The 144179-nt window shown below is 44.5% G+C and overlaps 1 protein-coding gene across 1 annotated transcript; it reads left to right on the top strand.

Annotated features, from left to right (window-relative positions):
- Positions 1-84901: 84901 nt before the first annotated feature.
- On the top strand, positions 84902-133010 carry TBX5 (T-box transcription factor 5). The gene is made up of 9 exons (XM_077835020.1): positions 84902-85133; positions 88936-89111; positions 91068-91162; positions 93953-94072; positions 94756-94903; positions 98996-99148; positions 107140-107231; positions 122131-122357; positions 132430-133010. The coding sequence occupies exons 1-9, from the start codon at positions 84902-84904 to the stop codon at positions 133008-133010; spliced, it is 1824 nt and encodes a 607-aa protein (XP_077691146.1).
- Positions 133011-144179: the final 11169 nt, after the last annotated feature.

The raw sequence follows: 144179 nt of genomic DNA, 5'->3' as shown, positions 1-144179 counted from the left end.
CTTCTGTTTCCCATCTGTAAAATGGGGATAACATTCATCTAACAAGCCTGGGATTTGTGAGGCTTCATTTATTCATGCTTATAAAGCAGCAGCGTCCAATAGAAATTCGATGCTCGCCACACTGCTAGTCACACTTATGGTTTTGAATTTTTCTTATTAGCCACATTATAAAAAAGCCACATGCATTAGCCACAATTCAATAGCCTATTAGCCACAGGTGGCTAGTGGCAAACGTATTGGACACTGAGAATGCCGAGAACCTCGTTGGAAGGCACTAGACAAGTGCAATGTATTATTAAATGCTAATGTGTATGTATTTGTTTAAAAGCTGATTTGTATTTAAACTGGCTAAACTGGGGGGGAGGGGGGTTTTCAGTCACCCAAAGCATCTCTTCACAAAGGGTCTAAATGACGTGCACATTTGTGCAGTGCAAATAGGAAAACACGCCTCCCCCCCGCTTTGTATTATGACTACACCTGGAGGCCCCAGCTGGCTCAGGGTCTCATTAGCCCAGATCCTCAAAGGTATTTAGGCCCCAAGCTCCCATTGACATCAAGGGGAGTTAGGCACCTCAATACTTTTGAGCAACTGTACCAAAGCCTAGTAAGAGACAGTGATCAGGAAGTGCAACTATTAACACCAGGGGTTAAAAATTAGGAACTTTGGTTCTTAGGCTATGTCCCCACTGCCCTGCCAGTTCAGACTAAGGGGGTGTGAATAGCTGCACATGCCGTAACTCCTCTGTGTGGACGCATGGGCAGCCGGTGACCCAGCCATTGGGGGAGGCTAGCCCCCAACCCCTTCCCTTGTGCCTGAGGCCCTGCCCCTCCCCTCCTGTACCCCCTCCCCCGCAGGAGCCCAGAGCACCCCCACCATGGGCCCCAGCAGCGGGCGGCAGCACCCGCAGCTCCGATGCGCCAGACAGCCAGTCTCAGAGCACCGCGGGCCCCAGCACCAGCCGCTCCAAGTCCCCGTGGCAGGCAGGCCGGCCAGCCCCAGCCAGCTTGGGCCAGGCAGAGCGCCGGGAGCTGCAGGAGGCAGTCTGGGGGGTGGAGCATGGGTGGGGCCACACCAGGCTGTTTGGGGAGGCACAGCCTCCCCCAGCCTATGATACCCGCCACCCATGTGTGGATGCTTGCAGGCCTGAACTAAAAGGCTCCTGGTTCACATTAATGTAGCCCTGTTTGAAGAGGACTCTGTTAACGCAAACTAGGAACCTTTTAATTTGTGTCCGCAATGTCCCCACGAAGCAGTGCAGCACTTTGGGGTGCAAGTCTATTCACACACCCCATAGTCCGAACTGCGGGGCAGCGTAGACAAGCCCTTTGACTCACCTGAGCAATGACAAAAAGATACTTTTTTTGGCAAATGAGAAGGTGGTTTCTTGTTTGAAAGGCCATGTGATCCAGTGGGTAGGACTCTGGATTAGGATTCAGGAGTTTTAGGGTCTGTTCCCAGCTCTGCCGGAGACCTTGGGCAAGTAACTTCTTTCCTTACCCTCCCACCCTTTGTCTGCCTTGTCTAGTTAGATTGGGAGAAGCCCTGCCTCTCACTCTCCGTTTGTACTGCACAGTGGAGCCCTAATCTCATCTGGAACCTCTAGGTGCTACTATACTACTAACAATAAATAATAGTAAATAATAAAAATTGGCATTGGGAGGAGCAAGGCAATCTTAACCACAGGATTTGTATAGAACATGTGACACCTGATCCTGGAGTTCTTCCTCATTGGACAATCCCATTGACATCACTGGGGTTGCTTACATCAGTAAGCCCTGGACTCTTATGCAGCAGTTTTCATTCACAATGTGTCAGAAGTTATAATTAATACAAACAATATTTCTCTGGCTGCATACATTTGCTTCAGCCACTAGAGGGCAGTCAAATTATACAGATTTTTACCAGTCAGTAGGCTTTTGGTACTTGAACATAGTCTTCCCAAATACACTATGAAGGTATGAATATAGAAAGGAATTGAAGTTCTTCTGAGGCCAAGAATCACCACACTGTAGCTGTCTAAGGGATCTGGATGCTAAACTACTACCCTAAATGTCTAAGTAGGTTTACAGCTACTTACACCTAGGTGAAAGATCTGCATGTGTTTCATGGGCCTGTTGATCTTGCTTTCCTTTCCCTCAGTAACTCATCCGAAGGTGAGCAGTAATATTGCATGGCAGGATCAAGGTCTCTTTAATGAAGTTGCAGTGAAGGTGTGTAGCCTGAATACTGTGTTACTGGACAATAGCTTTAATAAAGGCAAAACCGTTTGTGCATTCAAAAGAGAAGCTAAAACCCAACTCAAATCTCTAAAGGGAAGAGCAAGAAATGGAAAAGAGGGGCCTCTTCTAAATTCATGTCTGAGCCCATTTGTTTCTGTACAATTGGATGAGTTATTACATGGGTCTGATGTCCCTAATTTCCATTCAGATTCACCAGAGCTACACTATGGGATGTCTACAGCTTGGTAGAACGGGATATATTTTTTTCATTGATGGAAGAGTTTTCCGCCAGCAAATGCTGTTTTGTTGAAATTGAAATATTTCATAGGAACAAGCCACTTTCAACAGGTTTTGATGGAGAAACTTTTGAAATGATTTGAAAACAAAATGGAGTATTTCCTTTTGACATTCTTGTTTTGTTTCTGTTATATATTGTATTGTGTTGTTATATCATAATGTTTCAACATAGAAATGAACCAAAATGAGCAAGCTGAAGTGAAAGTTTTGATGAGGACATGATGATGTTTCTGAATTGAAATATCTCAGAATTTCTACTCCACAAAATATTTTGAGATTTCAACCTTTGGCCTTTAGTCGGGATGAAAACAAATTTTGAAATTTCAGAATTTCCCATGGGATGGAATTCCATTTTCTGAGTATCTGTACATCTTGGCTTAGTTACTTGTTGCATTTCTGTAATGCATTCGTTCTCCACTTTTTCTGTATTGGGCCCTTCCCTCTGGGACCTTCTCCCATCTAATTAGGACCTAGCTAGGACCTCTTACTATTTAGCAGTATGGGAAGGCTATCACTGACACCTTTCTGTAGCCCCACTGGGAGCCGTGACCATCCATGGTGGGAGCCCTGTCAGTAGTGCACATTTAACATGAGATTTCCAAGCCCTTTACAAATATTTCTTGACTAAGTCTCACAAGGCCCTGGAGAAGCAGGTTAATATTACAGTCCCCATTTTACAGACGGGGTAAGTGAGGCAAGGTCACCTGCACCAGCTGGCAATGAGTTGGTGGAAGAGCCAGGAACGTAACCCAAAAAGTCTAACCACTAGGTAATGTTCCTTTTCACCGTAACTTTGCAGAAAGAATCTCAGTACAGAGCACCATTAACACAATTCTCCAAGCTAATGTGCCACGAAATTCAGAAGCCAGAATGCAAAACTTGTCAAAAGATTAATGACAGAATTGCCCCATCTCCTGGGTCTTAAAGCCCTGGGCTTGACCATCTAGTAGTTCAACACAAGCCCCTGTTGGTGGCAGTATTCTGATTTCAAACCCTGCTGTTTACCAGACTTGAAAGATGAACTTATCGTTTCAGTCCAAACGATGAAAGAAGCCCATTTTTCATTTGTCTAAGTAGCCCTCCTCTTCTTTCTTAAGCAAGATACCATGCACCAACTGATTACAGCAACTACCAGGAACCGTGCATCAAGAGAACAGTTGATAAATGAGCTGGATAGAGATGGGACTCAGGATATGGTAAATATAAAATTAAAGATCCAGGCAGGAACCACCCATGCAATTCTTTTAAAATCAGAGGTGTAACTGAGGGTACAATTTAGCCCTGAGCCTTATATAATGCAGCTGGCACCCATTAATTTTTGGTGACATAAACCTGCCTTCAGAAAATCTATTTTCTGTCTCATTCCCACTAGAGACACAGAAGGCCTGATTCTCAGCTGTTGTAAATCGGCATTGTACTATTGAGCTCACTTACATCAGCTGAGGGTCTTCCCTGTAAGAAGATCTTAATGGTCTCCTGCTTGACCCCCCCACAGGTTTCAGCACCGCAGACCATGGCATCGCCTCAGGATCAGCAAGCCACAGGAGACCGATCGGTTCTGCAGGGAGAAAAAACCCTGACAGCACACGTGACGTTCCCATCTTCATAATGTGACATGCTGGAAAATGTTCTGGGAAAGATAAATGATTGGCTTTTGAGGCTGTTCCTCTTAAAATAACTAAAACCAGTTTATGGAGAGTAAAAAAGTGGCACTAATTTACAGGAAAATTCCTCAAAGATGATTATTCTGCATAAAAGATAAGGGGCAGTTTCTCTCTCCTTTCAGAGCTTGAATCTTTGATTGCCCTGTATTCAGAGCTCTAATCAGCAGTAGACATTTCTCCCCCTCCCCCCTGCCTTTTTATTGCCCCTTATTTATATTGCAACCCTATAATACATTAATTGTGATGCCCCCATGAAAGCAATCCCGCTTCCAAAACAAACCGCCCCACAGGGGCCTGAAAGCAGCATATGTGGGCTACGCATTGCGGATTTATTGCTACAAAATGGTTTTACCAGCAGAACTCGATGCAAGAAAAGAATCCCCCACACGCACGTCAAAGAAAAGCGTTAAGGACTTAAAACTCAAAGCTCCCTTAGCTTAACAGAGGAAAGGTTAAGGAATGACTTGATTACATCAGTTTGTTACAAGGAGGTTAATTAACTACTGGAACAATTTACCAAGGGTCATGGTGGATTCTCCATCATTGGCAATTTTAAAATTAAGATCTGAGGGGTTTTTTAAAGGTGTGATATAGGGGATGTTCTCTGGCCTGTGTTATACAGGAGCTTAGGCCTTGTCTACACTGGCAAGTTTGTGCGCAGTAAAGCAGCATGCTGCGGTGTAACTCCCGAGGTGTGCACACTGCCAAGCCACTTAGAGCACAGAACCTGTGCAGATGCAGTGCTGTAAAAACACCACCCTGATGAGAGCTTTCTGGGTCGTGGGTACAGCGCCATGGTGCCAGTGTAGACACCCTGGTCAATGACAGTGCTGCAATTGGCCTTCGGGAGGTGTCCCACAATGCCTGTCTGGTCATTGCTTTGAACTCCACTGCCCTTACCTCAGGTGACCAACCCTGAGCCCCACTCCTTCAATTCTTTGGGACTTTTGAAAGTCCCCTTCCTGTTTGCTTGGTGAAGCGAGCAGTGGTCTCAGCCATAGGCACTGACTCCGTGGGTGCTCTGGGGCTGCAGCACCCACAGGGAAAAATTGGTGGGTGCTCTGCACCCACCGGCAGCCAAGCTCCCCTCCCCAGTTCACCTCCAGCTCCGTCTCCTCCCCTGAGCGCACCGTGTCTCTGCTTCTCCTCCCAGCTCTTGCCACCGCAAAACAGCTGTTTTGTGGCGTAACAAGCTGTGGGAGGGAAGGGGGAGGAGCAGGAACGTGGCACACTCAGTGGAGGAGGCAGGAAGAGGCAGGGCGGGGGCGGGGATTTGGGGAAGGAGTCCAATAAGGGCAGGGAGGGGTCAGAATTGGGGCAGGGACTTTGGGGAAGGGGTTGGAATGGGGGCGGGGCAGGGTTGGGAGCAGGTGGGGCAAGACAGGAGTCAGGGTGGGGCCAGGGGTGGGAGAGGCTCGAGCGCCAGGAGAAGTTGGCGCCTATGATCTCAGCGCATCTTTCCAGGTGACCATGCCTGCTCCACGCACCAGGTGATCCCCCGTTTCGAGTAATGCTGAGCTGCTGGACCTCATCAGTATTTGGGGAGAGGAAGCTGTCCAGTCCCAGCTGTGATCCAGCTGTATAAATTATAATACCTACGGACAGATTTCACGATGCAGGACAGAATGGGGCCATGACTGGGACACACAGCAGTGCAGGGTCAAAGTGAAGGAGCTGCGGAATGCCTAGCAAAGGCACGGGAGGCAAACCACCACTCCGGTACTGCGACCACGAGCTGCTGGTTCTACAAAGAGCTGGACGCGATACTCAGTGGTGACCCCTCCTCCACTGCGAAGGCCCCTGTGGATACTTTGGTGGCTCACGTGCCAGTCGAGAGTGGACCAAGCCAGGAGGAGGAAATCTTGGAGGGGGTGGGGGACCCAGAGGTAGAGAACAACTTAAAGGTCAGAGATGCATGCAGTCAGGAGCTCTTCTCTACTCAAGAGGAGGCTAGCCAGTCACAGTTGTCAGAGCTTGGAGAAGCGCAAACAGGAGAGGAGGGCCCTGGTAAGTGGCTTTGATTTTGGAAATTGCTGAAGCGAGTTGTTGGGGGCAGGAGGGTTGCAGAAAGCAGGCTTGTGTCTGTATGATGCACGTACCACCACATGCCTAGTCTGAGTGGTGGAACAGGGTGTTGATTGACTCCCTCACTTCACTCCAGGAAACTCTCATGGAGATACTGGGCAATCCCCTGCTGCAGGTTCTTTGGCAGAGCTTCTTTGTTTCTTGCCCCATTAAGGGTAACTTTCCCACGCCACTCTGCCGTCTTGGGGGGCGAGGGGGATCATTGCTGCACACAGGCGAGCTGCAAAAGGGCCAGGGTGGAAGCTGAAGTCTTGGAGAAGACCCTCCCTTGAGGCTCATGTGTGCTTGCCTGTGTTAAGCCAGTTAGTGACAGGAATGTGAATAGTGGCTGTGTTTTAAATCAGTGGTCTGTGTGCTGCAAACAATACTGCTTCTGTAAAATGTTGCATTTTGGCTTCACAGATGAGACCTTGGGAGCCCAGCCTCCCTCTTTGTTATTGCTGCACAGATTTAGAAAGCAGCCACGAAGACCTAACGAGGACTTCCTATGTGATGTCATGATACATTCCATGGCCGAAAAACAAGAATTGAAGGAGTGGCAGGACAGCGAGAAGAGGGACTGAAAGGAGAATGCAGCACATGAGAACGACACCCATCCCTCTGCAGTTTTGCCCTGCTGATGTACAGTATCTGCTGCACTGTACTCCAAAGGACAAGGCTGCATATCTTTAACCGTCCCAGACCCCACCTCCTCCTGGGACCCTCCCTTCCCCCATCCCCCTCAGTGCTGTTGTTTTTTAATAAAATAATTATTTTGGTTTGAAAGCAATCTTTATTCCATTAACTGAATGCAAATAGAGCCCGGCAAAGCAACATGCAACTTTCTTAAAGCCTTCATAGTGAATCGTCTGCACCAATCACAATCACCTCCTAGCGTTTCAAGCACTGCACTCCCAAGCATAGCAACAAATATTAGTGGCTTTCAGCTTCAAATTGCTGTCTTAAGGCATCCCTGATCCTTATGGCCCCGCGCTGCGCCCTTCTAATAGCCCTGGTCTCTGACTGTTCAAATTCAGCCTCCAGGCACTGAGCCTCAGCAGTCCAGCCCTGACTGAAGTTTTCACCCTTCCCTTCACAAATATTATGGAGCGTACAGAATGCGGCTATAAGCATAGAAATATTGTCAATGGCCAGGTCCAGATTCCCATATAGACAGCGCCACCAAGCCTTTAAACGGTCAAAGCACACTCAAAAGTCATTCTACACTTGCTCAGCCTGTTGTTGAACTGCTCCTTGCTGCTGTCAAGGTGTCCCGTGTATGGCTTCCTAAGCCACGGCATTAAGGAGTAGGCAGGGTCTCCCAGGATCACAATGGGCCTTTCAGCCTCCCCTATGGTGATCTTCTGGTCTGGGAAGAAAGCTTCGGCTTGCAGCTTCCTGAACAGGCCAGTGTTCCGAAAGATGTGTGCGTCCTGCACCTTTCCAGACCAGCCTGCATTAATGTCCGTGAAATGCCCACAGTGATCCACAAGCACCTGGAGAACCATAGAGAAATACCCCTTCCAATTAATGTACTGAGTGGTTAGGTGGTCTGGTGCTAGAATTGGAATATGTGTGCCATCTATCCCCCCTCCACAGTTAGGGAAGCCCATTTGCACAAATCGATCCACAATGTCATGCAGGTTGCCCAGAGTCACAGTCTTTCAGAGCAGGTTGCGATTAATGGCCCTGCACACTTCTATCAAAACGAGTCCAACGGTTGACTTTCCCACTCCGAACTGGTTTCCTTCCACAGTGTAATCACCATGCGCTTCTCCAACGATAGGGCAACTCTCATTCTCGTGTCCTTGCACCGCAGGGCTGGGGCGAGCTCATCACACAGTCCCATGAATGTGGCTTTCCTCATCCGAAAGTTCTGAAGCCACAGCTCGTCATCCCAGACATGCATGATGTGATCCCACCACTCCGTGCTTGTTTCCCAAGCCCAAAAGCAGCTTTCCATTGTAGTCAGCACCTCTGTGAATCCCACAAGCAATCTCATGTTCTACTACTACGCGTGGCAAGATCAATGTCAAACTCCTCTTGCCTTTGTGGTTTAAGGAATAACTCCACTGCCACTCATGACATGTTAGTGAGAGCGGGCAGCATATTGGTCAACAGTGCAGGATCCATGCCTGCAGACCGAAGAGGCAGAGTGCGCAGTACACCAACCGTTGAAAGATGATGCCAAATGCAGACGGAAGCCCAGGGATTGCCAGGATGCGAAGCAATGCACCACAGGGCACTGGGACAGGACCCAGGATGTCCCGCGACCCCCTCCGCCTTCCCACAGCTCTTAGCGGCAGAAGAGGAAGAGCTGCTCTGTGGCATAGCTGCCCAGAGTCCACCACTCCAAATACCACTGCAAGTGCCACAAGTGTGAACACGCTATTGCCCAGGCAGCTGACGGTGTGACCACACAACAGCGGTGTCCCTTCAGCGCTCTCTGAGTGGCGCTGTAACTGCCGGCGCCATCACTCTGCCAGTGTAGACATAGATGATCACAACAGTCCCTTGGACTCTATGAATCTAAAACAACCCCATAAAAATCTCAGATATCTTGGCTCTCTGTCTCCCGCCCTCTTGGACTCTATCTGCGTCAGCTTTAAGAGTTGCCAGCTACAGTGTGGAATGTCTTGATCGTTAAAGGAGGGTAGTCACTCCATTACACACATCCAGCCCCACTGGGACATAAGAACGGCCATACTGTGTCAGACCAAAGGGCCACCTAGCCCAATATCCTGTCTTCCGACAATGGCCAATGCCAGGTGCTTCAGAGGGAATGAAGGTCCGTGGGATTCCATGAATATGTACAGGGGCAGAATGTTGCCCATTGATTCCAGTGGCAGGGGCATTGTCGTGATGGTTTAATCCTGTTCTCAATGGAGTTGATGGCAAAAGTTCCATTGACTTCAATGAAAGCCTGATGTGCCCTGTGGCAGAATTGGGCTCAATGAATTTATGGTACTTGGATTAGGCTGGTCTTAATAGCTCTCTGAGAAACCAGTGCTGATTGGAGGAGGGATGGATTCCAGGCTTTTCAAAACAATTTCAGGGGCCAGATCCTGGTCCCATTGAACTCAGTGGCAAAAGGCCCATGGACTGCCATAGGAGTAGTCCTCCAGATCTGAGGGTGAAATTGCACAATGAGAGCACACGTCTCAGAAATGGACATTCCCACAAGCTCCTTTTAGTGGCAAGCGATGGAGGAATCAGGACTCAGCTTTGTTCAATGGGGCTGGGAGTCAGGAGTTCTATTCCTGTCTCAGCCATAGGATCTTGGTCCATTTGAGTGCACCACTTAACCTCGGCCTTAGTTTCCCTAACCATAAAACGGAGATGATACTTAGCCACTTTTGCACAGTGCCTTGAGTTCCTGCAGTGGCAGGCGCATGCTGGAGCAGTGCACAGTATCATTATTCACATTAGTTATTGATTAGCTGGGCTTTGCGAAGATGCACACACTGTATTTGCCATTCACCCGAGGCTTTCGAAGCGTTTTACATGCATTAATGAGGCCTCAGAATAGCCTGGTGCAGTAGCCTAGTACCCATTATTACACGCCATCTACGGAGGAGGAAACTGAGGCAGAGAGCAGTTTTCATGCCTTACAGCTTGTCAGTGGCTGAGCCAGGAGTAGTGCTCAGGAGGAGTTTGTAGTCCCCTGCTCTGACCACTCTACCAGCCCAGTTCTCAAGGTCATGGCCAAAGCTGACAGGTCAAGAATACAAAGAATCTAATCTGGTGAGCCTGATTCTGTTATTCCAGTGGTTCTCAGCCAGGAGTATGTGTACCCCTGGGGTACTCAAAGGTCTTCCATGCGGTACTCAACTCGTCTAGATCAGTGGTTCTCAGCCTGGGGCTTGAAGCTACTGGGAGGGGTCACAGGATGAGTTTGGGGTGGGGGATTTACAAGTGCAGGGCTAGTGTTAGGGGGTGGCAAGCAGGGTGTCAGCCCTGGGCAGCGGGACTTGGGCTTCAGAAAACGCTAACAAGTAAAAAACAGGCTCAAGTGTCACACTGAAATATTTATATTCAAATCGATTTATTTTGTAATTATGTGGTAAAAATGAGAAAGGGAGCAATTGTTCAGGAATAGCGTGCTGGGACATGTTTGTGTTTTTAGGTCTGATTTTGTGAGCACAGAGTTTTTAAGTGAGGGGAAACTTGGGGGTACACAAGACAAATCAGATTCCTGAAAGGAGTACAGTAGTCTGGAAAGGTTGAGAGCCACTGTGTTATATACTAAGGCACCTTTATGTGGGGTCTGGCAACATAAAGGTGCCTTAAAGTGGGCAGAAACAGCCTCCTGAGAATACGCTCTGTACAGAGAGCCTCTCGAGCCAGAGCTAAACTGGTATAAAGGCTCTAAGCTCCTGATATAGGGTTCAGATCCGGGGAATACTGGGGCCTGGCTGGAAAGCACTGCACTCCAGCTATTCTCTACTCCCCATGGGGACCATGGGAGGCAGAATGTAAGATAGAGCAGCCTGAGGTTGCTTTAATTTACACCGGGTCCAGGCAGAGTCCCAGAATAAGGGGAGTCAAGAGGTCAATAAAGCCATCTTTGGCTCATCTCCTCCACCATCCTGCCCCAAGTGCAGGAACAGAGGAGCTGAGACCTGGGCCTGTTGTGTTTTCATTTGCAAGTTGCACAGCCTCGCTGAATGGAAGGATTCCGGTGCCTTGGACTTCACTGCAGATCTACAGATGGACCCAGAGGTGGGCGCACTCTCCCCTGCGATGATGGGGAAAAGCGTGGCCTGTGTTATTATTGTAGGGTCAGAGTCACTTCACTGTTTGTTTATCCAAGGAATCATCCCTACAGCCTTCACTGAAAGAACCATAGAGTATCAGGGTTGGAAGGGACCTCAGGAGTCATCTAGTCCAACCCCCTGCTCAAAGCAGGACCAAGCCCCAATTTTTGCCCCAGATCCCTAAATGGCCCCCTCAAGGATTGAACTCACAACCCTGGGTTTAGCAGGCCAATGCTCAAACCACTGAGCTATCCCTCCCCACCTAGATACATTTTTTAGACAAAACTAAAATTAAAAACCAGCCAAACTGTCACCTAACTGCAGGTCAGACAAATGTAACTGATATACTTCAGTTGGTGCAATCCACTCCCTCTCCAGTGGATGCAGCAATACCGGTCGAAAGATGCTTATACCAGTGTAGCTTATGCCCATATGAAAAGGGGAATAATTTGCCCTGGCATAAGTACCTTTATACTGGGAACTGTGCTGCTTCAACTGTTTTGGTAAAAAAAAAAAAATCAAAAAAACCACACCCCCAACCAAAATAGGTAAAGCAGTACACAAACTATATAGATCAATCCTTAAGGTGGATTCATTATTTCATGGCCTCCCAACCTTGGCAGTGTTCCTTTAAAATTCTTTGGTTTAGAGACGGGGGATAAGAGAATGGTGTTGATTGACTGATGTCTTAGGAGCCAGCGGGCAGATAGCTCACGAATACATTTCAGGACAGATGCACAGTTCCCTTTCAGACTGCAGGCGGCTCATAACTAAACCACACACACACCCTCCCTTCCTTCCCAGTTCCATGTCTCTCTCTAGTAGCCCTAAGTGGCTTTCCAAATGTGTTTATCAGAAATTCTTTACATTTTTACCCCACGTACCATGCATGGAAACCAACTGGGCTCTCAGATGTGTTGCCCTGAAATCAGTGTCTAATGTACATCTGGTTGCTAGTGTGTCCCCAGTTATCTAGAGGAGACGATCCTGTTGAAGGAAGAAGAGTACAAGAATCAGCCGTGTGCCCGTAGCAACCAAGCTAGTGATAAACGTCTGCCACGATTACATTCCTTTTTTATGTCTCCAAGCTTCGCGAGCTAATCCCTTATGAGAGTGGAGTTAAAGCAACGCTGCACTGTATTACATTCAGTCTTTTGACATGATTGGCTGAGAACATGATTGGCAGAGAACATGATTGCTGCAAAGCGGGGCAGATTTTTGAAACCTAAAAAATCCCTAAAAAAGTTCATGTGGATAAAAAAGAAAAAAAGACTCCGTCATTTTTAATCGACTTTATTCCCTTTGATTTTGCCAGCTGTGGGATCTGAGTCTCAATCACAAAAGTATTCTCCATCTTCAAGCCCCGAAGTGGCTTTGGCTGTTGGATAAACTCGTGTCTGTTACCAGCTGGTGCCTGCTTTGCTGAGAGGGCCAGGCATGTAGGTGCCATGTTTGCCTGAATTTGTTTGTGGTGGCGAAAGCAACAGTCTGAAAGGCCCAGCTTGATCTCCAGTCACACCAAGGGAGCTCAATATCTTTCCAGTCTCCTTTGCATCCCCACACGGCTAGACCTTTAACTGAACAAGACTGAGGGTAAAATGTGAGCGAATAATGTTAGCATAGAATTTCCTGCTGCTGTTAGGGCTGATTTCAAAGGGAGAAAGATCAGGCGTTACAAGGCATGTGGAATTAGGATTTTTTTTAATGTTTGGTATCTATCTATTTGTTTATCAATCTAGTAACATTCCAAAATCTCAAATCAATAGCTCAACATGCCTTTTAGTACACCCATAGATCCTGCGTTATAGATACACACACACACAAACTCTCTTACACACGCGCGCGCATAGAAATGCAACATTATGTATATGTTTTTTCCTTTTCCAGCATTCCAGCCTTCTAGGGTTGCCCTTGTCTCTCTCTGTGATTTAGGTTTTGGAGAAGGGATGGGTAAGGATTTGCTTTGACATTTAAAGGCAATCCAGGTAATTAATAGCACTGGCAGCATCCATCTCGCCCTCCATATATCTGCACAACAGTATCTATTTTTGACGTAGCTGACACGCCATTTCCTTTGGCAGCCCAAGGGCGGCTCATCTTTAAATTAAACTCGTCTCCGACTCTCCAATCTGCGAGTTGTACAGAGGCAGACACTGGTGGGGTATATCATCTGGAGACTATGCAGGCGTATTTGAGCAGGGTGATGTATTATCAAAAGGGCCCTGCATTACTGCTAGCTGGAACCAAAACAAGCTCTAAAGTATTAACTAATGACATGGGAAGTCCCTTAGGTATCTAATCACCTTTAATGTGCAGATTTAGAAGACAACTTTAAAGGAAGAAAAAGAGATTAGCAGGTCAGGTCACAACACACACACACAAAAATACAATTGTCTTTTTTTTTAAATTCAAAACCAGATTCATATTTATATTCCACCTTGACAGTAAATAGACCACTCAAAATTACACATGCGACCCAGCTATAGGGTTCTGATCTTGGAGTAAAACTTTCTTGAACTTTAGAGTGTTTCAAGACCAGGACTTTGATTCTGTTGTGGGCCAGCTGCAAAGTCTGGATCTGCAGGCAAGCTTCCTCCAAGTTTTGCAGGAGTTTGGCTTGAGGGTTGGTTCTGTCCAATTATAGCTGTATTGGTCAAATGGCAACCTTAGACTCAACTCTAGCTATATTGGTTCCTTACTGTAGTATCTGAGAGCCCCATAATCTTTGATGTATTTGGCCTCACAACATCCCTGTGAGGTAGGGAGATAATATATCCGTTGTACAGAGTGGGAATAGAGGCACAGACAGATTATGTGACTTGCCCAAGGTCATACAGGAAGTCTGTGGTGGAGCAGGGACTTGAATTCCAGTTTCCTAAATCCTAGGCTAATGCCCTGACCGCTGAGCCATTCTTCCTCTCAAGCCACTCTTTGGCTGGTCTACACCTAAAATTTAGGTTGATCTAGCTACATTGCTCAAGATTGTGAAAAAATCACATCCTTGAGCAACATAGTTAAGCCAGCCAAAGCCCCACTGTAAACACCACAAGGTCAAGGGAAGAAGCCCACCGCTGTAGTGAATGACTACACTGAAGCACTACCGTGGTCCAACTGTAGCGGTTTAAGCCTAGACATTGCCTAACTGCGGCGGTGCGATGCCAATGTAACTTCCATCAACCAACGTTTGTATGTCGATGTGGCTGTAGACAAAGGTTTCCTCACAGTCTTGGGTAGCTTTAGCCTACCTCTGTTAAATGTGGCTATGAGCTGGCTGAAACCTTGTTATGGATTGGATAAAACCCTCCTTCCAAGTGGTGGGTGAGTGAGTCCTCCTTTAAGCTAGGTGGAAGAGACAGTTAAGGAGCCACACCTACAACAATGCCTAATAGAGCCTGCCCAGAAACTAGCACCATGTGGGTGGAAGGTTCAACTGGATACTGTGACCAGGTGGACGTGTGAAAGAACACACAGAAACTGGAGGATATATCTACTGTATAAGCCTGCACTGCTGCAGCTATGGCACGGTAGCGTCATGGAGCAGACACTTGCTACAGTGATGGAAGGGATTTTTCTCTCCGCGAGGTGCTACCTAGGTTAACAGAAGAATTCTTCCATCCACCTAGCTGTGTCTACATGTGGGGGTTAGGCTGACCTAACTACATCACACAAGGCAAGATATTTTCCACAGTCCTGAGCGATGTAGCTAGGTAGACCTAAGTTTTAGGTGTAGACTAGGCCTGGGAACAGACAGCCAGGGGGAGGCAAGAAGACCAACCAGGAATCTTTGCAGTGTAACTCTAGAAAAAGCTAGAGAAAAAGCTTTTGGGCCTGATGTTGGCTTATGAGGCTGGTGGTTGCAAGCAAAGAAACTGCTCCTTTTGTAATTGTTTCCTTCTGTGTTCAGAGCCACAGGACATTGTACTTTCCTTGTAAACAAACAAGGCTGCATCAAAGAAAATACCAGACTCCATCAATTTCTACTTTCAACTGGAATGGGCCCAGGGCCCCGAACCTTGACTAGCCACACAGGACAAAAAGGGGTAAGAATATTAGTATATATAATATATAACGTCCAAAGTGATGTGGCCGCAGGTAAACTGCTAACAAATGCCCCAGATATGGGTTTTTCACACCCCGTGAGAGACATAGCTATGGTGATGTCAGTTTTCAGTCTAGACCAGCCCTGAGTGATGACTGAGGGCTGATCCACACCACAGTTAGCTCAGCTAAACTGCATTGCTCAGGGCTCTGAAAAATTTCACATCCTATGTAATGTAATTGAATCAGCCTAAGCCCCAGTGTGGACACCACTAGATGGATAGAAGAAGTCTTCCATTGACTTAGCTACTGCCACTGGGAGAGGTGGATTTACTGCAGGCACAAAAGAACCCCTTCCATTGCTCTAGGGTCTATGCTACAGTGGTGCCGCTGCTGTGGTTGTAGTGTTTCTGGTGTAGACATACTCTGAGTGAACCTAAGACCTTCATGATTTGCCCCCTGGAACAGGGAGAAGAGATACAAGAGTAATAGGAAAGCTGGGCCAGGGGGGAGACAACATGATGAAGGAGAGAGCAAAATGTCTTGCTCATGGCAAAAAAATGCATGCCTACACCTGCTCAGTGATATAAATACATCTTGGGGCAACGATTACATCATAAGCCACTTGAGCGCCATTCTGATCCCGTTTGTTATGATGTCACCTAACAGATGTATTTATAACTTTGCAATTCACAGGTTCCCCATGAGAGTGAAGAGTGAGTGGTTTATGATTTCACCAGCGTATTGAGCTTGAACGTGAGCCTTGTTGGCAGCATTCCTCAGGATATATATTGCCTGCAACGTGACTGCCCACATGAAGTCATGCCAGTAGGAATAGGCCTTAGAACTCGAGACAAGGAGGAAGAGGCAATGACCATGTTTGTATCTCACTTCACCCTCTACCTTCTTATGAGCTGTAGCACTTTGTTGTAGACACTACCTATGCTGACGGGAAGGGTCCTCCCATAGGCATAGGTAATCCACCTCCTTTGGCAACCTAGTGCTGTTTACACCATAGACTTAGTTTGGAATAACCACACCACTCATGGGTGTGGATTTTTTTTAACTCCACCCCCCTGAGCAACATAGCTGGGTTGACCTAGCTTTTTAGTGGTGACCAGGTCCTTGTCTTTAAATGATCATTGGTATTACCGGGGCACATGAGTCCAATGGAGCTTGGGGCTTCATTGGGCTAGCCACCTTAGATACAGATAATGAGATAGAGTCCCTGCCCCCATGCAGTTAAAGTCTAACTAGACAAGATAAACAAAGGGTAGGCACAAGGGAAGATTATTGTCCCCATTGTAAAGCTGGAGAACTAAGGTCCAGAGCCCTCAAAAGCATTTAAGTACCTAACTCCCATTAAAATCCATGGGAGTTGGGCACCTTAGTACCTTTGAAGGTCTGGATCGAAATGACTTGCCAATGTGACAGTGGGAGTGTATGACAGATCTGGTTATATAACTTAGGTATCCAGGCCAAGGCCCTATCAACAAGGCCATCCTTCCTCTCTAACTTGGCTTCCATTCCCTGTCTCTCCCTTTTAACAACTTGAGTAGTTGAAAACCAGCCTTTGAAAGCTAGCTGGCCTGGTTGCTGCCTTGGCTAACACTCAGCTGGAGGCTGAGCTACTTACATCTTTCACTTTTGATTATAGAGTCCCAAACTGGAACAGGAGATGATTGCATCAGCGAGAGCGGAAAGGTGCGCACCTACATGAAAGGCTATTTAAAGCTACCCCACTGTAGTAGTCTGGGGGAGGGGGCGGAGCTTGCAGTGAACTATTACCAGGGAGTTCATCAGGGGTGCTCCAATGTGACCACCTGGACCAGACAGTAAGTGGCACTGCATGGACGCTGTGGCATAGGGAGGCAGTGACAGGATGCGGACGCCTAGCTCGGCTGCCAAACCAATGGAGGCCCATTGGAGGCCACTGGCCTTTTGAAACCGTTTTCTCTACTGGGTCCACACATGCCTCTGCACCAGACACCAGGAATGAGTTAGCAGCGCACTGGCTGGTTTTCTGGGTCAGCCAATAGCCTGGCTGGCACACTTCTTGTTGCCAGGCCTAAATGATGGAAGCCTGGAATGTATCGTCTAATATGGCAAGAACAAATGTTCTTCTTGCCTATGGTGATAATACTCCAAGAGTCAGCCTGGGAATTGGGGGGCGGGGGGGATCCCTGGAAAGCGCTGTGTCTTGTGACGTGATCCATACAATGGACAAGCTGGTAAACAGTCAGCTACCACTTTGAATGAGGCCAGTGCTGGGCAGTATGCCTCACCTTCCCAGTTAATTACTGTACAACTATACATCCCATCCCATGAGCCTGGCACAAGGCGTTTGTGAGTCACTAGGTGTTTGGAAGATTGCCAGCATCAAGCCAAAGTAATGCGTAAAGAGCAATTGGCATGGCACGAGTACGCTCCTGGCATTTGCCCTTTTCTGCCAAATAGCCAGGAAGATATTTTTACTGCAAAACTACAATTCTAGCACAAGGGGCTCCTGATTCCTTCACTGAGGCCTCTGAGCATTGCTTTACCTCAGTGTTACAGTGGCCTAGTGGCTAGAGCATGGCATTGGGATGCAGGAAATCTAGATTCAATTCTTGGCTTGGCTGCTAGCCCACTAGGTGACCTTGAACAACTCACATCCCTGCGCCATGCCTCAGTTTCCCCATCTGTATAATGGGGCTGACTGCCTTTGTAGAGCACTTTGAGAGCTATAGACGAAAAGTGTTGTATGAGCAGTAGGTATTATTTGCTCTATGCCGTTTGTCACCCTATCTATCTGTCTTTCTATCATCTAGAGTGAAAGCTCTTTCGGGCAAGGACTGTCCTGTTCTTCTACGTGTAGGTGGGTCTTGATCCCAAATCAGAGCCTACAGACACAAAACAATGACAACAAAGAAGCAGCAGCAGAAGAAGAACTATCTACTAAACTGGGGTCAGATACCAGAAACCTGTGAATTATGAGACCTGGAGGGAATAGTGAAGATATTTGGCTAAATCAGGGCTTCTCAACCTAGGGGTCATGACCACAAGGGGGGTTACAAACAGCGGTCAGGAGATCATAACCACCCTGCCCTTCTCATATTGCTAAATGGAAAGGGGGTCCTGGCTAGACTGGGGGGAGGGCTTCAAGGGAAAAAGGGGTGCTTGCTAGTGAAAATTTGAGAACCACTGGGCTAAGTAACTGTGCAGCATGCAAACTCTCTCTGTCTCTCTTCCTCTCTCTGTCAGCATCGTCCCTCATAATCATTCATTCTCTCTATAAACAGATTTCCTAGTAATGGTTTGCATTTTCTTTGAAGTGCCCCATTCATTCTCCTGCTCTCCCCATTCATGTGTTCAAGATCCATTGACAGGGAGACAGAGACAAACATCTAATGTGCTTGAAATATGCTTGGGAGGGAAGGGGGGTGGGGAGGAAAGGGAAGGGAATGACCTACCTTAAAATTCTTTATTAAATGATGCTTTGATTCCCCTTTTTCAGCTGTGCCTGAGCAGCGGTGAATAATTATTAACTTTTTTTTGTCTAAACGTCGGCCCCAATTCAGCAAAGTGTTTCAACACACAGTTATGTCCATTCCCATTCAGCAACTTACTTGACCACGTGCTTAACTTTAAGCAAATGCTGAGTCAAATTGAAGTCAATGGGTCTTAAATATGTGCATAAAGTTCAGCCGTGGTTTCCTGAACAGAGCTGCTGAGCCAAATTCTAGTCACCTTACCCACACAAGGACTCAGTCACCGAATCATAGCAACGTCGAGCCCTCGAGAGGTCATCTCGTCCAGCGCCCTGTGCTGAGCCAGCACCAGGTATACCTAGACCATCCCTGGCAGGTATTTGTGTAACCTAGTCTTAAAAACCTCCAGTGAGGGGGCTTCCACAATCACTCTTGGTAATCCAGTCCAGTACTTAACAATCCTTAGAGTTCGAAAGTTTCCCCCTAATATCTAACTTAAATGTCCCTTGTTGCAGATCAAACCAACATTTCTTGTCCTACCTTCACGGGACATGGAGGGCAGCAGATCACCGTCCTTTTTGTAATGCCTTTGACATAGTTGAAGGCTCTTATCAAGTCTCCCCTTCATCTTCATTTCTCAAGACTGAACATACCCAGTTTTTATAACCTTTTCTCATAGGTCAGATTTTTCTAAACCTCTGATCATTTTTGTTGCTGCTCTCTGGACTGTCTCCAATTTGCCCACATTTTGCTTGAAGGGTGTCACCCCAAACTGGACACAATACACCAGTGCAGAATGTTTACCTCCCACATCTTAGGCCATGTCTACACTACGGCACAAGAGCAACAGTGTTGTAGCTATGCCACCATAACTCTGTGGTGTAAAGGCAGCCTACAGTGATGGAAGGGGGTTTTTCCATTGCTGTAGGAACACCACCTCCCTGAGCGACAGTATCTAGGTGGACAGTAGCATTCTTCCATTGACCTAGCTGCGTCTGCACTGGGGATAGCTACGGTGTGCAGGGGTGTGGATTTTTCACACCTCTGAGTGCCACAGAGATGTCAACCTAAATTTTAAATGTACACCAGGTTTTACATACAACACTTCTGTGAATACACCTCCGAACAATATCAGCTTCTTTTTTTTCCCAATTGCATCACATTGTTGGCTCCTATTCAGTTTGTAGCCCACTATGACCCTCAAATCCTTGTCTGCAGTCCTACCAGTTATTCCCCATTTTGTTGCTGTGCATTCAATTTGCTTTTACTGAATTTTCAGCCTGTTGATTACAGAACAATTCCCCAATTTATCAAGTCCATCTTGAATTCTAATCTTGTCCGCCAAAGTGCCTGCAACCGTCCAGGTCTGCTGTGACTAATCAAGTGAGTAAGAAGTAGAATTCACCCCTGTAATCAGGACTATATCAAATCTTTGGAGAAGAAAAGCCCAGGAAAACAAAACATTATCTTACATGTTTATAACTCTCCTTCCATTTGCCTAGTTGCATTTTGAACTGGAATTTTATTAGCTTTTTCAAAGGAATCAAGTCCTGATTCACCTTTCGAGGAAAAAGGCCATGAATAATGGCAACCAGACAATGATGCTTCTCTCCTGCACCTTCCTAGAACCTGGTCTACACACAGATTTTTTACTGGTAAAACTATTTCAGTTAGAGGGTGTGATTTTTTGCTGAAATAGTTATATCAATACAACCACTACTGTGGACAGTTACACCAGAAAAAAGCTTCCTCATATTGATATAACTATTCACCTTCTCCTGCAGGAATAAGCTAAACTGGTAAAAAGCACCTTTCTGCCAGTATAACTGTGTCCCCACTACAGGCATGGTAGCACTTTAACTTTACCAGTATAGTTAAAGCAGTACCACTTTTATGTGTAGACAAGGCCATAGGCTGTGTCTACATGAGAGAAACTACACCCCGACCAAGATAGCTGTGCCAACAAAACCCCCAGTGTAGACGCAGCTAGCTGACAGATGACCGTTTCTGTTGACACAGCTAACTATATTCAGGGAGGTGGTATACCTACAACAGCAGAAAAACTCCTTTTGTCAGTGTAGGCTGCCTCTACCTAGGGGTCTATGCCAGCATAGCTATGACAGTACTGGCTCCATAGTGTAGATAGAGGGCATGCCTTCACTTACCGGGGATCGATGCTGCTGCAATTGATGCACCAGGGGTCTATTTAATGGGTCTAGTGAAGATCTGCTCACTTGTCTGCAGATTGCTCTCCCGTTGACTCCAGCACTCCACCGGAATGAGAAGAGTAAGGGAAGTCAATGGGACAGTGTCTCCCGTCAACGTAGGACAGTGTAAACACAACAGTAAATCAACCTAAGCTATGTCAACTCCAGCTACGTTATTCATGTAGCTAGAGTTGCGTAACTTAGGTCGACTTACCCTCGTAGTGTAGACAAGGCCATAGCCATATTGCCCATTACAGACCTTTAGAGTCTGACGGTATGTCTACACTTGAAATGCTACAATGGCAAGCCACATCTGCTCCACTGTAACACTGCAGGGTAGACACTTACTACAGTGACGAAAATGGTTTTTCCTTCATGGTAGGAAATCCAGCTCTCCGAAAAGTGGTAGTTAGGTTGATGGATGAATTCTTCCATCGACCTAGTGGTGTCTACAGTGGGGCTTAGGTCAGCTTAACTACATCGTACAGGGTGTGACATTTCTGACAGCCCTGAAAGTTGTGATTAAGCCAACCTAACTTTGTAGTGTAGACCAGCCCTGAGGTTATGTCTACACTACAGATCTTACCATTGGCATAGATATATCAGGTGACATAAATATAGCCGTATAGCCCATTACAGAGCTTTAGAGTCTGAGGCTATGGTATTTACCCTCCTATTGGCATAGATATTGTCTACACTAAAGCACTGCAGGGGCGCAGCTGCCTGGGCCGCTGTAGCGTTTCAAGTGTAGACAAACCCTTGGGGGGTTGTCAGCACAGCTAAGGGGTGTGGCTTTTTCACACCCCTGACTGGTATAACTATGCTGCTTTAGGCTCCATAGAGTAGATATAGCCTAAGTGACTTGCCAAAGTCATAGACAGCATCAGTAGAAGAGTAGAAAACTGAACCCAGGACTCCACAGTGCCAGGGTAGCATCCAAACCACTGGACCATCCATGCTCTCTTATGCTGTGTTTTAGTTTGGTTTAGCTTAATCCAATTCTGATGTCAACTCAATTAAGATAAACCTGGTTTAAACTGAACTAAGAGTTTAATAATAATAAACACAGGAGTTTGCACTAAATTGATTTAAAAGCAATAAGGAATTTGCCCTAAATTCATTTAAAAGCAATAAAAGTGTCCACACAGGCGTTTGCACTAAATTGGTTTAAGAGCATATCTTTTAAACTGGTGCAATTTTCCTAGCTAGATGAGGCGTGGGTATAAATGAGCATTCAGGCCTCAACTCTTCTTCTTCAGTAGTTTGCAACTTTTTATTGGTGTCACCTTCATATTTTTCCAATCTAGATTGCTTCTGTGCAGTACAACATGTGAGCCATGCTCAGATTCACTGTTAGGGTTCTTCTCTTGCAGTAGGTTCCTTGAATTTCAGCTGGGAATTTGATTGTGTTTCAGTTGCTTCAGGGTTGTTTTTATTTTGGGAGGGTAGAGGGTAATTTATTGTACCATTGTGAGTTGATGTGTGTATGGGAGAGTTGTTAAAGTTTGCTGTTTCTTTACCAGATTTTGCATTTTCTTCTTTGTTACAGAGGCATTTGTGGCTTTGATTTAAGATTTATATTATACCAGGCTACAACAGTCCTTTGAATATGGGTCACTACAGAAATGAAAGTGGTTGTTACTCTGCTATTTATACTGTTAAAGAGAACTGGAGCTTCATATCAAGATTAACTGAAAGGCTACTTTGGACAGGCTAAAGCTGCATGTGTGTGTGTGAACGTGTGTGGAAAGGCAGGCGATTTGATTTGGGGCTGGAGGGAATGTGGCCTCAGAATGAGGAAGGGGGTGGGGTGTGTGTCTGGGCCAGACTTGGGAGAGGGCCAGAAGCAGGAAAGGAGGGAGGGGCAAGCCAGCCCTATAGCATAACACCAATGTGTTTTACATTGTAATATCAAACACTGCCTACTCTGTATTTGCCCTTAAAGCAGGCAATAAAAGAGCTATTTAAAGGGAACTCCTCTCATTCATATCTCTGTATGTATGAAAACAAAGCAAACCATATGGCGTGCAGATAACACTGATCTGTCTCTCTCACACACACACAAACACACACTGTCCCATTCATCTCAGTGAGCGAATAAGAAAAAGAACAGCACTGATGTTAACACAGAGGGGTTTATTAATGGGATCTGAAATGGAGTCTCAATTGTAGATGTTTCTGGTGGCGGGGGATGGATGGTCCCTGACTTGGGGAAAAAAATCTTAGCAAATTCCCCGCCACGCTGTCATAGGTTCATAGATACTAAGGTCAGAAGGGACCATCATGATCATCTTGTCCGACCTCCTGCACAACGCAGGCCACAGAATCTCACCCACCCACTCCTGCGAAAAGCCTCTCACACACACACCAACTTGCTTTCACTAGAGTAGACTCCCCCGAGCACTGACGATCTTGCTGGTGAGCCCTGTGGCTGTGAGATGATGAAGCTGCATTCGTGACCAAGTAGCCAAACCCTGGTCCCCTATCAGGAAGCGGTTGAGGATGCACAGATGTTGGCATGGGGGTGGAGCTGCCTTTCAGAACTGGAGTGTATAACCGATGGCAGGGAGCAGCTGTCACAAACAGAGGCTCTGTCTGCCCTGGAGAGCCAGACAGTGTCCTAACCCCCAAAGTGCTAACCTGCCAGGCCTTTGTGAGGGGGGAGAGAGAGGCAGGTGGGGCGCTTATTTGTAAAAGGGCAAGATGGGGTAGGGGGTGGCACGAACAGGCTGCATGGAGCCAGTGGTGATGCTGCTAGGCATAAACTGACTAAGCAATTGCTTAGGGCCCCCTGCAGCTCAAGGGGACCCCACCTTAGTATTACCCCCCAAATACCATTCATCTTAATGAATGGGGGTGGAGGGGAGGTTGAAACAAGTGCATTGGCAAATGTTGTGTGTGGTCTATTTGTTTGGTTTGTGAAGATAAAGTAATTAGTAAACTTATGGGGGTGGGCAAGGGGCGGAGGGGGGTGGGGAACTATTCCTGCTCACAGCCTCCCCATGGGCTACCAAAGCCTCTGCACCCCGTTTCCCAGCTGGCATCTGCTCATTGTGGTGAGCCACCTGAATGCAATTCAAAATGTGTGTTGCACAAAGGCCCCTCCTCTTTGACTGCATGCAAACGGCACCTTTCAGTCAGCGGGTCGGTTACAAACATCTCCAGTTAGGATGGTCAGGCATTAACAGGGCAACCTCCGCTAGCCCCCGCGCTACCATGAAGCCCTAGGAAGCATCAGTGTCGGTAAAGGAGTGGCTGGGGCAAAAGATGTTTTTTTCTTCTCGTCTTACACAAACCCTTACAGACAGGAATACTCCGCTCAGCTCCTAAAGCAGTGGCTAGGCTATTGAGGGAGGGCCCCGATCCCGAAGCCCTTACTTGAGGCTACTGGTAAAGTCCTCAGCCACCTACTGTAGCTTTTGCCTGAGTAAAGCTCCCTGGATTTTGGCTTCAATAAAACATTTCCAAACCAGGTAGAGCAGGCACTAAAAGACAATCTCAGACCCGCTAGCCTAGGGGTCTGAGACTGCCGCCAGGAAAAACAAATGGGACAATTTTACCACCGGCTGCAGGATAGGGTCCTACTAATGGACATGCGCGGCTTTTCTTCTTTTTCTTTTTGAAAATAGAACTTTGTTTTCAAAATCCGCGCAACCCCCGATGTCTCGGAATCACTGGGCGGTGGGGTTTTGTTCCTGCTCGTTTGTTTCTTGGCGTGTGTGCTTTAAACTGGCAAGTGAATTCGGTGCAAAATTTAGCGCCGGACCAAGGTAAAAGGGTAGCGGACTGGCCTAACAGGCCCGGCAAGATGGGTTATTTGCGCTGATTCTGGGCTTTTGTGTGAGTGGGCAACTCTGGCGCCTGTGTTTCAGTTGTGTGGCCCGAGCTCAGTTCCACGGAACTGGAATGAAAAAGGAATTGGATTGAAAGTGGTCCACTGGGACAGGAACTGGGGGTCACTTCGATTGGCATTTTGGGGAGCCGATGAATAAGATTGGGCAGGCTTTGAAAGCATCTATGGGGAAAGCCTCTTTGCCTCCTGATCCAGAAGGCAGCGGATAGCTGGGCATTGATCCAAGAAGCCAGTTTCTGTCCGGCTTGCGTGTCCTGTCGTTAGTCTCCCAATACCTATGAATCACCGATGAGGAAGCCATGGGCACATAGACCCCCGTCTCTCTGAGCCAAAACATAAAATAAACCGGCGGAGAGCAAATATCCTTTGGGGTGTTGTGGAAGGAGAAACTCCCCTGCTTCGGAAGCTGAAATCGATCATTTGACAGATCCTCAGGCGTCTGAAACTTACATGAGTTTAACACCAAAGTGGGGGGGGGGGACCGAAAAGCAGGCCCCTGGCATGATCCAGATTATCTCTTATTAACACGTTGTGCCCTGATAAGGCAGGGCTCTCTGCAGACATGTCTCCCTGGGCAGTGTGTGGCTGAAATGCCCTATCTTTTGTCCTGGTTTCTTCTCCTCCAGCCACCCCGAAGCGCGTGCGGTTCTTGGATTTTCCGGCGCGACTCAGGAAACAAAGAAACGCTTTAAAGTTGGCTATAAACAAACCAACACGCCAAAGAAAACTAAAGACCGTCTTAATGATCGCTCTCCTTGCGATGATGCACAAATGTCCAGGATTGTCCCACGCGGGGGACTGAATTGAAAAGTACATTTGTTTTTAAGCTCATTTAGTGCATATTTGGGAGTTTAATTGCACATCAATTATTGCCCTTTCCCCCCACCTGTCAATTAAAAATCATCCCTGGAATTAAAAATAAATCTGACCCTAAAAGCAGCTGCTTACCACCCAATGTTCACAATTCTGTGTCTTGCATGGGATAAAGTTTAATTTTGCAACCCGCTTTCCTTGCAACGACGGTGCAGATAATTTGGAAAATAGGTTCCCCTCCCCCCAGTTCCTGCAAAGTCACATTAAATTTGCTGGGTAGAATTTAGTTCATTTGAACCGGATTCTTACGTTGTTTGTCCATTACTAGGGGGAATCTCCCAAACAAACCGGGGGTCTCTTCCGCCTCCTGCCCCTCGGCATCACATACACTTTTCGGAGCCATTCGGACTTTTCATTGCATAAGAGAGAGAAGAGAAGAAACTTCGGGGAAAGCGCCTCAAAAACGGGGGAAGAATCACGGTTCGGACAGATTGATTAGTTGGCTGTTTTTACGTTATTCCCGTGCTGTGTTCAGCGCCCCTGAACGGGAAATCAGAGAGTGTAGCTGTACAATGGAGATTGACTCTTTCATACAAGGATCGAGGTCTGCTCGGATTACGGCTTGTTTACTGAGATCAAAACAGCACCAAGAATGATAACGCCGTTTTCTTCTCTGTATAATTCAGACCGCAGTAAAATTTAACTAAACGGTGGGAGCTGTATGCCAAGAACCAAGACTTGTGTATATGGGGGAGGGGGGCTGTAATGTCTGAGGAGGGTCTGCCACTGTACTGTATATAAATGTTGGACTGACACACACAAAACCGGGGAGTTTCAGTTTTATTTGGGGCTGCGCGGCAATAGACTGAATCTAGGTTGGGGGTAAAAAGAAAATACTTGCTAACATGGCAAACATAAGCATGTCTTCAGCACTGTGATCAGCTTCCGACTACAAATGCTAACGGGGTTTATCTTTGCCAAGAAACTAAAGTTTAGTCAGACTGATCCACAAGGCGTTTGCACCGCCCAAAGCTGATCACAAAACCTTTTCATATTTTAGACCAGTGCCAACTGCGTTACACTGAGATAATTTCATTCATAAATGCAACTGCATGTCAGTTTCAGCATCTTCTCAGGCCGCCCGAAACTATTTTTCTTTGGCGGGGAATAGTCCTCGGACCAAATTGTTCCCAGCTCTTTCCTCCTGTGCCTGCTCCGAAAAGCCAAGAACTCCCTAGCACTCATTCCTCTCAGAAGAAAACAGTGGGGAAGAAAAGCTAGATGGCTTCAAAACGGAGCCCAAGTTGATTTCACTTTCTACAAACTAAATCCTCATCTCATACTCCGTAACAATATTTTTCCATGGGTGAAAGGATCCAGATGTTTGTTTTTATTTTGTTTTGATCTCGGATTCCCCCACCCCCACCCCGTCCCCCTTCTTCTGTCCAGTGCACACCCTTCCCCACACCGAAAAGATCTTGTAAATTACAGGATGCAAACAATCCCAAACAAACAACAGCAACAAGGCGATTTGGACGCAGTAATGCTGAACGCGCCCGTTTTCTCAGCGCCCATCGTGTTTATTATTTATTGTTTCCCATCCCACAGACACCGTTGTCCCTGTTCCACACACAGTAACAACAAAACCACTTTAAATAGCCCTTCGCTTTGCCTGGCCTTCCGGAAGGAAAACCGACGGAGCGCTCCACATTTTACTGAGCTGAGGGTTCTTTCAAACGTGGATGCTGGGGCAGCTGGGTGTTGATTTTTCCGACTCGAGGAGGCTCAAAATTTTAGGATAGATAATAAAGGGCGTCCTTTTTAAAACAAGCTTTCTTCTAGAAAAAGAGTAGGATTAGAAAACACTAAAAAATTAAGAAATCAGCCAGATAGAGGGAACGAGCCTGGAAGATCTCAGGAGGTTACCTACGGGCGAGAGGTGCTCCCTGCGTATTGCTTGCAGCAGGACACCGTGAAGTTGTTACTGGGGTACCCAGATAAAGAACAAATGCATTGATCGCCCTGAAATCCCCACACAGGCAGCCTGCGGCTGCAGAGACTGAATATATTTGGCGCACCCTTCGGGGGAGCAAAACAAACGGCTGGGGCGTGAACTCCTTGAGCTATAAAGAAAAAAGTGGAGACAGAAAGGACTAGAAGTGTATAAAAGAAAAGGTCTGGTTTTCTTTTCTTTCAGGGATCGTCACCTAAAAGTTAAACAAAGAAATGTTCTAGCTCGGGGGGCGGCGGGGGGGGGGGGGAACCTATACACCATAGATTTTTAGAAAGAAAGAAACCGTTTAGCTCTAAACACTTCTACACACAATTACACAGTCATACTAGAAAGAGCGAGAAAGAAACTAAATTATTTTTCAACATATCTATATACAACACACAATAGATAGCTCTGTGTAAATGTATTTATATATGGTTATCAGGAGAAATAGAGACATAAATGTGTGTATATAGTTGTATAATTGTGTGGTGACATATGTTATATAACTATTATATACTCGTATATAACATGAGATAGATAGATAGATAGATAGATAGATAGATAGATAGATAGATAGATAGATAGATAGATAGAGGGGGTTTATGGGGATAGATAAATAGATAGATATTTAATAGCAAACTGACCCAGAGCTTTCCATTCTAGTATCTTTAGTTCCATTTGTAGCCACAGTTAGCAGCTGGCCAAAGGAAAAGGAGTTTGTTTCTTTTCAGTCCTTCGAGACAGGGAATAGAAATTGTATGTTTAAATCCTTAGTATTAGAATGGAAGCGGGGGGAGCGGAGCAGAGACCATTCATTGTTCTTGGGCAAGGTACTGATTTAATGAAACTTTAAAGCGTTTAACTTAAGGAAACGCGCCAGGCTCGTAGCCTAGCAGCGCCCAGCCCTTCCCGAGTGAGCATTAAAGGTGACTTGCCATGTCTGTTAGCCCTCAATTATAACTCCATTAATATCGGGTGCTCTGAGTGCTTATGGTTAGCAGCGTGTGTTAGGGACAGGCGAGAGCTTGCAGCGGCGGCGGCTCGTCCCTTGGCAAGAGGGCTTCATGGCCAGCCTGGCTCATTTATTAGCAGACATTATTGTATCCGTTGGTGAATTTCTCCTGGCCCCGGCTCCCCAGCCCCGCACTCGAGGCTGGGCCAGCAGATCAGCCAGGAGGCCTGTAAATGTAATAGCCAAAAGCTTCAATTTCTTTCCACCCCCGCCGGTAAAGGGGGAAGGGGTGAAAGCCAGGGCCGGGCGAGACGAGATTAGGGCTCAAACCCGAAGCTAGGTTGAAAGCACAGGCTGCGATGGACCTCGGGGTCCTCGGGCGGCCGTAGGCAGGTTCCGGGGCTGAAAGCACCCCAGCGCAATCGCCGGCTCCCGGAGAAATGACTTCATGGGCACCGTGGCTGAATATCAGCCGCAGGGAATGTTCTCTAGAACCGTAAACCTGGCCTATAGAGCGCGGCCGGGGGCGTTATCGGGCAGTGCAAGAGAGAAAGATAGAGGGAACGTGGAGGACAGAGGGAAAGACAGAGGGAAGGCAGAATGTGCCTGTGTGTGAGAGAGGCAGAGAGAGGAAGGAAGAAAGAGAGAGGAAGGAAGGATGAGACAGAATTCAAACGAGTATAAGAAAGAGGAAAGAGAACGCGAGTGTGTGTGTGTGAAAGAGAGAGAGAGAAGCAGAGTTCGTACATTTATGATTTATCGCCTTATTTCTGGCAGCCCTGCGGCCCGGCTGAGCAAGGCACACTTTCGGTAGTATTGTAGGAAGCGGCTCGTGTTCCTTTATGACCGTACTTTCTCGGGAGGAGTATATTACCGCACGCGTAAAGAATTTTGAAACGCAGTGGAGTGGTCAATATGTTCTCTTCTGGCAAGTTATTTATTGGCCTACAAGAAAGACGCACGTCTGCATCCATATAATGTAAAGCTACAGGTGGGGACCAGCTCACATAAGAAATAATGTGGCCTTTTTGGTTTGAAGAACTGCTAATGTCATTAAAGTTCTTACCAACACGCCAGCCTGCGTTCAAAAGCCTGCCTTTTATCCTGGGCATTCACTTGGTTGTTTATAAAGTGCAGACTTCCTCTTTCTTTTCTACAAGTGCATCAAGGGCAGAGGATTTCTTGGTGCTGAAGCGGGAAGGAATCTGTTTTCAACTATATTCTGCTTTTGAATCCGCCTAGCCAAAAGGACCCTTCGCACTCCCTCTCCCCCCCACCGCTATTTCTGTATGTTTCAGAGTCCCTCCTCCCCCCCCCCCCCAAACACTCAAAGAGACAAAGAATTCTCCTCCTGTGCTTTATATAAAGAACCGCGCAGTCCACTAATTGTCCATTAGTGCTAAGAAATGGCTAAAATAATATTAGGAGATAACCCAAGCAACCTGTCTTCTTTGTTTTAATTTGACTTACTGAAATCAGGGGCACTTTGATGAAGACCTAACTAGACATGTCCATGTAATCTGTGTACTAAACTTTTGGACTGTTGATTTTGAGGGTCAGTTATCTAAGCTAAGTTCAAAGTGTCACCTGCTTTAATCCTATTTCTGTCATACTCTGGGAGACTTCCTGCAGCACACAGTCCAGTTTCCAGATCGCCTGGAATAAAACCAAGTCTCCAGTTCCCCCACCTCCCCAAATATACTAAAAATGACATTTCTGGATTCTCCAACTCTTAGGAAAACTCATTGAGTTCAATTATTAATGTTTTCCGGGCACGCTCTTTTAGTGCGTCGTTTGTCATATGTGAGGAGGAATTCTGTCTAAAAAACTTGACTAGGAACAAGATGGCCAAATAGAGAACGCCTGGATTTGAAATCTATTTTCCAAGCTTGGAAGCTGACGATGCTAAAAATTCCACTTTGCTGCTTCTGCAATTGATGGTGGTATGCGGGGGGGAGGGGGGGCGAGGGAATCCCTCTGCAATTGATGGTGGTATTGGGGGGGAATCCCTAAATAGGACCTTAAATTATTCATCGGGAGATTATTTTTAATTACATTTTCTCTTTCATTAGGGATGGTCTTTGCTTTCCCCTTGGAACTGTTGAGTGGAGATTGAACCCTCTCTGGTGCTCACTGGTCACTTTCCCCTTAACTAAGTTGCTTCAGCTGATTTCCCTTGTCTTGCTTGTGCCCGCTGTCCCAACCAAGGACGATGAGGGAGTGCAGATGTGATGGCACACAGCAGAAATTAATAGCTAGGGCTTCTCTGGTAGTAATATTTGACCATTTTTGATCATCAAGTGGCACATTTTTGAAACCAACTTTTTGCTGTTCAACTAGCTCCCCAGAAGGCTGGATAATATTAATCAAATACATGATCAATTATGCACTTTCCCCCCATTAGTTGACTGTCTATCCCTACTAATGATACATGTAGCAGCATTAGTCATAGATCCATGGATTATGAGGCCAGAAGGAACCATTCAGTCTGACCTCCTGAACAACACAGACTACAGGACTTCCCTCATCTTTTAGAAACCCCACAAAGCTTTTTCCTTTTCTTTTAAAATTGTCTGTGATGGAGAAGCCCCCACAATACGTGGTACTTTGTTCCAATGGTTAATTACCCTCACTACTAACATTTTGCTCCTTATTTCCAGTTTGCATTTATCTAGTTTCAGCTTCTAGCCATTGGATCTTTGTATAGCTTTGTCTGGCAAATTATTATCTATTATCAAATTATGTTTCCCAATGTAGATACTTATAGACTGTGATCATCTCATGCCTTAACTTTTCTCTTTCACTAGGAGGCATGTTTTCCAGCCCTTTAATCATTCTTGCGGCTCTGCTCTCCAATTTTTCACCATCCTGGAAAGGTGGACACCAGAACAGGACACAATTTTCCAGTAGTGGTCACACCCTTGCCAATACAGAGGTAACAGGACCTCTCTCCTCCTACTTGATATTCTCCTCTTTACACATCCAAGGACCACATCAGCCCTTTTGGCCACAGCATTTCACTGGGAGCTTATATTCAACTTATTATGCACTATGACCCCCCAGGTCTTTTTCAGAGGCACTGCCCCCCAGCTGGTAAATATGTCTGCATTCTTTGTTCCTAGATGTATGATTTTATTTGGTGGTATTGATGCACATGTAGCTTGTTTGAGTCCAGTTTGCCAAGATTGCTCTGTATCAGTGACTTGTCCTCTTTATTATTATTTACCATTCATCCAATCTTTGTGTCATCTACAAACTTTATTAGTAATAATTTTATGTTTTCTTCTATATCATTGAGAACGTTAAGTAGCCCATCCCTGTGGAACCACATTAGAAACACATCTACTCAATGATGATACCCAATTTACAATTACATTTTGAGATCTACTTGTTAGCCACTTTTTAACCCACTTAATGTGTGCTATGTTGAATGTGTCTCATTTTAGTTTCTTAATCAAAATGTTGTGTGGTACAAAGTCAACTGCCTTACAGAATTTATGGATATTACTTCATCACTATTACCTTTATCTACAAAACTTGTAATCTCATAAAAAAGATATCAAACAAATTTGACAAGATTTATTTTCCATAAACCCATGTTAATTGGCATTAATTACATTACTCCCCTTTAATTCTTTGTAAATTGAGTCCCTTTGGCCTGGGTTCTATGTCAGGCTGACAGGCCTATAATTTATCCTTTTTAAATATTGATACAATATTAATTTTCAGTCCTCTGGAACCTCCCCAGTTTCCAAGACACTGAAAATCAACATTAATAGTTTAGAGAGCTCCTCATCCAGCTCTTTTAAACTCTCAGAAGCAAGTTATCTGAACCTGTGGATTTAGAAATGTCTAACTTTAATAACTGCTGTTTAACAACCTCCTGAGTTATTGTTGGAATGGAAAGTATTTCACCATCATATGATATAAATACTATCTGGCTTCCTTCCAATGCAGAACAGAAATAGTTATTGAACACTTCTGGCTTTTCTGCATTATTATTGATAGTTCTACTATTTCCATCTAGTTAATGAACCTTCAGAGGGACATGGGTGGAGATGGGACACTGGATGAGTGGGCTGATGCTCCGAGGTGGTACAGGTAAGTTTCTTTCTTAGGTACTTAGCTGGTAAGTCTTGCTCACATACACAGGGTCACATTGATCACCAGGTTTGGGGTCAGGAAGGAATTTTTTCCCAGGTCAGGTTGGCAGGGACCCTGGCGTTTTTTTGTTTTGCCCTCCTCTACAGCAAAGGGAGTTGGTCATCTGCCATGATCACCTAGGCATATCTCACTAAATCAATTCTCTGCCATTGCACGGTTCACAGGCATTGGAGTGCCTCAGTGGCTTCTGTTCTCCGTCTGTGGCACACAGTGGTTTAGTCTCCTGAGGGCCGTAATACTTTGGTCTATTTCTGATTGTTTGGTTTCGTATGGAGGTGGCTGGATGGTGTTTAGTAGCCTGTGATAGACAGGAGGTCAGACTAGATAGAGTTTAAAGCCTGAAGGGACCACCAGACTATGACCAATACCATTGTTATGATTCCTTGTGTTCCTAATAAACTTTTTTATTTATTGTCCTTAACTCTGCAGGCCATTGATGTCAGCTGTCTACAATTTCTAGCATCTAATTTGTATTCACTGCTATCAGCTCCCCCTTTTTCCCATTGGTTTATATGTACATATATGTCTATTTATATATGTGTACAAATGGGAAAAGGGAGAAGCTGATAGCAATGAATATAATTTACAAGCTAGAAATTGTAAACAGCTGATAAGGAGAAATCAAAGGGGAAATAAAAACATAGATGGAGCTGCTTTTACTTCCCCTCCAAGGCAGGTTGGTTTTAAATCCACATAACAGTCTCTCAATTGTGGAGTTTGGGGGGAAAATGTTCTTAAGTAATTCCTAATTATCACTCTAATTTTTCTGTTCAAATGCTTTCTTTGGCTCATAATTTTTTTCAGCTTTGTGAAATTGGCCCTTTTAATGCATCAAGTATGTACATTATTAGTTTGGATTTTATTTTCTTTGCACTTAAATGTAATCAAGTCATGATCCCTTGTATCAGAGCAACCACTAATTTTTAGTTCTGTGAGCAGGTCCTCTTTATCTGTCATACTGAGGCCTGAAATAGAATTCCTCCAAATTGGATGCAACACTTCTTGAGCTGAGACATTAGCCTCTCTAATTTTTAGAGGATGTTCTAATAGTGGTAGCATGAGATCTCCAGCATGTCTTTCAGATTTAAGTACCCCATGTGTGATGTTATCTGATTAAAATATGACCATGTAGATCATTGTTACAACCACTGTTCTATATTTGCAACAAATCTTGTACAAAGATGGTCAAGTAAGGTGTTTATGGAAAGGTTATGAGTCGCTGAATATAATTCTGCTATTTGTATGCATGTATCATTTTTGTATTTGAAGTTATAACTATTGGCTCTATAAGTGGATTTCAAATGTTTGCTCCTGGGGTAACGCCCACAAGGTAGTTAACCAACACATCTTAGAGGGACTATTCAAACTGAGTGATCCATCAAAAGAACATTTAACTCAAAATGGAAGACGCCCACCTACCCTAAAGGGACTTTCCTGTGAACATGCTGTTTGAGGTATAGGTAATGATTTCCTGATGTGACTAGGCGAAATCATGCATGGACATGTGACTTGTCCATGTGACTCCAAACATCATCTTTTTACTGTAATTTTCCATAGTAAGAACAATGGGATTCCCTCCACATGGCGGAAGATATAAAAGGCCCTGGAAACACCTCCTTTTTGCTTCTTTCCTGCTCGAACCTCTGGACTAGGGACTTACACTAATGGGAGCATTCTAACCAAGGCACAGAGGTCCTTCCAATGATTTGGAAGCAACCAGAGACTTATCAAGTCACTAGTTTATTCCATCACAGCTACAAGCCTGAACCAAGAACTTTGCATTTATGGTTTGTATTTGACTCCTTTAACCAATTTTAACTCTCACCTTTCTTTCTTTTTATAAACAAACCTTTAGATTTTAGACACTAAAGGACTGCCAACAGCATGATTTTGGGGTAGGATAGGAGTTGTATATTGACCTGGGTGTGTGGCTGGTCCTTGGGGATCAGAAGAACCTTTTATTTGAGGAGACTGGTTTTAGAGATGAGTGGTTCTTTAAGTCTACTGTTTTTGGTGGTGATATAAGGACTGGAAGGTCTAAGGAAACTGCTTTTATGACTTCTTGTTAGCCAGTGTGGTAAAACAGAATTTTACTTTTGTTGCTGGTTTGGTATATCTCATGGGAGAATAACCTCAAGTTTTGGGGGGGTGTCCGCCCTATTTCTCAGCAGTTTGTCCTGAATTTGGAATTCTCAGTTGTGACTGACAGAGGCATGGTTACACCATGATAACACAGCTTTTCCTCCTACATATAGATAGGTATATCAGAAGCAGGAAGCCTGCCAAACAATCAGTGGGGCCACTGGATGATCGAGGTGCTAAGGGAGCATTCACAGAAGACAAGGCCATTGCAGAGAAGCTAAATGAATTGTTCACATTGGTCTTCACTGCAGAGGCTGTGAGGGAGATTCCCACACCTGAACCATTCTTTTTAGGTGACAAATCTGAGGAACTGTCCCAGATTGAGGTGTCATAGTGGCAGTTTTGGAACACATTGATAAATTGAACAGCAATAAATCATCAGAACCAAACAGTATACATTCAAGAGTTCTGAAGGAACTCAGATATGAAATTGCAGAACTTACTGTGGTATGTAACCTAGCACTAAATCAGCCTCTGTACCAGCTGACTGGAGGATAGAGAACATAACACTGATTTTTTTTTAAAAGGCTCCAGAGACAATCCTGACAATTACAGACTGGTAAGCCTAACTTCAATATTAAGCAAGCTGGTTGAAACTACAGTAAAGAACAGAATGATCAGATGCATAGATGAACACAAAATATTTGGGGAGAGTCAACACTGCTTTGGTAAAGGGAAATCATGCCTCACCAATCTATTAGAATTCTTTGAGAGGGTCAACAAACATGTGGCAAGGGTAATCCAATGAATATAGCGTACTTAGACTTTCAGAAAGCCTTTGACAAGGTCCTTTACCAAAGGCTTCTAAGCAGTCATGGGTTAAGAGGGAAAGTCCTCTCATAGATCAGTAACTGAATAAAAGACAGAAAACAAAGGTTAGGAATAAGTGGTCAGTTTCCACAGTGCAGAGAGGTAAATAGCAGGGTACCCCAATCATCTGTACTAGGACAAGTGCTGTTCAACAGTCTTTAAAAAGGGGTAAACAGTGAGATGGCAAAGCTTGCAGGTGATACAAAATTACTCAAGAGAGTTAAGTTCAAAGCTGACTGCAAAGAGTTACAAAGGGATCTCACAAAACTGGGTGACCGAGCAACAAAATGGCAGATGAAATTCAATGTTGCTAAATGCAAAGTAATGCACATTGGAAAACATTATCCCAACTATACATACAAAAATGATGGGGTCTAAACTAGCTGTTTCCACTCAAGAAGAATCTTGGAGTCTTTGTGGAGAGTTCTCTGAAAGCATCTACTCAATGTGCAGCAGCAATCGAAAAAGCGAACAGAATATTTAGGAAAGGGATAGATAATGATAGAAAATATCATAATGCCACTCTATAAATCCATGGTACACCCATGCCTTGAATACTATGTGCAGCTCTGGTCACCCCTTCTCAAAAAAGACAGAGTAGAACTGGAAAAAATACAACAAAGGGCAACAAAAATGATTAGGAGTATGGAAGAGCTTCCATCTGAGGAGAGATTAAAAAGACTGGGACTGTTCAACTGAGAAAAGAGATGACTGTGACACAGGCAGATGAGGAGCCAGCTCAGGCCGAGCCCCCTAGGCCCCAGCTGAACAATGATGAATGTATCGCTGGAAACCAGTTTGGCTCTGGTTTACCTGTCTTATCCAGTATGGCCATTCTTAGGTGCGTAAGGAGCCAGTCATCCTGTTCCCTAGTGTAATCTGGTGGTCTGCAGCAGACAGCATCTAGTATCCCACTTTGTGCTTTATTGGTTAGGACATTGATCCATTAGACATTCAAGATCCTTTGCTTCTGAACTGTCAGTGACTAGAAAACAGGAAATGCCATTTTGGACAGAGTGCTACTCCCTCTCCCCTATTGCCCACCTGATCCTTCCTAAACAGGTTATCTAAATAGCATATACTCAGTAATTTTAGCATTCCAAGCAGGCAAATCTTCCCACCAGGTTTCTGTTATACCAACTAGGCTGAATTTATGCTCATAAATGAGCAATTCCAATTCCTCTTGTTTGTTTCCCAGTCTCCAACCACTGGTGCATAGGCAATTCAATAATTTCTTCTCTTCACATCTGTTGGTGAGGACTTTTGTTCTCAACATCACAATTTAGTTTTAAATGAGTGCACATTCGTTCCCTCTTTTCACCGTCCATTTTGATTGTTAATCTGATGTCCTGCTGACTAGTCTGGCTAGTCTGTCCCTGAAGAGATTGGTTCCTCTTCCTTGAGATGGACATAATCCAAATCATACAGGCCCCTCTCCTCATAGAAGGTGGCTCATTATTCCACAATACCAAAACCGTCCACCCTACACCATCTACACAGCCAGTGGTTTACTTCCAAAAACTTCAACCTTCTGTGTTCCTTCATTTATGGGACAGGAAGGATCTTTGAAAAGTTCACTTGGACATTCTTCTCCTTCACACCCCTCACAGTTCGCTGAAGTCATCTATAATCTGTGAGCTACACAGTGAAGCAGCGTTATTAGTGCCAATATGCCCCATCACCACTGGATCATTGCCTGACAACTTCAGAAGCCTGTCTGATCTTAGCGCAAAGTGTCATTTGTGGCTTTGGAAGACAGCTCACCATCCTACCATCTGCCTGTCCCCTGCAGAACAGCTTGCCCTGTTCTTCTTAATATAGAATATCCAATAAGGATCATCTGACTTCCTTGGACAGTTGGGGATCTCTTTGTGACAAACACTGGAGCTAATCAAAGACCCACAGTCACACTGCCGTTACTGAGACACAAGCAAACTGACTTGTCTCACTTGGCCTGTTCAGGGGCCAGCACAGAGAACAAAAACAACAGAGGGATCAAACACACCACTCATCAAGTCCATCAACTGCTAAGGTCAAAATCCACAGATACTCTCTCCAAAACACCCCTGTTGGATGCTCCTGTTGTTTGACCAGCTCTATTAAGGATATATGTAGCAGCATTGATTTCCACAGTGTCCATGCATTGGATGGGGGCTTGACTCATCTAAGGTAAAAGACTGGCTCAGCCACAGATTGCCTATGTGAGACTGGTCAAGTCACGTCATCCCTCTGTACCTCTGCTCCCCAAACGCAAGACGGGGATCCTATACTACAGGGCTGTTGTGAAAATAAATCCATCAGTGATTTATAGAGTGTAGTCTTCCTTGTTAAAATGTTAAGCATCAGGACAGAAGAAATTAGGGCCAGAGTCTCAGCAAGTATAAAATGAGGATAGCTCATTAGTTTCAGATGAGGTGCTGACCCTAAATCTGGCAGCAGAATACATTTTCTATGCTAAATTTGTAGCAAGGGAAAGGAAATAAAATGACTTTAGAAGCATAATATGACTTTGTATCTCCAGAAAGATTTCTATTTTTTTTTTAAAAAAAGGAAAACATCAATGCTACTTGCAAAGTAGGAAGGAAAAATACATCCTTTCCCCACCCACGAGAGCAACTAAGACTGGGTTCTTGGCCAGTGGTTCTGCAGTATCATGTTTTAAAAGAACAAGGCAGGTCTCCATTTACTACCTGTCCTAAACCTCAGGTATTTTAGAAGGAAAATGCTTGTCATGGTTTAACGAGTAAGGTCATTACGCGGAGGTCAAAAGAGAAGGATAGAAGAAGTTTAAGCATCTGAATTTATGGGTTGCTAAGGACGTATAAGACAGAGTTGAGAAAACATGAATGGAAATGAGGACATTGGCTCAGTGGAAACACAGTTACTGCTTGTACCCCGGGGATAACCTCTAAAGAGGTCTCACAAGCTGGCAAAATTACTGCAGTGTAGGCTCCAAGCCAGTCCTCTCATTTCCCTCAGTGGGAGTTGGATCAGGCCCTTTGCCCAGAGGCATGATGTTTTTATTACAAAGGTGAATGTGCTCACATGCCTCGGAGGAAACGGGCAACAGGAGCCAGCAGGAAATCCAGACCTTTGCAAGTATCAGTGTGGGAGCCAAGTGAAACGAGAGAGAACCAAAGCACTTGGGCATCGCCTTGTTCTAGGCTGTGGAGGGAGGGGTGTGTGGAATTTTAGCCAAACGAATGGGTGTAGCAGGAGCACCCCAACTCTGCAGCACCAACAATCACCCTGGCAACCTCCCAAAACACCAATGGCTGGATTTAATTCGCATATCTATTTACATAAAACTTAAAGCGAATGTGAATCCTCACCGCCATGGTGTTTGCTTGTCCTCGTATCTCCCTAGATAAGGCAGCTAAAACTCTGGTCAATGGGGTTTGCCCTTAACCTGCAGTGAATGGGGAAGGGAGGCCACAGGCTGTGTTTTACAATGTTGTGGTTCTATATGACCTTTAGGCCCATACTAGGAGAACTCCCCGGGAAGAGCTTTCATTGAGCTTTGCACAGCATCCGTAGGACTGGGGAAGCAGGAAGAACCCCACAGGGGTGCCTTGAAGTATTGCTTTCTTTTGAAAAGCACTGAAGAGCCACAAAAGGAGAGCTGTAAATTATGCCCAAGAGGGTGCACATTCTGCCCCAGCCCTTGCCACTACCATCCCCAGCTCACCCATTGAGGACCCACAAGCCCAGTGAGCTCTCTCAGAGGAAGCCAGAGCGATGATGGAGTCATGCCATGGAGATACCCACTTCCATTTGTTCCATTTCCTAGGAATCCATAGGCTTGGTCTTGCAGAAGCAACAAGCATCTGGACCTACGTTGTTTCTCTTCTTCTTGGTCAAGTATCTATTTCTCAATCATATTTCTAATGGACCCATCACCATAGTAGCTAGGTGTTTTTAGGGAGAGGAATGGAAAAGAACATTTCACAGCAGTGGTTCCGCTTCCACACTTGAGGGCTGCACAAATTTAACTACATTGGTTTTTCTACTCATTTAATTAAATTGGTGCAAAAGCCACGCATAGACAATTCATAGATTCCAAAGTCAGAAGGGACCTCCTATGTAATACAGGCCAGAGAATGTCCCCAAAATAATTTCAAGAGCAGAGCTTTTAGAAGAAAATATCCCATCTTGATTTAAATATTGTCGGTGATGGAAAATCCACCACAACCCTTGGTAAATTATTCTAATGGTTAATTATTCTCGGTATTAAAAATTTATGACATAATTTTAGTTTGAATTTTTCTAGCTTCAACTTCCACTCACCGGATCACTTTACACCCATCTCTGTTAGACTGAAGAGCTCATTGTCAAATATTTGTTCCCAATGTAGATACTTACAGGCTGTAATCCAGTCACCCCTTAACCGTCTCTTTGCCAAACTAAATAGGTTGAGCTCCTCAAATATATCACTATAAGGTGTGTTTTCTAATCCTTTAATCACTCTCATGGCATTTCAAGCCCTTGGCCATGCCCCTTACAGATCATGTAGGGGAAACAGAGTAAAAAATGAGAGTGGATGTGGGGAATATAACCAGATCCCCGTTTAAACCCTAGTGGATAGGGTACTGGCCTGGGAAAACTAGGTTGTGTTCTCATCTCTGCCACTGATAAACCTGCCTGACCTCGGGCAAGATACTACACTTCTCTGTGCCTTTGTTTCCCCTGCCCCACTTTGTCTGTCTGTAGACTGGTACAGGGACTGTCTCTCTGTTTGTACAGTGCCTAACACCATGCAGTGCTGATTCTGGTTGGGGCCTGACATTCTACCACTATATTGCTACTAACAATACTAATCCAGAGGTCTGGAAAGACAATTCAGTTACAGCAGGACTCAGTTTTGTCAATATTAGCCGATGAAATACTCAGTTGCTTTATCTTATAATGCTGGAGAATATTGTAGGTCTGTTTGTTTACAGTGAATAGCTCTGCCAACAGTTATAACTTTGTCTTCCAAATCCTTAATGAAGGAGACCCAGGGCACCTCCACTGACAGAATTATCTTTCTTTGCCCAACATTAGTGCCTTTAACTGTATGGTCCCTAACACAACCCTGGGATGCTTTTAACACACAGAGCTTGCACTAGTTTAACTAAAACCAATTTAGTGAAATGGGTGCAATATTCCAGTGTGAAAGAGCCACCATTCCCAGCAAATAGTCTTTTTCATTCCTCTCCCTAAAAACATTTATGTGCTATAGCAATGGGTCCTTTAGAAATACTGTCAAGAGAGAGACTCATAACCTCTGATTACCACAAACCAGGAACAGAAGACAAGGATGGATCACCCTAAAATTGCCCTGTTCTGTACACTCTCCCTGAAACTCTGGTATGGCCACTGTCAGCAACAGGATACTGGCTTCTATAGACCATTGGTCTGACCCAGTATGGCCATTCTTATATTTTTGTTTTTAACCAGTTGCTCTGAAGTTTCCTCTAACATGACTACACTCTCTAGTGGGAGATAAAGGATGGCCCAGTAGTTAAGGCCCTAGCCTAGGACTTCAAAGACCCCCCTACAGCTCCCTTCTCAACCACAGACTTCCAGCTTGAGCAGCCACTTCAGAGTACTGTCTACTCAGCAGTTTTTAGAGCAGAAGCACAAGGACCGCTAGCCCAGGTCAGTCAGCTTGGACTAGGAGACTCGCTTCCATGGGCTGTGTAGGCTTACTCTTAGCTGCTCTTTGCCTCAGAAAATTGAAGGCGGTAGCATGTCCTTACCTCACAGGGGTGTTGTGAGGAGGAATCCATTCAAGACTGTGAGGCATTCAGATACTGCAGTGAGGGGGCCATATGTGCCCCTTAAAAAGAGAGGGGTAAGTTTTACAAGTATACTTGCAGATTTAAAATGAATCACAAATAAAACTGTGCATTATATATGTGCTCTGCAGTGGTCTATTTTAAAGAAGCAACTAACTGGTTAAGTGATTCTTAAGGTATGCACATGGGTTAAGAGTTCAGGTGAGCTACTCTATTCCTATTGGCCAGAGCTGTGTCTACACCCCAGAAAGTGTTAGACTATCGGGTATCTATTTTGTTTTGCTGCATCCCTACCAGAGGGTCAACCATTTCTAACAGCAGCCCTCAGGCAGACACACCTGATATCAAACCAGACCATTTCGGTGCAGTAGGCAGGGTTTAGAACTCCCTGGGGTCATTGCAAGGGGAAAGTTGTTTGTTCAATGGAGGAGAATCAAGTCTAAGTTATTTTCAGCCAGTTTCAGCTAGAAGAATTTTCTTCTGTAAATTAATGTGAGCTGCCAGGGACCATAGAATGGTTTCTCTGACTTGTAAATTAATCTATGTCTGATACAATAATGGGATTTTCCTCCAAGTGCTTCACAAAGGAGGCCAGTACCATTACCCCCCTTTTGCAGATGGGGAAACTGAGGCATGGAGAGGGGAAGTGATTTTCTCACAGTAGGCTAGAGGCAGAGCCAGGAATAGAATTCAAGTCTCTTGGGTCCTTGTTCAGCGATCTATCCACTATGCCACACTGCCTCTACCACTACTTATTAGCATTAGTTTGAAAATGCAGGTGGCTGGTTGTGCCCCTTCATTATGCAAGCATGGTCAAAGCTTAGCCTTCCCTAGCACTGTGGTGCAGAGACCACTGGAGCCAGGAGGCTTTGAGTCCCAGGTGCAGCCTCTTACAGCCTGATTTTCAAGGTGCTAAGCTCCCACAGCTCCCAAAGAAGACAAGTGGGAGCTCTCACCTCTGGCAAATCAGCACCATAGTGCTTACGGGGCAGAGGTTCTGAGTCCACCCCACCTGAGAGCTGGGGGATGCTGTCCAGGAGGCATTGAGCATGGGCAGCAGCTCCCTGAGATGGGCGTGACAAGCTGTCTCCAGACTGATTGACTGGCAGCTGGTGAAACTGCACACACTGTCCTTGCTGACTGTTCCAAACCAGAGCTGTCACTAAGGAAAGAAAGAGGAGATGCGCCTGAGGCATACAGAGCACCCACCCACCCACCCACACACACTGGCTGTAACAAAAAAAGAATCATGGTTCCTTCCCTCCCGCCCCAGGTTTTTGAAGAGAGGGGACCAAGGACCAGCAGAGAGCTGCTTAGTGGGTGGATGGAAGGTTGGGGACTTCACATGCACAACCTCACTTATCCCTGAGCAGCTCTGCTCATTACACCCACAGAACAAGTTTTCCCACCCTTTCCTTTCCTTCCCAATTGCCCTCAGGGCTGTGTGGGTCGAATCCCAATTCAGAGTTGTGCTGGAGACCCTGGCACCTGCTCCTGCTTCACTTGTGTGCTTTATGATGTCACCAAACCCCCTTGCTGGAATGGTAGCCCAGTGACTCCCAGTCATCCCACACAGGGCAGAAGGCTTTGACATCATCATAGACATGAAGGACTCGACTCCACAAGTCCTGAGTGCCCACTGCTCCCAAAAACTGCAATGCTGAAAACCTCTCAGGAAAGACTAGGCCCTTCAACCAAACCACAACATCTCTGCCCCCCCTCCCCCCCCCGATGGTGAGGATCTTGTCCAAACACATAGTGACATGAGCGCTCCTGTGGGAAGACCCTGGAAGAGCTCACCTGATGAAGGGTTGGCAATGGTAGACCTGTAGGGCTAGAATTTGGTTCTAAGGAAATCCCTAAACAAGGGGTGATGCCTAAAGTTGCATGGGCCTAGAAGTAACCCCCAGGAGATCTAGTTCCTCAGCACCATAGCACCCCTCTTGCTCCATGGGGGAAGTAAGTTACTGCAGCCCTTGAGAAGGCACAACTTACTACCACCCCCAAAAATGTCTGGTTACTAGTTTGGCCAGCAAGTATGGCAGCGCAGCCAAAGCTCTGTCTGCTCCCACCACTCTTTGCTCCCTCTCTCCCAACTTGCTCAAAGGGGAGGTGGAATATTCAAAGCGCAGAGGCAAGACCAGGGCCCAAGATCTGAGTTGACTGAGTGAGGGAATGGGAGCCAGCTCGGATGAGAAAAGCAAGGGCACAATCTCCTTTATCTCTTACCAACCTTGCTCAGACTGAAACCCATAGAACTGCCGACAAAAGAAGATAGATACAACACAATGGGATGTAAGCAAAGGTGGTAGGAGAAAGCGGCCCTTTGTCTGAATCAGGCAAAGAATCTAAGTGCTCCATGCTCCACTCATTAGACATGTTTGCATTCCTGTAAGTCTAGTGACATGTGCGACATATACATTTATGTGGACTGCGGGTTTGCAATCTGATATTTGGGATTTTTTTCCCTTAGCATCTGGTAAGAAATGTTTAGAAAGGAAACCTGCAATATATAATAGCCAAGAGCATAAAGCCAAAACCACTGTACACAACCCCCAAGCCACAGTGCTAGGCTGACAGATTTGCAGCTGTAACATACTTGTGAATAAAGAAATACAGGTAGATTCCACTCTCTCATTGGCGTCCCCCTCAATTGCATTGGCCTCCTCTTCAGAAGGTAGCTGCACATGGTAGTGGATAGGGAACTGGGCTTAGCATCAGTTGGGCTTCTTCTTGGCTCCAACAATGACCTGTTGTGTGACCTTGGTCAGTCTGTTTCCCTTTTCTTGTCTTGCTTATTTTATCTGAACGGTCTCTTAGTAAATGTTTATACAGGATCTAATATAATGGGATTCTGACCTTGGTTGGGTCCAGTAAACACTATGTAATATAACCAATAAACAGCATCTATTCCTACTCCTGCTCCAAATTGCATGTCCACTATGCAGTGTCAATGAGGGCTGAGCCCTAGCACACTCCTTAGTCACTCCAGACATACCCCTTTCCTCAGCTTTCTACTCAGGAGGCACATAAGTTTGACTACAACCAGAAAAAGGCAGGCAGGTGGTTAGGGCTTTAGCGTAGAACTTGGCAGATGGATCCAGGGTGAAGTCCATGCTTTCCTACAGGCTTACAATGTGACTAGAGGACCAGATTTTCAAAGGTATTTAGATGCAGATTGTAATTAGTGGAATATTCAAAAGTGTATCACTTAAGCACCTTTCTGCATCATTAAGTGCCTAAATACCTTTGAAAATCTGTCATAGACTATCAGGGTTGGAAGGGACCTCAGGAGGTATAACAGAGATAAGTTGTGAGCAAGCCAGCTCCGCATGTGGAATTAACTGTACTCCAGTGGGTAGCCAACACCTGCACTGTAAGTGATGGGCAAGTTATTTTCTCCAGGGATACATATGTAGTTACCTTGTGCATCCCTCCACTCCCCCCCATATTGAGCCTTCTATTCGGAAGAGCATCCTTGTGATAAGAAGAACATAAGAGATGTATGTTGCCTTCAGTAATGTAGGGATCTCATTGTGTGACAATAAACCTGCACGATCCCCACTGCCCTTTTGAGCAATTAGACACAGTTGTATGTGGATGGGAATACACATCCCTGTAGGAGGAATTTCATTGGGACTTTCACTTGCACAGCATCTCTCAGGATCTGACCCAACAGTAGTTTTGTTGAGGAAAGAAGTCAGGATTTGGCTCCACCATGAATACAGAGCAGGTGAATGTGTCACAGCCCTAATACTGTATAGGCCAAACTGTAGAGTCCTCACTCTGGCAGAATGTCCGTTGAAAGCGGCAGGAATGCCATCATTGCTTTCAGTGGGAGCTGCAGGAGCTCAGCCCCTCTGAACATCCGATTTGTTATTTTGGCACTTAAATACAGAGTTAGGTGCCTAACATGAGGCACTGAAGTGCAAAGGGCCCGATTCTGCTGCCCTTACTTAAGTTGAGTAGCACCTTACTATGCGAGCGGACTCATTATTGTCAGTAGGGCCACTCAAGGAATAGAAGAACAGGACGACTTGTGGAACCTTAGAGACTAATAAATTTATTTGAGCATAAGCTTTCGTGGGCTACAGCCCACTTCATTGGATGCATAGAATGGAACATATAGTAAGAATATATACACAGAGAGAGAGAGAACATGAAAAAGTGGAGTAAGAGGCTAATTAATTAAGATGAGCTATTGTCAGCAGGAGAAAAAAAAATCTTTTGTAGTGATATAAGCCATCATGTGCCAGCAATGCCCCTCTATCATGTACATTGGCCAAACCAGACAGTCCCTATGCAAAAGACTAAATGGACACAAATCTGACATCAGGAATCATAACATTCAAAAACCGGAAGGAGAACACTTCAACTTCTCTGGCCACTCAGTAACAGACTTAAAGGTGGCAATTTTGCAACAGAAAAGCTTCAAAAACAGACTCCAATGAGAAACTGCTGAGCTTGAATTAATATGCAAACTAGATATCATTAACTTGGGTTTGAATAGAGACTGGGAGTGGCTGGGTCATTACACATATTGAATCTATTTCCCCATGTTAAGTATCCTCACACCTTCTTGTCAACTGTCTAAATGGGCCATCTTGATTATCACTACAAAAGTTTTTTTCTTCTGCTGATAATAGCTCATCTTAATTAGCCTCTCACTCCATTTTTTCATGTTCTGTATATATATCTTCTTACGATGTTCCATTCTATGCATCCGATGAAGCAGGCTGTAGGTCACAAAAGTTTATGCTCAAATAAATTTGTTAGTCTCTAAGGTGCCACAAGTACTCCTGTTCTTTTTGTGGTTACATACTAACACAGCTGCTACTCTGAAACCTGTTAAGGAGTAAGATTCTTCTCAACGTGAATATATGCAGCAGAATTGGGACCTAAATGTTGGCCCTACTGCCAAGCTCCTTTCTTAGGTGGGCTTCCCATTGACTTCACCAGGAGCATTGTCTGAGTAAGAAGTAAAGGCTTCAGCCCTGCACACAGCTGAGGCTCCATTCTACGCCCAGTGAAGCAAGAACATCATCTTCATTCACTATGAGAGCAAGGTCAGGTCTTTACAGCCTGGCAAGAATTAGAACAAACCTGCCTGTAAAGGGGTCCCACTCATCGCAGCTGAGCCTTCTTGTGACTAGATCTGGGAAGCAGCTCTTCATGCTAGATGCCCTCTTCTATCAGTTACTCACGCTCTGACCCCTCTCTCTGTCTCTGAGACACAGGGTGTTTCCTCTTCATGACTCAGCCCTCTGGCCAGGTCACTATGCAGTCCCCTGCCCTTCTGGGGTAACAAAGTCCCACCAGACAAGATGTCTGGATGCCACTTTAGATGGTTTTCCAGTCCACATCTCCCACTCCTGTGCCACCTTCCCAATGGCTGGTAGGGGAAACCCAGGCCTTTCCACTACTCCAGGTCCCAGCCCAGAGGCCCTATGACTTGCCATTCATACCCTGTTGCTGATCCCTGGATTCCTTCCTACCCCATATCTCTATCTCCTTGCCTATCTCTGGTTTACCTCTAGAGATTCCCCTGTACCCCACAGCTACTTCATCCTGCTCAGCCTCTTGCTGGACTCCACAGTCCAGGGCAGTACCTGAAGGCTTACTCTTCTCCTAAATCGCCTCCTTATCCCCAGACAACTCACTTTCCACCTAGGGAATTACTTCAGACCTCCTCCCTGCTGCCCCCTTCTACTGCCAGCTCCCTGGTTTTACAGGGCTGTCCCAGTTCTTCCCCAGCTGAGTTCCATTCTCAGTTAACCCTGGTCCTCCCCCTCTCAGGTGAGGCCAGGTGACCTAATTGGCCTCAAGGCTGGTGTGGGATGCACACACCCATTGCACTGCCCCGTTCACTTTCTTTCTTTCTTTCTTTCTTTCTTTCTTATGTTTGAATCTATTGCCTTTACTCCTTCAAAAAACCCTGTAAGGTGTAGTTACTTTTTCCCAGTTCTGGACTTAAAGAAGGGGAAATTTTCCCTTAATTTTCCCTTAAAGTTAATTTTCCAAACAGCTTGATATGGTGGTAAGGATGTATACTCTAAACATCATTAGAAGACTTTGCATCATAAAGCTTTGCCATGTGTTCTCTATAAAAAACAAACATCCTTTAGCCATGTTCACGCTGCTAGCTTCCAGTTATGGGCCTGTTTGAAAAGCTCTCATTATAAATGCTCTTTGTCCCAACCACACTTCTTGTGTCAGTGGTTTTATAATGGCCCTTTTGGACTTATTTAGCCAGAGAACCTTGCAGTCTTTCCTTATTATGTGTCCTTATAGGATGCCCAGCTCCCACGGTTAGTCAGTGAATGTATCCACACTATTAGCCCCGCTTGTCTATAATAGCAACCAAATGTCTTCAGATATTCAAGCACCATTTTATTTGTACTGCCCTGGCAATGAGCCTTTACATGTTAACTTTTGGCCTTGCTGGGTAACCTCTTATTTGAAAGTGACTTAATTGACTTTACCAGGCTTTGACCATTTTTCATTTCTTCCTAAAGGGCTCATTATTAGAGATGGATATCTATTAATTGGATTACTCTCTCTCTCTCTCTCATGCGCACACATACACCTCCTTTATCCTCCCTCATTGTTCATATTACCAGTCATAATCATATTCATGGCTTCACAGGGTTTGCTAAACATTGATGGTAATGACACAAATAGATACAGGGTTTTCATTTAATAATTAAGTCTTAGGTGTTAAAAGGGAAAGAAAGAAATGTTAAAATAATCAACCACTTAGGGAAGAGCTGTTAAAAACATAATTGCAAAATAAATGGACATGATCAGAATTAAGATAATGGACCTGATTCTCAACTGTGTTAGTCCAATTTCATGCTGGTGTAATTAATTTCAATGGAATCAGAGTCTTTCAAATGGGTGTAATGCAGTAGTTAATTGGGTTCATATTTTCTCTTTGCCTTTTGGAAAAGGTGGGCTCATTATCACTTATAAAAGGGGGAAAGAATTATATTAGATTTGATTGACCTACAATGCTACAATCTTTAGGACAGATAGACAGATGTATGTGCTAAAATACAGTGGGCCAGATCCTCAGCTGGAGTACATCTATGAAGGTCTGTTGATGTCAATGGATCTATCTTGATTCACGTCAGCTGAGGAGCTGATCTGATAAATGTAAGTGTTGTGTCTGGGTTTGTTTAAATCCTATGACCTGTAATTCATGAAGGGACTTAGAATGTCAAATGTGTAGATGTGTTCTAGTCCTGTTGGTCCTAGGATATTAAAGAGACAAAATATTACCTCATCCACCTTGTCTCTCTAAACGTGCATGAGTTTGCTCTGTAGCTAAACCCCACTGTTCTTCTTCTAACTGCTGAGAAATTATGTGTGGCTTCTTTGTACCCATTTCTGTTTTAAATACCAAAATGGCTATCCCCAAAATGAGAAGTGGCAACACCTATTATATCACCTTCATTTCCCCACCAAGACAGGATCTTTGTCTTTATTCTACTTTTACTAGTGCCTTTTCTAATCTATGTTCAAATGCCCAAGCAATAGGGTTTGCCAACACTTTCCTATGGAGGCTATTCCTCACTCTAATAGAACTCACTGTCAGGAAAAGTTTCCTGCTATTCATCTTCAGTGTTCTCGTGCTTAGTTTTATCCCATGCCTTTTATTCTCATCCTCAATAATGCCTGTTTATCTGCCTTATACAGACCCCCTTTCCCATAGCCACTCCCCTCTGAAGTAAGGAGGTGCTATTTTCCCCATTGTACAGATGAGACACAGAGAAGCCATGATGCTTGGCCAAGAAGTATGTGGGGAGCTGGGACTTAAAATCAGGTCTGTCTACTCCTAAGCCATGTCTACACTACATGAGCATCTCCCACCGGCATAGCTACTGCTGCTGGTTGGGGGTTATATAATTATGTCAGGAGAGCATTGGCACAGCTGTGCTACTGTAAGGTCTCTAGTGTAGGCATGTATATATATAGATAGATATATAATGCAAGGGTGGGAGCATTATCTTCCTGCTCCATACATTGTACCCCTGTGGGTACAGCTCATAGCAGTGTTTGTGTTTCTGCAGACATTTTGCACCACAAACGCAAGTCTAATTTGCTGTCCACTGCCTTTTCAGCCTCTGGGCCTGATCCTCAACGTCACTGGGCCCCAGTTGAAAATCTGTGTGGTGGGTGATTTTCTCCCAGCTTATTAGCCTACTATTTTTCTAATTCGAGTCTAATATATCATTTTCTACCAATATTTCTACTCTTTCTAGGTCCCTTTCCCTTATTTCTCAGTCCTTGCAGTTGTGCACAACTCCTCCCAGCTAGGAAGCATCTGCCAGTTTTATTAATGAGCTGCATACTCCTTTCACTAGATCATTAATGAAAATATTAGCTAAGACCTGACCAAAGATCCTTGCAAAACCCCATGAGATGCCTCCCACAAACATAATGCTTGGCTTACAGTCCTTTAGCTGGTCTTCAATCCACAGGATAGTATTGGTATTAGGTGACAACAAGAAGTCCCAGGCAAGATCAGGGCCCCTTCTGACTGCACACACACATTATTAATTAATGAATCATTCATTATTATTATTAGAAGTCTTAAACGTTAAAATATCTTAAATAGATGTGTGTGTCTGGATGGGTGTATATAGATACAGATGTGTATACACATATACCTGTATATGTGTGGGGTGTTTGTGCATGTGTTAAACACTAGGAAGATGTACATGTGTATCAGACTTAAGACTTAAGGCCTCTGTTCTTGTTCTAGGAGGAGACCGGTCCTAGTTATTCATAGATAAAGATGAATGACTGCACATAAAACACACACATATACTATCTGGTGTGTGTGTGTATGTCTCCAATGTCTAGGACAGGTCTCTGCACAAGAAAAACAAAGGCATCTCAGTGTGAGTAACTTTCAGAGCAGGGCATTTTTCGAATTTCCCCCACCACCCAAACCCAGCAGCGCTGCTTACAGACTCTGCTATTAAACCCAGGCGAAAACAAACAGGCATTCTCGGGGGGGGGCGTGGGGGGAAAAGAAGAAAGTTCCTATTGAAAAAGAAGTTTCTGGCTATGTTGGTTTTATTGGCCTGGTGGAACCCTACAGATTAACAACCAGCAGCAGCAACCCACCCCCCAAGCCCGGACCTAAGAAATCCAGTAGAAGGTGTGACTTCAAATGTGGTGGTAGGGATAAAGAGAAAGGAAGCCGGAATGTAGGCATTTGTGTGATGTGATTGTTACCAGAAATACCTCGACATCTCCCGCCTGTCCCGGAACGGCGGCCAGTGGTCCCGTGGAGCTCAGAACTAAGGTGCTGGCCGCGGAGGAGAGACACTCTCTGATACCTTATCAGCAAAACTCATTGGGTCCCCTAGTAGTTACAACCGGAAACGGGGCCAGTGGCCAAATGAAACGGCTGTCAGGGGAAGTGCAGTGTCAGCATTTATCATCCATGAGCCCTCTGCCCCGGTGCCGACTCCCTGCTCAGCAGCACAGTCTCTAAGGTAATGTTGGCCCGCTTGGGCCCTTGCTCCTTTCCCAAGCAGAGGCCGGGGGTGGTTACCTGAGTCGTTGGGGTCTTCGGCAGGGGACGGAGAGAGTGAAATAACCCCAGCGGCAGGGAGAGATGGGCAGTGGTTGTGAATCCCCCCGAGCGAGGACGCTGAGCGCGCCGCTTTCAGTGTGGTGTTTGTGTGCATCGCTGCGTGCCAAGGTTGTGTGCGCGTTTGTGTGGCGATACCTAGAGGCCGGCTTGGGTGCCTCTGAATACGTTTTGGGGGCGTGGATGCGGCTGTGTATTCGTGTGTCGGGAGTGGGTTTCTGTCTCGTCTCTGTGTGTAGCTGTCTGTTTGCTCACACGTGTGTGTGGAGCTGAGTGTGCAGGGCAAAAGGTGACCTGGTAAAGGTCCCACATTTGCTTCCCGAATGTATTGTTATTAATGTGTTCAACGAAGCGATTCGGAGGGCTAAAGCTCTGATCCCACAGGTCAGGGGAGAGAAAACCAATACATTTATCCTTGTTTTTATTTAAATGATTCCATTTACAAGGGGGGGAGCGGGATAATCTGCAACAGGTGTTTTGATTCAGGGCTACTCCTTGAAAGACGAATATCACAAGTTGCGCGCTGTTTTCTTTCTTTCTTTCTTTCTTTTTTTCTTTTTCACCCCTGGATGCCAAACCCCCCCTGATATTGTGAATTGTTTAGCGTCTGAAGGAATTCACCAAGGAAAATCCATTTCCCGCTTAATACACAACAAGTGGGATCGGTCATCCGGTGTTATAAGCATTTTAATAATAAAACAGGTGCAAAAATAAAAAAGATTCCGTTCCATGGAGTGAATTTCCAAACCTAGCTGCCTGTCGGCGCTGGTGCATGGGGTGACTGTGGAGGACCTGCCTTTCATGGCTGTTAGACTTCTGAAGATTGAAAGAAACCGTCTGAGTGGGGCAAGGTTGGCCCACGAAAGCGGGAGGGGGGGGAGATGAAAGTCCTCAATGGGAATTCCAGAGGCTTTGGGATAAGAAGGAGCAGGCTGGGTCTTACAGGTTTGAAGCACACGGTACTGCTGAGGTTTGAGTGGGCAGAAGTTTGCTTTCCTAGCCAAAGCTTCACGTTCCTGACATACACATTCTTCTTCCTCGGTTGTCCTAAACTTGAGGGCAGCGGGACTGTTGGGTTGGTCCAGAGTCCTAGTACTGAGGGGCAGGTTGGTGGATGTGGGGGACATGCAGGAGAACAAATCTGCTGTCTTAGGGAAGTGGTCCATTGCTAATGTCATCTAGATAGAAATTACAGAGAGGCAGAATGTCAGGGCCAATACTTGCACATAAAGCAGAAGTCTCTCGCAGGAATAACATTTGGAGTATACTAGCCAGACAGTGATCAAATATTTTCAGGGAGGTTTGGACTATATCCATGAAGTTCTATGTTTGCTTCTGTGAATGTCTAATACATATGACAACATGCAAAAGTATATTTTCTGAAAATAATGAAAGCCATTATTCATATAACCATGGGCCCAGGCCTGCGATTCCCACTATGTCAATCAATCAATCAATCAAATCAAATCAGCAGGGAGGAACTATGCCTGAGTGAGGATAGTAGAAATGGGCCATGCTTTGCACAGGTATATAGAAATAACAACATATGGGTTCAATTGAATATGAAATGTATGCAACAGATGTAGGTATGCTTAGAGATTAACTTTAAATAATCAAGACAATGCTCACAGATGGTGCTCAATCTAAGACAAAAATAATATAAACCTTCACTTTAGAAAGGCACTGTGGTATTGAATAGGCTTGAGAATATGGATGGAGAAATTAGGTGTGTGATATACACAAGATATGTGTGTGTACCCACAGAAGTACAGTAATTACACTGGGAGAAAATAGTTGTACACTGCGTTGATGTTCAAGTGTATTTATTTTGCGTACCAATCGATGTAACGACATATTCATGCGCTAAAGGCATGGGGCAATGTTTTCGAAAGCGCCTAAGTGGCAAGTCCCGTTTCTTTCTATGAGACCTCGGCTTTTAAGTGTCTGAGTCACTTTTGAAAATTGTACCCAATATCTGAGAACTCAAGGGCCCAATCCTGCAAACGCATGGGAGTCACTTTGAGTGTCCCTGTGAGCAAGCCCACGGGTGTCGCTGATTATATACACTCGTGGGCATCAGTATTTTCAGGATCGGGCCCTCCTTTTGTTTGTTTGTTTGTTCTTGCTTTAGATTTTCAAAACCCAAACATATTTTTAAAAATCGCAGTACAGCTGTGTAGGCGACCAGTATATTTCTGAAACCCTTGCCGGTCTCCTGTACCCTCCTCTTCATCTTTCTCACAGTCCAGGCTGAGCAGCACCCTAGAAAACTGGGGGAATTAAAAAAAACATTTTTAACATTCGATGCTACGTTTAATGAATGAAACCTGCTTCTTTGTTTTTGTTGCTTTGCTGGGAAGTTTGGGTCAAAGCTTTTATTTTGTGTGTGTACGAAGCCGTTGTAACAAATCGGCACCCTCCTGATTTTGAAGCAGCGGAAAGGAAACCAGGAGTGATCGCCTTCAACCTAATTTGGAGAGAAAGCCCTGTGAAAACTCTTCAGACACTCAGACCCACAAGGGATCTGAACGGGGAACAGTCAGGACTTCTCTGCGAGGCGAGCAAGTGCATGGCAAGAGCTCACCGACACAGATGATGTATGTGGTTTAGATTATGGAAGACAGAAAAGAAAAGAAATGAAAAGAAAAGAAATGAAAAGAAAAGAAAAGAAAAGAAAAGTGTTCTCCTGTAAAGCAGAAGGGATTAATTTCCTTAAAATCAGATAGATTAGATTAGATGAGATGGTTTTGCTCTTGTGATTAAGTAACATAATTTATCATTAGAAAGAAACTGAATTAATTGAGGGAATAAAATGATGAATTTTTTAAATATTGTGTGTGACCAGTGGCCTGGTTTGCTCATTCGTGCTCTAACTGAGAAACCAAATACGATAATCAAAACAGGCAGGTAAGTATCTCCTTTGGACCTCTTCAGAAATAAGGGAGTCGAGTTTATTCCTGCAGTAACCTAACGGGCATACACCCAAACTCTAAGATCAAACCCAGACTTGAATGTACCAAGGAAATCTGTAATCCCGACTTGCTAAGTGAAGAAATCATTCGTCAAAGTTACTTCGAACTAGAATTTGTAAAGCGTTCCTTAGAACTCTTCTTCCTTTCTGTGTGATAGCCGTGGAAATAAAGTCTCCCTCCTTCCCCAGCACACACACACTTGTCAGATAAATCTTTGTGTTTCTATCCTTCTAAAGGATTCCAGGTTTGGCGTGAGGGAGAAGTAAATGTAATTTCAAAAGACGATTTATACAGCCCAAACAATGGAAACCATAACACGAGATGACTTTAGAAAGTTGTCGGGAGGGATTTAGGGACCACAAACACATTTTTTCGTAACCATACAATATGGAAACTCTTAAAGAGCTGTATCTGCAGACATCTTGCAATGACTGGTCTTCCTTGTCATCTAGAGGAGAAAGGGTAAAATATATTAACTGAAGACACAATCTAAAATTACTTATACATTTTAAACATGCTGGCAGAGGTAACTGCCTGAAAGATTTCCTTCTTCTGGGGTAAATTAGTTCAAGCAGTTTCGCAAGGATCTCTGTGTGTGTGTATGTTAGTTTTATAAACATTTTAATTTCAAGCAAAAGAAAATCCTTCCCACAAGTGCAAGAATTCAGATTATTTCAAGAAGAACATACCGGAGTAATCATATGACATATAGATAGACCCGATCCTGCAAGCATGTGGACCCGTGAGAAAAAAGTATTCACCTGAGTAACTTTACTTACACATGCAAGAACTGTTCCCAAGGCAGAGTTACACACTCACACACACCCCACTGGTGCACGCAAAGGTTGTGCGTGAGTGTGTATACATATACATATTATCTACCATCATATGCATGCCATATGATTACATGTTACATGCGTGCGTCCAAAATTCACCAAATGTAGTTTTTCTCCGCAAGCAAATATTCTATCCAAGACAACTTTGCCCAAGACAAACAAAAATACATGCTCGTTTGAAAACTGCCCTCTATAAACAACTAACTGCACTATAATAGTACTTCAACTAGTAGATCAGAATTTTCAAATACCTTTTTCCCATTAATGCTCTTAAGGACTTTTTTATTGGAATTTCCAGTAGAGAACAGTTTAAGGAGCAATTGCTGAGCTTCTGCCTCTTTTAATATATCCAAAAATTCCCCAGAGTCTCCTAGAAAATATTTTGCGCGAAAGTGAACGGAAAGCCCCTGTTTTGTCCCCAGAACAAAACACTGCACCGGAACGTGTGTAGGGCCCCGTAATGCAGCGTATAAGGACATTTTGATCACTTTATGAAATCATAATTATTAGAGTAACGATTCCACAGTGACAGATGTAGGCTAAGGCACGGACAGAAAGTGTTATCATCCTGTACCAAACTTTGGGGCTTATATAAACTGGTCCCGAACTAGGGGCGACAGGAAGACGTGACTAAGGCGTTGTTAGATACAAAAAAGATGGGTCACACTAGATTTCCTTACTTAGGGGCCGATCCTGAGCCTATTGAAATCAGCCACAAAGCCCGCATTGACTTCAGAGGAGCCAGTAGCATGAGTGACCCCATGAGTTCCATGGGGCTATTCCTGTGCGTAAAAACAGCCTGATACAAAAACCCACTGAAATCCCTGGGTGTCTTTCCACTGAATTCAATGGGCCTTGGATCAGGCGTGTCAGGATCGGGTTCTGGCTTTGTCAGCTTTATCCCTACCCTACACCTCCATTTAACCCTTTTCAATTGCCAGCATGTATATACGAAAATCTCCCCCCGGTTGGTCTTCAAACTGCTTGGCATTGAACAACAAGAGGATTTTTTTAGACCTCTTTCAAGCTGAATTTATGTTGGTGTGATGAAATGCCCCTCTGTGTTTAACATTTCCAATGATCATTTGTTTCATTTGCTCGGTTGGCCCTTTATGAGAGCGCCTTTCGCCCGGGCATGTTGATCAGCCTCACTTACGTAATATTTTCTTTGGGATAGATTCACTCAGCCTAGGACCTATCAATGATTTCCTTACAGCTTCGTTGCACACCAGCTGCCTTGTTATCTGACCTTGCCCGAAAGCTTGTGATGGAAGAAAATGTTTGTTTTTTCTAGGGAGGGGGAAAAAAAACACAACCGCATATTGAGTTGAAACAGTAAAGAAAACCCGACTGAAGGGTCCCTAGCAAGCAGGGCGTGTAAGTGTCCCTGAGAGATGAGCGTGATTAAAAGGGGCTGTAATAGTGTTAAGAGGATCTGAGTCGTGTTTGAAGGATCGGGCCCAGATGTGTGCCAGGTTTCCTTTGGGAGATCTCTGCAACAACTCCAACCAGCTTTTATAGCAGCAGGAGACCAGTGTACTGTACAAAGCACCTCACTTCCCCATCCCCAACAAGGAGAATAAGACCTCCACAGATTTCTATACAGCCCTTCCTCACCCCAAGCGGCCCCATTAATTCTCTCTTCAGGGGAGGGATTAGCCCCTACTAACTGTAAGGCTGGCAAAACGGAGGCTCTCAAATAACCAACTGAACCTTAGCCTCTTCCTGGAGTGAGATCAACCAGGGGCCCTATCCTGCCTTCCTAGCGCAAGGATCTACCTGGGTGGGCTTAGCCGTGCGCTCCATTTTGGTCAGTTCCACCCTGTTTGCGCTCTTCTATCTGCTATGCTATGGGCTGGCAGAATGAAGAGAATCTGTCTTTACAATTCCCCAGAAGAGTGTGGATACATATATATTTAAATGTGCCCCCTCTGGCTTGTCTTCTAAGCATCTAATTCTACCAGAGCCCAGCTACCACCAAGCCCCTCTGGAAGGTATATTTGGGGCGGAGGGAGGGAGAGACAACTTTACTATAAGTTTTATCAGGATCTTACATCGTAAACACGCTGCCAGAGCTGGCTTCTATTTGCCGACATTCGGGGGTGTCTTTCTTCTATTTCTTGTGTCTGAAGATTGTTTCACCACCACTCCCCCCTGGCGTATAAAATCTCCGAGCGCAGCTATTTCACTTATTGCAAACCAAAGGTGCAGCTCCAAAGGGCACCTACATTGCACCCGATCCGGCAAATGTTTTCCCAAGCAAAAGGCTCTTCGACCTATTGACTTATGGCCCAGTGCAGCTATCCGGTATTTCGTGTTGCCGAAAGAGCTGCGTCTCATCGCGGCCTTATTCCAAACTCCGTGGGGGCGCTTGTTTAAAAGCTTCGCGCTGCCGCTGAAGAGGGCGGGAGAGAGAAACCTTGCAAAGAGCAGAAAAGTGTGTGCCGAGAATCCCAAACATCGGCGTGAGGAGGTTCAGGGGAAATGCATGGGGAGCCTGCAGGGGTCTGTCCCTCTCTGGTGCCCCATGGAGACGCACAATGGATCCTTGATGGTATTCCCCCCGGCCCCAGGTTTGTCAAAACGTGCAGCGAGAGCTACACATGCTGGATTAGTATAGATAGGAGGTACACACACAGATCCGGCCCCCTTCCACCACGCTCGCACACCTATGCTTTCGTGCCACACACACAGAGTCACATGTAGACACACATCTGTGAGGACTCACGAGCATTCACAGCAACCACACAACCACTCGATTGGACACGTGCACGTTCCCACGCTCTTTTCACGCTCACATCGCCTCTCCAGGAAGCCCTTTGGGAGCAGGGATGGACGGTGTCTTCCCACGGGATTGTACAGCGCCTGGCACAATGGGGCCCAGTGCTGCGTTTAGGCTCTGCGGCAACACAAATAATAACGAACTATATCCCATGCTTCATCGACAACGTTCCCCCGTGTGTGGGGGATGTGCTTTTAACTAAGCACAATGTAAAAGTTACAACCACCTGTTAAAATAGCCCCTCCTCCAGCCATTATTGTATTGCGTAAACGTGAGCTCTGGGACAGATCTTGCTCTATTATATCGGTGCAAATAGGACGTGCTCCGGATTTACGCCGCTGTTCTGGAAAATTGAATTGGGCCTATGGTGTCCTAAGCAGCCATAATAGGATTTGACGTCCTTTGGTAGCTGCCTTTCAGGACATTCGGTGCCAGGGCTGGGCTAGACATGGGATAGCTCTGGTGGGGATGTCTTATCAGCATCTGGACTGCGCTCAAGTCTGTGGAACAGAGCAACAGACAGACTGTAACAGCCGCCGTGTAGGGTTACGAGTTCGGGCTCTCTGCTCTCCCCAATAAAAACTTCTCTTCCTCTCCCGTAAAATGCCTGTTTCAGACAAACCAACAACACCACAATTTCCCTTGTACCTTTCAGTTTAGCTGTTCACGTTTTACCCTCTGGCTTCACAACCAGAGAGGCTAAGTGAAATATCTGATTGACAGGCTAGATAGTTAGTGGGCTTCCAGGCTTTCTGTAATCATATTAATTCTCAGTTTAACGAGTCCGAATCATAGCACAGAGATTTTCGACTCCGAAGAGCAGGGCTGAAGATTAATCAATTTAAGATACGTCTTTATGGGGGAAATGTGCCTTTGTACGTGCTATTAAGTGCGTGAGCCCCTATGTATGGGGGTCGCTTATTTCAGCGTGAACATTAATATTCCCTTGAGCCAGGCTGTGGGTTAATAGAATACATTGATTTATAAACAATGCCGGTTGAATGGCTCGATAGCGCAGTGCTTACTTCAATTAATCACCCATTGATTTAATTGGGGCAATCTCCTGCAGGACCCTAGGAGCGGGCGTCAATAAGAATTGTTTTGCAATCTATTTGCATCCGCATTATAAACCTTTGTCACCATTCCCTGAAGGTTGTTTTCTTTTTCTTTAAATGAGTACATGGGTTGAAACAACATTAGACTTGCCGCACAAATTGACCAACGTCAAGAAATTCAGTGTTAAGACTTTCGACTTTGCCTACCGGTCTTTCCAGCGACAAAAATGTGTTGGTGAGTTGCAAGTTTCGGAGTTAGTTTGAATTTCCTCTCTTCTGTGTGGTTGTATCTCAAGCATTTTATGTGCAGACAGCCATACGCACTGACATACACACACATTCAAACACACACACACACACATTATTGTCTGTGATCTGGCTTTATTAACGTATTGGCTGTATTCTTTCAAACGTGTCATATATATGGATATCACACGTGCCACTCGTAAGCTTTCACTAGCGGTAGGTCATTTGATCACAAATACAGTATTTTGTGAGTGTCTGTCCATATATAAATGCGTGTGTGTGTATGTGTGTGATCTTAGTGCAGAAATAAATCCCCTCATGGATGGTTGTGGTGCTGTTAGTTAGTTAGTTAGTTTTTGTGCGGTTTTTGGTTGTCGGCTTTTTGGGTGGGGTGTGTGTGTTGTTTTTTGTCCTTTGAAAATAAAAGCACACCAGGCTCCAGTAAAGTGGGAAGCCTGTGTCAATTTCCTTGAGCAGCTTTGGCACTTTAAAATGTGGAGACTTAATTAAACATCTACACTAACAGTTGCATTATAAAAAGGCATCCGTAACCCAGGTCAGTTTCTTTGGGGAGTCCCACTAGATCTTCTGTTTTAATTTCCCAAGCTCACCCAACAGCTTCTCAAAACGAGATTATAAATAAAGCCGGGCTGCAAACGGCAGGGAATGAGGAGACATGTTTATTTTTCAATCATTGTTGGCTCCTCTCCATTCGGTGATTTTACTGCTGCAGCTTCAAGCCCATTATTTATTCTGATTCTCTGGCGGTGCCTTATGCAAGCTCTCGGGCTCTGCGATTTGTCTCTATCCCGGGTCCCAGAGCAGTGAAATTACAGGGCATAATAGAAATGTGCAAATTATAGGTTTATTAAAATGTAGGCAACGCAGCTCTCCAGCCTAAGCAGATGTAGGGTGGCTTTAAGTCAGCCCTCCTGACAAACAGCAGAACACAAAGGCAGTGGGATCATTAGAGGGCTATCCCCGCAGGGAGAGAGGAAGCTAAATCTTCCAGTGGGAGTCTGTCAAGAGGGGAACACATATTGCCCTTTAATAAGGATACCCAATGCCATAGTTGGAGTTACTTTACCTGCCTCGGAAAGAAAGTTAAGGCTGCTTTGAGGCTAATAAGGAATGGGAAAGGCAGCTTCAAACGGAGTTCTTTCCTATTACAGATAATGATCATAAAACAGCCAAGCCCTTTACCATGGGGCATTGGGGCTCCAGAGAAGTCAATGGAGAGGCGGGCTAGTTTGCTCCTAAAGATCCCATTTGTGAATTCAAAAACCCTTGTCAGAGTGCATTGTATCTTCACACAACTTCCTCAGAGCCACCCGTCCCTGTGGGTTTGACTGGGAGCAAATGAAAGGACGTTGGTGTTTCCCCCCTCCTCTCTCTGATGCTAGTACTGTAATAGAGTCTGGGGCACTGATTCGTTTTGGCTAATTCTCATTTTATAGTTTGGCTTTCTCCAATATTAATCACAAACGCGGTTATAGTCCTCTGGTGAAAAATAAGAGTTATTGATGGCGAAGGAAGTTTCTACAGCAACAGCAAGTTATTGAACGCACCGCGATTTTTAAGCCACAAAAGGACGTGTGTGAGTGTGTGTGTGTGAGAGAGAGAATGGGGCAAACTTTTCCAGCAATGTTAAGGGGCATAAAGATAAGAAGGGGATTGGATTCCTCAGTATATTTTCAGGGAATGGAAAATTAATCAGACCGAAAAAAATCACCTCTGAGAAGGAAATGTGCATGGAAACCGAGCACAGTGCGTTTCAGAAAACACCTTCCCCCCTGTATCTTTCATCTTGCTCTCTTGATCCAGACAAGCCCGCTGGCTGCCGGTATTAGCACAAAGAAAAACAGAGATCACAAGAAATGCTGAAAGATCCCAGACTGAACCTCTGTCCTGGATGTTTCTCTGTTCTGAGCTAGTGGTTCCTCCCCACTCACGCCAGGCAGCTGGGGAATCCTGCCTCCGTTCTGATATGCTCACAATATAAGGTTTCAATATTCCAAATGGCCCCAGGCTGATTGACTTTACTGCTAAATAGGAGCGGCCATGCCAAATCTCTCATTGTTAACAAGCATGTTTTCAATCGCCTATCTTCTTCCCCATTGCCAGGTTACATACATTTGGACTTGTAACTTTTTGATTCTGTAGTAATCCGAGCAATCTGATGTTCATACAGAACTAACCTCTTCCCCCCCCCCCCCCAATCTACCCTTTGATTGGACACTGCGACCACAAGCATTGTGGGCTTTGCTACTGCCAAGCATAGCACAAAGGCAAGGTCACTTATTCCGTAGCCTAGGGCCGTCGTCACGGATGGGACGCCCAAGGCATAAGGACCCCTGGCAGGATGGACATTTGGGGTGGGATTTTCTAACGAGACCGAGTCTTGTTGAATATCAGTCAGATTTGGGCTCCTAAAGAGGGAAACTCCACCCTTGGAGCCTGAGTCAGAGCCCTGCAAAGCTCAGGAAAAGACTCCAGTTGCCTTTAGAGCAGGCTCATGGCGCATTTCAGGAGATCCAGAGCTGCGAGTCTGGCTGCAGCCAAGGTTTCAATCACCGAACCCCTGACCATCAGTCAAGCAAACATGGTCAGATTTCAACACATACTGGTGCCCTTATCTAACATTTGAACTCCTGGCAATTGTCATCATCATCTTATTAACTGTGAATACAACCGTCTGAAAATTGAGCAGAAACAAGGCACATCAAGAAACTCTCTAATTCATTTATTCTAATTTCCCTTTCTTATGGACGGCCCAAAGTAAATATCGAGGCAACACCCATGATTATTACTAGGAATGAAAGGACAGATTCTGAATGTGACTCCGAATGAGTGGTAGGTACCTTATTCCCTGACTAGCTCCCGTTGAAATCAATGGGGCTACTCACAGAATAAAATACTAGCCAACATGAGTAAGGGTGGGCAGAATCTGGTTCGAGGATATTACATTAAGAACTCTACAGTTCTCACAGCGCCTAGTGCAGGGAATCCTGATCCATGACTGGGGGCGGGGGTGGGGGCCTTAGGTAATACAAATGTGTGGCTTACTAGATAGAATTCTGGCCTGAGCGCTGGGGTCTATTCCTGCCTCTGCCAATCAGTGAGGGTGGGCAAGTCACTTCGCATCTCTGTGCCTCCATTTGTAAAATGGAGCCCATAATACTTACTTCCTTTTTAATGTACTTGTAGGTCTACTAATGAAAAGCACCGCGTCAGTGTTGGGTACTATACAAGGTTTTCAACCTTTGGGCCATTGATTCCACAGAGAGATTATTTTAAGGGCACCTTCCCATCTGTTCCAGATGATCGCAGGAAATACGCCCCTTAAATCATCAGATGATGCGCGTACATTCCTCTAGCAACTACAGCACGGGCTTACATGGAAACGTATTAGGAAAGCATTTAATGCATTCTTAGCTCCCTATTATCATGCAATTTAGCAAGTCCATTCAAGGAAGAAAACCAGCTAGGTGACTAGCTCTTCCGACCATCAGCAAGTTCTTCATGAACCATCGTGGTCCAAAGAACATCATTTGAGAACCGTCATTTTATGATCATGGGCTTCTAGTCCTTCTGGGAGCTTTGTTAGTCTACACCTTATCTCAGGGAGCAAGAGGAAGTCATTGACTCTGCAGAATTGCATATTGAGAGCTACAACAGATCCCTATTGGTTCCCAAGTGGTTGAACATGTAAATTGTTACAATACCAAACAGCTGTTATTTGATTTCTGTAGATATTCCCCAATATTTGACAAAAATCTGAAGCAAACATTCTTTCCAGGGAACTTGTTCACATGGGGCCCACTTTTACACTTCTCTGAGTCAAAGTGTGGCTTCATTGGACATTGGGTCAGATCCTGGGACATCTGCAGAACAAAGCAGACACAAAAGGGCACAAAGACAGTCAAAGAGAATGTTTTTAAAAAATCCAACTGAAACTCTCTATTGAACATTCAAAATAGCATCCATTGAACATTCAAAATAGATAATAATATGCTGTAAAAATGAGCATGACTGAAAATATTTTCAAGCAATCACATGGTCATTCTTTAAAAGTCTGACACCAAGATGTCATGCCCACTTTGTAATTTTTGCATCAAAATTTACCCATCAGACATCTCAGCTCCTCTCAGTGAAACAACTGGAAATTCTGTGAATAACCCTGGCATTCGCTGCTTGCTCTACAGCGCTGATTCTCAAACTGTGGTTCAGGAACACTCACTGGAGTGTTTCAGAGAGGTGGCCGGTCACACGGTGTTGTCTCATCCTCCTTGTTTCCAGCTGCTACATCACATTCAAACACACATTAAAAAATTAAACCCTTTTCTAATATTAGTTTTCCATGTAAGTAATTCCCATAGTTGCCACAGGGGTGATATGTGCTCACAAATGGGAAAGGAGGTCATTCACACAACCATGAATGGAAGGGGGCATGGTGTCCACACAACCATGAATAGGAGAGGAGGTAATGATTTGGGAGATGGTCCATGATACAATCTCTGTGTTCATAGATTCATAGAATCATAGAACTGGAAGGGACCTTGAGAGATCATCTAGTCTAGTCCCCTGTACTCATGGCAGGACTAATTATCTAGACCATTCCTGACAGGTGTTTGTCTAACCTGCTCTTAAAAATCTCAAATGATAGAGATTCCACAACCTCCCTAGGCAATTTATTCCAGTGCTTAACCACCCTGACAGTTAGGAAGTTTTTCCTAATGTCCAACCTAAACCTTCCTTGCTGCAATTTAAGCCCCATTGCTTCTGGTCCGATCCTCAGAGGTTAAGAAAAACAATTTTTCTTTTTCCTCCTTGTAACAACCTTTTATGTACTTGAAAACTGTTATCATGTCCCCTCTCAGTGTTCTCTTTTCCAGACTAAACAAACACAGTTTTTTCAATCTTCCCTCGTAGGTCATGTTTTCTTGACCTTTAATCATTTTTGTTGCTCTTCTCTGGACTCTCTCCAATTTGTCCACATCCTTCCTGAAATGTGGCACCCAGAACTGGACACAATACTCCAGTTAAGGCCTAATCAGAGAAGAGTAGAGCATTGTATTATAGAAAAGCTTGAGAACCCCTCGTTTAAAAGAATGAAAAGCTTGATGAGTGCTTTGATTTTAATTAATAGTTTGCTATCGGAAAGGCCTTTGGAATGGTGGGTTTGAGGATACTGAAAGATCAGCACCAGTTCTTGAATTAAAATCTCCATCTTCTTCTGAATGGAGGTAGGAAGAGAATGGTGCTGCTTGCTGAATGAAAATAGGCCTGTTGTTGTATGAAAACAGCTCATGCATTGAACAATTGCATATTCAGTGCAAAGAAGGTCATTACACTGAAATTTTAAATGAGCCAAAAGTTTGGGAAGAGGAAGTCCCTGAGACATCGTGTTAAATTGACCACCATTAACATATGAAATTCTGAAGAACAAAAGTTGTGAATTTCTCCCAGCTGTAGTAAAGATAGCAAGTTGTATAGCGCAGAGCACCATCAACCTAAATTCCTTGACTGAGGCTTCTAAGTGCTACAGCTACTCCTTCTAGTAGGGAAGCAATGTTCATTCCTAGAAGAGGAGGGATTTGAGGTACTGGGAATCTATATGGTGAACCCACAGTTTTGAAAATAGTCAGCCATATACATTTTTAAATCAGCAGCCCAAAGGCTATTTTCAACTTTCCTCTGCAGCATGGGACATGGGTCACTTGTCAGGATCATCTGGGCATATCTCACATAATCAATTCCCTGTCATTGCAGGGGCCTCACACATTGGTGGAACCTTGGTCTCTCCTGTTCTCAGCCTCTTGCACACCACCATTTAGTCTCCTGACGGCTGTAATACTTTGATCTAATTCTGGTTGCTGGATTTGGTGTGGGGGTGGCTGGATGATGTTTAGTGGCCTGTGATAGACCTGCTCAGACTAGAAGGTCTGGAGGTCCCTTCAGGCTTTAAATTTTACGACTCTGTGTCCACCATCATACGAATTAACTATAGTAAGGCTGTTAGAGGAACAATGCCCAGTTATAAGATGTCTCCTTCTGACTCTGTTTTACTCACAGTGAGAGCAGATAACATTTCTCGAGTAATATGGCAATGCCCTCAAGCTGAAGTTGTAAAAGTTTGGTTATGTGTACTGAGCCTGACACCTGCATTATTTCAAGGGCAAGTGCACAATAGAAGGGAGATTTTGCTTCACTATTGATCTCAGCTTCCACTTGCAAAGACAAATGGATTACTCCATAACAGTCACCCAGGCTTCATAGATGCGTTTCTACCCCACAGGAAGGCTTCTTATGCCACAAATGCATCTAGGATTTGCTGGCTTCTTGTTCACTCTTATGCCAAGCTTGCCCATCCAAGTCACAGTGCAGGAAAATAACAAGGTCACACATTCTTCCATTGTCTTTCCTTCACACACAGATGTTGGCACATCTTTGAAGAACTATGTTGCATTTTGATCATCTGCCAACAGAGGCCACTTTTGTCATGACTGTAAATGTTTATAGGTTCAAAGTCTCTTAACAACAGATCTGTTGTTACAACAATTTCTTGTCTCCATGCAATGGAAACAGTTGTCTCTGCATTGGTTTCTTTTGAAAATAATGCTTCTTTCCTGGTTCACACAGGCATCTAAGGCAGTTTTCTTCATGATAAAGACAATATCTGGTAATTTATACATCAGCTGGACAACTGGAGGAAGGGCAGGGGTGTGTGTGTACGTACTCTGCATGTCACTTCTGGCCAATAACTGCTTTGTCCATCTTAACAGTTCATTTCCCACATAGAGATCCATCTCCTTTTTCTTCCTACCTGGGTTCTGGTTCCTCTTCCAGTTACTCATGATTTGTTCTCTGTTTCATATAAAGACAACATAGACAGTGGGACTTTATTATGTGGTACTAGATTCCTTCAGGGTGAATTAAGGCAGGATTCCCAAGGTCAGTAGTCAGAGACAGGTACAGTTAATTTGATGCAGAATACCAAGTAGCAATGTAGCATACAGCTAACTTTTGATGGCTGGAGTATCTGCAGGCATGGTTTTGCTTCCCTCACTTGGGAAGAAGATCCAGGATTCAAGAATGGGTGGTATATAAGAGTCCATGGGGGGAGCAGAGAGGGAAGAGTTTCAAAGGAGAACCAGAATTGCTTTATAATTTGGCCCTGGATCCATCCCTATATTGCCACTGACTGGTTTGGGGCATTATCTCTATTTTCCCCTTTCAAGTGACATCACTGACCTCTTTCCATCTCATAGGATGGCAGGTAGGTGAATACAAAATACGTAGCACCAAGGAGACCTTTTCAAAGTGAACAAGTGAAACCAATCAGATTTTTCTGGAGAAGCCATGGCAGCAAGTGAAAACAATCCCCAGATTTGGCAAGGAAGTGGCAATTACACTGCTATGATACTCTTTTCCTAGTTAGATAGCTAATCACAATGCATACCTACCTATCAATCAAGTGACCATTACCATAGTATCTAAAGCATTAATGATGCGATTACTAGTGATGCAAAGGATACAGACACGTGGAAATCATCATTACATTATTAACAGGGTAATCCTTAAAGCCAAATCCCAGTACTGTACTGTAAGGAGTCAGTTTGTGACCCCACACTGTCAAATATTAGCCTATGAAATCAACATTATATAAAACTATTGATTTTATTTTTCTGATTGTAGAGATGCCATGGTCCTGTTTCAGGTGATAGATAAATAGATAGATATAAATTCACCACTGGTGCAATGTCTAAGGGATGCTATAAACTCATACTGCCCCAGGCTGCTGTAACAAGATGTAATAAGGTTAATATTACACCACCCACCCACCCAACGTTCCTAAAAATCCCAACCTTAAAAACTAAGCCACCACACCCCCAATGCTATAGTATAAACGGGGCGGGGGGGAGTAGACTTGCAACTCCCTGAGATGCCTGCTAAACACTGTAAAACAGAGTCTGAGACCCAGCATTCCCAATATACACACAGGATCCTTGTCCCGCAGCTTCACAGTCAATTGAGACATGAAATCAACCCAAAATTAAAAGTTACCTTGAAACCCCTGAACACTGATCTGCCCAGGGTGGCTGAGATCAGGGACGCAGGGCTAAAGAGTTCCAGGTCCATCTCATGAGGGATTTGAACATACAAAGTTCTATCTGGCTCTTAGAGGAACACCTTGTATGGACTCCCCCACACACTGTGCCTGCAAACCCACATGAAGCACCTCATGATTGCACTGAGATACGAAATGTGGAGGTCTGCCCTTATGGGGAGAAATATAGAGAATGCAATAGTAATTTATAACCCTTCTGTAGAATTCTATAGGGTGTTTAAACAGAAAAACAAACAAAACATATAGAAAATAAATTATTCCCTATTAAATGTTGTAGACCAAGTTCTGATCTCACTTCTACCAGTGTAAATCCAGAGAACCTCCATTAACTTAACTTGTGTTGCTCCAGATTTACACTTTGGACTTTGGAAAATTCCACCAGGCAACTACCTGCACTTTTAGATATCTCAATATGGCTCTCCCGCCCACAGTTATCTAGACACTGAACTTCCAGTCATTCCAATGGGAGTTAGGCGTCTAAATACCTTTGATGATCGGGACCTAAGTGCCTGAGTCATAGCTGACCATGGGACCTGGCACTTTTGAAGGTTTTGCCAAAAGTGCTGGCCTAAGCAGCTTACCCCACAGTTTGTATATACATTACAGCTGATGCTGCATTCTAAATTTACATTGGCCATTTGGGCTTCTTAACTTGTCTGTTTTGGGAGAAATTAGCCCCTGTGCAGAGGGCTTGTGCAAATTCTAAGCAATATGGCCATCCCACTTAAGGGTAATGAAGGACTTGCTCTTAGGGCAAATTTACTTTGGATTTCCTGCAGTCTCCACCCCATTTTACCCCTTTCCTTCCATGTTCCCTTTTATTTGATTTTTCACACATACTCATGGCAGTGTGTGCAATTATAATAGCATTTAGCTGAACTGCAATGTAAGCATATGGGTAGCCAGAGCAGGACAGTACAATCTCCACGTATAAGAATGCACAAAGTAAGATGAGTGCTTGATGTCATAGCTAGATCATAATTTGACTTTTCATGTTGTCAGCTGTATTCTGGGGGCAGCATCAAGAATGTGTGCATATGGCCAGAGAGAGCAAGAATGCATGATCAAATGAAGTTAGACTGGGATCAATTTTAATAGTTTGTGATTAGATAGATAGATAGATTAGATAGATGCTGAAGTCCTCCATTTATACAAAGAACAGGTACAACTAGTGACCTCCAAGTTGTAGGCCTGTACCAACATATAGTAAGAGACAGTTCCTTTCCCAAAGAGTTTACAGTCTAAATACACAAGGTAGACGAAAGAAGTATTATTATCCACATGTCACAGATGGGGAACTTAGACACAGCGAAATTCAGTGATTGTCCAAGGTCACAAGGATTCTATGACAGAGTCAGGAACTGAATTTAAATCACCTGTGTTTTAGCCCATTGCCTTAACTACAAAATCCACCATTGCCCTCTCAGTAGGCCCTACCTCACCCCTTATCTGGAGGGACTTTTAGAGCCCAGGAGGTAAATCAGTCTCTAATGCCCATTCAGCCTTTGGCCTCTGGGCTGAACCTCCCAACAAGCCTGAGTCAAAGACAGTCGTGCACTAGGGACTGCACAGAGACCATGCAACTACTTCCGCATAGGGTACAGAACAGGATTTTCAAAGGAACCTAGGGGAGTTAGGTGCCCACATCCCATTGAAATTGAGCGGAGCACCTAACTCCTGTAGATGAATTCGAACGCCCCAGTCTCACCCGCTTAGAGCGCGTCCCAGAACTGCACCGTGAGATCGAATTGCCAAAGCTCCTTGGAAGACAGAGTGGGGGCGGTAATATTAGCCCCCCAGACCCCGTATGATTAACTCACTGTATAACTCACTGGTGAGGAGCACATTGGAACTATGATGGATGGGGTAAGATCTTCTACCCAGGACCCTCAGCTGTAGTTCCACCTCGCTACTTATGTGTCTCTTTGGGAACAGGGCAGAGGACAATGGACTTGAAGGCCCCCTTCGGGATTGTCCATATCAGCAGCATAATACTACACCCTGCTTTCACTGCGCTAATGGCAAAGACAAAGACAAACCAACAAAATTCCAGCCTTCCAGTGGGAGCAGATCTGGACACAGAGTTTGCAACATAACGGGATATATGGATGGTTAAAGGGGGAAGAGCAATAATTATTTTGACGGGACAAATTTTTCCCTCTGCTATTTCTGGGCCCTCTCTTGGGGTCCGTTGCTAGGCAGATCTGGTCAATTCCCACATCACCTGGCCATTGTTTTTAAACGGGATCAGGGGGAGTTTGGCATTTGATTTCACACGGGATCAGGATCGGGCCCATAGCTATTCCCATTGAAATAAACAGGAGTTTAGCCATGGGTTTGAAGGGGGACAGGATCCGGGGTGGTCCCACTGCCGCTGAAGTCAATGGCAGGGTTGGCACTGATTGCTAACGGGGGCAGGATCGGGCCCACTCTCTCTTGCAGCTGCAGTAAATCGGGGCGCGCCCCTCTCCATCCGCGTCTCACCCATCGGGCTGCAGCGCTAAACAACGATTTAATCGTCGCTAATGTATTTAAGCTGCTACAGAGGCGGATGCCATCAAGGGGGGGGGGTTCGTTCTCCCGCCTCCCGTTCCCCATTTATAAGGCGGGTTTTTTTTTTTCCACCCGGGGCAAGTTAAAAGCAAGTGGAGAGTTAAGTAAAAGCTCTTTATTACAGAAATAAAAATAGTCCAGGTCAGCCTGGGCTTGGGGGTGGCGGGGAGCGCTCTTTCCATTAAAACTGCCATTTAAACCGAGGTTGAACTTGAAACTTTGACAGGGCAGTGAACGTCTTACTTCAGCGATCGCTTCTGCCAGAGCACTCCGGAGTGAGACCTGTTCCACTAAGTCCCTCGCTGGGCCCTTCCCTGGGGCTGGGGGCAAGAGGAGAGAGAGTGAGTGTGTGTGTGGGGGGGGGCTGGGCTAATTCGGCCAAGTTTAACTTCCTCGCTCAGGCCACCATTCAGGGAAGACTCTAGCAAAGGCTTATGTTCATTCCTGTCCAGGAGGTGCTTCATCCATCCCTAGACAAGAAAGAGTTTGAGCACGTGCTTAACTTTACGCACGTGAACTTCCTTAAAAGCTGGTCTGGATTGGCGATCCTAGTCCTATTGGAATCACCATTGGCACGCCCCCACTGGGTTCATTAGGGCCAGAATGCTCACCCCACTCTCCAGGGGCCTGATCCTGCAGCTCTTACTCAGGAAAATCTGTTTGCAATAGATGATCTCAAGCGGGAGTGTTGCCTGGCGATTGGCTGCAGAATGAGACCCGCCGTATCCCCACCCCTCCTTTCCTTTTCGGGATAGGAGCAAGAGGGCAGAACAATCAGCACGTGTTGCTTTGGGAGGTTTGTTCTGTGATGTCTTTCCTTTCCAAATCCCAACCCCCATTACTGTCTAAACAATAGCTCGCCCACTGAGGTGCGTGAAGCAAAGGGAACAGAGCGTGGAACTGGCAGGGCTATTTTTCTTTCTTTGCAAAATTAAGCAAATTTTACACACACACACAGAGAGAGAGAGAGAGAGAACCACACACAGCGCACTCATTTCCCAGGACTCATGATTTTTATTGGATAATTTGAACCAGAAATACCCTTATTTTATTTAAATGCATTTTGAGAATTTAGACTACTTCATAAAGAAGCAACAAGTGGAGCGGATTCTGGCTGGGAAAGACGTGAAACCCGGGCTCCAGTGAAATCAACGGGAGAATTCCTCCGACTTCAATGGAGCCCGGGTTTCACCCACTGCCTCTCAGCAGGTCCCACTCCGGATTCCATTCATGCCAAAGGGAGCTTTGCTATTAACTTTAGTAGGAGTCGGATGGGGCGCTTAACGGACAACTGGCCTCTCTCTGCAGAAATAAAAAAGCCCAGAGAGAATATCAGGGTTGGAAAACACCTCAGGAGGTCATCTAGTCCAAACCCCTGCTCAAAGTACGACCAATCCCCAATTTTTTTTTTGCCCCATCCCTAAATGGCCCCCTCAAGGATTGAACTCACAATCCTTGATTTAGTAGGCCAATGCGCAAGCCACTGAACTATCCCTCAAACCGTTGCAGCTAATTGCTTGAATTGGGAAATAAATGAATTATAATTATTACACACACACACTATTCTGGAGCTTTTCACTACACACCAAAACAAAGAGAGAAGCTCGATTCCGCAGGACCAGCCCTAAAATACACAACCCGCAGTAACAACCCCCCTCCGCCCCCCAAGCCCGGCATCTCTGAGTGTAACACTAAACCAAACCGACCGTTGAGTTAATTCAAAATTCATTAATAAGCTTATTACCAGCCGGTAAGTGTACAGGGCAGCGGGAAATGGGTCCAGCTTGGCCTGAGCAGCCCCCGCCCTGCATGGGAGCCTCAAAGCATTGACTCGGTAGTAGGGGTCAGAGTAACCTTCACACCGGGCTCTTTGAATTGGTTTGATTCATGGGCCTGCAGCAGCGATAGGTCATATCGTCCATCAATCCCCCCCTTCCCCCAGGAAAAGAAAAGGGGGCTCAGCAATTAGTTTAGCGGGAACTTTCCAAGATCCCTTTGGGGTTTTCACACTGAGTGGGACCCGATCAGGGCGTGTAAGGAAACATATATGAGTCCAATGGCCGTTTACTCTTCTGTGTAGGGGAAAAGAAAGGGGAGCCCTCCTAGGCAAAGAACCGGGACTGGGCGCAGGTCTCAGACCCGTGGTCTCCCCTACGGTCGCTCGGGAAGAAGTAATGAAGGAGCAATTAACAAACGGGGAGAGCACGCAGGACCCGGGGGCTTGCTGGGTGCGTTGGCGAGGCGTGTGGAGCTGGTCTGTGTGGGCGTGTGTTTGTGTCTGGGCCTTTATTAGTGTGGATGTCTGTGTTTGCCAGGGTGGGCGTGTTGCGTGCACATGTGGCTGTCGAGGCGTGTTTGTTTGTGTTCCTGTGTGCTTCATAACATTGCGGAGACAGCACACCCGGGAAAAGTCAATGCATTCACACAAGCCAGCATTACAGACTCAAAAATAAAACAATCGTCAGCGAAACCCTAATGAGTCCAAGGGAGGAAAAGTGTCCCATGAAGGTAAAATAACTAACTCAGAGTTAAGCAAATAACCTTCCCACCACTCCCTGCCTGAAAGATGAGCTATTTTGGGAAGTAATCGTTTGATACCTTCCTTCAGTGATGGGGCTGCTTCTTGCCTGTGGCACAGGGCTATTTTTTGTCTGCATCTTTAGACAAAACAAAATCACTAAACTGAAAGACGTCATTTTAATCTTGGACAAACCCTCCATCGCTGTTCTGTCTACCAGGCAGGGATGGTAGATCAGCTTTAATTCGGGATTCGATGGTTTCAGGTAATTGGTGGTTTCACTGCGTTTCACAAAGGTTGGGCGCATCTGGCCGGTTGAGGGGGCTGAATTCATTTATGACTGTTATAACAGAGAACATGTCGATCAGGCTCGATATCTATACGAAACACCGTGACTAGATCTGGCCCGTTTAGTGTAGAATGACAGACCCCACCGAGATGTTTGGGTTCCTGTGACAATGGGGAATCTTTGATTGGGGAGCAAAGGTCGGAAAAGGAAGGTAGCTTTCCCCAGCACGACCAAACTCTAGCGGGAAATGGAAACAACGTCAAAGTTTTCATTATTGTGCCATTGATGTCAATGACAACACTTCGGTTGACTGATGAATCAATCAGATCCATACCTACCCACCCATCTGTAGAGTTCGTACAGGTATACACCCTTCGGAAAAGACTCGCTACTTTCAGATTAAGAGCCTGGAGCGTGTCCCCCTTTTTGGCTTTCAGTTCCCCCTCCTTCAAGCCCCCTTGGGTACCCCTAGCTTCAATAATCTCTCCCTTTCTAACAGCAAAACTATTTCCCCCATGGCCATGCTGCATATGGGGTATCACTAATGAGAGGTTACAGGGTCAGGCGTCAGTAAAAAGGGTGGGAATAGAAACTATAAAGAAAGCAATCCGGTCTCTTTTCCGAAAAAAAAAAAATGGAGCGGGGGTGGGTGACCAGAAAGAACACAAGGAAATCGGTTTGGACCCCACCCCACCCCCACTCGGCCTAGAAGCTAAACCATGTACTGCTTTTTACTACCACTATTATTATTTCTTCTTGTTATGATTATTTTAGTGCCCCGAAAGGCCATAAACGAATTTAAAAGACTGTGAGTGTATATAATTTAATGTGGTTGGCACCATTAAATAGTATGGGAGGGCAAAAGTGTCGGTACAAGACACTCCAGAGCAAAGGGGGAAAGACTGGAACATGTCATGCTCCCAGGCTGGGAGAAACAGCAGTCCCTAGACACAAGGGTGGGGGGAGGGGGCGGAAGACGTCCCTTTTGCAGCTGAAAATAGTGTATAAGAAGAATCAGCACTTCGGAGCCAGTACTGGGCAAATGACCAATTAGGGAATCTTTGTGAGATTCAGAAAAGCCCAGATAAGTATGTTTTATCAGCCTATAAAAATACCACTTTCACTTATCTGGAGCTACCTTCGCCACACAGCTGCAAAATATAAGAAGGAGGTGGGGGCAACCCTGTACTTGCATAGAGGAGGAGTTATGGAGTGTAACTGACGCCCGAGGGTTTGGAAATAAATGTTCTCTTTGCAGGGAGATCGTTTCCCCGAGATCAACATTTCAGGATTTTAGCCACCTAAAGCTCCCACCGTTGGTGACCTGTGTTTTAGGAGGTCTCCCCCAAAAGTGCAGTTCTGTCACTATGGAGGTGTGCCCTGCTCTCTCTGGGGGACTTGTCAGTGTAGGAGAACGCTTGATGCCCTGTCTCAGGTCCACATACCAGACTGGGACTCAATCACACGAAGCAGAAGGGAGTCAATTCTCCAGGCAATGTAAATGTATGAGATGTATATGTGTGTAAACACGGATACACATCTTCTAGGCATGGTATGTAGACACATACACTTGGTGTGTCTGACAGATTTATATACACCCATGCACGTGTGTACACACACACAGTGTGTATCTGTGTATATAGGCACACACACATACATATGTGTGTATATATGTATGGTATATACATACAAACACACATTTCTATAAAAAGAAAAGGAGGACTTGTGGCACCTTAGAGACTAACCAATTTATTTGAGCCTAAGCTTTCGTGAGCTACAGCTCACTTCATCGGATGCAACAGACTAACACGGCTGCTACTCTGACACATTTCTGTGCACACATATACATGTATAAATATGTACTTTGGTATAGACACACGTATGTGTCTGTAACGTATCTGTCTGTGTATATATGCACACACATATGTATGCGTGTATATAGGCGAATGTTGAATGCGTACGTATGTTTGTATGTACACACACATAGATATAAACATCTATGTACACATATACCTGCTCGCTCTCTCTCGCCACATACACATATCTCCATATTTTAGCAGTGATAAATATATATATATGTGATTATAGATAAAATATTAAATACATAATCACTGCTTATATATCTCACTGCCAAAATATGGAGCTATATGTGTGTCAGTATATATACATATATGTCTGCATATATGTACATAGATGTTTATATGCATATATATGTGTGTATACTTACAAACATACATTTGCATTCACATACACACGTGTATATGTGTACCTACATATATACCTATATATAAATATAGACAGATGCATAAATAAATATATTTGTATATATGTGTGTATATACAAAAGCACATATTTATACAGGTATAGGCATGTACATATCTATGCATATAGAGACATGTGTGGGTACATATTCACTCAAACATACATCTCTCACCGATACAAACGTCCCCTACGATTGTTCAGACAAAAATGTACTTACGCTCCTTGTTCTGAATGATTCCAGTCTGGTATGTGAGTTATAGGAAAGCGATCACAGAGGTTTTCTATGCGGACCATTTAACCAAGGATAACTCCAGGCAAAGAGAATAGAGAACACTCCAGTCCCGACAAAACACCGCAACTAGGGGAAAGATTGATGGAAATTGCAGCAAATATCACATTTTCATTTTTCAAAAAACAAATTTGCCCACGTGCTGGCTCTGAGCTATAAGCAAACGTGACTAATACTTGCATGTGTGTGCGTTTAACTGTCAGTGCAATGTTCTGCCCCTTGACTGGGGGCTCCTGGGATGTGAATAACTATACAAGGACCCCTGACACCTTACAGGTTTTCAGCACAGTAGCCGGAGAGTGCAGGGTTTGCAAAGGCAGTAAAGGGGAGACATTTTAAAGGTAACTTGTCACACTCTGATTGGAACTTCTTTTTCCGAGCCTAGAGTTTGCGGCTGCCGTGCCTCTCTGGTGCAGGGCGTAGCATTTAAAAATAAGAGCTGGATGGAAAACTAAGATCAAGGTAAGTGACGCTCCCCAAATGCTGCTTTCTTTCCTCTTCTGAATAAAGCAGGCTTTTGAAACCTGCAGGGAGACGGGTTGTTAACTGGGCGCTCCTTAATTCCCGTTTAGCACACTCATATCCAGCATTTACTGAAGGAATTACCCGCAATCTCTCTTTATATCACGAAGAATCTGTATCCAGCGATTAAAAATGAACCAAACAACTCAAATAGCAGCTCGAGTGGTGGTAAAGCGTCGCAGCGCACTCTTGGCTATGCTGGCTAGATTGGTTGTGGGTCTCTAGCTCTCTCTTACTAAATGAAAGCTCCACTTATTTCAGGATTTAGCTCTTGGGAATCAGGTTCCCTGTATTCGGAGAGAGGTGGGAAGAATGTAACATTGGGTGAGAACTCTCTCCGGGCAAAAAGAATTCAAGTGACAAATGTGTACCGCGAAATCTGCGTGTCCTTACTGAGGATGTCTCATGATGCAACGTGTCTTTTGCTTAAAAAATACCCCGGGAGACAGGAAACGGGCATTTTCTAATCACTGGGGGAAGATGTAGCACCTCGGTGGGTCTGAGTGGAACAGTGGGGGCTGCCTGTCAGCCCAGGAGTGTTATAACGCAGCCCACCCGCCGCCTTGCCTGCCTGTCGGATTTGCCTGGTACTTTTTGCACAGCTTTGCTGGAAGGGCTTCTAAATTCTTTTCCAAATATAGCCCAGGAGCGACCCTCTTCCCTTCCGCCCCTCCCTGCGCGTGCCCTTCCCAAATATAAACCGCCAACTCCTGAGTCAGGCAAGGCAAAGAGTAGGCAGAAAACTAGTAATAACAACAATAAAAACAAACACCATGCAACCCCGGGGAAAAAATAAAGAGCTAAATATTGCTGCATGTCTGTCAAATTTTATGACCTTTGATTGTTTCCTCCCATACCCTATCCCCAACCCACACTTACTTTATTCCTTGCACTGCAATCCGGCCAAGACATCCCTAGACTGTGAGTAGGTAGGTAGAATACAGTAGACTCAGAGTCACATATTCTGTGAAATATGATTCAAATGTAAGAAGAAAAAAAGAGTTTTACCCAATGTTCTGGCGGCAACCAACAAGAAAAGCCATTCCAGTCCGCGGAAGGCAAATGCATGTGTAATTAGGCAAGCAAAGATTACATTTAAGATTAAATCTCAGATTAAAAATTTACCCACATTCTCAATCTCACTATAATACGCTTTTCTTTTGGCGAAATAAACTCCGCTCAGGTGGTTTCTACGGGCAGCTTCCACAGCTGCGAAACAGGCTAACGCAACTTTCCGAAGGCAAGAAATAATGTGCAGTGACAGGGGAAAATCCAGCTTTGAAGGTTTTAAAAATGCAAAGAATTGGTTTGTAGCTTTTTGATGTATAAATCGGGATCAAACTATGAACCAGAAATAAAGGGAAGGGCATTTTTATTAAATTATATTATTTCTTTATTTGTGGTTTTCTTTATTAGTATTCTTTAAACTTCGGTGAGATTTTCTTTATATTTTAGATCCCACGTATACCATATAGGGGGAAGGGTACTTAATTTATTTCAGTAAATCGGCTGATTGCGTTTAAATCATTTCTTATTCTGACCACCGAACTTAAAATAAAGACAGAAAAAGTTCTACGGAAAAGTAAAGCAAAGCAAACAAATTGCTGGATATTTTGTAGTCTGAATAAATGTAGATAGATAGATAGATAGATAGATGATAGGGTGTATGGGGATAGATAGATAGATAGATAGATAGATAGACAGATAACGAAAGAAACACCCGTGTTACCTCTAACTACAAATATTTCCATAATCAATATTAGTTACGAATGTGGAATTAGCTACAATCAGCTGTATAAATAAACTAGTTTATTTTAATTATATCCACAATTATATGCACAAGAACACTGGTGGCTCTTTTAAAAAATAGATCTGATTTGTCGCATTTCAAGAGAAAATATGCCTTTGAATAAAATCAGAACCACGAACTTTTTCAAGTTATGTGAACGGAGAAAGAACCTTCGGGCCGCAGAAAATATCTGTTGTCTACACAGAAAAAGATCGCTATGGTCTCCTATACGTCCCTTTCCTTTCATTGTATTGACCTTCCTTAATCTGCAAACAGGCAGCCAGCAAAACTCGAGGAGCCGGGTTTACACTTGAAGTGCAATTAAGCAGGCGCAGCGCTCCACAGTGACAGTTAAAATTGCGGCAGGCTCTGCCTTGGGCTTTTCAAGCGGCAACCCACCGCAGCCTTTTCACCGCCGAGCAGGGGCGCGGACCGGAGCGAAGCCTCGCGCTGCGATAGGCTCTCGTGCAGCTAGGTCACTTTTTTAAATTTATTTTTCATTATAAAATTCTTAAACTGTATTATTTCCCCGTCCGCTTTTAGAGCAAGATCAAGGAAGGGATTTTTTTTTAAGGAGCTTTTCAGGTTAAACCTCTGAAAAGTTCGCAATTTGTTTGGTGCATTTTTTTTAAATAAAGAAATAGTTGATTGCCTCCACTAGTTGAGGGGAATGGGGGTGGGAATTGATTCTAGATTTCTCTTTTATGTTGGGTCTGGTTTCTGGTGATTAAATTTCTCTCTTATGTGTACTGGACCTATGGACAATTGATTAATAACATGCCACTTGGCGCCAACACAGAGGCTCCAATGAGGTCCGAGGCCTTTAATCCGCAAGATGCTCAAGAGAACAGAGAGAAACAGAGCAGGACAAAACCAAAGCAACCTATATCAGCCTGCTGCTCTCCGGATTTTTTTTTTTTTCCTTCATCTATCCAGTATTTCCTGCTAAACTCGTAAACTTTATTTGATTTACAGCTATTTCATGAACCTGCTTAAACTAACATGTGTTCCGTCTTGTCCAACTGAACCATAAAAAACAATCTTGGATCCAAACAAGAATCTTTTTTTAATGTGTTATTAATGACAGAAAATAAGCATTGTCTTGAAAACGAGTTATCTAGGCCCCTGGCAGTATGGAAGTGTGGGTTCTACACGCAGTCAGAAGCGTTTTGAGTGTTTCAAGGTAAGGAGATTGTACCTACCAGAGGCTTATGTGTAAAAGTTTGGGATGGGTTAGGCTTTCAATGTGATCATTATTAATTAGGAATTGTTTATCACCCACCCACCCACAAATGCATAGCAAAACAGACACAAACGCCTATATATAGACACACACATACGCAAAAATACACTCACACATACACACACACACAAAACCAGCCCCCCCCCCCCCACACACACAAATAAGATGAAAGTGAGGATGAGGTCCTTACTAAAAAAAAACAAAACAAAACACTATAGCTACCTCGTGATCAAACTGTCTTAAGGAGTTTTAAATTACTTTTTCCTACAGGGACATTTGCCCAAACTTGAGTCTGTATGTGGAACGAGTGCCTATACCCACGGATGCCCATATACGCAGGAAAACCCCCGGGAGATAGGGGAGATGTGGCCTCTTAAAATGGTTTTGCTCCTCAGTAAGCATATTTTTAAAGGAATTCTAGTCTCAAACATCTCTCCTGGCCAGGGAAACGCAACACGCTTTGGGTGAGGAAAGGGTGTTTATTTTTTTCCCAAATGAGATTCCTGTTGGTTTGCTTTATAATTAGGGTCTGTTTTTTTTTTTAAATAATCTATTAAAATTTGGAGGGGAAATCGGGCCTTCCACAGGGAAATAAGAGGCAAAAGGAAACACCTATGTGCTGAGGTCCTGAGGCCAGCTGAAAATTTGGTGCAGGCTTTTAGCAAAAGGAAAGAGATTTTCCAAAGGTATTTATAATTGAGAGAGAGAGAGAGAGAGAGAGAGAGAGATCAGTTATATGTCTGAATACATATATTCGCTCAAACTTTAACTGTAGAAAAATATTTTGCCTAAATACGATTAAAACTTCATCCTTTGGACACACGAATCACATGTAATGTAACAGAAGAATTCCACACCCAGTTTAAGATGTTATGTGTATATGTATATTATTGAGTTGTTTATGCTATTTGGGAAAGAAAGAAAGAAAGAAAGAAAGAAAGAAAGAAAGAAAGAAAGAAAGAAAGAGCTGGTTTCCCCAGATGACAAAGTTGTCCGAATGACCTTCACGTGTTCTCTTTCCCCCCCCCCCCAAGTGCTTGTCTTTCAGAAATAGCTGTACCGCAAATGGTATTAAGAGCCGTTCCTGACTCGTGTTATGGAAAAGGGAGAAAGAAAAATTGCAGGTGTCACTGGTGCAGCGTTTTTCAGTGAATGATTCTGACCACTTTACCTTGGTTCCCTCCCCCCTCCAAGATCATTACAGAAGAGATCACTCTCAGGAAAAGGCACAGGGCACTGAAGACTTTAGCCCTCATTGCCCCTTTAACGTTCTTTCTGGGGCTGGAGTGATGGCCTTATCTTATTTTATTTTCTTCTTCAGACCAAGATAAAGTACTGATTGACACTGTGTTTGGCAATAGAAGATTAGCGTTGCTATTCTGGCATCATTAACATGCTTTTATCCAGCTGTAGCGTTAGTAATTGATTCAGGAGTTGGGTGGGGGCGGGGAAGAGAGGTTGTAATGGGGAGAGATGGATTCTATGCAGATAAACCCAACAAAGCATTACCTTAAATGACTCAAATTATTAAGGGTCTGGTTTAAATGCATAGAAGTTAGAGACATACCCTATACCTTGTGCCTACCACTGAAGCCCCATGGGCTATGTACCCATAGAAATACTCTCCACAGACAAAACTCCTTGAGTTATGTACAGGAGGGCAAAATTAACCCTGGTTTTTCCTGGCTTTAAACCAGACCTTTAATACCATTTGAACTCTGGTTTATGCTCGCGCGTGTATTTAATTTCCGGGGGGATGGTTTCCTTAAGATCAAGGGAGGGAAAAATCTATCACTGAGATGTGTCTCATACTGTGCACTGAGCCAGATGAGCTCTGAATCAACAAATCCTTTATATTTATTCCAGTCTGTGTCTCTGACCCTTCATCTGAGAGTTATTGACAAAAGACCTTAACATTGGTGCGCTCTGTCCTATCAACAGGTATTTTAGTGACCCGTAATGAACAGACTGTGGCTATGAGAAAGCCTAGTGTCTCCTTGTGGGTTCCAATAGCCTGTGGTATCCATTTATTGTAGGGAGTCTTCTAATATGGTCAGGACAGATGACAAAGGTTTTTACTTAACTATACCGTCAAAACCGACCGTTAGGGGCAGTTTAGCCGTGGATTGTTGAGACCAGATTATTCTGGTCTCTTGGCCGGCCTGTCATACCAGTGTATATTATTAGGGCCCCAATGTTGCAGATAGGGACACAGTAGCCCCCACACTGTGTACCCGCGGGCCATCAGAAATGTGTCCCGCAGAACCCCCGACGCGTAGGCGCAGCTATGAACGCTCCGATAAAACAGCTACTGTATCTGTACAATCTACTCTTTCTAGCCCTCAGTGTATTTGCAATGTGCTTGTTTTTCATCTTCCCAACTATGCTACAGCTTCCGTTCGCACGGGGAATTAATGGACCGCAGGGAAATGTGTTTCTAAATATATGTATATATATTTAAGTAACAAGGGCGGGGGGAGGGAGGAGGAAAAAAAGGTCACTTGGAACCACAAACAAACAACATGTTGTCCACCTGTAATTTAAAAATGATCAACGCAGAGTGCCCTAGCCCCAGAAGTTTCACTTTGGAGCAGCCGAGTTGTATACCACCGAAAAACGTGATTTTGTAAGGGAAAGACTGACACGGATTGAACCAGTGTGGGCGTTATTTCGACACCGGCATAACTGTGACTATGCTCAAATTAACGCATTAAGTCAAAGCCCCAACAATTTAGGCAAGAGTGAAGTTCTTTAAATACTTAAGGAACTTTAAAAAGACATATTTCCACCGATGCATAAACAGACAGGTGTTGTAGCCCACTTCCGAGAAAGAAAGAAAGAAAGAAAGAAAGAAAGAAAGAAAGAAAGAAAGAAAGAAAGAAAGAAAGAAAGAAAGAAAGAAAGAAAGAAAGAAAAAGAAAGATTGCTCTCATGTTTCGGAGAGAGTGATTGTTTCAGAGAAGTCGAAAGAGAAAATGGAAAACTGAAAAGAGCAGTAGTTATTCCTTGATACACTCCCAGTGCATTGTGGTACACTCCCTTATTTCGTGAATATCATGCTATTCCTAAAATGTTCAAATATCACCCTAAAATGTGAAATCCCTTACCAAACAGGGGATCCCAGGTAGGCATTAGTTCTTTTTCTTGGTATCTGGACCCACTGCAAGGCATCAGCTTTGCCATCTCTCTCTTTCCTTCCCTGACTAAATATTTAGATAAACGAGTAACTGATGCGGCTGACACAATATCGAGCTGTCGGATGAGCTGCATGGGTGCTGCCGCTGTTTCCAGCTAAACGGAATACCACTGCAATGTACGCGGGGCATAGTGGGCACTACAGGGTCCCCAAAGGCTCCCCCGTTCAAAGGTTATGTCTGTAGGCCTGACCCTGTAATCTTTACTCAGCATGCCCACTGAAGTCAATGGGCGTTATTGCTGGAATAGAGAAGACAAGGATCCAGCCCTGTGAATAAAGTGAGAGAATGTCACAGTATATACAGATGTATATGCACACCCACCCCCCTACATACATACATACCCAAAATGTGACGACCTCTGTATCTAAATATATGCGCACACACACGCCGAGTATGAGTAAACAAATGAGCAACAGAACACACACAATGTGTGTGTGTGTGTAGATATAGATGTATGTGCTGAGGTGCGCGCGGGGGTGCGAACCCACAGGCACACATATATGTATCCCCTGTTGCGCAGTTTTTAAGCATATTTGACATTGTCTGCGAACCCTAAAGGAAAATGATCAGAAATCTCCAACCTGCTTCAGTAGAAAGGTTCCTTGCTGGAATGAAAAGGCAGAAAGTAAGCTTGTTCATTGTCAAAAGAACAGGAGGACTTGTGGCACCTTAGAGACTAACACATTTATTAGCGCATAAGCTTTCGCGGACTAAAACCCACTTCATCAGATGCATTGTCGACTCTAGGAGTTGGTCTGATTATTTTAGTGTTGGGAAGAAGGCTTAAAAAGTAATTGCAGCTACTCTGTATCCGCTTCTCCTCTAGCTAATAGGAATTTATAAATTTTAATATCTGGGCCGGGAGTGCGGGGGGAATATCAGAACCAGTGCAGTGTGTGAAGGGACATTGTTTTCATTCTAAATAAAACAGCGTCAAGACCCTTCGAGATGAAGAGCACTCTTAAGGTTAAAACTGAAATTGCATATATAGACAAGTAAATGCCAGCCTCAGCCTGATGCAGCCTAGGGCAAAGTAGTACTCAGTGTTAAAGCAAAACGTTTCTGGTGAGGTTGTTGCTAAATTGTCAGATATTGGCTCTCCATAAAAAGGGACTAAATCCACTCTGGGCAAACGAGCGTGTTTGTGTATTATGAACTCGATCGGGGAGCACTGCGCCGGTTTTGCTGGTGATTAAAAGCGGCGATCGCCCTGCCGTGCAGATCTGTGGGGGTGTCCCCCCAAGAGTTGGGGTTGCATTGCTTTTTAACCGGCCCCCACTCTGTTCTGCTCGTGTTGGTTTGGAAAGCTGAAGATGGGCTTGGAATGCTGCAGTTCGCACCCGCTGCTTCGTTAGCTCAGAGCGTACCGGGACGCACTAGCCCCAATATGGTTCTCTGGGTGAAAATCTGGGGGGGGGGGGGGATGGGGAGGCGGGGAACAAACTCAACCACCAGAAAAAGCCAGGTCACTTGCATGAAATAGGGGAAACTGTAGGGCAGAGAATCAGTGAAACAATAGCTGGGAAGCTCACTGGGTCTCTGCTGTATTCACTTACCTTGAAGTCCACAGATCCTGCAACAACTTCTTGCTTTGCATCTAGGGTTTTCCTGAGGGCCGCAGGGTGTCCAATTTATTTTCTCTCCTCCTGATTTCTCTTCCGATCTCTCTCTCTCTCTCTCTGTTGGGGGACACAATGTTTTAGCATCTTTTGGAAAATCTTTGTGCCCCAGAGAGGGTGAGGTGAAATGCAACACAAAATTGTACCAGTTTAACAGATCTGGTTTACATGCTCTGGCTATTAATTTGCAGCGACTGATTAGAGTTTGAGAGGAGAAGTAGTTTTTCGGGTCAGTTTCTTTTGTCAAGAAACAGCCTCCATTTACCATTTTTATTATCATGAATCCTGGAAGATAATAGTTCTCCGAAGCACACTCGAATCTGTGCCAATAACCCGGCTATCCTTTACTATACACAGCCCAGTGCCCTGGCTTTCAGAGACGCCTCAACATTCATTTGACAAGTTTTCCTATTAATATTAATTGCATATTTTTTAAAAGTAAGCTGCACCGTGCCAGTACCATTGGATTAAAGGAGTTGATCTTGGTTTGATAGTCATTTTCTGCTTCCATTCCAAGACAGAACTGGAGTCTGGTTTTCCAGTCCTTCCCCTTTAAATGTATTAAGCACGTTTGTTTGGTTATATTTCCCCCCCCCCCCCCTTCCCCAGGCTGGCTGTATTTTGCATTGCACTGAGTGGTTTCTTTGCAAAGGGGGAAACCTAGCTGATAGGGCTTTAAAGGAAAAGAAGAATACAAATTAACCTTCCATTACTGCGGCAGTCAACCATGATAGAATGGGCCAGTTGCGTGTATGATGACGTCTCTGAGTCCTATAGGTGCAAGGGCTGGTGAGATAGCAGCTATCGCCTTGAACTCTCTTTATTTTATTGGAGTATGGCTGGTAATAAACAGTAATATTTAATTTGTCTGAGACCACAAATCGGCTTTAGCTGGAAGGCTCCTTCTATATACAGTCCTATAGCGCCTGGACTTGAGGTCCTTTTCCTAGATTATTGTTTTTTTCCAACCTGCAGAAGGAAATAAACGCGATTTATTTGCGTCGTTTTCAACTTTTCTTCAAGGTCCTTGAAAAAGCTAGTTTGGATTTGGAGAGGTGAGTGTTTACATTGCAATATTAGAGCCTAAACGCAGCAGCATTGCCTGGTGTTTGATCGTTATGTCCCAGGTTGTGGATTGCACCTTAGATTAGATCATCTCACTTTGCATTTCTTTCCATTCATGCTACTTTGCTGTCCACTGAAAAACAACTATTCTATGGATGCAACTTTCTAACTTTATTTTTTTAAATCTCAAATTTCACTAGCAGAATTCCATTTCTGATCCTCACTATTTTGAGATCATGTGCAATTCTGGGATTTTATAAACAAGCGAATGGTTACAAAATATACAAGAGACCTGACATAGTGCCTCCAAGTTGCTTACCTGGAAACTTTCATTCAGAAAGCACTTGGGGGCTGCAGAAAGGCAGAAATGTCATTCTCTTTACTTAACAGCAACATAGATTTGAGCTAGTGAATTTTACAAGATAAACAGCAGGCATGTTCATGCTAAGGCCAAAGAAGTAGCTTGATTTATTCTGACATTTACAATATTTATAGAATAATACTTTTTTTTTGCATCGCTCTGCATATAATTTCCCCTTTAAAAATAATAAGAAAATAATATGTTATAATACCAGTCTCTAATTTGTTGGTTGTAACGGTAGGTTCAGCTATGCACAATTTTAAAAGAATTGACTACTACTTTGCTGATTCTCTGCAAGTTGCAATTAAACTGGAGGACACGTGAAGAGGTTTAAGCAGATGCCAAACTGCACACACACACACACACAAACACAAACATTTTGCACAACGTTGTCTTATCCCCATTTCACCTCAAACTTTCATAGGAATCCAGAATTAGCAGTCCAGGGGCTTGTTGGTGGAAGTCTGGGTCGATTTTTCAGCTTCCGTGAAACCCTAATTGAAAGAAAAGAAAAGAAAAGAAAAGAAAAGAAAAGAAAAGAAAAGAAAAGAAAAGAAAAGAAAAGAAAAGGTGGGCAGAGATCTAACCCATGCCATTTATTCCAACTCTTATCAAAAATACAACCCACCAATCTGGTTCTCTTCAGGCTGTAGAATGCGACAGGACGGCTGTTTACCCTGCGTTGACCTATTCAACTTTACCCTCAAAATAATACATTAAAAAGAGAGAGCGAGAGAGAAGGAAGATGCAGATAAAAACACATCCCCGCTTCTCAACTGACGGCTTGATTATTTTAATACAGCAGAGCCTCTGAGCTTTTGTATATATTTGCATCTCGCCGTGGAAAGGCTGAAGAATTCCTGCTCGTTTTGCAAAGGTGGGGTAGGGTGGGGGTCAAGAGAGGAGGGAGGGGGGATCTATTTTGTAAAAAGAGCTTTGATCTTTCTGCAGATACAATACAAAATGCTAGGCACCCCCTTCATGTTGTGTTAAACCCATTTGAATTTAAGGAGGTTGAATAACGAGGTGCCTTGGTTCCTTCTTTGCCCTGGGTATCCCTTTTATCCAGTCTAGCTTGGGTCAACGAGTCCCTTTTTCATATGTCAAAGGCCCCCAAGAGAACTAAGAAATATTTTTCATGAGTTGGTTTAAAATATTAACCTATATATTCAGGGGTGTTTGGGGGAGTGCGTGTTGGGGGGATGGGAGGGAGGCCGATGTATGGTTTGTGTTAGGGAAGCCAACTGCTTCTTTGGGGGATTCACAAGCTTTGAATTTTCTCTCCGGTTGGGGAAGATGGATGGAAGAGGGAGGGAGTGGGGAAGGAGGCGGGGGGGGGGGTTTACTGGTGAGTTTGATGGTTGTCTTTGTGCCTTGTTCTTGTTTGCCTGCCAGAAAAATAACCGGGGGGGGGGGTTGGGGGGGCTGGAGAGAGAGAGAGAGAGAGACTCGGAGCAGGATCAGAGCTGGTTGGACAGAAGATCTCAGCACTTTGCGAGCAAAGCTGAGCCCGACCCCACGTCACCGCACTCCGCGCTCCGCTCGGCTTCTATTTCCTATGTGCAACTCGCTCTGCCCTCCAGAGAGAGGGGACTCGAGCCAAGATCACAAACCTGCCGGGGGAGGCTGCTCCTGCTACTCAGCGACAGCCTTCTCTAAACTTTCTGTTGTCGTCTTCCCCCGCCCCTCTCCCCCCACCCCCACCCCCGTCCTTAGGAGGGGGCTGGGTGCGGGGGCTGGCTGGGGGAGAATCCGGATCCACCCGATCAGGCCGAGAAGGAAGGCTTTATCTCGGCCTCAGGATCCTTTCTCTGGTGCGTCTGACAACCTGGAAGTGTTTGGCGAGAAAGAGGGCCAGAGGCACTGTGCATTGGAGAGCTTTTTTCCCCTCCAGGCTGTGTTTTAAAATAATAATAATGCGGGTCTGAACATAAATAAATGCAAGGACATGCAAACCAGAAGCCTGATGCCACTCATTTCCATTGCAAGGGGGGGAAACATTAAGGAGATGCGTTGATTGCATGGAATTCAACAAGCAAGGTAACGGTTCTTCCATTGCCCTGTCTGTCTGTCCCTGTCTGTCGGGGGGGGAGGGGGAGTGGGGAGAGACAGCGAGAGGAAAGCGCTGGCTGGGGGTCATTGTTACACAGACAGTGTCTTTCCCAAGGAATGCCAAGGCCTGTGGGAGGAAATCAGCAAAGGGGTTTCCTCCCAGGTAACCTCCGCTGGGGGGGCGGGAGGGAAGAGAAACACAAATAAATGATGGAACAAAAGGAAAGGGTTGGGGTTGGTTTTTTTTTTTTTTCTTTTTTGCTAACCCACTTTGGTGCTAGCTAGCGGCGCAAGAGGCATTTGTCATAGAGCGATCGAGGCCTGGTTCTGTCAAGCCCCATTTCCTCTCTGGCGCTCTTGGGAGGGGGGTTGATCTCAAAGTGGGCTGAGTCGCTGTGGTTATTTCCCCCCCCCCCAGCACCCCACTTCTGCTTAACTATGTTTAAAACTGGCGACGTGTGGTGCGAGCCTGCCCGAGAAATTCTTCTCGGCGGCCGCGGCTGCCGCCGGGGCTCCGGGCTGGTTGTTTCAACGAACGTGCCTTGTTTCTAAGCTCGCCGACTGCCGGGGACCGGCGCATACACGCGCGCCTGAAGCCGATTCAAAATGGGTCAGGGAGGGTGGCCAGAGCTCGCCGAGAAGCGGAATGAAAACAACAGCCCAGCGAAGGGAACCTTAAATGGTCCCTGCCTCTGGCGTGCCTAGCACAACATCATTGCCATTAGCGTGCCTGGGCTTTGGGGGGACCGGTGAGACCCCGAATCCAGCAGCCGTGTCTCATCCCTTCTCCCCGGCGCACACCTTCGCTGCACTGGGACCTTGCCCCCTCCCCCTTCGCCCTTCAGCCACTTATTACAAACCATCTGCCTTGTGTGTGTTATGGGAAAGGAGCATTTGAACTGGGGGGGGGGGGAAGAAAGCCAAAGGAGCATTTGAACCGGGGGTGGGGGGGGGAGAAAGCCAGATAGTTTTATAAAATGATGTTTGGAGAGAGAAGTGGCATGTGTCCCCCTTCACTTTTTGTTTTAATTCATCTGTTTCGCCCCCAAGCACCAGTGCAAACACACCACGTCGTGTCTCAATATTTAAAGGAGACTATAACTAGGAATTAATATTTAAAGAGAGTGCTTTAAATACGGTTCGAGAAGAAAGAGCTCATGGAGAAGCAATTATTTTATTATGCTTAAAACATGTCACTTTCTCCCCCTGACATGGCTGTTAAAAACGGACCTGGTACTTTATTTTAAATATTTTTACATATTTAAAATAAACGACACCAAAGTTCTGAATCCTAAAAAAAAAAAAATTAAAGAAGAGAAAGAAACCAGGCAATTTAATCGCTTATATCCCTCATTGCAACCTAAAGGACAATTTAAAAAATCTTTGAAATTCGCTTTTTACTGTTAGTATCTGACTGAAGTTTTTCTCTCAGTTTAGGTTCTCTGGTTTTGCATTTCTGCTGTAATATTGTAGGTTAGATCAATGTAGCTGCAAGTGTAACTGACAGATACATTTAATACATGAAATTGTACAATGGCTTGATTTTATGTATTAATTCGTGACTATGTATTTATTCTACTTCTACTGTGCCATATGATCTATTAAAGGCAACTTCCCACGTTGTTTGCACCTGAATGGAGCAGTCACTTTCATGTGAGAATGTTGATTGCTTCGCGGTTTGCTTTTGCAAGGGGACTTTATTTTTCTTTGCACGCGAGGTTATATCGTTTGCTTCACGTCTCCATGAGGGTAAAGCACCCTTGGAATGAATTCAGTTCTCTCAAGGAAACATTTTAAGCAATATCAGCTGTAGATGGCTCCATAAATGGGGAGCTAGTATAAAAACAAAAGTCAAGAGTGGTCAGTAGTTCACCAGTCAGGCTTGTGCATTTTCTTTAAAAAGGTTAAATTTGTAATGAGCTTCCCCAAAAAAACAAAATACCCGGTTTCTTAGCTTTATTGGCCTTTCCAGATATATTTAGCCAACAGCTTACTAGGAGGGCAGCTAAACTATATTGTTAATCTTTTTCGTGTGTGTCGATTAATAAAAAATCTCTCTCTCTCTCTCTCTCTCTCTCTCTCTCTGTGATGTTTGATAAAAATTTAATCTCCCCTGCGGATTGGAATAATAAGTCGAGTCTTCTCTGTGCCCCCACCGATATTTTCTCTCCAAGCAGCTGAAGAGGAGTTGCTGCCAGAGGGCGTGTTGGGGGGGGGGGAGAAGGTGGTCTATATCTATAGCTCTCTCTATACATTTTCTTAAATGCCAGCTTTGACATATGTCTCTCTTATCTTCCCTCTCTGCTGTGCGCGCCTGCAGCGGGAGACTCAGCGGGGGAAGCTTGTAACATGGCGGATGCTGAAGAAGGCTTTGGGCTTCCCAACACGCCGGCTGAATCAGAGTCTAAAGAGCTTCAATCTGAAACCAAACAAGAGAGTCAGCTCGGGGCCAGCAGCAAGTCGCCTTCCTCTCCCCAGGCAGCTTTCACCCAGCAGGTAAGAGGAGGAGGAGAGACCTGACGAGAAACAGTCGCTGCTCGTATGGTCTTTCCCCGGTTTGGGTTTTTGTTGAATTGTTGCCGAGATTTGTCCGGGTTTCTGTGCTGTGGAGATGGCTAATTCTAGGCACACAGGGTCAAGTGATGAGACTGGACTCTAGTGTCAGCCTATACTAGCTATAACTGCTGTAATCACAGTTAGCTATGGTAATTACAAGCAAACACCCATCTCTATACAAACAGACACACACACACAAATATAGAACCATTCACGTACACACACACAAAGACACACACATATACTGAAACACACTCACATATCCACGACGCACACATCCATACACACACGAACACCTACACAAGGCACACACATCATACACATATACACGGACATGCATATTTCAGTGTCTCCCTCTTCCTTCCTTGACTTTCCACCTCTCTTCCTTAATCTGAAGGGTTTGGGGGGTATTGGAGAAGTCCTGTCCCTCCCCGTGTTGCTGGGAAGGGGTGCTGATCGTTTCTTTGAGACTCTCCAGCATGCACCCGCCGGTGGACTGATATTACTGTGTCGCTCTGCCTTTGAACCGAACCATTTGAGAGGAAAGTAGGCCAGGACGCCGGCGGCCCAGTTAACGGATTGTTTTGGTTTTTTAAACTACAGCCTACCACAGGGACTCGGCTCGTGTGGACTAGAACAAACCATTGTTTGTCTAAAACCACCCCATGAGATGCAGGGCAGTTTTTGTTAAGGCTGGGGATTAAGCGAATATTCCCCTTTCTTTAAATGAGAACAGAGCACAACACGGCTGACGGGGCAAAGACAGTCTTGAATACATGTTTAATGCAGCTCTGTGTTTACATCTCAGGTACATCTAGAAAAGGAAAATTATTAGTGTGATGAACAATAGAGGGGAGAGAGATTCTAGCATAAATCTATCCTTATTCAGATCTTAATTGTGTTGGGGGGGGGGGGAGGAGGCGCAAAAATCATGTAGGAAGAAGTGGATTTAAAAAGAAACAATTCATGAAATGCCATACGATTATTATTTCTTTCGGGACATGTGTGTACATAACAATACACTATTGACAATAGAGCACCCCGATCTCGCTTTTCTTGACTCCCCCCCAGAAAAAAAACTGCACCAGGAAAGAAGGCTCGGGCCTCAAAACCGGTTTCCCCCCGTCACAGAATTAACATTAATACACGCACACACGTAATATATATACACACGCATGTTAATTCTGTGACGGGGGGAAACCGGTTTTGAGGCCCGAGCCTTCTTTCCTGGTGCAGCTTTTTTTTGGGGTGGGGGGGTCAAGAAAAGCAAGATCGGGTGCTCTATTGTCAATAGTGTATTGTTATAGGACTTCCATTGCAATCTGTGTAAATGTAAGAGGCTGCACGCTCGGCTGGTCCTACGCATCGTTTGTGGTGGAGCGAGGGCTCATTTACACCACTAGAGGAATTGAAGGGTGCGGGGCACCTCCCTGGCTTTGCAGGCGGTGTTTTATTATCTTTCTTTCTGTGAATCGCCTCTGCCCAGGATCGTTTTCCTTCTAGTAAACTCACGCATTGTCTTGCCCTCACGCATTGTCTATTTTGATGCATTTGGCCCCGTGCCTATCTCTAGCCCTATATCAAAAGGCTACAAACTTCTCCTACGAAAGGGGGTGCCGTGCAGAAATCCGTCTCCTTGCTGCAATGCTTTGCAAGAGCTTCTTTGAATTTTTTTTTTTCCTGGAGATTTCCCTTCAATGAATCATTCCTTCGCGCTGGTCTGGGAGTTACAGTCTTTTAATGTCACGTCAGTTAGGATTGTATAGAAAGCAGAAGCGCTCGGTGCTGACATGCCAAAGTTCAATCCCTCTTCTGGGTCTCCTGTTTTCCCCCAGCTCTTGGAAAGCTCGGAGCTCGTCCTCTCCTGGGTTCACTCATTAACTTATTTATTTGCAGGGCATGGAGGGGATCAAAGTGTTTTTACACGAACGAGAATTGTGGCTAAAATTTCACGAAGTGGGGACAGAAATGATTATAACAAAGGCTGGAAGGTAAGGTTAATAAAAGAGCGCTTCTGTTTTGAAAATGAATATATATATATATATTGTATACACAGATGTATATTCTGTACACACAGATGTTTATGTACAAATACACACATTCGTGTGTGTATACAGAGATTGAAAAGAAACTTTTTTATGAACATCTTTCCTATGACACACAGCACACACACATATATATTTGTCTATTTGTGTGTGTGCCTTATGTATGACACACGTGTCATGTGAGAGTCAAAAGTTCATTTTAAAATTAATGTAAAATCTCAATAATTATGAGTTACGGAGGCCGTTTCGCAAAATTGAATGAAAATAAGCAGGAAGAAATAAAATAAGATGATTGCCTAATTGAAGCTACAGAAATGTTGAAGACATTTTTCGATTTGAAGGTTTCGGAGTAGATCAGCGAGAAAGGCTGGTTGGGATATTTTCAGGAGGGAGGCCTCCAATACAGTGTATACCAAAAAGATTTGTTTCTTCTGGCTTCTTATTTAACCAGGACGGGGTTCTCCCTAATCCAGTTCATTGGAGTATTTCCAAACTCATGCTGGTTGCAATCAATTGGCCAAAATCTTACATTGTTTCATGTAATACAAGTCGGTGGACGATTTTGTGGGTTTTTTTTTTTTAAATACAAGGAGTAGTTAAATATTTGGAAAAGCATATTTCTGTGCTTCTAGACATTTATTTTGTGTTCAGCTGTAGGCAAATACACACATGCAGAGACATCTCCCAGTCATTCTGTAAAAAAAGTATACATGATCCTGAGCTACTGTTTGTGTCTCTATCTAGACCAACATAAGGTTTGCAAATCTAAGTGTACAGCGAGAGAGAGAGAGACAGAGAGAGAGAGATCACTTCCATGGTTGGCCTGGTAAATCTAATCACTTAATAAAACCCAACCTCTTTTAAGTGCATTTGGTGCAATTTACCATTTCCCTTGATATTAATGCTTTGAGGCACTGCAGAGTCCCTTTTGCTGAAGAAGCACTGAAATAAAAGTTAAGGAGAAGAGGAATTGGTGATCGATTGAGACGCAGTATTGGCTAGCACCATGCAGACTCCCATCAGTTATCTCCCGGAATCGAAATGTATTTCCCTTTGTATACTACATTGAACAATGTGCATGCCATCATCATAGGTAGGGGTTCGTTCGATACAGGAAAAAAGTCACCAGACAGAAAAATAATAATAGTTCAAAATTATATTTGCACGGCAAACCATCTAGAAATCAAACCTGCTTTCTGTTCTGTTATATAGTTCTCGGTGTGGTCTCCCAAACTGTGCTTTAGAGAAACAAAGCTCTAGCCATGCAAAGTTTTGCAGTGGATAACAAATAGGTCTGTCTAACGGCTCGGCTTCCCTTTGAACATATCTATTGTTGAAAAGATGGTATCGTTTTAAAAGGAGAATATTCCACAAATAAAGAGACAGGAAATAAACAAAGGGCCGGAGCTCTCTAGAACCGTTAGGGAGTACGGTTTGCACAGAACAGAGTTGACTAAATTAATTGTCCTACTGAGAAAAGGGAAAGGAGCAAATAGACTGTAGACTCCAATGCTGTGAAATGAACCAGCACATTGACTTGTTTCAAAATGCCAGGAATAAGTTGCCTTGCAAATGATCAGAGTGTACAAAGCAGTGAAGAGAAATATAAAACACCTTGCATAAAATTCCAGTGCAGGCGTGGATAAAAGTCTCGTATGAGTAGCAATGAAAAACATTTACAACATAGAGCTTCTAAAGAAGTAATTGCAGACATCACTCCCAGAATAAACCAAATAGTTTTAGCTATTTATGTAACACTTTATTTTTATTATGACATAAACATATAATTTATACAATATTTTGTTATATATTTAGGGATATAGCTATATTTCATTGTTCGGGTCTTTTTTCTTTTCCTGCAAAATATTAAATATCAGGTTTTGCTATTTTTGATGAGTAACTTTGGTCTATATAGCTTTCTTTTTCCTGTTTTTCAAATCACTCAGTCTGAACTGACAAATGGGTCTGATTTCATATTTCAAAGATCTGAAAGTAAATATAATTTCAGAAATAAGTAAGTTTAAGGTTTTTTCTTTAAATTAAAGGATACAGTTTCATATGCTTATTTCTAAACACTGGGAAAGCTCAAACCAAAATAATACTGCTTGTAGTAAAGGAAAATATTTCTAAAAGTCATATTTTCAAGAGTGTTTGCATGTTTCGAAAGATTTGTCAAGTGTGTTTATGTAGATATGTACACATAGCCTATGTAAGCGTGTATCTAACATTTCATACATGTGCGCAAATACGATATATGTACGAGCATGTGTTTGATTCAAAGGCCAATAGTTTAGCAAAAAAACATCCACTATATAATGGCTCATACTTACATAAGTGTAATTTATTCTTTGTAGGGCTATAAATATAACTATCCCTGAAAGAGATTATATGCTCTTGTATTGTAAAAGAATGAAGAATTTAACTACTGGACTGATCACAGACAAAAGGAAGAATTAAAAAAAAAAAAGCCTCTTAACTTTAATTAATTAATTAACTATTTTGCCTGAGATAGGAACTATAACAGCGGAGCAATACTCAGCAGAAAGAAAAAAGTCCCGGTTGGACCATAAAGGAAAAGTTATGTTTCGTGTGTCTGTGTTTGAAGGGTGCGGAATAGTTTCTCGTTTAATATTGCTGATTACCGTAGCCTATACTTCCCTCACAATTGCCTGAGTTTGCGCTCCTCTTGTCATGTTTTCTTCTCTAGATTTATGTTTATTTGTTTATTTTTTTTAGGCGTATGTTCCCCAGTTACAAAGTGAAGGTCACTGGACTCAATCCAAAAACTAAGTACATACTGCTCATGGATATTGTACCAGCTGATGATCACAGATACAAATTTGCAGATAATAAATGGTATGAATGCATGGGGGGACGGGAAAGGTGCAGAGATAGGAGGAAATCTTTGTGTCTGGATTGCAGTTAGCAAAACCTAGTTCAAATGGGTTGAAAAATACCTTTTAGCTGTCAGTTGGTGCTATTAATAAGCTAACAAAGGAAGAAATGTTGGGGGGGGGGGGGGTTGCGAAGTATCCCGAGATAACTCCAGTTTGCCAGCCAAACTTTGGGGCGGGGGGCACAACATTTTAAATTAGCCAATGACTTGAATCCTGTTGGATCCTATTGGTTATCGCGGGGCCAACAACTTGATTGCATTTAAGAAAGAAAATCACCATGAAGGTAAATGTTAAGAATTGCCACATGGTCTTTTCTTTGATATTTAGGAAGAGGGGAGGAAGGGGTTAAATGGGGAGGGGGGGGGGAGGGAGAACCAAACGGAAAATGTGTCAAAAATCTCAATTAATTTCCAGAGTAGTGTGTGTTGGTGTCTCCTTCCCCGAAATATATGATGCGACCGTCCAACGGCCCCTTCCTTTGAAACAGACCAAAGGAGCTAGCTAGACAGACAGACAGATACGTTTCCATTCCTTCTAAGCCCGATCTTTCCTGCCCGTCCTGCGGTGGTGAACTTGCTTCGCTGGGCGTAGGCCTGACGCGGGTCCCGAGGGCTAAGCCGGCTTTGTGTCCCTTTGGTTTAGGTCAGTGACAGGGAAGGCAGAACCGGCCATGCCGGGCCGGCTGTACGTCCACCCAGACTCACCCGCTACTGGGGCGCACTGGATGAGGCAGTTAGTTTCTTTTCAAAAACTCAAGCTCACCAACAACCACCTTGACCCGTTCGGACATGTAAGTACCTTCGCGAGGAGGCGGCCTCCTCTCGCTGTTACGGAGTCAGCGCTCCGGAGGGCAGAAGGGAGCCCAAAGCCTCGGGGGGCAATAAGCCTACACCTGCTTCGGGCTCTGAACTCCGCTGGTTTCATGTGCCTGAGGCTCGGCAAAGCCTGGGGCAAAAAGGTTGCAACAAAAGTCTGCCAGCGCGGGGGGTGGAGGTGGGGGGGTTGGCTTAGTGTCTAGCATAGAGTCCGGGAGCGAATATTCAGGGTGATTTTTTTTTTTGCACTCATTTCCTATTTCTGTGGCATCTCTGCTTGTCAGATGAAATGAAAAGTCAGAGCAAGGGGGGAGGGGGAGAACCTGGAGCGGGATAGAGGTTTAATAGGCATAACGTTGGTATTAATTTCACGAAATGGCTTTTGATGCACGCTGGTGGTTGGCAAAGTCCTAGGACTGTTATCAACAGTTGGCTAGAATTGAGCTGTTACTCAGTCGGTTGCATTTTCAGACATTCTTATAAGACACATGGTGGTGGGTGTGGGTGTGTTGGGGGGGGGGGGTGATGCTTGGTGAAATATAAATCATGACTGCATGTCTCTCTGTGCAACGTGGTAAATTGCTGGATCTGATCTGATCTTGTCCCAGTAACTTGGCAGCTGTCGTAGGACACTACAAAGCGCAGACTTCAGGCCTGTTTAGAGAAACAGTAGAGTGTACTCCGTAGGAAAAGGAAAACCTTAAGAAATACTACATGGGCCAGATGCAAAACTTATGAGGCTGTAATGTAAGGGAATAACGCAATGGGGGAAGACAATGGAATTAATTAGCCTTTAACATAAACAGCATATTAGTTTTTGTATCCATGTATGAAGCAAAAAATTTGTGTTCACATTCACATCCCTTTCTCCCCCCCCCCCCATATCCTACATCAGAGCAGGTGACTGGAGTCGATAACCTGTAGGGGTCCCATGTTTATGATTCTCTCTCACCAGAAATAGAACACAAGAACTGCTCTGTCTCCCTGCTTTCATTTGCAAGCATGTTAGCCCCTGTATGCATGCTGCACTGTACCTCCTATTCTGTATTGGGCGGTGCTGGACAGTTGCAAGGAGTGACGGCCCAGGGAAGTCGAGCTCATTCCCAGAGTTAGAAGGTTGGGGTTGTCTCATTTTTGGGGGCAGTGAGAGAGTGGATACATCTGAATTCATGTTCATTCTCAACGTTCTTGAAAATTGGGTATTTAGCTGTATTGACTGGGAGTTGCTTATGCAAGTCCTTGTCAGGTCTTGCCCTTTGACAGTATTCTTAAAAACAGGCTGGCCAGGCCAGGCTTCAGTGGGTAACTTTTTAGCTACCTCGTTTTAACCTCATGTGGCTTAAAAGCGGCTTGCTGCCTCCGTGAAGTGGGTTAAAGGTAAAAAGCAGGCATAATTATTCAAGGAAATGGGACCGAATGTGGTTCCGGGTCTCCGATTCAAAATGGAACGAGGCTCAAAAAGAAAGAAAGAGAAAAGAAACCCCGCTAGCACTTCATATACAAACGATTTCTGTGCGTAGGGTCAGGCACGGAAAGGCTGTGTGAATTGCCCAGCCAGGAAGAGTCATTTTTCAAAGGTCTTCCTTTGAACAAATACATTTATAATTAGACAAGAGGGTATGAATCAAGATCCCCAGTGTCTCGTTTCCAAGAGTGAATTTTCCAGTCTGCTTTCAACACTTTGATTTTCTTAAAAACGACAAATCTTGTGCCATGAAATCCATAGACAAGTGGCCTCCACTGATGGAATGAATCCTCCATGTGGACTGTAATGCAACTAGCTAGCACAGTGAAGGGGGGACGGGACATAATTACTAAGGAAGTGTGGGGTGGATGTGAGATCACAGCCTAATCTAACCCCCCTTTCCTCCTCTTAATCGTCCTCTGGTTTATCTGTCCCTCCCCCAGCTCCCCAAAAGAGGACATACGATCTCCTTATGGTTCTTCACTCAGCCTGGGTGGAGAAACGTCCCTTCCAGGAATTGAGATTCCTTCCCAAACCCCAGGAGAGGGGGAACAATTCGTGCCCAGCACATCTTGTCCTGTGTTTGGAGGTTTAGACTCCACCAGCAACTCCCCTTTCTAAACTCCCCCACCTCAAGGACCTAGGCTTCAAAGAAAGTTCTAGGGAAGGAAGGGGGCGGCTGGCGGGGGGGGCTGATATGAGATGCCCTTGGAAGGAAGAGGCCAGCAGCCATTTTACTCCCTGCTGCGAGCAGGCGGCGATAGGAAAAAGTCTCTTTAAACAAACCTAAGGCCACGCTAAACAATAGGGACTTCAGAGGGGAAGCGGCACCAGTGGGCCCTCAATTAGAGTCGCTGTAATGAAATTAAAAATCATTAGATCGTTCACCGTTGATGTCCACGATTTACCGGGATGTCAAAGCAATTTGGCTAAAGCCCCAGGATGAGAGGGTCTGGCAGGCACAGAGGACTTGCAGGGGCCGGGGTTGGCGGGACAGACTGCGTCTGTCTGTCGCCGAGTTTTGCAGCAGTCATTATCATTACAGACTGCAACCAAGGAAGGGGGGAGGAAAGGAAGACAGTCTTTTCTTCCAGGATTAATCCCAGTTGAATGCCAAGCTTTCGAAAGAGACAGTATCTGGTTTTATGGTGGGCACCAACCCTGGCATCCAGGGAAGTCTATGAAAAGATGGTTGGCTGGGTTAGGAAAATCACTGAGGTCTCTTCAGCTGGGGTGATCAATTAAAGAGCATGTTTAGCTCTTGGGAGAAAGCAATCAGGGCGAAGGCTGAACCCGTAATGGTGGCCAGCCCAGATTAGCACCGCTGTGTATCCAGGCTCTCTTATTTTGAGATTTGTTAACATCTGGGCCAACTATTGATTTTATATCGAGAAACAATTGGGAAAAATGGCGATCCCCGCCGAGATTGTTCTTGAAAAAAGTTCGTGGATCTTCCGAAAAAAAATTTCCTACCAGAATTTTTGAAAAAGGCTCTTTTAATAAAGAGCTGTGGACAGGTTGACAATTCAAAACATTTCGGCCAGCTCTCACTTTTGGCTTAGAAAGTGTGGACAAGATTAAAAAGGGGGCAACAGGCGAGTCAAAGAAACAGACATTTCAGGGGAGAGGCAAGCGCTACCTTCAGGCTGTTGGTTTAAAAATAATTTCTCTCACACACCCCTCCCTCCCTCCCTCCCTCCCAGTTGTGAGGGCAGCTGCTCGCCTTCACAGTCATTTCCAACAGTGCTAAATAGTCCCCTCCAGGGTCATCACTGAGACAGCTTCATCCTTGAAGAAGGCACTTAAGGGAAATCCAGTTTAGTTATTACGCCACCTGGGTCTTCATTTCAGGCCTTTCCCACAATCTGAGCAATGAATAACTTACGAGCCCCAGGAATTCTATCATGTAATTTCTGATGGGTCGGATTTCCTTTCGTACTCAACCCCACCCACAATAAATGTGACTAGCAGAGCAATAATTGTAATGCTCAGGCAGTCAAACTAAAGCAGGAGATTCCACTGCGCTATAGAACCAATGAGCCAAATGCTTCAGTTAGGGTCATTACATTGCAGGCGGGAGAACTGTGGGCCCAGTGGCTTTTATTAAATGTAAATATGTATGTTAGACCCAGGCACACACGCCTCCCGTAAGCTCTTTAAAGTTATGTTATTGCAAGATGATGTTTAGCGAGGAACCTGATTTATGGCCAGACTGGTTGTAGATTCCTTGTGGAGATCAATTTTATATCCCTGGTGGAAGATATTCCCACTGCTCACGTCTGCTTCCCGTGTCAAGGGGCTGGCTTTCAGCAGAGGAGAAAGTCCGCCTTGTTCCTAAAAAAATAAGTTCAGCTATTTTTACTCCTGGAGACCCATAAAGATGAAACACCCCCCCCCCCAACACATTTTTAGAGGGATGTGAAGTCTATGAGTGATAAAGCCAGCTCACTTGGTCTCCTCAGACGCCCCTTTCCCAAGCGAAGCCTCCCCTCCCTGCCCCCCAAAGCCCTGTCGTGGGGATCTTGGCCTGATGGGAGAGTGACGGATCTAGGCCTCGATGCTTGACACCCCTCCCCCCCATGTGTGTCTCTTTCTTTTCAAGATCATACTGAACTCCATGCACAAATACCAGCCCAGGCTCCATATCGTGAAAGCGGATGAGAACAACGGATTCGGCTCCAAAAACACCGCCTTCTGCACCCATGTCTTTCCGGAGACGGCCTTCATCGCCGTGACTTCCTACCAAAACCACAAGGTAAAGAGGATGGGGGAGAGCCACGCAACGTGGAAGAGTCTGAGTGCCGGGGCAGAGGCTTCGCCACTAACGCACGCAGCATTTCCCCCACCCCAATCACACATAGATTCCCCCCCCCATCACATACAGACCCCTTCTGTCTTGCCACGCCAAGTGCTCAGAGGGTTTGCACTCTTCATTGGGGGGTTATTCCTGGCGTGTCAGCGATACGGTGTAATGATGGGATTTAGCACGGGGGGGGGGGGGGAGAAGAGAGAAGTTAGTTGAACAGGATGGTTTGCTCAGAGGTGAGACGACCCCCCCCCGCCCCCGCAATCGGTCAAAGGCTTGTAATCTGGCGTTGGAGGGGGGCGCCCGAGCGGTATCTTTCGCAGTTGTCTCCATAACCCAGCCTGGCGCGTTTGCTCCTTTTGCTCTGAGGATGGTTCCTTGCTGGCGAACTCTTCAAAAGCAGGCTAGGTAGTTGCGTAGCTTGTACCTCACCTCAGGGCTTTCGGGGCGCCTCTCGGTTCCGTCAGGAAGTCAAGGGAGGAGGGCTGGGAGGGAAACAAAAAGTCCCAGAGAAGCAATATAAAAGGCGTGGATAAAATAACGCCTTGTCTTGTTTTTCTGCGCAAGAAATCGGTGAGCGGGATGGGTGTTCGTGTAGGTCTACTCGCGAGTCCATGGGCACACCCTTTCAGTCACACTGATGTACGGATTTAGGCTTGTGAAGCCCCCATAGAGCTTTTATGAGCGGTCCATGCTTTGTGTGTCTCCCATTGGCTCGCCCGTAGGCCACAGGATCTGAGCGTTGGGGCGTGGTATTATTTTGACTAAGTTTCGCCCACCTAACGTTTTATAGTGAAAGCGACCCAGTCCTGGTTTTTGCCTTTAAACTCTTTTGGAGAGTCTATTCCTGACCAAAAAACGTTTTCCAGCGGTGGCCAATTGCAAGTTTTTTGGGGGTGAAGTGGTCCTAGCAGTATGATAGCAGGACAAAAAAAAAAAAAAAAAAAAAAAAAAAAAAAGAATTGAAGATATTAAAAGGGGGGTGATAGAAGTTGAAAGATCAAAAATTAATTTTTGGAGGGGGGGCGCTGAATTTACTAAATAGCAATCAGGTTAGACCACTTATAGAAGGGCTAGTGTGTGGATCCTTTAACTAGAGCCAGATAATCCTTAATTAATACAAATATAAACTCGTGGCAAGAGAACAGTATTAGACTCAAGGCAAACAGATTACTTTCAAAATAGAGGTCATGTTAAGGTAAAATTGAATTTTAAATCCTTTAAAAAAATCCTCCATAAACTGTTTATAAGTCAGGGCGAGGGCTTTTAATTACACTGCTGGACGTGTAGAATGGTTTCATTGTGTTTAAAAAGTTCAATCGTGTGGTTAATTTCAAACCAAGAACGTGTCACTTTAATACTCCGGATAAATTATGCATGGTTTCCTGGAGATGTGGCCATGAAACGCCTGAACCACTTTAAACAGGTTTCGCTTTCTCAATCTCGTTGGTATCTCCACCAACCAACCCATTAGATACAAAAACAGAGATAGGTTTGTGAAGAAACAACATCTCACTGTCACTAGGGAGTGAAAGGAAATAGGTCCAAGCCATTACGACCGGGAGATGTTGGCACGGGCAGAACAATCAGTGCTAGCAAACTGAAGCCAAATGGAGTCTTGGCCAATTTATGGCTTAAATTATAACCCCGCTGTGGAGACTATAAAATCTGGTTGATAGGTTCACCTATATTAAAAAAATAATAACAGAATTGACGGTAATAAGAGGACAGAATAACCACTTTAAAATTGATTTCCTAGAGGAAATCAAACTCCGCATTTGAGATCTTGAATTTACCTGCTGTTTGTAGACGCAAGGAGCGTCTTGTGAGCAAATAACACAATCCAAAGGTTCGGGTAGGTAACTGCCATAGGGAAAGAGGGCTATTTGATTGCAAGTCAGCTGCATTTAGTTGATAAGACATGACACCTGTGTCTTTGGCAGTCTGGAAACACACCCCACCCCTTTGTGTGTATCCCCTTTCTGCAGACCCACAAATTCATGGAACCGTTCAGGAACAACTAAATAGAATAAAGGCGCAATTGAGAAATTATATAACTATGTAATGATCTACCCTAAATGGCATCTCCCTCCAGGGAAGGGAATAAAGTTTGCCGACTGCCCAATAGGAGTAAGAGCCAGTTTTCCGGGACCCTGCACTAGCGGATATTTGAGTGGAACAGTGTATATTCCTATTACTGTAGTAAGGCAAAGAAAAGCGCTGTGAAAACGTGGGGACATTTCGTTCACAGTGGGGACCGATTTCCCTTGCGGATGAGACGCGGATTGTGCAAGAGATATTTTCATGGCACAATAGTGAATATATTTATTCTCAACCTAGGTATTTGTTCACAGTCTCACCCGTCTGTCTAGTTTACAGATACATCCAAGTCACCCCGGTATACGTGTCCATATCACACCCACTCCCAGGTACACACATTGCCAGAAGTATGCTGCAAATGAACGCCAGCATTAGTCGTCAAGGGCTTTTGGTGAGCTGCCTTCTTTTAGCTGTGCATCTATAGGGCATATCGGAGAGAGTCAGTGTGCTTACACATGCTATGGAAAGACTCAACTGATTTCAGATCCGTGGATTTATTTCCCTTGCACCGCTGCATTCCCCGTTGGATTTGGTGTTTATTTCCCCTGATATTTTAGGCAGCCAGAAAAAGATATTTAAACAAACTGGCTCTCCCCCTGCCCCCCACCTCCCCAGCCACATTAAGGGAGGGTGAGGCCATGAAGAAAGTTTGTCAGGTTTTCAGTGCAGTTGTCAGCAGCTCAGAGACCTTTCCCGCTCCCCACAACTCCTACTCTCACCCCAGAAATATTTACCGTTAAACTAGGTCACATGCACATTTCATTTCCTTGCCGTTTGCACAATGGTTGCATGCAATCAGGTTGATTCCCAAATATTAAACTTCCCCTGCAGTTAAGGACTATTTTGCTGCAGCTTAAATCATTGTGTTACTCGCTCATATTTATTAGGTACTAGCTTTCTGGTTAGGACCAGGAAATGAACCCTAATAGACAGAAATAATTAAAGTTCTGCCCTCGTGAGGGTTCTTTCCAAAGCAAGAATTCACAACAATTATTCTCATTAATTTTTACAACCTACTGCCCCCCTAGCTGGACCTGGGCTTTATATTGGCTTTCCCCCTGTCAGGATATCCGGTTTTATGCTTATTTTTTGGATGTGATTTAACATGCTTTATAGCCCAGATCCTGTAAAGTACAGCACTAGGAAAGAACAGCCCTAGCTAAAAAGGCAACACATACACAGCTGTGCTACAGTGTACAGAGATGTGCAAAGGACAATGCACAAGGGTACATTGTAACTCATTGCCAATATGTACCAAAGGTGTGTCATAAGGGTTTATATATACTTTAACTTATATGTACACACATTATACTCAAAACCCTCTATTAAAATAGCACTGCAATCTTAATGAAGTCAAGCACTCAGAGGTTAGGAAATGCCAGTATGAAGGTTGCCTGGGCAATATTAATTTGGCCTCCATGTATATCCATTATTGTACTTTCTACAATTGCATGATCACACACTATTTTTTCACCAGGCCCCTGCCTCTTTCAGTGCACATGACAGACCGTGCTCAATTATGAGCAGCTATTCAATATTTTGTTTCATACTATTGTTTATTATATGGCCCTAGGCCTTATTTACTGCGCACTGTTCACATCAGCTCTGAAGACAGGATTACTAATTCTCAGGGAGTCTATGGCACTCATCACTACAATATCTTCACCTCACAGGAGTGTAGTGAAGGGTTTGTATTATCCCCATTTTTCAGATCAGGAGTGGAGGCAGAGAGATGCTCACTGATTTTGGATACCTGATATGAGATGCCTGGGACCTGGTTTTTCAGAGTGCTTAGCATTATAGAGCATTTTATATGTTCAAAGCTCAGCAATTCTGCACTCCAAACCCAGGGAGTCAAGTCAGGCACCCAGAAAGTGAGGAGCACACAATTAGTGATCACTTGTTTAAGTGACTTGCCCAGCATCACATAGGAACTTGGCAGAGGCAGAGATAGAATCCAGCTCTCCAGGGCAGCATTCAACCACCTTAACCAGGAGGCCAGCCTATGCTTCTCACAATCTTTTGCCTCCTTTACTACTTACCTTTCAACTTCTGCTGCAAATGAGGCTGGGGTCCTACAGGCAGCCTCCTTTCTTTCACAACCCTGATTCATCCCCAGAGCACCATACATCCTGTACACTCTGAACAAGGTCATGAAAAGGGACCATCTAGTTCATCAGCAAGCTTGAAACCTTGAGGTCCACCTCCCAGACCTTTGCAACTTGAACTAATGGAGTAACAGATAGCAGTAGTAGGTTATCATGCTCTATGGGGACCAGCACTAGAAAGGGAGGACACATTTTACCAGCAGGTTTCACAGATATTTGCCAATAGCAGAGGAATGGTGGGACTCAAACCTTGGGTTCCATTTTGGGCGCAGGAGGGGAGTGAGAGCTACCGAGCACAAACTCTAGCCATTCCAAGCTTGAGCCCATCTGCCACATCCCCGCCAACCTGTCCCAGTCGTCTCTTCACCACTTCTGGTTCCTTATCCCAGTCTTCTTTCCTCAGATTACTCATCCCAGACCCAATCTCCGTGTCCAGCCAGTCCTAGTCTCACTCCAGGTTCACTATAAGACTCCCAATTCTCTCTCCCTCCCCCCGCCCCACTAGATATTTCATCTCTCCCCCTTCCCACACCCAGTCCCAGTCTCCTTGCCCAGCCAGTCCCAGTTCCCACTCCAACAACTTGTCCCCAGATTCCTTGCCCAGTCTATCCCAGTTCTGTCCTGGCTCCTCATCCTATGTGTCTCTCCGCCATCTGGGTTCTTCATCCAATCTCAGTGTTCCTCCCAGTCCCTCCCTAGATCCTTGTCTAGTCACCCCCATTCCTGGCTGTCTGTCCCAGTCTCCTTGCCCAGCCAGTATCAGTTGCATTTCCACACCCCAATTTCTTGTTAGATCTGTCTCCCCTCCTTCTGCAACCCCCACCTAGTTCCTAGTCGCAGTCTTTGTCCAGCCAATCCCAGTCCCCATCTCATTTCTCTCACCAGCTCCCAGCCCCAGTCTCAGTCTGTCTCCCACTCCCTCCCATTGTAGGGTCACCAGATTCCTTATCTGAATATACTTCTTTCCCTCCCCCAGGTCTAGGATTTGTTCTCTCTGCATTCAAATCAGACAGCTTCCTCTCCACACTGCCTGGGTACCAGCAGGGGTGTCATTGAGACTAGAGGAAAGACAGGCTCCTTGTCCACAGTTCCAGTGCCCAGCCCCACCCTGACCGGGAGCAGTTGTGAACAGCCATTACAGGGAGAGTCCAGCTCAGACCCTGTAATTCTGGACTAGAAAATACTCAGGTCAAGTGTACACTACAAAATTAAGTTGACTTAAGATACTCCAATATACAGCCACCACAATAATTCCATTTCTCTTGCATGTCCACAGTAGACTTCTTGTGTTTGAGGTGCATGGCCTCCCCAGGAGCACTTGCACCATTGTGGAGCATTGGGGGACAGTTTCTGAAAGCCAGCAACAGTCGATGTAAGCAATGCAGTGTCTGCACTGACATAATTGACCTATCTACATTGACTTAAACACTACTCCTCTCATGGAAGTGGAGTTAAGTCAGGGGAGTGGGTAAGTTACATTGGTGGGAGCTACGTTGTAGTGTAGATACTTACAGAGTTAGGTTAGATGAAGTATTGTTAATGAAGATGGCGACTTCATATTTGAGCTGCTAAATTGAAAAAAGGTCTAATTAACATATGCAAACTGCATTTTTTCCAAAGGATTATAATTGGACCAAATTTGGGGAGATTTCAGAGGGACAGAAAAGGGGCATCTCCCTGTCGAAGGATGCCCTCCTGCAGAATTTTGAAACCCTGCTCCAAAATATAGGGAGTCTAGTATTTCAGAGAAAAGATCTCCAGATTTTTTTTTTTTATAAAAAAAGATGTGCAAAACATGTTATCCCCTAGCTTTGTTTTCAAAAAATGGCTGCATTCTGTTGGCTGAAACGATTTTAAAAAAAATCAGTCTGAGGAAGACAGCGGCATGGAAAACGTCAGTTCTAATGGTTAAAGTTTGGTAAAGTTAAAAGCAACTGAAAATAGGGTTTTATAATGAGAAGTGTTGGGCAACCTTAGTAGGTGGCAAAACCAGCACATAATGTATCTAAAACTGTACAATATATAAATGTTTACATATACTTCCATTCTCTCAAATGTTCTATAAATTAAATGTTAGAATTATGGACAGTTTTAAAGGTGACCCTTTATATGCAAGCTTCTTCCATAAACTCTGTTCAGAAGTACTTGTGCCCAGTTTATCATAATAGAGAAGTGGGAAAGCAAAGAGTAATCTATAGGTCAGGCAAGAACTATGACAGCAGTTTCCTTCAGTTAACCCTCTCCAAAATAGTACAGTATTTAGAGCCCTATATTTTTATTGCATCCATATCGGATAATGCTTTCCTGGGCATTCTGACTTTGTGGGAGTTGCCTTTTTTTTTCTTTTTTTGAAAAAGTAAAGGATGTAATTGACTAACTCACTTAGAAAGTAAAAAAAAAAAAATCTATCAAAGTCAATGGCAATAGTATGCTTGTAATGAATTAAAGAGCTAGGACCTGATTCAAAGCCCACTGGTCAATGGAAAGGGTCCTTTTGACCCCAGTGGGCATTAGATCATGCCCCTAATCAGGGTTTTAAACAAGAATAGACTAAGTGACCTAAACTGCTCTTGGAGCCCAAATCTATGAACACATATTAAATCACTGCTCATGTGAACAGTTCCACCGAAGGCTGTGGGACAACTGACTCACTTACCTAAGCTTTTGCACTGCAGGGCTCTTATCATTTCATGGAAATTTTGAAAGAGAATTAGTGTGTTTTGGTACCAGTATCATAAACCCCAACTTACTAGAGGACTTCACTCACTCAAGCAACTATTCCCATTGTGTTTAGCAAGTAAGAACTATTCACATGGGCATGATGTTGCAGAATACAAGTAAACAATGAGAGAGTTTAGCCACTGACTTCAATAGAGCCTAGATTTCATCCATGGATTCTTGCAAAGGTTGTGAGCTTCAAAGACATACACACGTGCTTAACTTCGTACACATGAGAGGTTCCATGGAACTCAAGTACAATGACTGCTCACATGTGTAATGTTAAACAAGTACAGACTAAGGACCTATGCAGTTATCCAGCTTCAGCAGGAGCATCTATATTGGAGGCAGCATTGTCTAGTGGTAAGAGCAGAATGCTCAGAACTAGGGGACCAAGACTGTTTTCATATCTGCCATCAGGTTGTGCTGCCTTGAGCAAAAAGTGTCAGTTTCCTCAGTTATAAAATGGGGATATTATCCATCTTTATAAAGTGTTACATTAACATGCAGTGGGGAACTCTTCATGCGCTCCAGCAAGGTCTACATGGGCCAGTTAGTGCACAACATGTGGGTGTGTTTTAGAATTTACACCCCACACCATGTAGACAAGCCCTGAGATGACAGGCATTGTGGGTATCGGTTGATTGATATAAGAGGCGGAAAATTTCTGTTCACTTCAGTTATGTCTGAGCAGACATACTAATAAATAGAATAGATGTTTAGAAAAATGGGTCCATAATTTTGAGTCCTCTAGGTGCTACCACAATATAAATTATTACCTTAAATCCAAATACAAAGCAATTGTCATATGAGAAAGGACTAATTCTGGTAAACCCTTACTCCTGTAAGTGTCTTTACTTTATCATAATAAAGCTTAAGAAAGAGGGGTTGTTGACTGAGGACTTCTTGTCAGCTCAGAGATTTCTAATTCTAGGAAGCTTGATTTGTAATGCCTAATTCTTTGGAGTGGGAATGAAATGCTCACGATAAATCACTTCTTGTTCCTTCCTTCAGATCACCCAGTTAAAGATTGAAAATAATCCCTTTGCTAAAGGGTTTCGAGGTAGTGACGATATGGAGCTACACAGAATGTCAAGAATGCAAAGGTAAAATATTTATACATACGGTATGAAAAAGTTTGCCATTGCAGCAATTGGCCTCATATGCATTACTTTAGTTTGTCAAATTTAGTCCTCAATCCTGCAAACATTTATGTATATGCTGAACTTGATTAAAAACAAAAAACATCAAGACTGAAAATAGAAAAGGCTAAGAGGTGACTTGATCATGGTTTTAAGTACCTACATGGGGAGAAGATTTCTAATATCTGGGTTCTTTAATCTAAGAGAAAGCAAAACAAGATGCAATGGCCAGAAGCTGAAGCCTGACAAATTCAGATTAGAAAGAAGGTTCATGGGTAAAATTTACAGATAGTTAACAACTGCAACAACTTAAAAAGGGACATGATAGAATCTGATGGCAATTGGAGGTCTGTCTAAAAGAGCTGCTTTAGCTCAACCACAAGCAGTTGGACTTGATGCAGGAATCACTGGATGAGGCTTTCTGACCTGTGTTATGCAGGAGGTCAGACTAGATTGTCAGAATGGTCCCTTTTAGACCTTAAGATCTAAGAATCTATTAACTTGATTCATTCCATGCACTCAGAACTCCCATGTGTAAAGTTACTCACGTGTACAAGCATTGGCAGGATCGAGCCTTAATGGCTATGTAAATCATACTGCTAGACAACAATGTCTCTTATGCTGCAAACACTTATGCATGTGACTGTCCAGTTGAATAAGATTAAACTCACATGTTCAAGTGTTTGTAGGCTCATGTCCAAGAGCCAAAAATAAAAAAGCCACCTTATTCTCCTCTGAATCCACCTTTGTGATAAATCAGACTGTCCTGTGATCCCTTATCATATAACCTTTCTAACAGCTACACTGATCCTGGCAGCTGATGTAAATATATTTTTCATACACTGAAAAGTGAAATAGTTTTTCCTTCCCTACTCACACCTCCTTTTAAACGTGGACAATCATGTCCTGACAAGTTTTTGCTGTTCAGTTACCCTATAGCTTTGATGAATGGAAAATCTTGAACCTTTACATTAATTACTATTTTTCCTTGGCGTGAAATGCTAAAGACTATTAGAAAAACTTCATGCCGTATGGAAATCATGGCACATGGCCATGCTGAGCTGGTGCTAAAGTCAATAGTTTTGTGCAATCCTGTGGTTGTGGATCTAGTGAACAGAAACTCTTGGAAATATACACAGTGGGAACTGGAGTAGTTGAAAGGGTTAAGGTATTCTGCAGAGTTGGCACTGTGTATTTTCTGATGCTTAGTTTGCTTCCTAGACAGAAGGGAGGGGAAAAAAACCACACACCTTGCCATTTTCACAAAGAAGTTATTTTGGAGAAGGGTGGAGTAAGATTGTTATTTTGAAATAAAGAACCATTCAGGATGGCTTTGTAGAGGAAAATAAAAGGCAGAAGAGTGGCCTGACCGTGTGTGAGAAAAACAGGTTTTAAAATGATGGGTCAGATGCGTAGCTCCATCGACTTCAATGGAGCTGCATCCATTTAGGTCAGCTGAGAACACAGCCAGACTAAAAATATCAGGCTACTGATTATAAAAAGGAGATGAAGAGATGTAAAAATAGACCACTAGAAATTGGTGACCTAAGATCCCCTTGGTTAGCAATCATCTCACTGGGTAATGTAGCCATGGACATCATTAATGTTTCATTCTGAAGGAAGGGCAATGCTATCTTCTTCTAGCTAGATCTCAGTTCTGTTGAGTTCTAAATATGGGTCTGTAGTTATTACAAAAGGACATTTAATGTAAGACAGCAGAGCTAATAGAAACACAATTTGCAAAGCCAAGATGAGGCTCAAGACAGGAGCGGAGCATTAGCTGGTTATGGATTCCTGATTCAGGCACTTGTCCCCACATCAGATCAGGCTGGGGTTTAAGGGATCATACCCCAACTGAGGATCCACCTCAGCACAGGCCCTCCTGCCCTATACATGTCCCCTGATATCCAGGTTGGAGGGGAGAGGGTGCAGGGACACTAAACAAGGGGTCTTCTCAGCTGCCCAGGTCTGGCTTCTCCCCAGCATCGTTGCACTACCAGAGTGGCAGAAAGGGGACCAAAAGGCAGGAGCAAATCTGATCCATTGGGTTTGACTTCTGAAGTTGGCCTGAGTTTTGACATTAATTTCAATAGGAGCAGAACAGGCCCATTACCACCTAAAAAAAACAACAGAATGGGCACTCTCTTCCTTGTGGGCAACCTTAGAAAAGAGCAAGTATAGAACAGGCATGTGTCTTGAATTACACAGTCTCTGGCAGGGTGACCTCTTCAGGTCAGGTGAGACTTATGCTGGTGGTGCCATTACAGTGTGTTCTGTGCTGCCAATATCAACCTTTCCCTGGTAAAAGATGCAGGACAGGCATCTGAAAACCACTGCAGTCCTTGGAGACCTGGAGACTTTAGGGAGTCCAGGATACCAGGAGAGGAATGGGGGCTGATGGAAATGCAGTGGCAGAATGTGCGCACTTGGGCGGGAGTGGGGTCATGCACTACATTCCAAAGCGAATAATAGACCAAGATCCATGGGAATATGGAGCAGGGGCTCTGTAGATCTCAGGCTCTTTGTAGAGAGCTCCTCCCACCAAATCTAGACTCCCCAAACAGCTCCCCCACCTACACCATGGTACAAGCTAAGCCTAGCTTCATTTACCACTACTTCCTGCTCCACAGCTGCCTGTGTTTTGCTGAGCCCCCATCTACAGTGGTGATTGTAAAGTCTACAGCAGAATCATGCTCCTCTGAGCAGCATTAATAGCCAAGGTTATTTTGGTGCAAATTCACCATTTGGGGAAAGGAATATGCCCATACCATGGGACTTGTCCCCCCAACTCCACTCCCAATTGCCTGGGCGTGCACTTTTTCTAACCAGCCTTTCAGCCACATGGATGTTTTAGCAGAGAGGGGAACGGTCAGTTATGTAGAACATATATGAGTTTGAGAGAACATCCCCCTAGCTGCCTTCCTCTCTGCATGGCATCGCCATGGGTTTGGTCTCCTCCACATACACAGCTGAAGTGAGCATATAGGCCTGTCCAAGTAAAAGACTTCAGTCAACTGGGTGATCAAGGCAATACCTTTCAACATCAGGTAATTCATAGGCAAAGAATAGACTAGGTCTGCAGTGAGATCCAAATTCTAGTTAATGCAGGCCTCCAACAGAGGTTTATCTTCCCCTCCATTAGCAACAGGACTATTCATGCTCATGTCAGTTGCTATATACTTTAGGAATACATACCTTGTGAGCTTTAGTTTGTGAGATCAAACAAACTGAGATCTATTACTTTCATAGAAAGAAAAAGAATGTGTATTTCTATCCATCTCCTTGTTTGCCTGTTGTGTTCATGTTGAAATTCAAAACCAATTCAGATGAAAGTATGTCATTTTAATGCTTGGAAATTTTAGGCAAATTATTTCTCACATTCATACCTCAGACAGTGGGGGATTGTTGGGGCATATTTCACCCTAGATCTTGGTCTACAACTCTCTAATAGTGCCCATGAGAATTAAGCCTGGAGATCACATGCAGAATGTTCTGCATTGATCCACAGAGGATGAAATTAAAGCAGGGATCTGCACTGTGTATTCCAGAGGAGAATTTTGTCCTTAAACTTCTCCACGCAGGAGCCAATGGAGATGTATTAATAAACCATATCTATGGAGTGATTTTGGAGGGATGGGGCATTGTCTAGAGAGTTCAGATTTGTGTACCTGCAGCTAATAGAATAGAGGGTCGGAAAAGAGTTGGTGACTTTTACTGTTCTTCAGCCCCGAACACTCAAAATGAGAGGCATCTTAAAAGAAACTGAATCTCTTGCTGAGCACCTGCAGCTCCTGTTAACTTCAACTGATGTCACAGGTGTTCAGCACTTCTGAAAAATCCAAGTCCTAATTACCATTCAAACTAATTCAGTAGTTTTGAGTTTCACATTTGGGAAGCTCTTGTTTATGAAAAATTATATGAAAGCAATGCTCTGAATGACTTAAATGGCTATCACTGGCCTTTATAATGTGTGACAAAGTTCTAGAATGGGGTATACAACAACAGAAGAGGCTTGGTGTTATATAGGGGTCTCTCTCTAATGGAGATAAAGGGTCATTTTTTGCTTTCAGTAGCATAAATCCAGAGTAACTGCATTGGCTTCAAAGGCATTGTTTTGATATATGTTGGTGTTACCAAAAGCAGAATCTGGTCCAACATCTGCTATCATGGCAGTGTCTAGATTTTACCTTTTGAGAACAGTTTACAGAACTAAATGGGGAGACGCCCCTTGGTTTGTGCAGTAGGATGATCAACATGGATCAAGAGTTAGTGCCAGGATTCCACAGCTGAGACATGCATGTCAGTGTGTGTTTGTGTTGGTGCTGGTGGAATTTTTGGGTGAATCTGAGGACTCACCAAGGTGTGTCCACGCAGGAGGACATGCTAACATCAAATCTGTTTGCTAGATCCATAATACCGGATGCAACTGGGGTTTGTTCCATTGCAAGTTACTGCTATCATTTTACCATTGCAACTCTATATGCATTTTCATTTCCCCATGCTCTGGCTCAATGAAATCTCAGCAGCTCCATGTGTCACCTTAGACACTTCCTAAGAGAAAATGCTAACCCCTAGTGTGGGGGCTATCACCCCTGGTGGGGAGATGTTGCTCAGTCCCTATTCTGCCAATAGACTCCAATAGAAGGTTGCCTGCAGAAGGACTGAGTGCAAACCCAGGGCCTGATGCATATAGTTCATTGAAATCAATGGGATTTGGATCAGGTCCAGATTAAGACTAAGGTATTGGCCCATGAGTACCACTCCAACAGGCTCTGCAGATACTGGACTAAGTGTCAGTCAAATCTCTATTAGGGAGGCATAATATTGCTTCTGCTTCCTTCATTGCTCTGGTGCTCAGTTACAGGGCAGCCATCCAACAAGACAATATCTCTAGAAGATCCTCACAATTAAACACTAATAAACACAGACATCAAAATTCCAGGGTACCTTCCTATTCCCCTGCCCCTCCCCATACTCACATTCAGCAACAGTTAAGACTAGATATTTAACCTGAGAACATTAGCTCTAAAGAGTTTGCATCAGGCATAAGTGTAACCATTTGAGTAGGGGGCATGCCCCCTACATCCCAGCTTTTTGCTATTCTATTGATCCCTCACCTTACTATAGCTCTAGGTCTCCTGTAGTCTCAATTCTGATGCAGTATGGCTGCTCTTATGAACCAGAGCAATGGTTCATCTAGCCCAGAGTCCAGTCTTCTGACTCTGGCCAATGCCAGTTGCTTCAGAGGGAATGAACAGAACAGGCAATCAAGTGATCCATCCTCAGTCACCCACTCCAAGCTTCTGGTAAAGGGTGGCTAGGCTCCCCCCCCAGAACCCTCCTCCATCAGGCTGCACTTCTGGTATCAGGTGTTGTGTGTGGAAGTGTTAGGTGCTAAACTACTACCTGCACCAATCCAAACTGGTCTTGTTAAATCACCTCTCAAGCTGGGGGTGGGGTGGAGATGGGATATTGGATAGCGATGTGGAGAGGGCAGCTGTGGGGATGGAATAGTGCAGCCCTACCAAGTCTGACTTTTGGCTCATTCCATTACGTAACCCACCTACTTTCCTGCTTTCCATGGCACTGGCCTGCTGGCTCAGGGAGGGGGGATTTTCTAAGAGATCAGGGAGTCATTTGGCGAGGGAAGGCAATGTGTCAGTTTTTCCTCGGACTTCTCTCAGAATGTAGATTAACTAAATTCAGGATCCCAGGAGATTCTCCCAAGAATGCTTCTAAGACACCTGTTTTTAGTTACACAGATAACTACACACACACAATGCAAATATTAAAATGATGCAAATTTACACTCCAGGCTTTCTTGTTGGGGGCTGGTAGGTCAATGAATTTCCTCTTCCTTTCTGCATCAGTTGTGTCTAACATCCATTCCTCTCCTGACCCCTGTTCTGAGCAATAAACAAAAAATTGGCCTAAAATCAAACACTTTTGTGCCAAATATGCACATCTGCACTTAGATCCATCCCCAGTTTTGATTCTGCAGCCATAGAGGGGGCATCATACTGAGGAGCTGGTAAACATAAGCCCTCTCGGCTTAAATTAGATGACCAGGTAAGAGTTAAAGATCCCATGATTCATCAAAAAGATAAAGGATAACCTCAGTGTCCTGGCCAACCTTCCCTTTCAATAAAACCATTCCCGATTGTCCAAGGCTGCATGTGAGTGATAAGTCAGTGGATATTAACTGTTGGGTTTGCAGTTAGCTATTGCACTCATCTTATTTACCTTAGTAACATGACTTGTCAGACTGGATCAGACCCAAGGTCCATCTAGCCCAGTATTCTGTCTCTGATGTTGGCCAGTACCAGATGTTTTGGAGGAAAGTGTAAATCTCACAGTAGATCTGGAATAATCTGCCCCCACATAGGTCTTGTCCGGAACTCTATTAGAGATTGGTTTAAGCCCTGAAGCATGAGGTTTTAATCTCCCTTCCAAAGTTTTGTTTAACAAATTAGGATAACTCTGGATAGTCTTGATATTTGTTGCCTGCCTTGGGGCACCTTGTAAAACTAAGTTTTACTTAATGACATGCCAGTTGCTTTCCTTCATATGAGTGTGGCATGAACCTCACTGCAGTCAGCAAAGTGGCATGACACTCACATGGTGAGGTTTCATGAGAATTCAATTTCCATTTGCAAAAATCAAGTGAAGCTGTTTGACTTTCAGTGCTGCAAACTCTGCCGGAGAGCTGAAAATCAAGTTGTGCTCCTTGTGCCATCTAAACTTTCAACAGCAAAACTTCTGGGCTTCCTCCCCGCAATGCAAAATGACCTTAAAGCTACTGTAAAGCTGTAACAGGATTCTTCCAGCATTGGGGAATCTTGGACTTAGCATAGTGGCTGTATCTGGTTTGGCTGGGGAAAGGGAGCTGGAGCGGGGACAAGAGCTTGATGCGCTCTGTTAATTTCCAGTGAGTGGAACATTCTTTAGGGACCATTCCAGCTGGAGTAAGCTAGAGCAGTCCTATGGCTGCTCTAACTTGCACCAGAGGCTAGTTTGGCCCTCCAGATGGCTTAGGATAAATGGAAGCATAAACACAGTCTTTGCCTCTTCCCTGCTCCACTGGAGCATGGAAGAGGTTTGTGGCCTCTAAGCCAGACTTTCAAATATGGCAGCGTCCAACTGTGTGTGTGTGTGTATCCATGCCGTCTTCAGTGGAGGTGCATAAGATTGGTAGAGAGTCAGTGGAAGGAGTATATACACACCATTTAAATCTCACTTAACCCCTATTTTGCAGGTTTGGGTGATGCCTACACCTTAGACTGGTCTTCTGTACAGCCATGAATTTCATCCACTGATTTGTACGTGCATGCACATCCTGAAATCAGTTTGCCTGTGCACATTGGATCTGTCATGCATAGTGCTAGCCAGGTGTGTGCAACACACACACATGCAGGAAAACCTGGCCCTTTGCAAACACAACCTAGCTGGCAATTCTCCGATGAGGCAGGAGGCACATTGGAATGCAGCCTAGTCCCCTATAGCTGCATTGGCTTTGCACTGAGGGCATAAGTGGTTTGCTAGTAAAATAAGCAGATACAATTCAGAGACACTCCGAGCAGGGATGTAGAGCAAAGAGATATGATTTTTACAGAACCATTTTTCTGACTCTCAAAGAAGGCGATTATAGTCTCTGACTGAGTCCTTTTGCCCTCCCTGTCTGGTTTGCTCAGTTCTCTATTTACCCCTTCTTTTAAGTGCCTTCCTTGTTAAAATTCTAAATCCTTCCAAGGCCAATTATCTACTTTGCTGATAATTTTACCCTCCAGACAAAATTTCCACTGATAACTGAAATTCACAGATAGGCAAGAAAGAAACATGTTGCCTGAGAACTCAGAGTCCCATCTGAATGCGTACAAAACATGTTGTAGTGAATGCTACACGAAGCACGTATTTACAGCTCGGCTAAAACAGTCAGCACCAGCATCCACAGAACTAGAGCTGCCGATACTTAGGCGGCAGCATTCATAAAGCTTGACATTTTGGAATCTGTGTCTACGGTCATGAAATAATCGTCATCAGACCCGCTTCCCACCCCATAATTTCTTGCAACTATGAAAGTTTTCATAGATAAAAATAGAAGAATGCTTAAAAACAATCAATATGATCTCTCACTGATAAAAAGTCAAATTCTGCCCAGTTTATTGATAATCAATGAAACCAATATGGGCTTGTGAACTTCACCAGCACTTTGAACTTAAAAAGCGTGGTGAGAAGAGTGGACTTACCACTGATGCACCTGCTTGTGGCTACGGCTGGGGAAGTGCCTCTTTCAGCTCTAGAAAAAAGAAAAGGACTACTAGTGGCACCTTAGAGACTAACCAATTTATTTGAGCATAAGCTTTCGTGAGCTACAGCTCACTTCATCAGATGCTCAAATAAATTGGTTAGTCTCCAAGGTGCCACTAGTACTCCTTTTCTTTTTGCAAATACAGACTAACACGGCTGCTACTCTGAAACCTTTCCGCTCTAGAGCACTCGGCTGATAGGTTGCTCAGGTCGTCTCTCGGCTCAGCCCTCCAGCCTGGTCACATTTTAGTTCCACCCTTTCTGGGGTAACAATGTCCACAGACAATCCAATGTCCTTAGGAAAGGTCTTCAGCTCTGGGCCTGACACCACCTTCTCCAGGGGTGAACAGGAGAGCCCAGGCCCTCTCATGACACTGGTTTCCAGTCCAGGACCTTACCAGCAACCAACATCTGCTCAGTCAGACTCTGTGCTGCTGCTTTCCAGGCCTTCTTTCTACCATAGCCTGGCAACTGGCCTTTCCCACAGCTTTTCTCAGTTAGTCCTTCGGTCAGGGTCAGGACTCCCTGCTGGATTCCCCCAACCAAATCCCAAACCAAAAGTGCAAATTTAACCCAACTTCTGCCCTCCTCAGGTTTGACTTCTCACATTTCCCTTACTCAGCTGAACACCTCCTAGGAAGTCTAGTCCAGTCCTTTTATCCAGGACCCTCAGCACCAGAGCTTGCTCCAGGCCAGAGGCTGCTCCATGTCTCTCCTGTCCAATGTATCTGCTTAGGAGAGGATCTCAGGGCTAACTGTCCCCCTGGGCTTCCTCCTTGACACTCCCAGCCCCTCATTTTCCCACTTTCTAGTCCTAAAGCATGACTAGAACATTCTTTCCTACAGCACCCTTCTCAGCCAGACTTCCCTTCTTTATAGTCACCACCCAGCTTCTTCCCCAGCGGGACTTCATCTTTAATTAAGCTGCGCCCTCCCTCCAGGTGCAGCCAGGTAGCATAATTGGCCCCTCAGGCCCACATTAACCCTTTCATTGCCCATACAGCCTTTGCTGAACAGGCTATGAAGCTAGAGTTGAGTCTGTTGCTCAAAACATATTGCTTAAAGCTAGCCAGATAAAATTCCTAGTGATGTCGATGGGCACAGTGATGTCGATTGGTTCCTCTGAGCATGCAATAGATTTTACTAGAAATGGGCAAATGATTAATCCCAGATCATTTATTTCCCGCTCTCTATGTCCCCCAAATTTCTCTTCTTCATGAGATGAACAGCTAGTGATTTCTCTGACTCTTTGTAAGTCCTGTGGGTTGTTGCTGAGCAGTTTGCGGTAAGGATTTGGTATTTAAAAGATGAAGCAGTGGGAGCAAAAGACCTATCTGGCTTTAAGATTAAACTCGATCAGTTTATGGAGGAGATGGTATGATGGGATAACATGATTTTGGTAATTAATTGATCTTTAAATATTCATGGTAAATAGGCCCAATGGCTTGTGATGGGATGTTAAGATGGGGTGGGATCTGAGTTACTATAGAAAATGCTTTCCTGGGTATCTGGCTGGTGAATCTTGCCCATATGCTCGGGGTTTAGCTGAACGCCATATTTGGGGTCGGGAAGGAATTTTCCTCCAGGGCAGTCTGGAAGAGGCCCTGGAGGTTTTTCGCCTTCCTCTGTAGCATGGGGCACGGGTCACTTGCTGGAGGATTCTCTGCTCCTTGAAGTCTTTAAACCATGATTTGAGGACTTCAGTAGCTCAGACACAGGTGAGAAGTTTTTCGCAGGAGTGGGTGGGTGAGATTCTGTGGCCTGCGTTGTGCAGGAGGTCAGACTAGATGATCATAATGGTCCCTTCTGACCTTAGTATCTATGAATCTACGAGCTGATTTGACAGGGCACATATGACATGTGGGGAGTTCCCCACTCTGCACCCTCTGCACTTAGCCACCACATAGCGGAGCTGCTTTCTAGTACCGCTAGCCAGGCTGTACAGAGACATTCCGGAGCCCCATCTCCAGCAGCTGCTTTTGGTGCCGCTGTCTGGCAGGCAGAAGTCACTCCAGGAATCCCCCATCCTTTGACCTCCCTGTTGCTGCTGATCAGGTGCATGGAAAAGGACCTCTTCCCCCTGCCTCCCCTCTTTTCTCTTTCCTTCCCCCCGCCCCCCCATCAAGAGGACAGATTTTAAAACAGCTGTGTAGGGTTTTAGCCATGCATCTCCCATTGGCTTTCATAGAATCTCAGGGTTGGAAGGGACCTCAGGAGGTCATCTAGTCCAACCCCCTGCTCAAAGCAGGACTAATCCCCAAGTTTTGCCCCAGATCCCTAAATGGCCCCCTTAAGGATTGAACGCACAACCCTGGGTTTAGCAGGCCAATGCTCAAACCACTGAGCTATCCCTCCCCCTGGAGAGACAGGGAGGCGTTGTGTTTAGGGCAGTAGACTCAGGGCTCATCTCCACTGAAAAGTTAAAACAGCATAGCTACGTCTCTCCGGGGTGTGAAAAAGCGATACAGTTAAGCCGGTCTAACCCCTGGTGTAGACAGCACTAGGTCGATGGAATAGTTCTTCTCGGGGAGATGGATTCCCCACACCAAGGGGAGAACCCCTCCCATCAGCACAGGCAGTGTCTACACTGAAGCTCTGCAGCACAACTGTGCGCTGTAGCAGTTTAAGTAGAGACGTAGCCTGAGACCCAGCAGAACCAGGCTAGGTTCCTGCGTCTGCCAGAAGCTTCCTGTGTGATCTCGAGCAAGTCATTTAACCTCTCTGGGTCTCAGTTCCCCCCCAGTAAAATGGTAATAAAACAAAATAATACTGTCTTCTAGCTACCTCTTGCTTGTTCAGACTGTAAACTCTTTGGGGCAGGGACTGCCTCTCCCTATGTGTATGTACAATGCCTAGAAAATGGGGCCCTGACCTCAGTTGGGGCCCCTTGGTTCTACTGCAAAACAGTAATAAAATACAGTAACTGAACATTTACCTTTCGTCCTTTCGAATGCTCTAAATAGCTTCCCTCCTTGTAAATTCTTTCCTAAACCAGCCTTTTTATATACAATGTTTAATGTGAAAAAAAGTCCTACATTAACATTGTAATATAAAAGTAGAGCCCTGGCTTTCTGGCTGTATGACAACAGTATCCCCTTGCCGCTCAGAAGGCCGAACACACTCGCCAGTAGCATGCAGCCTTTCACGTTCCCCTGTCCCCCTTCATGCAGTTATTTTTGAAAAGCAAAAGTCCTATGCCTGGGCAATCTTTCTGCGCCAGCAATAAGTAAAACCTTTTGTTCCATTAAACCTTTGGCCTATGATTACAATTGGCTATTTTTGGAGCAGTCACTTTTCGGCACTGAAAAATGTCTAATGCATTTTTAAAGACCAAGGGGGCAATCTCAGATGATAAATGTTCACAGTACATATCAAGTGTGCTCTGCAAACATTAATAAATGTTTCAAGACGACTGCTGCTTTAGATGGTGCCAGAGAAATCTCTTTGTGAGAATTTAGACACCGCAGGGAAGACCAAGATATAAATTTGTAGATGTCTGTCTGGACAGATGGATAGATAGATGAGCAAGTTGGAAGAAGGACATTTTATATAGAGCTGGTCAGAAAACAGGGGTTTTTCCCCATGGGAAATTTTGAGGTTTTGGCAAAAAATCAAAATAATGTATATTTGAGCTGAAAACCGAAACATTTCTGTTCTGACAAATGCCACTGAGGTGTCGCATAGGAGTTGTACTTTGAGTTCTTTCGACAGGCCAGCTTCCCTGGCCAGACTACATTTCCTCTGGGTCTCCTCTCTCTGTAAAGGGAGCTGGTGCCTCATGGAAATGGCATGGCCATTCTGCATCTTCAGGAAATAAAGTCTGAGTGGGGAGCCCAACCCATAGAGGAGAATAGGAGCATGAGATACCCAAATTACAACTCCCATCAGGCACCGTGGTGGAAAGTCTGAATAACAACATCCTGATTTTCAGACATTTGGTTTTTCTTAACAAAACAAGACAAAAATCAACACTTTCTGCTGAAAGCAGACACTTTGGCAACAAAATTCATTTAGTCAAACCCCCAGTTTTCCATCAAAAAACAGATGTGACACAAAATTTTTGACCGGCCCTAATTTTCCATCACTTCCTCTCGAAGGTAGCGGTCTGTATTGTGTGTGTGTGTATATGTAACTTCTGTGTGAGTGTGAGTTGTGCCTGTGAATAGAGAGGGATGATCCATTCCTACACAAACTTACCTACTCTCTCATAATGTGCTGGGGACAAACACAATGGAAAGTCACCCCTGTGTTCCCTAAAGCAGCCAGAGAGAGGGAAATGAAGCAATGTTGCGTTGTCCCCCCCGCTCCAAGCCTAGGGGAGCCCCTCCCTCCATATGACCATGCACAATGGAGGCTCTCAGGGTATGTTGGGGCACAGGGAAAAGGGACTGGGGATCAGGCACTATATGCACCATACTTTCCTCTGGATTCAAGGAGAAAGGCAAGGGAGAGTTAAAGTGTAAACTCCTCTTCGGCCTGCCGAGAGGGGATAGAACACTGATGTAGCATTGGGAGCCACACTGCCAGTGGGTCGAGCCCACTCCACACTGGCAATCTGTGTAATCACCAGATGGCTTCCCGCTGTGAGGGGTCTCTCGCACGATGCAGGCACACTCAGCTGCTGGCTGCTTAGACTCTGGAGGATCCATCTTGTCATGTAACTAATAAATAGAGTTCTGAACTACACGTTATATCCCTGGTCTCACTCTGATTCCTGGAGGCTGCAGCATACACAGGAGGAAAACACTCTTGGCTGCTGACTGTGCTCGAGAGGACGATATAACCTGGAGTTGGGGATCCCTCAGCTCCATGATGTTTGAGGGCCATGGCCTCTGGACCTTCCCTCTCCAGAAGGCAAAACCCTTCCCCTGACAAGAACCTGCACAAGTTAATGCCCACAGGAGTGGAAGATGCATCTCTGAGCCCCTAGCAATACTCAATGGCCATTGGCTTCCCTGGGAGGGAAAGGTGCTGCAACATCGGGCCAGTGCATTCATACCACTCCCTTTCCCACTTTCTTATCCTGTACAGCCTGGGTCCCAGGCATGTGAGAGGGGCCTCTGGCCTTCAAGCCCTTCCCAGCAGCAAAGCTGGGCTCCTACTATCCCTTCCCATGGGCTTACTCAGGGGAAGGGACCCCACCTTTGCAATACTCTCTGCTTGGCAGACGACCAGAGCCCAACATTTGGCCGGCTCCAGGGCACGACGTGAGACACGTTTGTTTGGCGTTGAGCTCTCGATTGACTTTTTCCTCCCCATGACAGCGTGGCTGCTAATGTTTCTGGCAGCAGCAGACGCAGCGGTTTGGAGGAACGCTGGCTGCTGCAGGGAGTTTTCTATAATTGGCTTTGTTAAGTTTTGTAAATAAGCTTCTAGTTGCCACAGCAATGGGTTCTCTCTAAGGGGCCTGATCCTGCATAGGGCTCCATCCTGCAACCAGAAGTCCCTTTCCTCACACAAGATGTCCCACTGATGCCCCAAGTCCCACGGATGTGTTTGCAGGATCAGGCCCAGACTCCAGCTCGCAGACCTTAGTCACACGAGTAATCTCCATGTACACATCAGAGGTGGATACAGGAAGGACTGGGAGACTGAAGACCTGTGTTCTATTCTGGGCTCTGCTACTTACCTGCAGGGTGAACTTAAGTAATTCACTTCACCACTCTGAGTCTCAGTTTCCCCTTCCACTCTGTGTCTGCCCTATCTATTTTGATTGTAAATTCTTTGAGTAAGGGACTGCCTCTCATGATGTGGCAATTAAAGCCTCCTGTGCCCTCACAGACAGACAATGTGGCCCTGAACTTGGCTGAGGTCTCTGGATGTGGATGTTATACCAGTAACGCAGTGGGTGTAGTTGAACTCAGTGGAGCTGCTCAGTTTCCCAGAGGGTAATAATCATGCCAACTCACATTTCTAAAGTGCTTTGCGAACCATGGATGAAAATGACTATATGGTCTTGTCCACCGTGAGGTTTTTAGCTAGCAGTGTAGCTACAATGATGCTTCAAACCAGGTTAGCTGCAAGGTAGCAAGTCCCAGTTTACACTGGTGCAGCCTGTTTGCACCGGGGGTTTGTGTTGGTTCAGCTACACTGTTTTGCCCCCAGTCTGAGGCAGGCCTCCGTGCTCAGATAGATTATTTATAATTGATTATTTATTTATGGTAGCATCACTGTATGCTGCATGCTTTCTAGACACACTCTGCTCTGAGATCACAATCTGAGGACAGACAAACCTGCGAAGGTTGGTGGAAAGGAACAGAAACAGCAATAGGCACACAATATATAATTTACATCCAAGTCAGCTTGATTCCCCATAAACAGCATGGCAGAAGTAGGTCTGGTGATTATTATACATATATAATAGCAGTCACAGTGGGAGAGGTACATGTTTAAAGAGACCTAGAGGGAAGAAAAATAAGCGTTGCTCTGGCCCCCTGTAGCTTGTTGTATCGATAAAGTGCGCATAAGGCGTTGATTCTTGGGGAGGTGGTTCTATTGGAAGTTGGAGCAAATGGACAATACTAATGTGCTGCATTTTTTCACCTGTGTTTTTCAGTAAAGAGTACCCAGTGGTTCCTAGGAGTACGGTGAGACAAAAAGTGGCCTCTAATCACAGCCCTTTCAGTGGTGAGACCAGGGTTCTCTCGGCCTCCTCCAACCTAGCATCCCAGTATCAGTGCGAGAACGGGGTGTCTAGCACCTCCCAGGACCTGCTACCGCCTGCCAACCCGTACCCGATCTCCCAGGAGCACAGCCAGATCTACCACTGCACCAAGAGAAAAGGTCAGGCCCTGGCAACTTCCCCTTATCTCGCTCATTGGTTCCCCATGCAAAAATGGATGTCAAACCCATTTGGCATTCCTCACCAATACCTGATTTCCCCAGCCATGGTTTAAAGTTAAGTCCTTTGGATGGGCAAAGGCTTGCTATTGTCAGCGTCGCCTGCGTTACATGCATTGGGCCAGATCCCCCGATGTTGTAAATCACTGCAGTGCCGCTGACTTCAGGAGCGATGCTGAATTGCACTGGCTGACGAGCTGCCTTGCCGCTCGATTCAACTCGGTTAGGAAAGAGTGCTCAGATGAAACACAGCTACAAGTCGAATCCACATCCAGAAAGATAGCCAGTGACTGAGATAAAGAGAACTTATCCGTCTCTATAGCCTCTGAGAAGGTCTACGGGTTAATCTAAACATGCACACACCTAGATATTCTGGGTTTCAGGTGGTGTTTGCTGAATACAGTCTTATATTTGGGTGCAGCCTGCATGGGGCCTATGCTCCTTTTATGTCTTTGGTCCAGTGAATAGGGAACTGGACTGGGAATCAGGAGACCTGAGTTCTTTGCCACTGACTGCTGTGCGACCTAAGCCCAGTCCTGCCAAAGCTTTACTGGGAACCCCGTATTCAGACTGAGGAGCAATTACAGAAATGAGTAATCCCGCTGACATCAATGGGACTGCTTTTGTGAATAGCTGTGCACCAGCAGGAGTAAGGCATATGTAGTCAGTGGGGAAAAACTTGCAAGACTGAGCCATGCCAGAGGGGAAAAAATAGTGACCCCCCTAGCACTGATTCCTCAGGCATAAGGCTGCTATAGGTCATTTTTAGTAGCATTATGGTAACACCTAGCAGGTCCAGCTGAGATCATGCATCCTTTTAGCTGCTGCACATACATGCAGTAAGACGTGGTGAATGCCTGGAGGATCTTATAATCTAAGCAGAGCCAAAGTCACATGCAGCAAGTCAATGGAAGAGTCAGGAACAGAAGCCAAGACTCCTAGATCATGAGTCAGCACCCTGTCCGGGAGACCATCTCCCTTCATAGCCAGACTTTGCCCCTTCAGCTCACTTAGTGGTGAGAAAGCTGCCACCCTTTCCCTCCCTTAGTTCGAGCCCTGCCTCCGGTGCATCTGAGCTCCGCTACATTGCACAACTAGCTTAACCTTTGCCAGACCCTCTTCCCCCGTGCTCTGTTTTTAAAACAAGAAAGCCTGAACAACAACAAACACTCATGGCAATCTTTGACTGCTGTGTGTCCCGGCCACACAAAGCAATTCATCATCAGCCTCCACATTGTAAAGTGATAAGGAATCAACAGAGGTTTCCTTCCAGTTTTGGGATTCCCGCTAAGTGGTGGCTCCATGGGTGGTTTCCCTCAATCCCCCAATTATCTCACTTCCTCTTATTGTCACAGAAGAGAAGATATCTCCTCAGGAATAAGTTCACCAACCCCTTTCGGCAGGCATGGCCCTGTGAAAGTGCAGGGGACTGGCAAAGGGAGCCCTCGTCTGGGCCGCTGCTGTCTCCTCGCTATCTCTCCAATGGCTTGAGTGGCACAAGCAGTTAAGGGCCTTTTATGAAAGCCGCCAAATGCTTTAATCAAAGAGTGGCAGTGTCCTGTCAGATACCACCGGCTTCTTCCGTGAGCCCAGAACTGTACCTCTCAGGAGCCTGAATCTCTGCCTTCCTTTCTGTGCTCCCCCCCACCCCATGCATCTAATAAATCGAAAACAGCCACCAGGGCTTAAAGAAAAGAAACAAGAAGTTAATGGGAAACAGAGAGAGCGAACATAGCTGCCAAGTGGCTCTTTGCAAAGTGAGATTAATTAAAAAGAAAAGTAACGAAGGATGAGCAAGCCAGTTGGGATAAATCAGAACCTGACCCAAGCTTTCACCTGAATCTCAGGCTGCATTTGTCACGGGCCACTTTCTTCTAACACTGAAACAAGGAACTTTATTAGAATAAGGAAAACAGTATCCCCCTAACATGTTCTCTCTCTTCACTTCACTGTACTTTCCTGGATCCAACTCCTACCTGGCTTCCTGCTACAGTTTTAAGAATACAGTGCACATCACTTCATATCTTCCCCTCCCCACTCACTTAATCTTCTTTATAAATAACTTTTAATGAGCTTTAATACTTTACAAAAATATAAACTCCGCAGATTCATTATTAACCCAGCTCTGCTCAGCTTCTGGTCTTGAGGAGGGTTTTCTTCAACTGATTTACCTGGATCATCAAATGTGCAGAGGCGTTAACTCCTGTACGCTAGCTAGTCTCAATAGAAATATCACCTTTCAGCAAGGCTGTGCAGTGGGTACTAAGGTTACTGGGATCACAGGGCAATCCAGCTGGGTTCAGAACTAGCTGACTGGCCACTGTCAGAAGACAGGATACTGGCTAGATGGACCCTTGGTCTGACCCAATAGGGACATTCTTCTGTTCTTAAGCTGCTGCCTGTATGTTTCTGTGCTAAACACTTTGATCAGCCTCTACCATGAAGACTGTCAGGGTGTAACTGCAACAGCTAGTCATGTCCAGTTTTTTTCCTTATCCATTTATATCAGGACTGGGTTTCTTGATTTACGCTTGAGTAAGTTTTGGTCTGTATGCCAACGGCTAAAGAAGAAATCCTGAGGCATTTCACACCTCCTGGCCTCTCAACCACTTGCTAGGACAAAGATTTGCCTCTGTGGTTAATAGCATTGTTCTTATCTGTTGAGCAAAGATGGACTTACCCTGGTGACTGATATGGGGGTTCTCCTGTAGATGAACAGCTGGGCTAATGTGGGATCCTATTGCTGTAGAATTCTCTTAACAATCTATGCTCCTCAGAGACCTCAGAGTCCTTCCTCTCGCGGGTGATGAGCGCTGGAAGTACTAGGAAGACATATTTTATCCCAAAAGCTTAGACTTCAGAGCTGGGTCCCATTGAGACAAGTTCTTTCAGAATGCCAAAATGAGAAAAAAATGCCTTTTAATATTTCTATGGCCCATTAACTTGTGCGTCTATTCAGAAATAGAATTTCTACAAACGTAGAAAAATAACCAGTGGTTCCCAGGTATGTAGGTGCCTTTTTGTCACATAGGTCAGGTGCTATTTTTTTCCAAGCCCTTCTGGATAATGGTGTAGGTACAAGGGGTTCTTTGACTTGTGTTTTTCTGGTTACCCCAGGACTCTACCTTGTTGTTAAGCACCTGCCCTACTCAGGGCCTCTACACCAGCATTTGGACCATCTCCTAGCATTTTGTGAAGTTCCTTAGGTACCCTTTCTAATACAACATCCTGCAAAGACTGAAGGACTAGAGTACATGTGCCATAGATAATCAGACCATCAGCTTTGACGAGTTCTCATCTTATTCCATAGGAGTCACATGCTGGGTGAGGGTGCCCTGCCAAGTAACTGGTCTGACTGGTCATCCATATAAAATTGGATACATTTTATAGTTGTTTATCAGTGCTAGTAGTTCTAAATTTCAGTGGTGAGCCTGACAGACCGTTCAAAAGGGCACCTACATGAGCTTCTATATCATACCAAGCCTCTGGAAAACCTGGGTGATCCATGGCACTCTTAAATATGGTGCCAGCCACAACAAGGGGCTTTGTTGGGGCAGTATTCCGAATAAACCTAAATCTTAAAAAATATAGGTACCATCTTAGGAGGTATGACTAAGTTTTTACTGTTTTTAATAGCATGAGTGGCTTGCAGCCTGTTATAAGTTTTATATAGATAAGACCCTGCAAATATCTTGTGGCCCTCTTTGCGTGTACATACACTCAACAAACAATCTCTCTAGTTGGGCATACTTGATCTCAGCATCTGAAAGTCATCTGGAATAATATGCTACAGGCTTCCAGTCATCTTGGTGTAACTGAGACCTTTGTTGTTTGTGTCTTCTGAAACTGCGATAGACTTGAAATGCTCATAAAATGGCAGCACTAGAGATGAGATCAACAGAGTTTAGTTACTTCAGCGCATTCCTGTGCTTTATCCACACAGAGTCTGTTTAAAGTAGTTCAGAAAGAGAATGGTTTTTAGATGACAGGTTTGCTACTTTTAGCTCCAAATTGTTGCACCCACGAAGTTGGAGACGATGCCGTCCACGGTGGAAAGAATATGACTTTCTCTCCTTACTGCTTCACCAAGCCTCATGAGGTCTTCACAGATATGGAAATCCCCGTTTTTTCTCGTAACAGGCACCATTAAGGCACATGCCTCTGTCGATTCAGAATTGCACTGTCACACCGTTCTTATTCATCCTACCTCTTTCTTCCTTCACTCTGGGAAGCAGCAGGATTGTTGTCCTCTCTGCATGCTGGACAAATTAGCTACAGTCCTGTTTTTCAATAGAATCCGCACAAGTTTAAATCCTTAAATCCTTTAAGGCCTTTTTTTTTTTTTTTGCCATTTTTTTTGCCCCATGCCAGCTTCTGTGAGTTTTAGGAGGCCCAATTCAGTGGCTGTTTTTCAGTTTAAGGGGTTACTTAAGGTTATCCTATTAACACCAAAGGCACCAAGTGCATACTCCCTGCCCTTGTAGCAAATAGGGGCTTCGAACTGACCCTGTGAATTTGTCTGTCTCCATAGGATATTGAACCCTATGGTCCAAAGATAGTTAAGTTAAAAAAAAGAGGTTGTTCACCCAAAACCTACCTGGCAGTAAAGTTGCAAGGCCAGAGTCACCCTTGTGTTTCATAGTTTACAATCTTTTACAACCCTGGGATGCTCCAGCTTTGGGCTCTCTCCTTCAAAGTCTCCATACAAACTGCAGCCATCTCTCCTCGGAATCTATTTTAAGTTTAACAGAAGCATTGCAGATCTTGAAATTGTTGGACCAGTGGAGCGACGCGGATTTATAGGAGCGGAGAAATTGGCTCTAAGTCCATTTGTGAGCCCTTTCTTTGGACCCATTCCCCAGGATACAGGCATCACTCACCCTTGCTTAGGCCATTTTTTAAATGGTCCTTCCCTTTTCCTCACAGGAATTTTTTTCTTTGCTACTTCTCGTCGGCCTTAGAATTTTGGCTTGTTATTTAAATCCAGGGAGCGTAAACTAGATTGGGTAGAATAAGAATAACAAAAAGCATTCAAGCCTTCAGCATAAACTCAAATTGAGCCTACCTGCACTTTTTTTTTTTTTGAGCCTGATGAATGTGGACAAACTTTTTCTAAAAACAAAAACAGGGCCCAATTCTTTGTTGCCTTGAGTCTAGTGGACCGGATCCTCAATGACTTGAAAGTAGGAACCCTGAGGATTTGACCCACAAGATACAAAACCACTCATATAGTTTACATTTTTGTACCTGATTCTGGATGGGACCAGTGGTAGAAATGTGCAAATTCCATTTAAAAAACTCTTCTTGTGGTATTTACGACCCAGCTGGAAGTCGTAAATATGAAAATCTTGGGTCCAATTATGCTCAAGTCCTTTCAATAAAAAGAGCACCAAATTCCTTGCGAGGAAGCCAGTTCTCACGAAGTTTCCAGCTAATTTAGCAGTCTCCGTTTTGCTTGGATATACTTTGGAGAAGCTTTGCCCAAACTTTGGCTGCTTCTCCACACTCAGCAGAACCTTTAGTCCTTTGAGGTTTGCCTATCGTAATAGACTGATCTTGTGAGATGATTAGCACCCTCAGTTCCCATTGATGGTAGCCAGAGGTCAGGGTGCTTGTCACCTTGCAGGACTGGGCCCTGCAAGAATGAATACATTAGAAAGCTATCAGGTTATTAACATCAAGGAAAAATCACACAAGACCAGTTCCTCAGTTGCTGTATTTCGGCCCACTTCCACTGAAGATAATGATCAAGATTATCTGCTATGTTCACTTTAGGCTGGGAAGTGGGGGAGCTGTCTGGATAAGGATTATGGCCCTTGGATTCTGTGTCCTGGCCCCCAAACAGTTTAGAGCTGTCTTGGGGTTGCTCTAAACTGCGTTAGATAGCAATGGCTTCGTAGGATCCATTTGCCAGCTGTAGGGAGGGAGGCACAGGAATCTGATCTGTCAGCTCTGTGCCTGCTCAGGACTCCATGCCAGGTATACTCCCAGCTGGAGAGCTCTGGGAAGACTGGAAAGGGAGAAGAGCAGACCAGAGAATCTGGCTCCATGGAATTTTGCCAGTTTACCCCAGCTGAGGAACTGGCTTCCGCACTGCACAACGGCATCTATTTTCAAGACGAACCTGGCATTTTATTCCTTACCGAAGAACTTGTTCAGAGGATGAGAATGGGAGGGGTTGGGAAGATGGACCAAAGAGCAGACCGAGAGCAGTTGCGATAAACTATAGAATTCTTTTTGGGGGGCTGGTATCATACTTTGGGGGAAATTGAAGTGTGGAAGTAGAGAGCCTGTTCCTCAACTGATGTCAAGCAGTGTAGCTCCAGAGGATTCATAGGCACTATGCCAGCTTACATCAGCTGAGGATCTGACCTATACCATCCTGATTTTACAAAATGAAAGTCAGGTTTATTTTTTCTCTGCACCTGACAGTAAATCTGGAAAAGGTCTATAACTTGGAGAGGTTTGCCTGGTTATGCTGTGGCAGGGAGAAGAATGTCCTGACTAAATGGAAAAATCAACAACCTAGGGTTGTAACTCAAGCAAATTCTTAGTACAATGAAAAAACGCAAAGTTCAACTATTTTTTAAAAGGAAAATAAACAGTAAAACCCAGGGCTGGTGTTTCCCAGTGCCAGCAGAGCATGGCTGGGGCTGTGTTACAGTTTAATGCTGAAAAATTTGTTAGCAGAACAATGCTTCATTTTACAAGACATTTTTCAGCCCTAGTGTTCTTATTATTCAGTAGCGGCTCTTGGGACCGGAATTCTGAAATATTCAGGAGGGTTAGACAGGATGTTACTCTAAAGCCACCTCCTGATAAAGGCCCAGATTCAGCAAAGCACAAAAGCATGTGCTTAGTTTTAAGCTTGTGCTTAAATCTCATTGACTTCAAAAGGACTTAAATTTATCTGCTTTGCTGAATTAGGGCTATCATGTCCATGATTCCCTGACACTATCCACTGATTGTCAGTGTAAGCTATCTAGATCTGTATCTATAACTAGAGATTCAGATTTCTGATGTTTGCTTAAAATGTGGATTTCAGTGTTGTAAGATGGGATCGCAATCCTCCAGAAATGAATTTGGCCCCAAGTATATGAATTTGGATATACAGGCAATTGTATGCAAAGTTAAGCACCCCAATTTTCAAAGCAGTAAGCTATGGGCAGGCCTGTAAAAGTGTGTTTCAGTGGTTGCACCAATGAGATCCTACATTTGCATGTTTTCCACATGTCCCCATTTTTCTCTGTGGGCTGGGAACTGCAGCAAAAGAACATCTGACACAATGCAGCATGGCCAGGGACTCCCATGATGCACTGCGGTGGCCCAGCAAGAGGGGAGCCCAAGGTGCATCATGGGAGATGTAGTCTGACAGCACATGCAAATGATAGGATTTGCAGGCACCCAGGGTGCACAGGGATTTTTGCAGGCCCATTATGTGTAGACTTGTATTTGCAGTAGCGCGCACGCTTGCAGAGAGGATAGTTGCACATACATTTTGAAGGTAATATGTGTGCACACATATTTTAGTTGGTACTTGCATCTTTGCATGTTCACTCTTCACTACAACTGGTCTGATAATGTCCATTTCTGCCCCTTCCCTTCCCCCCATCCCCATGAAAATTTTGACTTTTTGGCAAAAAAAAAAAAATCCAACCCCCAAATTTTTAGGCCAAAAACTGAACATTTTTATTTGAAAAAATGCTGCTGTAGTTCCTCCTGGGAGTTGCAGTTTGAGGGCCTCATGCCCTGATTTCTCCTCTATGGAACTGGATATCAGGCCAGCTTACAACTCCCATGATGCACCACGGTCTCCCCTTCCTGCTGGGCCACTGCAGTGGATCAAGGGAGTCTCTGGCCACCCTATATCATGGGAAATGTAGTCTTGCTGTGTAACCCAGGCTATAGAAGAAAATAGGATCCTGAGGAACACAAAATACAACTCCTGTGAGGCACTGTGGGGACAATTCCAAGTAGAATCTTTTCAATTTTGAGCCAAAAACTGCAAACTTTTCTACTCTGAGGTGTTTCATTTTTCAATGAGAATTCAATTTTTGTGTGTGAAAAACAGAAACTTTTCACAAACAAACCTTTGACAGAAAACTGGGTTTTTAATAAACTATTTAGATGGCAAGTTTTTGACCAGCCTTCATGTTTGCATCCTTCTCTGAAAACTCAGCTTCAGAAGTCCACTTTTCTAGATATTTTCTAGACTTTACTTAAAGCATGGTGGGTTCTCCATCACTTGAAGTCTTTAATTCAAACAAAATTATTAGGGGACTGGAACACCTGATTTATGAGGAGAGGCTGAGGGAACTTGGATTGTTTAGTCTGCAGAAGAGAAGAATGAGGGGGGATTTGATAGCTGCTTTCAACTACCTGAAAGGGGGTTCCAAAGAGGATGAATCTAGACTGTTCTCAGTGGTAGCTGATGACAGAACAAGGAGTAATGGTCTCAGTTGCAGTGGGGGAGGGTTAGGTTGGATATGAGGAAAAACTTTTTCACTCATAGGAGGGTGGTGAAACACTGGAATGCGTTACCTAGGGAGGTGGTGGAATCTTCTTCCTTAGAAGTTTTTAAGGTCAGGCTTGACAAAGCCCTGGCTGGGATGATTTAGTTGGGGATTGGTCCTGCTTTGAGCAGGGGGTTGGACCAGATGACCTCCTGAGGTCCCTTCCAACCCTGATATTCTATGATTATATGAATTCAAGAATGGATGTCTTTCCCAAAGAGATGCTATAGCTCAACTATAGCTCACACAGACATTATGGGCTTGATGCAACAATTACTAAGTGAGGTTCTATAACCTGCATTACGCAGGTAGTCATGCTAGAACACAGTCTACATCATCACAGTGGTCCCATCTGGTATTAAAAATACGGGTGAAATCCTCTCTGATAGAAAGCAATGGGAATTTTGCCACTGGTTTCAGTGGAGCCAGGATTTCAATCTATGACTTAATACATATTTATTTCTTTAGTATTCCTCCTGAGATTTGCATCTCAGCTGTTTCTCTTATTCCTCTTGCTGCAATTAATTCAGCCACTGATGCTGCAGAAACCAAAGACAGCTTTTGCTTTTGTCACACTTGATTTAGGGGTGTAAGCCCTGAAATTGGATGTTTCCGATCAGGCAACAGTAATATAATCCAGGGTGGATTTATGGTAAGATCCATATTTATAGCTGAAGTATATCATTATGTATTATTTGGATTACAATAGCACCCAGAGGCTCCAGCTATGATCAGAAGTCCATTGTGCTAGGCACTGTATATACACATAGCAATAGAGCAGGTCTCTGGATCAAAGGGCTTGCAGTCTAAACAGAGAAGGCAGAGAAAAGGTGGGAAGGGAAACAGAGGCACAGATGTCTCATGACTTACCAAGGGTCACACAAGGGATCAGGGGCAGAGCCAAGTGATACAAGCCAGGTCTCCCAGTCCTAGGCTAATAAATTATCCACTGGACCATACTGTCTCTCATCGCATACCTACACATAAACTCGAACTCTAACAATGAAAATTTTAAATTGCTACTGTCCATTTCCCATGCTCATTTCTAAAGGATTTTGCTGAGACTAAGGTTAAGGTGAACTGTAAGCACTTCATGTGGAAAACCTAACATAGCAAAGAATTTTGTTACATGTTGCTAAATTCTGTCCTGGCTGTTCTCTGGTTATCTTGTAGTCTGTTTTCCTTTCTAGAATACAAAGTAGGCATCTGGGAGGTCTGGAGATCTGGGGCCAAATGCTATTCCTGGTTTTACCAATGTAAATCTGGATCATCTCCATGGAATAGCTCCAGCTTTACAGCTGTGCATCTTGAGAGCAGAATTTGACCCAGCTGTGTGTAACCGTGGGCAAGTCACCTTGCTGTGCCTCAGTTTCTCCTCTGAAAAAATGGGGATAATGATGATACTGACCCATCCTTGCAAAACAATTTAAGATCCTAGGATGGGAGGCTCAACACAGGGCAATGTGTTCTTATTTATAACTAAGCATTTTATTTCTCAGCAGATGAGGAATGTTCCACCACTGAGCATCCATACAAGAAACCCTACATGGAAACCTCACCGGCAGATGAGGATCCCTTCTACAGGTCCAGTTACTCCCAGCAGCAAGGACTGAATACCTCATACAGGACTGAATCTGCCCAGCGCCAAGCTTGTATGTATGCCAGCTCTGCTCCCACCACGGACCCCGTGCCCAGCCTGGAAGACATTAGCTGTAATACGTGGCCTACCGTGCCGTCTTACAGCAGTTGCACAGTGACTGCAATGCAGCCTATGGACAGATTACCCTACCAGCATTTCTCTGCCCATTTCACCTCTGGTCCTCTTATGCCCCGTCTCACTGGTGTGGCCAATCACACATCACCACAAATAGGGGACACACACAGCATGTTCCAGCACCAAACATCTGTCTCTCACCAGCCCATCATCCGGCAGTGTGGACCTCAAACGGGCATCCAGTCTCCTCCCAGCATACAGCCAGCAGAATTCCTTTATTCCCATGGGGTGCCCAGAACCCTTTCACCTCACCAGTACCACTCTGTTCATGGGGTGGGCATGGTGCCAGAGTGGAGTGAGAACAGCTAACAAGGCAATAAGGGAAATGCAAGAAATCTAGCCATGAAAAATTGAAAACAAACAAGCAAACAAGAATATTTTGCAAGACTCCTTTAACTGAATGTTCACAGTTAGCACTCAAGAGATGGACACTGATCCGATCAGCTGTTTGAAACCACAGATTAAATAGTAATTCATTGTGACTTTTTTCTATTATTTTGTTCCAAAAGAAAATCGACAAAACAGCACACTTCTCCCCCCCCCCCCCGGCCATTCCCTTCCCCAGACACACTCGCACAACTTTTGTGTTATTTCTGCACAAAACTTGTGCCCTCATTCCTTCCGTTCTTCTGGTTTTCAAGTGAACACACAACTCCTGCTGCCTTTAACACAATCAGAGTGCTTGGACGAAAACAACTAGGATGTTACTTTTTTTTTTTTTGATGTTGACATTGTTATATAATAAATAATAATAATATATATATATATATTCTTGCAATTATCTCAAAAAGACACTGCCCCTTTTTAAAGAGGCCTAAAAAGGGTGGATTTCAGTGTGTGTTATTTTTTTTTTTAAACAAAAACAAATGACACCCCCACAAATCAGAAAAAATAGGTATCTACCTCTGCCATGTGTTGTTTCATGATTGCAATTACTCACTGCATTGTGCTATGTTCCAATATAAATGCGACATGCCTGAAATTTGTCTCCAAAAGAAGCAGTCTAGTAAAATAATTTCCTTGCCAAGCTGGGCTCTGTATTTCTCTCCTTCTTCTTCCTTTCACATCTCTCTTTCCTCCTCTTCAACTGACTGTCTCTTATTTAATCCCTATGTCCTGGGATACCTTAAAATTTGAAAACCAGGTTGGTCTTCAGGAGAACTCTTAACAGCAACAAGAAAACAAGGCCTTGAGCCAAGCAAGGAGTCGCAGACAGCAAAAGAAATTTAGAAAGCCTGCATTCTTAAAGAATGGTGAAAATGTCAATGTGTAAAATCATCTCTTTCTTTTCAGTCTTTATTTTTCTTCCTCTATTAAAGGAAGAAAAGAAAAAAGAACACTTTCACATATGTTAAATGAGACACTGAACAAAACATGTTTTAAAAGTGCAGCAAACAGTGGGATGGCGGGGAAGCAGAAAATGTGTATAAATAAAACTTCTATTGCAGGGTTCTTCAGATGTAATATTTTACTGGTACTATTTATTTATAAACAGGAGTTCTAATAAGTAATAACAGGTAATAAAACCAGCAAAGCAGCTGGTTGAGAGTTTTTTATTTTATTGATACTCTAATTCAAGTATGGTTTCTTTTCTTTTTTCTCCCCCAAACTGTTCTCTCTCTATATATATTAATTAAAAGTGACCCTAATTAAGAGAATAGGGTATATGTAATTGTGAAGGGGAATGAGGATGTGGGTGAATGTGTGTGAGTGTTGGTGTGTATGTGGGAGTGTCTATAGAAATGTGAGCACATCTATGTTGCTAAGAAAAAAATATCCCTACCTAACTCATTGTACCATATTCTTGTGTGCCAATTTATGTCTAATAAATACAAGGTGCTATGGATATAAGGTACCCAGACACCCATTTTCTGTTCTTTCTAGCAAACAACCACAAACTAAATTATTATTATTTATTTGTATTTCACTATCATCGATAGGCTCTGGAAGAGATTGAGACCCCATTTTGCTGCACATACATATAGTAAAAGACACTTCCTGCCCCAAAGAGCCTACAATCTAAACAGGCACAGGGTGGGACAAAGGAAATATTATCATCCCCATTTTGCAGATGGGAAACTGAGGCATAGAGAGGCTAAGTAACTGTACTGGGTCACAGAAGGAGTCTGAGGTTTAGCCAGGAATTTAACCCAGAGCTTTCAAGTTCCATTTCTATGTCTTAAGCACAAAACCATGCTTCCTTCCAAAATATAAAAGGAGTTTTAATAACAAGTGATGTTTGGTTTAATATTCTTTTATTTTGCGTCTCCTTCTTCATGTTCTTCCCTCTTCCAATTCAATATCCAACCTATAATCCACCCTTAGCATCACACTGGTGGAGGGTCAGTGGCAGACAGCCGCCCAGAGGCTAGATTCCACCAGCTTTACACTGCAAATAGTCTACTGAAGTCAGCGGGACTAGTCCTGGAATCAGGTGCTGCTCAACATGAGTAAAGTTGGCAGAATTTGGCCCAGTGAGATTTATTAGGCTGCAGCATGGCTCACTAAAGAAACGGCAGAAGCACCATCTCTTAAATGAGATGTAAACTAGCACTAGAAAATATATTGTAAGGAACAAACAGGAATCGCCTCCCCCAGTGGAGATGGACTGAAATGACCTAAAAGTTCTTCTCCATTTCTAATTTATATGGGCCTCACTCTGCTCCTGTTATCAGCAGTGGAGAAGCTCCCTCTAACTTCAATGGAAGCCTGTGACTCCCTGGAAAAGAGCCTGAACTGGATTGCTGTATTCACCTAGAACAGACTCCCAACAATGCTCCTTCCTAGGCCTCAGTCCTGTAGTTGTGCCTCTCTGAGTCCTTTTTACGCACTTTGGAAAAAATTGACCCATGCACAGAGGGACAAAACAAGACCTACTGATCACTTGAACTGTCTTCTGAGGGCTTGAGTGAGATTTAAAGTTATATGCAAAGGCCTTTGCTGGTCTTCTTCATAGCAGTGAATCCACCCATGGGAATTACTCAATTTTTATACTACTTCATAAAACCTGTGCTAGACCTCCAGAATACTCAGCACCTAGATAGTCCAAGATAAATTACTAATTAAATTGCATCTTAAAGAGCATTAGGGAAAATAAACCCACATTGGTCGATTATTTCTCATGCTTCAGAAGAGAAGTCTTAGGCTTTCGATTTGACTAATTTCCTTCCTTGTTTTGTTTATCCTTGTTTTCCTTAATGGAAAAAAAGCTGAAGTCCCTTCCTGGATTCTGGGAAGTTGAGACAGAGTTGATTACAGTGTCTTATATATTATTTATTTGAATTATGGCAACGCCCAGAGGCCACAATCAAAATCAGGGCCTGCTTGTGCGAGGTACTGTACAAACACAGGGAGAGAGAGAGACGGCCTCTGCCCCAAGGAGCTTGCAGGCTAAATGGACAAGACAGCCAACGGTGGGACAGGAAAGAAGAGCTGGCTTGACTTGCTAAAGGGCGTACAGCTTACTGCTGGCTCTTGGCCCACTGCCCTTCCTTAAGAAAAAGTGGCTAGATTCCCAAAGGGGACAGAGCATTTCAACGTCTAACTCCTAGGCACCCTACAGCCCCTTGGTATTCAGATCCCCGAGTTAGGAGCCTGGGCACTTTTCCTAAGAAAGGGATTCCCAGAAGCTGAGCAGTAAGTTACCTAAGCTAGCCAGGAGCGAAATGCAGAGGAAAGGAGCAATTGCCCAGATCCTCAAAGCTACATAAGCACCCAAATCACATTGATCTAGCCCTCAGGTCCCTGACTGACAGGCCAAAGAAAGTGCCCACCTCCACCAGAATCCTCTTCTTGGAGTTAGGCACCTAAGCCAGCTCAGTCCTTTCTTGCAAAAACTCCACAGAGAGACCCCCCTCCTCATTACAAACATGAACCCAGTGGTTAGAATACCCACTGGGGAGTCAGGAGATCTGTTCGCAAATCCCTGTTCTGCCTGATTTGGAGCAGGGGCTTGAACCCACATCTCCCACACTGCAAGGAAGTGCCCGAACCTCCAGGAGACTGGCTATTTTGTGGGGGGTGTGTGTGTGTGTGTGTGTGTGTGTTAAATATTCATTAGGCCAGAGAACATGAGATGGCCTCTGGTGCTTAGGGTGGTGCCATACGGGTGGGGAGGGTATTCTCTGGGAATATGTCCGGGATCACACTTTGCAGGTGAGATAGACAAGGGAATGCCTCGCTTGAAAATCCCTTCAGGGTTTAGGCATGAGCTCAGGTGCCAAGCAGTGTGGTGGCTGTGGGATGGATCAGGACTTAGGCAGCTTGGTGCATGGCCCTCAGCAGAAACGTAGGCACCTGCGGGGATTTAGGCCCCTTCAGGGTTCATCAGCAGCTGCATGGTGGTTTTGTGAATGCCAGTGGCACCTAAATGCTGAACTAAGATGTCTAAAGAGGCAATTCAGTGACTAAGTTCCTTTGCAAATTGGCCACAGGCCATAGTTTTCATACTTAATGCCCTCCCGCCTGAGACTGAGGCCATGTCTACACTAGCACTTATGTCAGCAAACCTTTTGTCGCTCCGGGGTGTGAAAAACCCACGTCCTGCAGGGACATAAATTTTGCCAGCATAAGCGCTTATGTGTACAGCACTATGTCGGTGTGAGACGCTTGCCCGCCGACAGAGCTACCACCGCTTGCTGAGCTGGCTTTATGATGCCGATGGGAGTGCTCTCTCCCGTCGGCATAATGGGATCCAGGAGTGCTCTTACAGCGGTGCAGCTCTTCCAGTTCACCTGTGCTACTGTTAGCCTGTAAGTGTAGACATGGCCTAAGACTGATACGTGGATCTTTAAATATATGGACAGTTTCTCTTATGTTGCCATATTTTGTGACTGATGCCCCTAAATCTCCCTTGATTTATATTCTTGAAGGACTTAAACTACAACATGGACATTTTACAGTAAATGTTAGGAAAATCTGCAGAGGAACAATTTAGGCCATTGAATAAAGCAGCCAAAGGAGGATGTGGAAATCATCATCTCCAAGGCTAGATTACAGAGTAGCAGCCGTGTAAATCTGTATCCACAAAAAGAACAGGAGTACTTGTGGCTCCTTAGAGACTAACAAATTTATTAGAGCGTAAGCTTTTATGGGCTACAGCTCACTTCATTGAATGCATAGAATGAAACATATAGTAAGAAGATATATACACATACAGAGAAGGTGGAAGTTGCTATGCAAACTGTAAGAGGCTAATTAATTAAGATGAGCTATTATCAGCAAGAGAAAAAAACTTTTTTAGCGATAATCAAGATGGCCCATTTAGTCAGTTGACAAGAAGGTGTGAGGATACTTAACATGGGGACATAGAATCACTTGCCCCATAACCTCAGCCGTGCTGAACACAATGCCATCAACAGCCTCAGGAACAACTCTGACATGATAATCAAAAAGGCTGACAAAGGAGGTGCTGTCGTCATCATGAATAAGTTGGAATATGAACAAGAGGCTGCTAGGCAGCTCTCTAACTCCACATTCTACAGGCCATTATCCTCTGATCCCACTGAGGATTGCCAAAAGAAACTACACCATCTGCTCAAGAAACTCCCTGAAAAAGCACAGGAACAGATCTGTGCAGACACATGCCTACAACCCCGACCAGGGGTATTCTATCTGCTACCCAAGATCCATAAACCTGGAAATCCTGGACGCCCCATCATCTCAGGCATTGGCACCCTGACAGCAGGATTGTCTGGCTATGTGGACTCTCTCCTCAGACCCTACGCTACCAGCACTCCCAGCTATCTTCGAGACACCACTGACTTCCTGAGGAAACTACAATCCATTGGTGATCTTCCAGAAAACACCATCCTAGCCACTATGGATGTAGAAGCCCTCTACACCAACGTTCCACACAAAGATGGACTACAAGCCGTCAGGAACAGTATCCCTGATAACGTCACGGCAAACCTGGTGACTGACCTTTGTGACTTTGTCCTCCCCCACAACTATTTCACATTTGGGGACAATATATACCTTCAAGTCAGCAGCACTGCTATGGGTACCCGCATGGCCCCACAGTATGCCAATATTTTTATGGCTGACTTAGAACAACACTTCCTTAGTTCTCATCCCCTAACACCTCTACTCTACTTGCGCTATATTGATGACATCTTCATCATCTGGACCCATGGAAAAGAAGCCCTTGAGGAATTCCACCATGATTTCAACAATTTCCATCCCACCATCAACCTCAGCCTAGACCAATCCACACAAGCAGTCTATTTCCTGGACACTAAGGTGCTAATAAGCGATGGTCACAAAAACACCACCCCATACCGGAAACCTACTGACTGCTATACTTACCTACATGCCTCCAGCTTCCATCCAGGACACACCACACGATCCATGGTGTACAGCCAAGCTCTAAGATACAACCACATTTGCTCCAATCCCTCTGACAGAGACAAACACCTACAAGATCTCTATGAAGCATTCTTAAAACTACAATACTCACCTGCTGAAGTGAAGAAACAGATTGACAGAGCCAGAAGAGTACCCAGAAGTCATCTACTACAGGACAGGCCCAACATAGAAAATAACAGAACGCCACTAGCTGTAACCTTCAGCCCGCAACTAAAACCTCTCCAGCGCATCATCAAAGATCTACAACCTATCCTGAAAAATGATCCCTCACTCTCAGAGACCAGTTCTCGCTTACAGACAGCCCCCAACCTGAAGCAAAAACTCTCCAGCAATCACACACCACACAACAAAAACACTAACCCAGGAACCTATGCTTGCAACAAAGCCCAATGCCAGCTCTGTCCACATATTTATTCAAGTGACACCATCATAGGACCTAATCACATTAGCCACGCCATCAGGGGCTTGTCCACCTGCACATCTACCAATGTGATATATGCCATCCTGTGCCAGCAATGCCCCTTTGCCACGTACATTGGCCAAACCAAACAGTCTCTATGCAACAGAATAAATGGATACAAATATGACATCAGGAATCATAACATTCAAAAACTTGTAGGAGAACACTTCAACTTCTCTGGCCACTCAGTAAAAGACTTAACGGTGGCAATGTTGCAACAGAAAAGCTTCAAAAACAGACTCCAATGAGAAACTGCTGAGCTTGAATTAATATGCAAACTAGATATCATTAACTTGGGTTTGAATAGAGACTGGGAGTGGCTGGGTCATTACACATATTGAATCTATTTCCCTAAAGTTAAGTATCCTCACACCTTCTTGTCAACTGTCTAAATGGGCCATCTTGATTATCACTACAAAAGTTTTTTTCTCTTGCTGATAATAGCTCATCTTAATTAATTAGCCTCTTACAGTTTGTATGGCAACTTCCACCTTCTCTGTATGTATTGTGACAGGGTCGGGCCAGATGGCTACAGGAGAGTAATAGAAGGCAGATATATTAGCCCCAGGTTAAGTAGGTCCCTTTCCCCTGGGTAAGATAACAGGGAAGGTTCCAGAACAATCAGGAACCTTCTGGAGACAATTAAGACAGACAGGCTGATTAGAATACCTGCAGCCAGTCAAGAAGCTGTTAGAATCAATTAAGGCAGGCTAATCAGGGCACCTGGGTTTAAAAAGGAGCTCACTTCAGTTTGTGGTGCGCATGTAAGGAGCTGGGAGCAAGAGGTGCTAGGAGCTGAGAGTGAGAATGTGGACTGTTGGAGGACTGAGGAGTACAAGCATTATTAGACACCAGGAGGAAGGTCCTATGGTAGAGGAGGAATTTTGTCACAGTATATGTATATCTTCTTACTATACGTTCCATTCTATACATCCGATGAAGTGGGCTGTAGCCCACGAAAGCTTATGCGCTAATAAATTTGTTAGTCTCTAAGATGCCACAAGTACTCCTGTTCTTTTTAAGGCTAGATTAGATATTCTGCAACTGGGGATACTTGGGCATAATGAAACTCATCCTGCTTTGGGGCAGAGGATGGACTAGATGCCCCAGCAGATGGCTATTCCATGATTCACTAAATGGGGGTTAGAGTCTCTGAGAAGACATCAGACGGGCCGATGCTGGTTTTATATAGAGTGAGGTGAGGATGGGGGAAATGAATGGCATAAATAAAACTAGACAAAAGTGGAAGTTAAGTAGTGACCTAGATGGTGCAGAGTGCTCACCCCTGAGCCTTGCAAACTTGGACTCAGTCTTCCAAGCTGGCTCAGGCCGCAATGGAGTGAATTTGGTGGTCTCAAGCCCATCCCCAGCACACACCATATTGGCTTTTGGAAAATGATTAAAGTTGGAACTTGCAAAGGGTCCTAAGGGCATTAAATGCCCAGTTCCCCCTGAAATACATTGGGAGTTTGGTTTCACTCCTTCGAAACAATAAACAATAAATGGTAATCCAATCCATAGTTTTCAATGGCCCCTCGGTTCTAGGTAGCAAAGGCGAGAACAGAGCCAAGCCTGGTCCATCCCCTCGAAGGAGGGTATCACCCCAATTTACAGATGAAGAACCTGAGGCACAGAGAAGTTCAATGGCTCAATCAAAGTCACAGTAAGTCAGCATCACAACCAGGCATAAAACTCAGGACTCTGGACTCCAAGTCCTGCACCTTCACCACAACACTGTCCCCTTTGCTGGCATTTTTGGAGTGAGCGATCTGCACAAGTGAGCAGCTGGGAAATAAACCTGGTGCATTACCACTGGGTATAAACCAGTGCTTTCTGTGTTAATCTTGATCAATACATGCATTCTGCTCTACCCCTGTAACTGGAAAAATGTGTTTTTAAACATTGCCCATGCTGTGGTTGTGAGCTTTCTGTTTTTTCAGCTGCCTTCCTGGGCTAAAATATTCCCTGTGTATCACACAATTTCTGCCTGAAGGGGATGAGGAGGCACAGAGGGGGCAAACACAAGGCTCTTTGTTTGCTTACACCAGCCTCCTTTCAAACGTCAAATGCCAATAGCTACAGTTCCATAGTTGTGGTGCAGGTCTCCTTTCACTGGGCTATCTGCTGGAGGTGGCAGCTCTAAGAACATAAGTGACTTTCTTTATTTCATTCCTGTAATGAACACAAAAGCAAGACATCTTACACTTGTCTTTGATGGAATGCAAAACACTGGAGTTCTCTCTTACAGAGTTGCTGACTCTCACTATTTCATCACAAGTCTCAGGATATTTGGCATTTTACTTAAAGACCCAGCTCCCGGAAGCCTGTGATAAGGTGAGAATCTCAGCTGCTCTTCTTCTCTAAAGAAAGTATGTTTCTAGCCTTCATGACTGTGGAGTAAAGCCTGAAAATGCAACTTGAGTGCTGAAAAGCCAGAAGTCAAATAAAGAGAACCCCCATAAATTATTGTTAAAAAAAATCTTGTGATTTTGAAACCAATCTCGTGTTTTGTTTTGGAGGGCTTTTTGGTGGGAGGTGAGAGGGTGACTTAAATGTTTGGGTTTGGAAATATTGATTCTATCTACAGACGATCCTGTCTCACGGAGTTTGTTTCTGGACTTTCCCAAAGTTCAGGGATGCTGGGATCTGTTAGAGACCTATGGCCCAGTCATGAAATTGAAATCTAAACTTAGGTCCAAATTTGAACTTCCATAAACTCTGGAATTGTTTGGATTTTGTTTTGCAATCTGACCCTTCAGAAAGATGGGTTCAGAGCTAGATCTGAACATCCCTAAATTTAGAGGAGGGACTTGAACACCATGTTCTGGTTCGAGCCAACTTCTGAGTTTGGCTCCATATCAGCAAGGTACTTAACAACATGGTTAGGGCCCACCAAATTCACGGCCATGAAAAACGTGTCATGGACCATGAAATCTGGTCTCCCCTCATGAAATCTTATCTTTTGTGTGCTTTTATCCTATAATGTACAGATTTTAAGGGGGAGACCAGCATTTCTCAAATTGGGGATCCTTACCCAAAAGGGAGTTGCAGGGGGGCTGCAAGGTTATTTTAGGGGGATTGCAGTATTGCCACCTTTACTTGTGCACCACCTTCAGAGCTGGGCAGTTGGAGAGTGGCAGCTGCTGGCTGGGCGCCCAGCTCTGAAGGCAGTGCCCTGCCAGCAGCAGTGGAGAAGTAAGTGTGGCAATACCGCAACCCCACCTAAAATAATCTTGTGACCCCCCCACCCCACAACTCCTTTTTGGGTCAAGACCCCTACAATTACAACACCATGAAATTTCAGATTTAAATAGCTGAAATCAAGAAATTTATGATTTTTAAAATCCTATGACCGTGAAATTTACCAAAATAGACCATGAATTTGGTAGGACCCTAAACATAGTTAACTTTAACTTAAATGGGACCACTCAGGTGCTTAAGCAGCTTTTGGAAATGGAGCCTTTATCATTCCAGATCATAACATAATAATAGTTAACATTTACCATACACAGCTTTCATTTTCCAAGGTGCTCATTAATTGGGGGTCTCAGTTTGTGTGATGCCCAACTTCAGACACCTTAAGGCTAATTTCCATCGGTTCTAAACGTCTGATCCTCTCAATAATTTCCACTGGAATCAAAGACTTAAGGCATTAGCTACAACATCCCTTGTGCAATATATGGACATTCTGATTCTTATTTTACAAATGGGGAAACTGATGCAGAGAAGTGGAATGACTTATCCAGAGCCAGAGTGGCTGAAGAGAAGAACCAAGATTGGAACTCAGGACCACCACATACTTAGCCTTAGCGCACACACCCTCTCATGCACAGCATTTTCCTAGAGTTGAGTGAAGCCCATTGTTTTTGGTTCACTGAGGTTAATCTGAACATGTCCTTCAGTTCTGAGCCCCCTCTTTTCACACTCACTGAGAACTGCTTCAAGTTTCAGACTCAAGTAACCCAAATAACTCAGTTAAAAACATTTGAGTTCCTTTTGGCCTTGAAGGGAGATTGTGAATGAAGTTGGCTCAAAAATAAACCGAAGTTCCCTCAAAAAGCTCATGAATGCCAGGAACCTCCTGAAAAATGGATGTGCATTGAATTTGTAAGGAAATTAGAAACCAGGTGAATGTCATGTGTCCTGGGGTTTTGTTTTGAACGTATCACTAAATTCTGCTCTCTGTGATGATAGCTAGATAGCAAAAACTCTTTATTACAGCTTTGGTGTGTAGGTAAATTTATTCCAGAAACATGTATTCCTTAATCTAGCAAGAAAAGCTCCTTTTCTTTTCATAGAAAACACTGATATAAAGTGGCACTCACCATATACACTGAAGTGATAGGTTTAGTTTCGACTAGCCTCGCTCCAGTTATACACAGATTAGTTGTGTCAGGGTTTCATTTGGCCCAGAACTCTCAGCCCAGGTGCTAAAGGAATTGGCCGGGTTTCTTGATTTTTAGAACTCATGTGAGACAAATATATATTGTAAATGCTTTTAATTGCTGTATGGTGCATTTCCTTATCTGTAGTGAATGAGGCAGGGGAGTGGACTGTGCATGTTGGGGGGATTATAGCATGCTTTCAATGTTAGTACAAGGCACAAAGCTAAAGCAGACTGACTTTTTGACCATCTCAGTCATGCAATAATC

Source organism: Eretmochelys imbricata, chromosome 15 (assembly GCF_965152235.1).
Source record: "Eretmochelys imbricata isolate rEreImb1 chromosome 15, rEreImb1.hap1, whole genome shotgun sequence".
In the NCBI taxonomy this organism is placed as follows: domain Eukaryota; kingdom Metazoa; phylum Chordata; order Testudines; family Cheloniidae; genus Eretmochelys; species Eretmochelys imbricata.
Note: the sequence above shows the minus strand (reverse complement) of the source record. Positions and strands in the feature narration are given on the sequence as shown.

Bases quoted from the DNA above. Each gene is read 5' to 3' on its own strand.
- TBX5 (XM_077835020.1), top strand. From the start codon at position 84,902: ATGCCAAACTGCACACACACACACACACAAACACAAACATTTTGCACA. The intron at 107,232-122,130 runs GTAAAATATTTA...TGTGTTTTTCAG, and splicing joins AGAATGTCAAGAATGCAAAG to TAAAGAGTACCCAGTGGTTC. The intron at 122,358-132,429 runs GTCAGGCCCTGG...ATTTCTCAGCAG, and splicing joins CCACTGCACCAAGAGAAAAG to ATGAGGAATGTTCCACCACT.